The sequence below is a fragment of the Gorilla gorilla genome, chromosome 6, assembly GCF_029281585.2.
Source record: "Gorilla gorilla gorilla isolate KB3781 chromosome 6, NHGRI_mGorGor1-v2.1_pri, whole genome shotgun sequence".
NCBI classification, from domain to species: Eukaryota; Metazoa; Chordata; class Mammalia; order Primates; family Hominidae; genus Gorilla; species Gorilla gorilla.
The window spans coordinates 139,217,549-139,346,171 of record NC_073230.2 but is presented as its reverse complement, the minus strand read 5'-3'; the positions used below and the strand labels follow the sequence as shown (position 1 = coordinate 139,346,171).

The window sequence follows — 128,623 nt, the reverse complement described above, 5'->3', positions numbered from 1 at the left end:
CCAGTTTAAATCTTCAATAGGCATGATAATGAATCTCTTTTGCTTTAATCCTTACACAAAAAATGTGGCCTGAAGTCACCTGATGTTAACCAACCAGTTATTTTTCTATTGTGGTGTCTCACTGTCCCCACCTTAAAAGAAAAGTAGCTTTGGAAAGACTAACAGTCTTTGTTTTTTGCTTCTGCGTTATCCAGCCCTTCTTTGTCTGTAAGGCCAAGCCCTTCTGCTTAGCTCATGAGAATACTCACTGTGTTTTATGCGATGAAGTGTTACCCTATTCTAGAATCGCAAATAAAGCCAATTGAGATCTTTAAACTGAATTTGATGTAATTTTGTCTTTTGAAAGGTGAAAATTGTAATTTTATAAAATAAATAGAGGAAGTTAGAGAAGGAGAAAGGACAAGCCTTCGAAGGAGGTTGTAGGAAAAACTTAAGAAAGCTCTGTTTTCTGTTTCTGACAATATAAACTGATACATATCAGAATAGGGCATTGTCATTTCTACCTCCTCACCACCATACAAGCTGGGTGAAATCTATTTTTTTAAACAGTCATATTGAGGTATACATGACATATAATAAACTGCATATGTTTATTTTTAAATTTGTATCATTCTCTTAAGAAACTCAGTCTATAAACTACATATATTTAAGACATGCAATTTGACATGTTTTGACATAGATATACATCCATGATGAAATCATCACCACAATCAATATCACATATCACAGATCTATCATCCCCAGTAAAATCTGTTTTTGAGAATCACTAAGAAAATCTCCAGCCAGAAAGAGATCATTGAAGCCTCCTTGCTTTGCAGAGGAGGAAATGAGGCCCCCAGAGGGGAAGCGACTTACACAAAGCCCCAGGGCTGATCTGGGCTAGAGCAGGCACCAGGAGCTCCAGCCTCAGACCCTGGTTCACTGCTTCATCCAATTAACCAAGGTAATTCTACTCGGCTCTAGGAAAAGACCATTTTAGACCAAATGCTTCTTCATCAACCTATCCCCCAGGAAGCTGTAATTCAGAAAGAGAAAGATGACAGCTCTCTTTAGAAAAGTGCTTTAATAGCATATTACTCCCTATGAAGATGATGTTAGGCACAATTCGACTTTCTCGCCATTTAACCCCAGAAGGTGAGATAGCCTAACGGTAGGGTGAGTAGGCCACTATATGGGACCATAAGAGAAAGAACCACAGATTGAAGCCTTCAGTAGAGATACCAGATTCTAAAGCACTTCAAACTCAAAACTCTGAATGCCTTTGCCTGTAGAAACGGGGTTATTTGTAGTGCTTTTTGTCCCCCTGCCTCGGGTTTATTTGTACAAATAGCACTGGAGGACATCAGCCCCGTGCAGAGGGCAGCCCAGGGGTCACACTAGTCCTTCTGTTCTCACATTGGCAGACAGAGGTCTCTATTCTGGAGCCTTTGTGAGAGCCTGGGCACCTTTTGGAGCCTAAGCTGGAACTGAAGCTGGAGCTGCAGCCTGAGCCTTGCTTCAATACTTGGCTTTGGCCTTTGGCTGGCAGAGTCTGAGACCCTTGGCAATGCAGGCACAGGCACAATTCCCAAGCTTGTGTTGCAGAATTTTTGCTCCTCAGTTCAGCTAAAACTGGCTTCTTGTCACACAACCAGGAAAGATTAGGCACGCAGACACATTGAAGGGTGAGTAGAGTGGAGTTTACTGGGCAAAAAAGAAAAAAACTCTCAGCAAAGTGAGAGGGGGTCCTGCTAACAGGCCCCCACCTCACAGATTGATTTCAGGCCACCACACATGAGCTAAAGAGGCCAGGTTCTTCCCCCCACACAAGGTGTGAACTTCCCATGGCACCACCCCATCCTCCCAGTGCACAGGCAGTTCCCCAGTCTGTTGTGGGCAGGTGCAGACAAGACCCTGGGCAGGTTCCCTCATCTGCACAAAAGCATCTGATGTATACACTTGTGGGGCAGCTCGGAGATTCTCCAGGGACCCCTCCCCATATCTGCCTCCTGCATCTATTATTTCCCCCTCTAAAGAAGTCCACCTAACTGCCTTTAGAATAAGGATAAAGATAAAGATAAGGGGCCAGGTGCAGTGGCTCACGCCTGTAATCCCAGCACTTTGAGAGGCCAAGGTGGGTGGATCACAAGGTCAGGAGATCGAGACCATCTTGGCTAACACAGTGAAACCCCGTCTCTACTAAAAATACAAAAAATTAGCCTGGCGTGGTGGTGGGCACCTGTAGTCCCACCTACTCAGGAGGCTGAGGCAAGAGAATGGCGTGTACCCAGGAAGCAGAGCAAGCAGTGAGCCGAGATCACACCACTGCATTCCAGCTTGGGCTGCAGAGGGAGACTCCATCTCAAAAAAACCAAACCAAACAAACAAACAAACAAAGATAAGGATAAGGATGAAGACCAATCTTAACTGCTTCATGCTGACAGGGGGTGCTGTTTTAGGAAAACGGCAGTCAGATCTCCCTCAGAGGCCTATCTAAGGGTCCCCAGGAAAAGGGGAAATCGTCCAAGTCCCAAGTTGCATGATCCTTTGGAGCTTGAGGGCCTGAAGGTGAGAAGAGACAACCTGGGTTATTAGAAAACATGTATCAAAATGAAATAAAGGAGGGTAAGAACAGTGCAAAAACCACAAGGCCTTTTACCAGTTTGCACAAGGAGAGGCAGGCCAAAAGCCAGACTGATAATAAAAAGCTTTTACCCTTTTGCCAGCATGTCAGGCTTCTGGGTTCTCTTCCCCCAAGCCCAATCCTAAGCCAATGAGTTTAAGGTTTGGAAAATAACTTTTTCCAGTTTGGAAGATGTATCCAAGGAGAGTATATCGTAGTACAGAGACACAATTACCTATCAGTGAAGACAGCACAGAGGAGGAAAAAGGAAAAAAGAAGGCTTTCTTTTTTTTCAAAGGAGCCCCAGGGGTTCAGGATGCATTTGAAAGGGGTGCAGACTGAAGATGAATGGCTACTCATCTAGAAAGAGGGGAGCCAGGCATCCCAGGTTCCCTTCTCTTCCTAGAAAATATCCAGGGTACATGAGGGAGAGAAAGTGAGGTGTTCCTCCGGGCAACTGTGACAGAGTGCCACCCATGGGTGTCAAAGTGGCTTTCACCCATGTTAACAGGGGGGCCTAGGGGGTGGCAATATCCGCTCTTACCAACATATGCCCTATCTCATCTGCTGTCAGTAGTCTTCAAGTTTTCTAGACCTCATTTATGCCATGGATACTAACATAACCTTTATCCATGAAACAGGAAACTTGGATTAATCAGCAGGAATCAGTCACACTCTGCTGTGCCTTTTAACTTCCATTATCATCTGCCTCTGGATCCCTCAGACCCAGTTTTATTTCCTAGGGCTTCAATCCAAAGCTTGGAGTTGAGTTTGGGACAAAAATGTGTCTCTGGAAGGGGGAGGCAGTGTTGCATGGACTCCTTATCATAAGTTGAATGCTAAGGTGAAACTATGGAATCAAGCCCTCCTCGAACAAGGGAGAGAAAAGGATGTCCTGTGACATGCCCAGATAATTGGTGACTATAGTTATGCTTGCTGAGATTTAGGTATGTGGGGCTTGGCTTTAGTTAACTCCCTTGGTCTTACTTTCCCAAAAAGGAAATCTCTGGTTGATGGGCATTCTATTTATTCCCATCACCTGGCAGGATTCACAGAATAATTGCTCAGAACTAGAGTATTGATCCAGATTTTTACATCATCCATCCCTTTTGTCCTTTCTGAGCTGCAGCCAGGGATTGCTGGTTAGTTCACAAGAAAAAGCAAGGTTAGTATAAAATGTAGGCAAGAACTTAAAAACAACTAATGAGTCTAGAATTTAATGACAAATATATGATAAATTTTAAAACATAATTTCTCTCTCTTCAGTCCTCATTTTGTTAAAAACATATCAAGATAGGACTGAGTTGTTTGCAAAATAGACTTTAGTCTGATACTTGGCCTGATTATTTGCATAAAATGCAACAAGAATAATTATTTTTGTATAACCCTTTTATACTGGTTTTGCTGGAACTGTTCCACAAGGAATCTCAGAAAGGACTTTCTAAAGCTGAGCCCAGCCATGGGTTTGTACCTTCAAATACCTGTGAGTTGGGTAAACTCCTCCCTTCTTGAGGTCCCAAGAACATGTGGTTCCTGGGCCTGTTGGAATGCGACATTCTTTACTCACCACAGGTTAGGAACCCTGTACAGGGAATGTGTAGACAAGGTATGAGGCCAGTTTTCCCCAGGGGCTTTTATCAGCTCTGCAAGTTGAGCGTGACTCCTTAAAGGGAAGCATACTCATCCAATCAAAGCTATGGTAAAACAACCAGTTTCTCCAATCGCATCCTGTTGCAAAAGAAAATGGATTCCTATTGCACTGAGGCAAACAACTATATTGCCATAAGTTAAAAATACTCACAACTAGTTTCCAAATCCTAGGCCTGGCACAGTGGCTCATGCCTGTAATCCCAGCATTTTGGGAGGCCAAGGTGGGTGGATCACCTAAGGTCAGGAGTTCGAGACCAGCCTAGCCAACATGGTGAAATCCCATCTCTACTAAAAATACAAAAATTAGCTGGGCATGGTGGCAGGTGCCTGTAATCCCAGCTACTTGGGAGGCTGAGGCAAGAGAATCACTTGAACCCAGGAGGTGGAGGTTGCAGTGAGCTGAGATCATGCCATTGCACTCCAGCCTGGGCAACAACAGCAAAACTCCATCTCCAAAAGAAAAAAACAAAACCAAATTCCAGAGAAGCCAGGCAGAGAAAGGGAGACAAACATGCTCCAAATTTTGTTCACAGGAGGATAGCTTACTCAATTATTAAAGTCCATAAATAGTTCAAAATAAGTTTCCTTGACTCTGAGAAAACAAGGATCAGCAATTTTCCAAGCAAAAGTCAAAAAGATTATTTTAATTCTCTATTAGTTTAGTCAATTTGGTTAATTCTTTTTTTGCTTGATATTCGTGAACATTTCAGCTCTTCATGAGTCCTGTATGTTTTTCCTTTATTCCAATGTCATAATGTCCAAAGTTATCAGAAACCTCCATTTGAGAGCACCTGTCAAAATTCTATAGCTGATTATAATCATCTTTTGAAGAGGATCAAAACAAGACAAAATCGTCTGTGAATAACAAAATGTCCAGGGTAGTTACAGTCAGAAACATGATTGACAAAGAAATTTGGTTATCTCCGTGATTTACAATACATAACAACCTTAATTGTGATTGATAGCATATACTCAGACATTAGAATTTTTTAAATCCCACATAATTTTGGAACATGTATTAATATTATGTCCTAAAATATAACTTGAAGAAGATTAAACATCAATTTGGAAATCCCATGTACCTAAACATGTCAACTAATCCTGTTTACCTCTCTTCTGAATGCTCCAGGGGCCCTCTGTAGCATCCAAAAGCTAGGTATCAGGAAAGACAATTTTGAAACTGAAGTTTGATTTTGGGAAGCCTGTTAAATATGTTAGAGGTTTAAAACACTTGATGTTATAAAACAGAATTCCAGATTACCATAAGTTATTTATTTTGTCAAAATGGTGACTCAAAAATTTTTAAAAAATCAAAAACCTTTTATAACCCTTTTGAATTTAGTCAATGTTCACACACAGAATTTATTTTGCAAGATTAATTTTTTAGAAACCTTCCATAACTTGTTTAAACTTTTAGTTTTATCTTACCTAATTCAAAACAATCCTATAACCCCAGGCAAAAATTTACATTTTGACAATATCTGCATTTTACCAATAATCTTTAAGGCTGTTTTTATTTCTCAAAGATTAAAGTCACATGAACTAAAAGGTACTACAGCTTTTGTCTTCCCTTTAAAAACTATTTGATCCAAGTCTTTATCCTTCTTTAAGTCAATAAATTCGAGCTCTTTTTGTAGACATCACATACACAATACCTGTATTACTAAACAGAGAGGTAAAAGAAAATCCAGTAGCCATAAGATTTTTCATTTGCCATCTCCTAAATAGAGTATTGGCCTCTGGGTGGAGCCCTTTAAGAACAAGGCTAGGAAAATATGCCATTTTTAGGGCCTAATAAACAAATACAGCTGGAAGGCAAAAACAGATTTTGACAGGGATCCATCTGCCTTTAATTCCTGGGGATCCATGAGGAAAACAGAAGCCTCTCCCCTCTCATGCATGCATTAAGAGTGGCAAGGCAAATGGAGAAAAATATTTCAGTTAATAATAAAAAAACGTTTTCCAGCAAAACAAGATTCAAGAAGAGAAAAACACAGCTGGGCATGGTGGTTCACACCTATAATCCCAGTACTTTGGGAGGCCAAGGAGGGTGGATCACCTGAGGTCAAGAGTTTGAGACCAGCCTGACCAACATGGAGAAAACTCATCTCTACTAAAAATACAAAATTAGCTGGGTGTGGTGGCACATACCTGTAATCCCAGCTACTCAGGAGGCTGAGGCAGGAAAATCGCTTGAACCCAGGAGGTGGAGGTTGCGGTGAGCTGAGATCATGCCATTGCACTCCAGCCTGGGCAACAAGAGTGAAACTCCATCTCAAAAAAAAAAAAAAAAAAAAAGAAGAAGAAGAGAAAAACATAAAGGCATTTTAAATATATTCATAACTTGGATATCCACTTTTAATTAAGATGAGCACTCTTTAAGAAAGTCCTTTTAAATCCCTTGTTATCCAACTTTAGCCATGCCAAGCAGCCAATATTTCTGGCTTTCAAACTTTATTAAAAGCTCAGAGAAAGGAAAATCCAAGGCAGTTCATGGAGGGGAAGAGAATCAACAAATGGCAAAAAAGTAATGCAGACGTCAAACCAGAAAGAACTCATTCCCTAAGCCAGGATTGAACCTAGGCTGCCATTGTAAAATGGCAGATGCTAAAATAAAGCATTGCCTTGTGGTTACAGGTCACACTTCCAAGGATGTAAAACAAGATGGAGACCTGCAGCAAAGTTTGCTAGTGACCATACAGAAAGATATGCAAAGCACACCAAATTGGCTACAGCTTAAGACAAACCTCACAAATCCTTTTTCATAATTAAAACTTCATAGAGAATATTAGCTGTGTTAGTTGGGGTCCTGGCCTAGTAAAATGTCCTCTAAAAAGAATTAAAAAGCCTCACTTAAAAGTTAACTCCTGACCTGGTGGAGAAAAAGAAAACACAACAAAACAAAAAAAGCTTAAATGCAGGGCTATGTTAACTGCTGACAGGGTGGAGAAAAGAAAAAGATGCCTTGGGAGGAACCTTTTATTCTTATGCAAATGGATTCCTGCAACAGGGAGAGAAACTTAATTGCTGTCTGATGGCGCTGGACCCCTTGGCCAGGGAAGACGAAGACTCCATGGATGCGTAGCAGGGAAGGCTGGCCAGCCTGCCATGCAGCACCCTTGGGAGCCCCAGCCCCAGCCAGGAAGGGAGTAGGGAGCTGCTATTCGCCCATCCATCCTGCACGAGCCTGCAGCCACTGGGGTCAGGTGGTGCACAGTTGCCTCTACCCTCAGAAGAAGTCTGAGGACAAAAAGGCTTAGAAGCAAAAGGGAAAAAGATTTTTTGGTTCGCATCTTACCCTTCCTCAAGTCCCTGTTCAGGTGCCAAAATGTTGCAGAATTTTTGCTTCTTAGTTCAGCTAAAACCAGGTTCTTGTCACAAGACTGGGAAAGATTAGGCATGCAGGCACATTGAATGGTGAGTAAAGTGGAATGTATTGAGCTAAAAGAAAAAAAAACTTTCAGCAAAGCAAGAGGGGTCCTGCTAACAGGCCCCCATGTCACAAATTGATTCCTTGCCACCACATGAGCTGAAGAGGCCAGGCTCCTCCCCCCTACACAAGGCGTGAAATTCCCATGGCTCTACCCCATTCTCCCAGTGCACAGGTGGGTCCCCAGTCCGTTGCAGGCATACACAGACAAGACCCTGGGCAGGTTCCCTCAACTGCACAAAAGTATCTGATGTAAACACTTGTGAGGCGGGTCAGAGTTTCTCTAGGGACCTCCTTATCTGCCTCCTGCATCTATCACTTGGGGTGGGTAATGTAGGCAAGTCGATTGAGCTCGCAGCTGATGCCCTTTGGGATCTTGGGCTTAACCTCCTTGGGCTTTACAAGGGCCTTGATAGCCTTGGCACGTGCATCTTCTTTAGGACCTTCGTGTGCTTCTTGGAAAAGCACGTGTTCCTCAGGAACATGGGGTCCACCCCCTTAAAAGATGCATATCTTTATGATGAGGGTTTCCTGATACCATTTCTGTGCCATTTTCAGGACTGGTTGTGTGTGGTATGGTTGTTGGACTTGGCCATGTCTGCACCATAACCTGTGGCTCCCGAAGTGATTGGCACTGGAGGAGAAAAGCTACTTGTAGTAAAATGAGTTCTATAGCACTATTAATAAACTATTAATGATATGTTTCAAAAGATTATGAATTAAATAGACTTTGGTACTCTCACAGGGAAATACATAAACTCATGGTTGGTGGAAGTAGGATGAACCTAGGAGGCAGAGGTGCAGTGAGCCAAGATCAAAGTTTAATCAACCAAATTTTAAACAAAATTTTTCATCACAGGAAGATGAAGGTTGTATCAGTTTCTTGATTCTCTGGAACCATGAACAAGGCTCGATTCTCTGGAACCATGAATATTTAAAACCTTATGGGATTTTTTTTTTTGACAAATGTACCATGGCCATGTAAGATGTTAACATTAGGGGATCCTTGGTGATCTAGTGGCTGGGAAAAAAAAATTACTGGTAGCTGGGTGAAGGTATACAGGAACTCTCTGTATTATGTTGGCAACTTTTCTGAAAATCTAAAATTATTCCAAAGATTATTTCAAAATAGAAAGTTTATTTTATAAAATAAAACTTTCTGAAAAACCACATGCCAAAAACAATGAAAAGGCAAATAATGTACAAGGGGAAATATTTACAGCATGTATAATAAAGGGTTAATATCCTTACTATGTAGAAACCACCTACAAAACTCTATAAGAAAAATCTTGTAAAAAATAAATAATGAGTCTCTGTTCCAAGATGGCCAAACAGGAACAGCTCTGGTCTACAGCTCCCACCGTGATCAACGCAGAAGATGGGTGATTTCTGCATTTCTAACTGAGATATCTGGTTCATCTCATTGGACTGGTTGGACAGTGGGTGCAGCCCACAGAGGGCAAGCCAAAGCAGGGCAGGGCATCGCCTCGCTCGGGAAGTGCAAGGGGTCGGGAGATTTCCCTTTCCTAGCCAAGGGAAGCCGAAACAGACTGTACCTGGAAACACAGGACACTTGGCCCAAATGCTGCGCTTTCCCCATGGTCTTAGCAACTGGCAGACAAGGAGATTCTCTCCCGTGCCTGGCTCAGTGGGTCCCATGCCCATGGAGCCTTGCTCACTGCTAGCGCAGAAGTCTGAGATCGACCTACAAGGCTGCAGCCAGCCTGGGGGAGCGGCATCCGCCACTGCTGAGGCTTGAGTAGGTAAACAAAGCAGCCAGGAAGCTGGAACTGGGCAGAGCCCAACACAGCTCAGCAAGGGCTACTGCCTCTATAGACTTCACCTCTGTGGGCATGGCATAGCTGAACAAAAGACAGCAGACAACTTCTGAAGACTTAAAAGTCCCTGTCTGACAGCTCTGAAGAGAGCAGTGGTTTTCTCCCAGCACGGCGTTTGAGCTCTGAGAACAGTCAGACTGCCTCCTCAAGTGGGTGCCTGACCCCCGTGTAGCCTAACTGGGAGACACCACCTAGTAGGGGCTGACAGACACCTCATACAGGCGGGAGCCCCTCTGGGACAAAGCTTCCAGAGGAAGGATCAGGCAGCAATATTTGCTGTTCTGCAATATTTGCAATTCTGCAGCCTCCGCTGGTGATACCCAGGCAAGCAGGGTCTGAAGCAGACCTCCAGCAAACTCCAACAGACCTGCAGCTGAGGGACCTGACTGTTAGAAGGAAAACTAACAAACAGAAAAGAATAGCATCAACGTCATCAAAAAGGACATCCACACCAAAATCCCATCTGTAGGTCACCAACATAAACAACCAAAGGTAGATAAAACCACAAAAATGGGGAGAAACCAGAGCAGAAAAGCTGAAAATTCTAAAATCCAGAGCACCTCTTCTCCTCCAAAGGGTCGCAGCTCCTCACCAGCAATGGAACAAAGCTGGACGGAGAATGATTTTGACAAGTTGACAGAAGTAGGCTTCAGAAGGTCGGTAACAACAAACTTCTCCGAACTAAAAGAGCATGTTCTAACCCATCACAAAGAAGCTAAAAACCTTGAATAAAGGTTAGATGAATGGCTAACTGAATAAACAGTGTAGAGAAGACCTTAAATGATCTGATGGAGCTGAAAACCATGGCACGAGAACTTTGTGACACATGCACAAGCTTCAATAGCCAATTCGATCAAGTGGAAGAAAGGGTATCAGTGATTGAAGATCAAATTAATGAAATAAAGTGAGAAGACACATTTAGAGAAAAAAGAGTAAAAAGAAATGAACAAAGCCTCCAAGAAATATGGGACTATGTGGAAAGAACAAATCTACATTTGATTGGTATACCTGAAAGTGATGGGAAGAATGGAACCAAGTTGGAAAACACTCTTCAGGATATTATCCAGGAGAACTTCCCCAACCTAGCCAAGGCAGGCCAACATTCAAATTCAGGAAATACAGAGAACATCACAAAGATACTCCTCGAGGAGAGCAACCCCAAGATACATAATTGTCAGATTCACCAAGGTTGAAATAAAGGAAAAAAAGTTAAGGGCAGCCAGAGAGAAAGGTTGGGTTACCCACAAAGGGAAACCCGTCAGACTAACAGTGGATCTCTCAGCAGAAACCCTACAAGCCAGAAGAGAGTGGGGGCCAATATTCAACATTCTTAAAGAAAAGAATTTTCAACCCAGAATTTCATATCCAGCCAAACTAACGTTCATAAGTGAAGAAGAAATAAAATCCTTTACAGACAAGCAAATGTTGAGAGATTTTGTCACCACCAGGCCTGCCTTACAAGAGCTCCTGAAGGAAGGACTAAACATGGAAAGGAACAACTCGTACCAGCCACTACAAAAACATGCCAAACTGTAAAGACCATTGATGCTATGAAGAAACTGCATCAATTAATGGGCAAAATAAACAGCTAACATCATAATGACAGGATCAAATTCACACATAACAATATTAACCTTAAATGTAAATGGGCTAAATGTGCCAATTAAAAGACACAGACTGGCAAATTGGATAAAGAGTCAAGACCCATCAGTGTGCTATATTCAGGAGACCCATCTCACATGCAGAGACACACATAGGCTCAAAATAAAGGGATGAAGGAAGATCTACCAAGCAAATGGAAAGCAAAAAAAAGCAGGAGTTGCAAACCTAGTCTCCGATAAAACAGACTTTAAATCAACAAAGATCAAAAGACACAAAGAAGGCCATTACATAATGGTAAAGGAATTGATTCAACAAGAAGAGCTAACTATCCTAAATATATATGCACCCAATACAGGAGCACCCAGATTCATAAAGCAAGTCCTTAGAGATCTACAAGGAGACTTAGACTCCCACACAATAGTAATGGGAGACTTTAACACCCCACTGTCAATAGACAGATCAATGAGACAGAAGGTTAACGAGGATATCCAGGACTTGAACTCAGCTCTGCAACAAGTGGACCTAACAGACATCTACAGAACTCTCCACCCCAAATCAACAGAATATACATTCTTCTCAGCACCACATCGCACTTATTCTAAAATTCACCACATAATTGGAAGTAAAGCACCCTTCAGCAAACGTAAAAGAACAGAAATCACAACAAACTGTCTCTCAGACCACAGTGCAATCAAATTAGAACTCAGGATTAAGAAACTCACTCAAAACTGCACAACTACAGGGAAACTGAACAACCTGCTCCTGAATGACTACTGAGTAAATAACAAAATGAAGACAGAAATAAAGATATTCTTTGAAACCAATGACAACAAAGATACAACATACCAGAATCTCCGGGACACATTTAAAGCAGTTTGTAGAGGGAAATTTATAGCACTAAATTCCCACAAGATAAAGCAGGAAAGACCTAAAATCAACATCCTAACACCACAATTAAAAGAACTAGAGAAGCTAGAGCAAACAAATTCAAAAGCTAGCAGAAGGCATGACATAACTAAGATCAGAGCAGAACTGAAGGCAATAGAGACACAAAAAACCTTCAAAAAATCAATGAATCCAGGAGCCGGTTTTTTGAAAACGTCAATGAAATTGATAGACCCCTAGACAGACTAATAAAGAAGAAAAGAGAAGAATCAAATAGACACAATAAAAAATGATAAAGGGGATACCACCAATCCCACAGAAATACAAACTACCATCAGAGAATACTATGAACAACTCTACGCAAATAAACTAGAAAATCTAGAAGAAATGGACAAATTCCTGGACACATACACTCTCCCAAGACTAAACCAGGAAGAAATTGAATCTCTGAATAGACCAATAACAGGCTCTGAAATTGAGGCAATAATCAATAGCCTACCAACCAAAAAAAGTCCAGTACCAGAAAGATTCACAGCCGAATTCTACCGGAAGTACAAGAGGAGCTGGTACCATTCCTTCTGAAACTATTCCAATCAGTAGAAAAAGAGGGAATCCTCCCTAACTCATTTTATGAGGCCAGCATCATCCTGATACCAAAGCCTGGCAGAGACACAACCAAAAAAAGAGAATTTTTGACCAACATCCCTGAAGAACATCGATGCAAAAATCCTCAATAAAATACTGGCAAATCTAATCCAGCAGCACATCAAAAAGCTTATCCACCATGATCAAGTCGGCTTCATCCCTGGGATGCAAGGCTGGTTCAACATACAGGAATCAATAAACGTAATCCATCACATAAACAGAACCAGCGACAAAAACTACATGATTATCTCAATAGATGCAGAAAAGGCCTTCCACAAAATTCAACACCCTTCATGCTAAAAACTCTCAATAAACTAGGTATTGATAGAACATATCTCAAAACAATAAGAGCTGTTTATGACAAACCCACACCAATATCATACTGAATGGGCAAAAACTGGATGCATTCCCTTTGAAAACTGGCATAAGACAAGATGCCCTCTCTCACCACTCCTATTCAACATAGTGTTGGAAGTTCTGGCCAGGGCAATCAGGCAAGAGGAAGAAATAAAGGGTATTCAGTTAGGAAAAGAGGAAGTCAAATTGTCCCTGTTTGCAGATGACATGATTGTATATCTAGAAAACCCCATCGTCTCAGCCCAAAATCTCCTTAAGCTGATAAGCAACTTCAGCAAAGTCTCAGGATACAAAATCAATGTGCAAAAATCACAAGCATTCCTAGACACCAATAACAGACAAACAGAGAGCCAAATCATGAGTGAACTCCCATTCACAATTACTACAAAGAGAATAAAATACCTAGGAATCCAACTTACAAGGGATGTGAAAGACCTCTTCAAGGAGAACTACAAACCACTGCTCAACGAAATAAAAGAAGACACAAACAAATGGAAGAACATTCCATGCTCAAGGATAGGAAGAATCAATATCGTGAAAACGGCCATACTGCCCAAGGTAATTTATAGATGCAATGCCATCCCCATCAAGCTACCAATGACTTTTTTCACAGAATTGGAAAAAATTACTTTAACGTTCATATGGAACCAAAAAAGAGCCCACATGGCCAAGACAATCCTAAGCAAAAAGAACAAAGCTGGAGGCATCACGCTACCTGACTTCAAACTCTACTACAAGGCTACAGTAACCAAAACAGCATGGTACTGCTACCGAAACAGATATATAGACCAATGGAACAGAACAGTGGTCTCAGAAATAACACCACACATCTACAACCATCTGATCTTTGACAAACCTGACAAAAACAGGAAATGGGGAAAGGATTCCTTATTTAATAAATGGTGCTGGTAAAACTGGCTAGCCATATGTGGAAAGCTGAAACTGGATCCCTTCTTTACATCTTATACAAAAATTAATTTGAGATGGATTAAAGACTTAAATGTTAGACCTAAAACCATAAAAACCCTAGAAGAAAACCTAGGCAATACCATTTAGGACATTGGCCTGGGCAAGGACTTCATGACTAAAACACCAAAAGCAATGGCAGCAAAAGCCAAAATTGACAAATGGGATCTAATTAAACTAAAGAGCTTCTGCACAGCAAAAGAAACTACCATCAGACTGAATAGGCAACCTACAGAATGGGAGGAAATTTTTGCAATCTACCCCTCTGACAAAGGGCTAATATCCAGAATCTACAAAGAACTTAAACAAATTTACAAGAAAAAAACCAAGCAACCCATCAAAAAGTGGGCAAAGGATATGAATAGACATTTCTCAAAGGAAGACATTTATGCAGCCAACAGACACATGAAAAAATGCTCGTCATCACTGGTCATCAGAGAAATGCAAATAAAAACCACAATGAGATACCATCTCACGCCAGTTAAAATGGCGATCATTAAAAAGTCAGGAAACAACAGAGGCTGGAGAGGATGTGGAGAAATAGGAACGCTTTTACACTGTTGGTGGGAGTGTAAATTAGTTCAACCATTGTGGAAGACAGTGTGGTGATTCCTCAAGGATCTAGAACTAGAAATATCATTTGATCCAGCTATCCCATTAATGGGTATATACCCAAAGGATTATAAATCATGCTTCTATAAAGACATATGCACATGTATATTTATTGCAGCACTATTCACAATAGCAAAGACTTGGAACCAACCCAAATGTCCATCAATGACAGACTGGATTAAGAAAATGTGGCACAGGCCAGGCATGGTGGCTCACGCCTGTAATCCCAGCACTTTGGGAGGCTGAATCAGGCGGATCATCTGAGGTCGGAAGTTCGAGACCAGCCTGACTAACATGGGGAAACCCCGTCTTTACCAAAAATACAAAATTAGCTGGGCATGGTGGCACATGCCTGTAACCCCCAGCTACGCAGGAAGGCTGAGGTAGGAGAATTGCTTGAACCCAGGATGCAGAGATTGCGGTGAGTCGAGATCTTGCCACTGCACTCCAGCCTAGGCAACAAGAGCGAAACTCGGTCTAAAAAAAAAAAAAAGAAAAGAAAATGTGGTACACATACACCATGGAATACTACGCAGCCATAAAAAAGGATGAGTTCATGTCCTTTGCAGGGTCATGGATGAAGCTGGAAATCATCATTCACAGCAAACAAACTATCACAAGGACAGAAAACCAAACACCGCATGTTCTCACTCATAGGTGGGAATTGAACAATGAGAACACTTGGACACAGGGTGGGGAACATCACACACTGGGGCCTGTCAGGGGGTGGGGGCTGGGGGAGGGATAGCATTAGGAGAAATACCTAATGTAAATGACGAGTTAATGGATGCAGCACACCAACATGGCACATGCATATGTACGTAACAAACCTGCACATTGTGCACATGTACCCTAGAACTTAAAGTATAATAAATAAATAAATAACCTATAAAAAAAGAAAAAAAATAATTCTTTTGGATTGAAATTACTTCTATAAAACATCATTCATTAAAAATTGCTTGTTTCATTTGACCAACCCTAAAAAAAAAAATGAATAATGACAAAAATAAGCAACTCTCTCCCACACACAGAGAGAGAGAGAGAGAGAGAGAGAGAGAGAGACAGAGAGACAGAGAGAGATGACCAAACTCTTTTTTAAGTTCAATACCTGCAGTAATCACAGAAATCATATTTCAAAAAATAAGATGCCATTTTTTTTCACCAATCACGTTAGTAAAGTTGTTAGGTTTTTTGTTTTTTGGTTTTTTTTTGGTTTTTTTTTGCTGTGGTAGGTTGTTTTTGAGGAAGGTTTTCTGTTTGTTTGTTTGTGTTTGTTTGTTTCTTTTGAGACAGAGTCTTGCTCTGTCACCCAGGCTGGAGTGTGGTGGCACAATTTCGGCTTACTGAACCTCTGCCTCCCAGGTTCAAGCAATTCTCCTGCCTCGGCCTCCCGAGTAGCTGGGATTACAGGCACATGCCACCACACCTGGCTAATTTTTGCATTTTTAGTAGAGACAGGGTTTCACTGTGTTGGCCAGGCTGGTCTCAAACACCTGATCTCAAGAGATCTGCCCTCCTTGGCCTCCCAAAGTGCTGGGATTACAGGAGTGAGCCACCATACCCAGCCAATGTGGTAGGCTGTTTTTTGTTTGTTTGTTTTTAATACTACCCAGAGTTGGTGAGGTTTTGAGGAAATGAGCAGTACAGAAGTGTGTACACTGTTACAGCTGTTCCAAGAGTGAGATTTGGCAATTCAAAGGCAAAAACTTACAGATATGTGCCTACTATTCTACTTTCAGGAATTTATTCTAAGGAAAATCACCTTGGATACACACAAAGATGTACCTAGGATTTATGCTGTTTAAACTGATGAAAAATTAGAAAAATCCTAGTGTCTTCTAATTGCCAGTTGGTTAAATCAAGCAGAGCAAATTCACACCAGACATAAGGCTACCATTAGAAATGATATATATAAGAGCCAGCCAGGCATGGTGACACACTCCTGTAGTCCCAGCTACTGGGAAAGCTGAGATGGAAGGGTCCCATCCCTTGAGCCCAGGAATTCAAGTCCCTCCTGGGCAACATAGCAACAAGATCCTACCTCTTTAGGGAAAAAAAAAAAAAAAGTATATAAGAATGCTAAGAAATCTGGCCAGGCAGGGTGGCTCACACCTGTAATCTCAGCATTTTGGGAGGCCGAGGCAGGAGGGTCATGTGAGCCCAGGAGTTTGAGACCAGCCCTGGCAACATAGCAAGACCCTAACTCTACAAAAATTACAAAAATTAGCCAGGTGTGGTGGCAAGCATCTGTGGTCCCAGCTACTTGGGAGGCTGAGGTAAGAGGATCCCTTGAGTCTAGGAGGTCGAGGCTCCAGTGAGCCATGGGCATACCACTGCACTCCAGCCTGGGTGGCAGAGAGAGACATTGTCTCCAAAAAAAAAAAAAGAAAGGAAGGAAAGGAAAGAAAAGGAAAGGAAAGCAAAGGAAAGAAAGGAAAGAGAAAGAAGGAAGGAAGGAAGAGAGGAAGGAAGGAAGGAAGGATACTAAGAAATTCAAAGATGTGAAAAGATATTCACAGAATATTAAATTGTTTGGGGTTTTGTTGTTGTTGTTTTTAACTTTTAAGTTCAGGGGTTGATGTGCAGGTTTGTTAAATAGGTAGACTCGTGTCATGGGGGTTTGTTGTACAGATTATTTTGTCACCTAGGTATTAAGCCTAGTACTCATTAGTTATTTTTCCTGATCCTCTCCCTTTTCCCACCCTCCAACCTCCAGTAGGCCCCAGTGTTCTCTTCTATGTGCCATATGTTCTCATCATTTAGTTTCCACTTATTAAATGTAAGTGAGAACATGAGGTATTTGGTTTTCTGTTCCTGCAGTAGTTTGCTAAGGATTATGGCCTCTAGCTCAATCCAAGTTCCTGCAAAGGACATGATCTCATTCTTTTTTCCGGCTGCATAGTATTCTACGGTGTATATGCACCACATTTTCTTTATCCAGTCTGCCACTGATGGGCATTTAGGTTGATTTTGTGTCTTTGCTATTGTGAATAGTGCTGCAATGAACATGCAAATGCATGTCTTTATGATAAATGATTTCTATTCCTTTGGGTATATACCCAATAATGGGATTGCTGGGTTGAATGGTAGTTCTGTTTTTAGATCTTTGAAGAATCACCACAGTGCTTTCTACAATGGTCGAACTAATTTACACTCCCACCAACAATGTATAAGTGTTCCTTTTTCTCCACAACTTTGCCAGCATCTGTTATTTTTTGACTTTTTAGTAATAGCCATTCTGACTGGTGTGAGATGGTATCTCATTGTAGCTTTGATTTGCACTTCTCTAATGGTCAGTGATGCTGAGCTTTTTTTCATATGCTTGTTGCCTACATGTAGGTCCTCTTTTGAGAAGTGTCTGTTCATGTCCTTTGCCCACTTTTTAATGGGTTTTTTTCTTGTAAATTTGTATAAGTTCTTTATAGATGCTGGATATTAGACCTTTGTCAGATGCATAGTTTGCAAAATTTTTCTCCTATTCTGTAGGTTGTCTGTTTATTGATAGTTTATTTTGCTGTGCAGGAGCTCTTTAGTTTAATTAGATCCCATTGTCAATTTATTTCTTTTTTTTTTGTTAATCAATAAGGCTTCCAGTCAATGTCATTTTTTGTTTTTGTTGCAATTGCTTTTGGCATCTTCATCACGAAACCTTTGCCCGTTTCAACATCCAGAATGGTATTGACTAGGTTGTCTTCCAGAGTTCTTACAGTCTGGGATTTTACACTGAAGTCTTTAACCCGTCTTGAGTTGATTTTTGTATATGGTGTAAGGAAAGGGTCCAGTTTCAATCTTCTGCATATGGTTAGTCAGTTCTCCCAGCACCACTTATTAAATAGAGAGTCCTTTCCCCATTGCTTGTTTTTGTCAGCTTTGTCGAAGATTAGATGGCTGTAGGTATGTGGCCTTATTTCTGGGCTCTCTATTCTGTTCCATGGGTCTATGTATCTGTCTTTGTAAGTACCATGCTGTTTTGGTTACTGTAGACCTGTAGTATAAAGTCAGGTAGCATGATGCTTTGTTCTCTTTGCTTAGGGTTGCCTTAGCTATTCAGGCTCTTTTTTGGTTCAATATGAATTTTAAAACAGTTTTTTGCTAATTCTGTGAAGAATGTCATCAGTAGTTTGATAGGAATAGCATTAAATCTATAAATTGCTTTGGGCAGTATGGCCATCTTAACAATGTTAATTCTTGCTATCCATGAACTTGGAATGTTTTTCCATTTGTTTGTGTCATCTCTGATTTCTTTCAGCTGTATTTTGTAGTTCTCATTGTAGAGATCTTTCACCTCCTTGGTTAGGTGTATTTCTAGGTATTTTATTCTTTCTGTGGCAATTGTGAATGGGATTGCATTCCTGATTGGCTCTCAGATTGACTGTTGTTGGTGTATAGGAATGCTACTGATTTTTTGTACATTGATTTTGTATCCCAAGACTTTGCTGAAGTTGTTTATCATCTTAAGGAGCTTTTGAGCTGAGACCATGGGGTTTTCTAGACATAGGATCATGTCATCTGCAAACAGGGATATTTTGACTTACTCTCTTTCTATGTGGATGCCCATTATTTCTTTCTCTTGCCTGATTGCTCTGGCCAGGACTTCCAATACTATATTGAATAGCAGTGATGAGAGAGGTCATAGAGAAAAATCTACCAAGCAAACAGAAAACAGAAAAAAGCAGAGGTTGCAATCCTAACTTCAGACAAAACAGACTTTAAACCAGCAAAGATCAAAAAGACAAAGATGGGCATTACATATTGGTAAAGGGTTAAATTCAACAAGAAGACCTAACTCTCTTAAATATATATGCGCCCAACATAGGAGCACCCAGATTCATAAAGTAAGTTCTTAGAGACCTTCAAAGAGACTTAGACTCCCACACAATAATAGCGGGGGATTTTAACACTCCACTGACAGTATTAGATCACCCAGGCAAAAAATTAACAGAGATATTCAGGACCTAAACTCAGCACAGGATCAAACAGACCTGATAGACATCTACGGAACTCTCTACCCCAAAAACAACAGAATATACATTCTTCTCATTGCCACATGGCACATACTCTAAATTCAATTACATAATCAGATGTAAAACACTCCTCAGCAAATACAAAGGAACTGAAATCATAACAACCACTCTCTCAGACCACAGTGCAATTAAAATAGAATTCAAGACTAAGAAAATAGCTTAAAATTACATAATCGCATGGAAATTGAATAACCTGCTCCTGACTGATTTTGGGGTAAATAATGAAATTAAGCAGAAATTTAGAAGTTCTTTGAAACTAATGAGACCAAAGATACAACACACCAGAATCTCTGGGACACAGCTAAGGCAATGTTAAGAGGAAAATATATAGCACTAAATGCCCACATCAAAAAGTTAGAAAGATCTCAGTTTAACAACTTAACATCACAACTAAAAGAACTAGAGAACCAAGAGTGAATCAACCCCAAAGCTAGCAGAAGACAACAAATAACCAAAATCAAAGCTAAGCTGAAGGATATTGAGACTTGAAAAACCAAAAAAGATCCAAATAAAAGAAATTAGAAAAGACAAAGGGGATATTACCACCGACGCCACAGAAATACAAACAACAATCAGAGAATATTATGAACACCTCTGTGTACACAAACTAGAAAATCTAGAAGAAATAGATAAATTCCTGGACACATACTCCCTCCCAAGACTGAACCAGGAAGAAATTGGATCCCTGAACAGACCAATAACTAGCTCCGAAATTGAATCAGTGATAAATAGACTACCAACCAAAAAAAGCCCAGGACCAGATGGATTCACAGCCAGATTCTACCAGATGTACAAAGAAGAGCTGGTCCATTCCTACTGAAATTATTCCAAAAAATTGAGGAGGAGGGATTCCTCCCTAATTCATTCTATGAGGCCAGCATCATACTGAAACCAAAACTTGGCAGAGAAACAACAAAAAAGGAAACTTCAGGCCAGATGAACATCAATGCAAAAATCCTTAACAAAATACTGGCAAACCAAATCCAGCAACACACCAAAAAGCTTATCCACTACGATCAAGCAGGCTTTATCGCTGGGATGCAAGGTTAGTTTAACATATGCAAATCAGAAAATGTGATTCATTACATAAACAGAACTTAAAGACAAAAATTATATGGTCATCTCAATAGATGCAGAAAAGGCTTTTGATAAAATTCAGTACCCCTTCATATTAAAAACTCTCTATAAGCTAGGTATTAAAGGCACATATCTCAAATAATAAGAGTCATCTATGATAAACCTACAGCCAACATTATATACTGAATGGGCAAAAGCTAGACGCATTCCCCTTGAAACCCAGAATTAGACAAAAAAATTTTAAGGAGCTTATAAAACAAAACATGCATTCAAAATGATTATTATTTTGGAAGGAAATACACCAAAAAGTTAACTCAGGGATTTGGCTATACAAATTGCTAAAAATTCTGTGTGGTGAACAGCAATTTTAATTTTCTTTTTTTATTATTTAAAAAAATAGAGATGGAGTCTCACTATGTTGCTCAGGCTGGTTTCAAACTCCTGGCCTCAAATGATTCTTCTGCCTTAGCCTCCCAAAGTGTTGGGATTACAGGCATGAGCCACCACACTTGGCCAATTTTCTTCATTTTGTTTATAATTTAAGTAGAAAGAAAGTAAAGGTCAAATCTCCTACTGAAGTGATAAGGGAAACCACAGATTCACAGCATATTTTCTTATACATTGATTCCATCCTGGCTTGGCTTTCTAGCCTGGCTTTCCTTTTGATCTATGAGTTTGTGATTTGGGTTCACCCTAACACTCCATTTTCCCACTCATCCATCATCTTTTGGGTTCCCCGGAGCCAACCACCCTGGTGGCTCTCTGCTGCCCCCTCCTGCCCCCAGCAGACAACCACTGTGTCAGTCCCCTGGTCCCAAGGTACACCGGGTTCCCGCCTTGTACCAAAGACAATCTTGAGTCTAAAATTCCATCATACAAATTCTTTTTTATATTAAGTCAGTTGGGAAGAACAAATAGATTCCACAAATAATTTGCTGTCTGCAACACCAAAATCCCTCCACGTATATTAACTATTTGTCCTGCTCAGGAGGAGGTAAATAGGGCCATCCATGGCCATGTTGTGAAGGTGTGTCTTTTCACCCTTAATCAGTGTGCTGCTCATGATGATCTCAGTCCCGGATCTATGAATGGGTTCTTCATTTATAGCGTTCCTACTGTGTAACAGGCACTGTTAAGTCATAGAGCCCCGAAGATGAGTAAGAGATTGTATCTGCCTGGAGCTCAATGTCTAGACCACAGCTGTCCAGTGGAATGTTCTATATCTACACTCCCCAACGCTGCAGCCACCAGCCACTTGTGGCTATGGAGCACCTGAAATGTGCAAGTGTGACTGGTCACACTAGTGACGTTTTAAATTAATTTTAACTTACATTTAAAAACTGAAGCAGAGTGAAATATTTTTCCTTTAAATGCATACATACCTTATTGTTTTGGTAGGACAACATTTTAACTGTTGAAAATTTAGCACCCAAATTGAAATATGCTGTAAGTAGAACACACACCAGATTTAAAAGACTTAGTGTGGAAATTAGAATGTAAAATATCTCATTAATAATTTTTATATCCATTACATGTTCACATGATAATATTTTGGATATACTGGGTTAATAAAATATAGTATTAAAATTAATTGCACCTGCTCTTTTTAAAATGTAGTTACTAGAAAATTTAAAGTTACATATGTAGCTTGCAATAAATTTCTATTGGATAGCATTGGTCTAGAGGGAAAAAAATGATATCTGCACAGTCTACTTGTATCATAATAGGTTCCTGGAAATGCATAGGAAAGCCTAATGCATAAAAATTAAACAATAGGGCCGGGCGCAGTGGCTCACACCTGTAATCCCAGCACTTTGGGAGGCCGAGGCCAGTGGATCACCTTAGGTCAGGAGTTTAAGACCAGCATGGCCAACATGGCGAAACCCCATCCCTACTAAAAATACAAAAATCAGCCGGGTGCAGTGGCGCATGCCTGTAATCCCAGCTACTCGGGAGGCTGAGGCAAGAGAATCACTTGAACCCAGAAGGCGGAGGTTGCGGTGAGCCAAAATCAAGCCACCACACTCCAGCCTGGGCTACAGAGCGAGACTCCATCTCAAAAAAATAAATAAATAAAAATAAACAATAAATTTACCTGATATAACAGGGTGAGGTAGTTGCTTCTCAAGAGCTAGACAAAAATCATAAAATTCCCAGTTTCAACCAGCATTAAATAATAACCTTTTATCTCAACTGTAAAAGTAATTCATGTGGCATATTGACAATTAAAATATTATAGACATTACTAAGAAAGTTAAAGTATTCCTAGAGATAATTAGCAGTTTGATCTATATAAAGGCATATTGTTGTTATTGGTTACTTTTTTTTTTCTTTTTTTTTTTTTGAGACAGAGTCTTGCTCTGTCGCCAGGCTGGAGAGCAGTGGCACGATCTCAGCTCACTGCAACCTCCACCTCCCTGGTTCAAGTGATTCTCCTGACTCAGCCTCCTGAGTAGCTGGGTTTACAGGCGCCCACCATCACGCCCAGCTAATTTTTGTATTTTTAGTAAAGATGGGGTTTTACCATGTTGGTTATTTTTCTCTGTGTGGGATTACACTGTATTTTGGGGAGAGCTCAATTGTATTCCACTATGTGAGTATACTGTATTTAACCAATCCCTTATTTACTGCACTCAATTTTTCACTATTTCAAAGTATCTTACAAAGAATATTCATGTATATGCTGTTAAATAAAATTTGTGGGAGGTCCTTGTTTTGGATTGAGCTCCTGCCCTAGGCCCCAACAGACCAGACCAAACCAGAATGGAGTCACTCATGCTAGGTGCCACATAATCAAACTAAATTTAGAAACCAGCTGGTTTTCCAAAGAACAAGAGATTCACAGCATTTAATCCAAAGGAGCCAGTCAACCTGAGTTGGCATGATATGAATATCCCCTCTGCTTTAACCCTACAAGGAAAGTAACTTTGAAATGATCAATGCACTTTTTCCTCCTTGTTTTTGCTCTTTTCAGCCTTTTTCTGCCTATATAACCAACCCTCTCTGCTTGGCTCTCACCAAAGCACCTTTCTGTTTCATAGATGAGATGCTGCCCAATTCATAAATCACTAATAAAAGCCGATCAGATTTTTAAAGCTCTATTTGGTGAAATATTGTTCCTTGACAATACCTTTGTGTGCTTTTATTTTCTTCTGCTTCTAAAATAATATTTTCATAGTAAAACCATTCAAACATCACTGAAAAATATAACCCCCCAAAAAATGATTATTGTCCCCCTCTCCTGTCTCAATCTGTACCTCGATGATAGCAGTTGGGGCTGGGCACGGTAGCTCACACCTGTAATCCCAGCACTTTGGGAGGCCTAGGTTAGTGAATCACCTGAGGTCAGGAGTTCGAGACCAGCCTAACCAATATGGTGAAACCCTGTCTCTACTAAAAATACAAAAATTAGCCTGGCGTGGTGGCGTGTGCCTGTAGTCCCAGCTACTCAAGAGACTGAGACAGAATTCCTTGAACACAGGAGGTGGAGGTTGCAGTGAGCCCAGATCGTGCCACTGCACTCCAGCCTGGGCGACAGAGTGAGACTTCATCTCCAAATAAATAGATAGATAGATGATAGATAGATAGATAGATAGATAGATAGATAGATAGATAGATAGATAGATAGATGATAGATAAATAGCAGTTGGAAGTATATTTCACCAGAATTTTTTTCTGTGTATATATTAACCAGCTTATCCTTTTAAAATAGACTATACATATGGTCCAATTTACTTTTTAACTTAAAAATATTTGGACACCTTTCCATGTCAATACATATACTTAGGCTACCAATAAATTATCATCAATAAGAAACCAGTTAAATTATGTTATAGCTGTACAATGGTACTATGCAGCCATTAAAAAGAAACGCGATAGATCTTTTTTACTTTTATTTGTTTTTAGAGACAGGGCTTCACTCTGTTATCCAGGCTGGAATGCAGTGATGTTGATCATAACTCACTGCAGCCTCCAACTCCTGGGCTCAAGTGATCCTCCTGCCTCAGCCTCCCAAATACTTGGGACTGCAGGTGTGCATCATCACACCCAGCTAATTTTTGTATTTTTTGTAGAGATGGGGTATTGCCATGTTACCCAGGCTAGTCTCAAACTCCTGGACTCAACCAATCCTCCTGCCTTGGCCTCCCAAAAAAGTGCTGGAATTACAGGCATCAACCACCATGCCCAGCTGAGATAGATCTTTATGAACTAACATTGAATGATGTATAAAATATATTTGTAAGGAAAAAAAGGCAAGCTGTTGAATAGTATATGTTACAGTTTAACTTTTGTAGAAGAAAAAATATTTATAAAGTTATCCTTGGATCTCAAATCTATTTCTAAATTGAGACACCAAGAGATAAAGTTTGAGAAGTGAATTCAGATAGTGAAGGATATTAGTTTTTGCAATGTATTCAGCTTATACGTTTTAAATAGCACATAGTGAGCATTTGGATGAGGATAAATTGTATCTCAAAATATTTATCTGAATCTGGTTATAAGATTTGGAAAGCTTAAATTCATATTACTGCATGTATTTATGTACAAAAATGGTCCGGAAATAATATGCATTAAACTGTTAGTAGTAATTATCTTTGGGGATGGAATTTTCTAATTTAACATAACCATTTTATTTGAATTTCTTACAATGCACATGGGTGCTTCTAATCAGAAAACAACATAACACAAATGTCAGTTTTGAAAAACAGCTCAGAATCTGGAAACCTAAGCACAGACAATACTATAGTGAATGTCCTTAGCTGTGTATCTAATTTTTTGTGTATGCTACTAAAAGGATATTTCTGTTGGACGAATTCTTTTTTTTTTTTTTTTTTTTTGAGATGGAGTCTCACTCTGTTGGTGCAGGCTGGAGTGCAGTGGTGCGATCTTGGCTTACTGCAACCTCCGCCTCCTTGACTCAAGCAGTTCTCCTGCCTCAGCCTCCTAAGTAGCTGAGATTACAGGCACCCACCACCACACCTGGCTAATTTTTGTATTTTTGCTTTTGTTAGAGATGAGGATTCATTACATTGGCCAGACTGGTCTCAAACTCCTGACCTCAAGTGATCTGCCCACCTCGGCCTCCCAAAATGCTGGGATTACAGGCATGAGCCACCACGCCGGCATGGTGGACAAATTCTGAATAGTGGAATTGCTGGGTCACAGAGTGTGTGAACATTTTTAGTATTCCTAGACTGCCCTCCAAAGAAATTATAACAATTTTCTTTCCTACCAACAATGCTTTTGAGAGGACATCTTCCTGATACTGGTATCATCAAAAATTGGATCTATACCAATCTAAAATAAGAAAAATATTTCATTATTTTATATTTATTTGTAAAGTTGACCATTTTTCATGTATTTATTAGTTATTTGGAATGCCTCTTCCATGAACTTTCTATTCATGTATTCTGACCATTTTTCTACTAAGTTATGTGGCTTTATCTTATTGATTGATTGATTGATTGATTGAGACGGGGTGTTCACTCTATCATCCAGGCTGCAGTGCAGTGGCACAATCATAGCTCACTGCAGCCTCTGTGTCCTAGGCTCAAATGATCGTTTGCCTAATTCTCTCAGGTAGCCAGGACTACAGGCACTTCATCTTATTTTTAAAGCTCTTTATATATAAGGAAAATGAAGGCTTGTGTTCCAACATTTTTTTCAACTTTTTACTTTATTTACCGAGTTGTTTTTTTTCTCTTGTGCTACAGAAGTTTAAATATTTTTATGCAGTGCAAATATCAGTCTTTTCCTTTAAGGCTTCTGGATTTTATTTACATTATGTTTGGAAAAGTCTTTCCTACTTTTGAGTGAGATTAAGAAAATTTTTCTAGTGCTTTTTTTCTAGTACTGTTATGGTTCCCTTGTTTTATCTCTCAATTTTGTTCCATCTGGAATTAATTTTTATATGAGGAATTAGTTCATGTCACCTTTCAGATATACTCTTCAGGAATATATTTTTCAGCATTTTATATGTGCTCTTTAATTTTCTTTTTTTTTTTTTTTCACAAACAGAATCAACAGGCCTAAGCCCAAATATGTGATCATTGTTAAAATGCACCCCTTCCAGCATGTCTAATGATTTCCAGCTTTGTCCCAACTGAACTATGTTTATGACTTACTCTTCTTATAACTAACATCAACACATTCTTTTTCCATGTATATATATTCAAATCATGTTCAAATACCAATGCACAGAGATATTGGTGCTTTTGGAACTAAACAATGCAGCCATTTGAAATGTTCATTCATGAGCTCAAGTACAAAAATCAAAATTCTGGGGGTTTAGTGGTGTCAATGTATAATGTCCAAAAACTCTATTTATTTGAACACCAAACTGACGAGAGGAGAGACTGCTGTCAGTCAATTGCATAAAATGAGATCAATGCTACAACAGGGGTCTGAACCATGAAAGCAGCTTTCCTGAGAAAGCCATAGAAAATGTTAGAGGTTGGTTAGAAAGACCAACCTAAAAGCTTGGTCTTAAAATTGAAGAGAGCTTTAAGAATTTATTTGAAGATTTGGCGTCTTTATTGAGGCAGAGAACCAAGTGTGTGCGTAGGTGGCCAGCCTAGAAGACGCTCCCTGCAGACCTTGACACCATCCTTCTCTACCCCTTCCAATCTCCCCTCATCAAAGAAGGGAAGGATCTGCTGCCAGCCACGTGAGTCTTGCTAATAATTATTTGCCTTCATTCACAATAAAAATATTACTCCCATTCTGAATATGCATTCTATACCTTGTCTTTAATTGTGTAACAAAAGGTTTTCTGGCTGGGTGCAGTGGCTCACATCTGTAATCCCAGCACTTTGAGAGGCCAAGGCAGGAAGATCACTTGAGGTCAGGAGTTTGAGATCAGCCTGGTCAACATGGTGAAACCTCATCTCTACTAAAAATACAAAAATTAGCCGGGTGTCATGCATGCCTGTAATCCCAGCTACTTGGCAGACCAAGGCATGAGAATCACTTGAATCCAGGAGGCTGCAGTGAGAGAAGTTTGGGCCACTGCACTCCAGCCTGGGCGACAGAGCAAGACGGTCTCAAAAAAAAAAAAAAGAAAAGAAAAAGAAAAAAGGGTTTTCTGTCCTTAAAGGAACTTCAGACAAAAGCAAAGCAGGTCAGGAGATCTAACATGAGATGGCCCAGTGAACTGAGTTAGTGTTTCGTTTGGTAGCTGGGGGTTTCAGGTAGCCTGGAAGGCTGCTCCTTACCTGAAGAAGGTAATCCTGTCCTTTTAGTCAAGGTCTGGAGACTTCCTTCGCAGAGGCCACCTTCTTCCACATCTTCCCAGTTGCATTTACAGCTAGTTTTCCTTCCTCAGCCCCTTACCTCCCTCCCATTCCCAATACACATAAAAGCATTATTATACAACAAAAGTATTTTTTCAATATGATTTAAGAACTTAGTCTTATTTCCTCTACTCCCTGAGCCCCAAGTCTCTGCACATTTGAAACTAATTAAAAGATTAGTATACCAGAATTCCTAACTTAGCAACCATCAGTATACATCCCTGAACCTCCTATATAACTGAGAAGTGTGTGTCAAAAGACATAATTATAACAAATTGAGGCTAAAGATCTCAGCTAGCTTTATTTGCAAGTCTAGGATCAGGCAACACTTCGTTCCATAAAACAGAATAAGTGTTCCAATGAATTGAGCTTGTATTAGTCAGGGTTCTCCAGAAGGACAGAACTAATAGGATAGATATATATATAAAGGGGAGTTTATTAAATATTAACTCATGGCTGGGCGTGGTGGCTCACACCTGTAATCTCAACACTTTGGGAGGCTGAGGCGGGTGGATCACGTGGTGAGGAGTTCAAGACCAGCCTGGCCAACATGGTGAAACCCCATCTCTACTAAAAATACAAAAAATTAGCCGGGCGTGGTGGCACGCACCTGTAATCCCAGCTACTTGGGAGGCTGAGGCAGGAGAATCGCTTGAACCCGGGAGGTGGAGGTTGCAGTGAGTTGAGATCACGCCATTGCACTCCAGCCTGGGCAACAGAGCAAGACTCCGTCTCGAAAAAAAATTAAATATTAACTCCCACGATCACGAGGTCCCACGATAGGCTGCCTGCAAGCTGAGGAGCAAGGAGAGCCAGTCCCAGTCCCAAAACTGAAGAACTTGGAATCCAACGTTCAAAAGAAGGAAGCATCCAGCATGGGAGAAAGTTGTAGGCCGGGAGGCTAGGCCAGTCTCATCTTTTCACATTTTTCTGCCTGCTTTATATTCTAGCCACACTGGCAGCTGATTAGATGGTGCCCACCCAGATTAAGGGTGGGTCTGCCTTTCCCAGCCCATTGACTCAAATGTTAATCTCCTTTGGCAACACCCTCACAGACACACCCAGGATCAATACTTTGTATCCTTCAATCCAATCAAGTTGACAGTATTAACCATCACAGAGCTGAAGAAAGCAAAGACAAAGAACAAAGAGTATATTCGTTACTTTTACACAGAACAATAGAAAAATAACTGATCAGTCAATGTCAGGTTACTTCAGGTTCCTTTTTTTGTGTAAGGTTTAGAGAGAGAATTGCATTATCCAGCCTACTGAAGATTTTTAACTGGCCTGTTTGGGAAATTGGCTGTTATCTCTTTCTCTTTATTTCTCTGAAGGTCAGATAACTTAGTGTAGGCTGGGTGACCTGGAACTTTAGCATGAATGATTCCATTTTGGTCTTAGGTCTGGTCTGTTGGGGCCTACAGCAGAAACTTAGTCCAAAACAATGGCTTTCCATAATTAGTATTTAATATGGGTTGTGTGTTGTGTTCTTTAGCCAGTGGTGTGCTAGAGCCACCTCCCACCAGCTCACCAAAACCAATGTGCTTGTTGTAGCGGGTAGCGACTATTTGGGGCCAGTGGCACAGGTGGTAAAGGAATTTACCTAGACAGTTTTAGGTAAAGAAAGGCAGATTTATTACAGAAGGTATGAAAACATGCTTCAAGGTTGCAACAGGCAGCACAGCAGAGAAGGGGCTGTCTGCAAAGAGGCGGACTAAAGGGAAGTTTTATAGGGTCATGCTGGAAGGGGCTACATGCGGAACAAGGTCGTGCTGCTGGGACTACGAACAGAAGAGGTAGCTGTGTCCATGGAGGTCATTGTGCCTGGGGGTTGTTTGTGATTAGCTGTCTCTCAGAAAAATTGTTCATTGTTCTTCTTCACCTGGGGCCCTCCTCCACCTGGGGCCCCTTCCTCACTGTGGCTCACTTATCAGGACTCCACAGTTGTCTCAGCCCAACTCCACCTTCATGCTGCCACTTGAGAGAAGTGATAGTGGGAGTATTTATATTATGGAAATCAACAGGTGTTGTAAAATCAGGGCTGTTAACAAATCAGAGCCAATTGTTAAACATTTACCAGCACACCACTACCTTAAGGATTTTTTTGGTTTCTAGTAATACAATCCCTCGAACTAGCATAAGTGAAAAGGGGGATTTATTATAAAAATCTGCTAGCGAAGTGTCATGGTGCCTATGAGTGTGTAAACAGATGGGCCTTAGAAATGACCTAGAATCAGGGATTTGAAAAACATCAGAACTGGCCGGGCGCGGTGGCTCACACCTGTAATCCCAGCACTTTGGGAGGCCGAGGCAGGTGGATCACGAGGTCAGGAGATTGAGACCATCCTGGCTAACATGGTGAAACTCCGTCTCTACGAAAAATACAAAAAATTAGCCAGGCGTGGTGGCAGTCACCTGTGGTCCCAGATACTTGGGAGGCTGAGGCAGGAGAATGGCCTGAACCCAGGAGGCAGAGCTTGCAGTGAGCCAAGATCGCGCCACTGCACTCCAGCCTGGGCAACAGAGCAAGACTCAGTCTCAAAAAACAAAAAAAAGAAAGAAAGAAAAACATCAGAACATTCCATCTCGTCTCTCTGTCCCTCTCTGCTTCTTTTTTTTTTTTTTTTTTTTTTTTAAAGAGGCAAGGTCTGGCAAGGCATAGTGGCTCACACTTGTAATCCCAGCACTTTGGGAGGCTGAGGTGGGCAGATCCCTTGAGACCAGGAGTTCAAAATCAGCCTAGGCAACATGGTAAAATTCCATCTCTACAAAAAACAAAAAAGTAGGCCAGACACAGTGGCTCATGCCTGTCATCCCAACACTTTGGGAGGCCAAGGCGAACGGATCACTTGAGGCCAGGAGTTCAAGACCAGCCTGGCCAACATGGCAAAACCCCATCTCTACTAAAAACACAAAAATTAGCTGGGCGTGTTGGCAGGCGCCTGTACTCCCAGCTACTCAGGTGGCTGAGAAACAAGAATCACTTGGCCTGGGAGGCAGAGGTTGCAGTGAGCTGAGCTCATGCCACTGCACTCCAGCCTGGGCGACAGAGTGAAACTCTGTCTCAAAATAAAAACAAAAAAATTAGCCAAGTATGGTGGCATGTGCCTGTAGTCCCAGCTACTCAGGAGGCTGAGGTGGGAGGTTGCTTCAGCACAGGAGGTGGAGGTTGCAGTGAGCCAAGATTGCACCACTGCACTCCAGCCTGGGCAAGAGTAAGACTCCATCTGGGTGAAAAAAGAAAGGTAGAGTCTTGAACTCCTGGCTTCAATCCATCCCTCCCCCATGGCCTCTCAAACTTCTGGGATTACAGGCATAAGCCACCATGCTTGGTCCTGTTTCTTTTTTTCTTTCAGTAATAATCTGCTTTTTCTGTTTCCCAATCTACATGGAGGGAAATGTAGAGCCTGAAAACCTGTTCTAGTTGCAGTCACCCAGAGACTGATCTCTTTCCTGGTCCCAATTCCAACTTCTCAGGAAGCATCTCAGATTGGAAGAGAGTCCTACTGCAGTCTATGCTTAGTCAAGGTGAAGGTGAGGTGGTAGAGAGCAGCATCACACTGTATCAACATTCATGAGAACTGGAAGAAGTGGTGGCTCCTGGAAAACGGAGGAGACAGGCAACACGAAAAAGTCCAAAACATTTACAAAAACCTTCCCTCAGCTGTTAATAGCTCTCAGCATCGATATGGGTTGGATCTGTGTCCCCATCCAAATTTCATTTCGCATTGTAATCAATCCCCACTGTTGGAGAAGTGGCCTGATGGAAGGTGACTGTGATAGGGACAGGAGGCAGGGAAATTCTGGGCAGAAAAGGGCAGGTCCCCAGTGAGGGCCCCACCCTCAAGACAAACAGCCTAAAACAGCAGCCCAAAGTGAGAACTTACATTCCTATTTTCCTGCTTGAAAGTTGTATTTTCCAAAACTACCCATGGCCTGCCCTACCCCAAATCCTGTGCCCATAAAAATCCGAGAAGCAGCTGTACCTCAGAGACTATGGTTGGACGTTGGAGAGAAGCAGCTTGACTTCAGAGGGACAGTCTGACAGTGTAACTTCAGAGAAGAATCCAGGCAGAGATGGCCAGACTCCAGGGGAAAATTACCTGCCCACCCCATCCCATCCCTTATTCAGCTCCCCTTCCCAGTGAGAGTCACTTTCATCAGCAGTAAAATTCCCCACATTTACCATCCTTCAATTTGTTCGTGTGACCTCGTTTCTCCTGGATGCTGGACAAGAATTCAGGAGCCAAGAGTGAGGATGTAAAAGGCTGTCACACTGACCCTTTATTCTCACTGGCGGAAGGCAGCCACCTCATGCAAAAAGGCAGAGGGCCCTCTGAGTTGATAACACTTCAGCCATCCGTGGATGGCAGAGCTAAGAGAGCACTGTGACACACCTTCTGGGGCTTCAGGGGTCGCAAGCACCCCCACTGACGCTGCCATGGGACCAGCAAGAAGTTGGCTCCTACTGGCCCCCCAAAGCACTTGCCCCAGCTCCTGCACCCATTCACCTGCACACCCCCTCCAGCAAGGGGTAGAATTCAGTGGGTCTGAGTGGAGTTCACTCCTGCTGGCGCCAGAGTGGCCAGCTGACTCCAGTGCTCATGTCCTCCAGTTCCTGTCTCACTCACCCATGCACTCCCTTCCACAAGGAGTTGAGAGCTGTGGGCTGAGTAAACAGGGCACCCCCTTCATGAGTCCTGCAAAGGGGTCAGGGAAATATCCTACTTCAATTGGATCGTGGGGGTGTATTTCCTCCTTGCTGTTCTCATGACAGTGAGTGAGTTCTCACAAGATCAGGTTGTTTAGAAGTGTGTAGCACCTGCCGCTTCACTCTCTCCCGCTCCAGGCATGTAAGACGTTCCTGCTTCCTCTTTGCCTTCCACCATGATTGTAAGTTTCCTGAGGCCTCCTCAGCCATGCTTCCTGTATAGCCAGCAGAACTGTGAGCCAATTAAACCTCTTTTCTTTATAAATTACCCAGTCTCAGGTATTTCTTTATAGCAGTGCGAGAACAGACTAATACTGTGTCCGGAATTGGTGGGTTCTTGGTCTCACTGACTTCAAGAATGAAGCCACAGCCCCTCGTGGTGAGTGTTACAGCTCTTAAGGTGGCACGTCTGGAGTCTGTTCCTTCTGATGTTCGGATGTGTTCGGAGTTTCTTCCTTCTGGTGGGTTCGTGGTCTCGCTGGCTCAGGAGTGAAGCTGCAGACCTTCCCAATGAGTGTTACAGCTCTTAAGGCAGCGCGTCTGGAGTTGTTCGTCCCTCCTGGTGGGCTCATGGTCTCGCTGGCTTCAGGACAGAAGCTGCAGATCTTCGTGGTGAGTGTTACAGCTCATAAAAGCAGTGTGGACCCGAAGAGTGAGCAGTAGCAAGATTTATTGCAAAGAGTGAAAGAACAAAGCTTCCACAGCGTTGAAGGATACCCAAGCAAGTTGCCACTGCTGGTTCCGGCAGTCTGCTTTTATTCTCTTATCTGGCCCCACCCACATCCTGCTGATTGGTAGAGCCGAGTGGCCTGTTTTGTCAGGGCGCTGATTGGTGCATTTACAATCCCTGAGCTAGATACAAAGGTTCTCCACGTCCCCATCAGATTAGTTAGATACAGAGTTTCCACACACAGGTTCTCCAGAGCCCCACCAGAGCAGCTAGATACAGAGTGTTGATTGGTGCACTCACAAACCTTGAGCTAAACACAGGGTGCTGATTGGTGTATTTACAATCCCTGAGCTAGACATAAAGACTCTCCACGTCCCCACCAGACTCAGGAGCCCAGCTGGCTTCACCTAGTGGATCCCGCACAGGGGCTGCAGGTGGAGCTGCCTGCTAGTACCGCGCCGTGCGCTCGCACTCCTCAGCCCTTGGCTGGTCGATGGGACTGGGCGCCGTGGAGCAGGGGGTGGTGCTCGTTGGGGAGGCTCGGGCCGCACAGGAGCCCGTGGAGTGGGTGGGAGGCTCAGGCATGGCGGGCTGCAGGTCCCGAGCCCTGCCCCACCGGGAGGTAGCTAAGGCTCGGTGAGAAATCGAGTGCAGCGCCGGTGGGCTGGCACTGCTGGGGGACCCAGTACACCCTCCACAGCCACTGGCCGGGTGCTAAGTCCCTCATTGCCCAGGGCCAGCAGGGCTGGCCGGCTGCTCCGAGTGCAGGGCCCGCCAAGCCCACGCCCACCCGGAACTCCAGCTGGCCTGCAAGCGCCGCACGCAGCCCCGGTTCCTGCTCTCGCCTCTCCCTCCACACCTCCCTGCAAGCTGAGGGAGTGGGCTCCAGCCTTGGCCAGCCCAGAAAGGGGCTCCCACAGTGCAGTGGTGGGCTGAAGGGCTCCTCAAATGCCACCAAAGTGGGAGCCCAGGCAGAGGAGGTGCCGAGAGAAAGCGAGGGCTCTGAGGACTGCCAGCATGCTGTCACCTCTCAATACGATCATCATCACCACACACGCAAAGCCATGGGCCCCCCCATCAAAGAAGCACGCATACTTTTTTCTTTAACAATTTAGGCATCATAGAGCACCTTCCAGGCAAAAGAAGCTGCTCTAGAAATTATAGAACATAAGAAGATGACTAAGACCCTGTATCAACTGCAAGTCACAGAAAAACCAACTTACAATAGGGATTATTTTGCCTAGCAACAAATCTAAAAGTAGGATGTTTCCAGAATTTGTTAATTCAGCAGCTCAGGACCTAGTCTTTTCCATATTTCCACACTGTCATACTCAGGCGAATGCCCCTATGGACACGAGCTGGCTGTCACACAGTTCCAGTCATCACGTGCAGACTTGCTAGCAACCACCAAAAGAAAAGGGACTATTTCTCTTCTCCACGTCTTTTTAAAGAAAGACTGAACAAACTTTTTTCTCTGAATGCTCCCCCCAGCAAACTTCCCTTCCCAGAATGAGATTACATGCCCACCCTTGAGCCACTCGTGGACCAGGAGAATGGCACCACCAGGCTTGGCTTAGACCAATCAGAACTTAACCGTAAATCATGTAAGAGAGCAGGAACAATGGAACAAAATGGAAGAAAGGAAAACAATCAACATAGGCTACTTTAGACCCTTTCTGTATCTGAAGGAGTACAACCAGAGAAAAGAGACAAAAAGACGCTGACCCTAAGTGGCATTTCTCCAAGCCCTTTCGTCTCTTCCTCAATCCTCTGACCTGCCAGTCAGTCTTACTAACCCTGGCTGTAGACCCTTCCACTAGGACCTGGTTTTTATCTCTCCACTTCCCCTTTTGTGATTTACACTAATTAGTAGCAGAGTTAGCTCTCAGCCTGGTGTTCTCACTGCTAAATCAAGATTTGAACACGTGAAACTTCATGGTGACAGAGGGCCCTAATAAACAAAGACAATTAGAGACAACAGGCCCCTGCAATAAGGCGGCTTGAGGAACAGCTTGTGAAAAAGGCCAAGCTCAGAAGATAAAAGAACTGGAAAACAGTATTGCTCAGGATCATAAAATTTTTGTTTAAAAAAAGGATTTCATGCATTATCCCTTTGTGCACTGAGTGGAAATTTGCAATAAGAAATAACGAGAAAGGACAAGTATAATTTATTTATAATGCATCTTTCTCTTGCCAACTTCCCTGGGCCTCTCCAATAACTGCCAGTCTACATACAAAAAAGGTCAGCTTTCTATTTTCATCTGAGATTTTGTTAAATCTAGATGGTAAGTGCAACTCTTCTTTACACCAAAAAGTGCCTATTATTTAAGATTCAGTTGGTATGTAATAGATATTTGGGGGGGGAAAAAGCATTTTCTTCCTTTTGTCTTCCTCTAATAGTACAGGAATGTATGGGCCTGATTTATATTTCCCCCACCCTCCCACCCACCTCTTTGACCTCTAACTTTTCCTGACAGATAGAGAATATCCAGGTGGCCTGGTACTTGGAAACTTGTCAGATGTTATTCAAAGCAATAAAAAACACATCATGCAAGTCTTCGGCATATTGTTACAGGGAAACCCTGTTTAGAATCCACTAATTGGGAATTTGTGATAATTTGAGGAAGGGCTGGCTGAAGTTAACCTTTGTACTATCTATGAAAAAAAAAGTTCACTGAAGTTCTGAATAGTAGTGTAAACAAGATTGGAAGGGGAATAATTATCTGCTTAAAAGAACCAGTTGTTTTGAAAAGCTTTAGAAGTATTCTTTTACATACAAACAGGGTAATTATGATTTAAACAAAGGCTGGCCTGTTTCTTAGGCTTCTTTGAAATGTCAATTACAAATAACTCTTGTCTATTCACCAAGCCAAAACCCACCCCTGTGTACCAGGCAACAGTTGGTTAGCTTGCTTCCACTTTTTGTATTTGAAAATAATAAACCTGAAGTTCTTTTAAAGTAGTATAATTTAATTCAAGCTTTTCACTAATGGAGACGGTCCATCCTATAGTGTGGGTGAGGTTTTACTAATTCCTAGCAGACAATTGGGAAAGCATGGAGTGATAGTGCCTTCACTAATTTAGTGGTATTGCTAGATGATACAGGAAAATCTACAAAGAAAACTACTCTAGAGCAGTGACTTTTGTTTTTTATCTTTTTTTTTCTATTTTTAAATATTTTTCTAGAGACAGGGGTCTTACTATGCTGCCCAGGCTGGTCTCTAATTCCTGGGCTCAAGTGATCCTCCTGCCTCAGCTTCCTAAAATGCTAAGATTACAGGTGGGAGCCACTGTGCTCAGCCCTTTTCTCTTATCACACATAATAAGAAATACATTTTACGTTGCAATTCAGTACACACACACTTAATAATACTTACCCTTGTTATGTGTGATATACTGTTACTTTCTGTTTATTAATAATTTTTATTTATTTTTTTTTTTTAGACAGAGTCTTGCTCTGTCGCCCAGGCTGGAGTGCAATGGCATGATCTCAGCTCACTGCAACCTCTGCCTCTCAAGTTCAAATGATTCTCCTGCCTCAGCCTCCCAAGCAACTGGGATTACAGGCGTGTGCCACCATGCCCGGCTAATTTTTGTATTTTTAATAGAGACAGAGTTTCGCCATGTTGGCCAGGTTGGTCTCGAACTTCTGGCCTCAAGTAATCCGCCCACCTTGGCCTCCCAAAATGTTGGGATTATAGGCGTAAGCCACCACACCCAACCAACTTTCTGTTTATTATTTAATAAATGCGAATCACGACCCACTAAATTTATTTCACAATCTGCTAATGGGTTGTATTTTCAAAGTACTACTTCTAGAATGTGTTGGAAGATAGCACTCCTTCATTAGATAAAGGAGTGGTACTGGGGAAGAGTCATAGTTGCTATCAGGTTTATTTGATGGTGTTCAGCTTGGTGTAGAGCCCACACCAGACTCTGCACAAAAGCAACATCCGCCATGACTAGTGTCTGCAGTCCCAGTTTCATAACCGTCTCATCTCGCCAGATCTGTACCTGACCATGGTTTTGCTCCTCATTCTATGGTTCACCATGTCCTGGGATGATGGAGCAAGGTAGCCCACTCACATCAGAGTTCTTACTCCCCATGCGGTCTGAACCCAGATCCCCTCCTCCTTCTCCTCCACTCAAACCCTTGGCCATCAACCTCACTGTTTTAGTTCCTACTGTCCCTTGTTTCTCAACAGTCAGTGCAAAGTTCATTTCTATCCTTACCAGCTAAGGCTCCATTTCTCCCTTTTTGTCTTAAGCTGGCCAGGCTTAACCCCTGAAGAGGAGGCAAGCTGATGTCATAAGGCGGAAACCGCCTTTGCAAAGATTATGATGATGAGACAAATCCAGCATGGCTGACTCCATCTTGCTTCTAGCCTTATGAGCTGGCTGGCCTTGCTCATTCCTAGGTGGAGGAATTTATTTTATAGTTTAACTTTGAAGCAAGGATGATAATAGTTTCTCCCTAAAACTAACTCTATCCTTGCTCAGGGACTGAAATCTTCTTTGTAAAACTAGTAAAAGGCCATGAAAATTAGGACTATTGTAACTGCCCAATGGATTCACCTGGCCTGCTGCCTAGACAGAACCAATTTATCAAGACAGGGGAATTGCAATAGAGAAATAGTAATTCACACGGAGCTGGCTATGCAGGAGACCGAAGTATTATTATTACTCAAATCAGTATCCCCGAGCATTCAGAGATCAGAGTTTTTTTGTTGTTTTTGTTTTCTTTTGTTTTGTTTTTTGAGACGGAGTTTTGCTCTGTTGCCGAGGCTGGAGTGCAATGGCACGATCTTAGCTCACTTCAACCTCCGCCTCCCGGGTTCAAGCGATTCTCCTGCCTCAGCCTCTTGAGTAGCTGGGATTACAGGCATGTGCCACCATGCTCAGCTAATTTTTTGTTTTGCTTTTTTTTTTTTTTTGAGATGAAGTCTCGCTCTGTCGCTCAGGCTGGAGTGCACTGGTGTGATCCCGGCTCACTGCAAGCTCCGCCTCCCGGGTTCACGCCATTCTCCTGCCTCAGCCTGCCAAGTAGCTGGGATTACAGGCACCCGCCACCACGCCTGGCTAATTTTTTATATTTTCATTGGAGACGGGGTTTCACCGTGTTAGCCAGGATGGTCTTGATCTCCTGACCTTGTGATCTGCCCGAATTTTTTTTTTTTTTTTTTTTTGAGACAGAGTCTCGCTCTGTCGCCCAGGCTGGAGTGCAGTGGCGCAATCTCAGCTGACTGCAACCTCTGCCTCCCGGGTTCACGCCATTCTCCTGCCTCAGCCTCCTGAGTAGCTGGGACTACAGGCGCCAGTGACCACGCCTGGCTAAATTTTTTTGTATTTTTAGTAGAGACGGGGTTTCACCGTGTTGGCCAGGACGGTCTCGATCTCCTGACCTCATGATCCGCCCGCCTCAGCCTCCCAAAGTGCTGGGATTACAGGCGTGAGCCACAGCGCCCGGCCCTGCCCGAATTTTTTGTATTTTTGAGTACAGACGGGATTTCACCATGTTAGTCAGGCTGGTTTCAAACTCCTGACCTCAGATGATCTGCCCGCCTTGGCCTCCCAAAGTGCTGGGATTACAAGCGTGAGCCACTGCACCCGGCCAGGGGATCAGAGTTTTTAAGGACAACTTAGTGGGTGCAGGGAAGCCAGTGAGCCGGGAGTGCTGACTGGTCAGAAATGAAATCATAGGGAGTTGAAGCTGTCTTCTTGTGCTTAGTCAGTTCCTGGATAGGGGCCACAAGATCAGATGAGCCAGTTTATTGATGTGGGTGGTGCCAGCTGATCCATCAAGTGCAGGGGCTGCAAAATATCTCAAGCACTTATCTTAGGAGGAATTTAGGGAGGGACAAAATCTTGTAGCCTCCAGCTGCACGACTCCTAAACCATAATTTCTAATCTTGTGACTAATTTCTTAGTCCTACAAAGGCAGTCTAGTCCCCAGACAAGGAGGAGGTTTGTTTTGGGAAAGGGCTGTTATTGTCTTTGTTTTAAACTGTAAACTATAAGCTGGGTACAGTGGCTCACACCTGTAATGCCAGCACTTTGGGAGGCTGAGGCAGGCGGATCACAAGGTCAGGAGTTCAAGACCAGCCTGGCCAATATGGTGAAACCCTGTCTCTACTAAAAATACAAAAATTAACCAGGTGTGGTGGCAGGTGCCTGTAGTCCCAGCTACTCAGAAGGCTGCGGCACGAGAATCACTTGAACCCGGGAGGCGGAGGTTGCAGTGAGCCGAGATCATGTCACTGCAGAGTGAGACTCTGTCTCAAAAAAAAAAAAAAAAAAAAAGGGAAAGAAAAACTGTAAACTATGAACTAAGTTCCTCCCAAAATTAGTTCAGCCTATGCCCAACAAGGACAGCTTGGAGGTTAGAAGCAAGGTGTAGTCAGTTAGATTAGATCTCTTTCACTATCTCAGTCATAATTTTGCAAAAGTGGTTTTATTATGGGAGGAGCCTGAATTCTGCTAAAATGTAGGCATAGTTTCTACAATCCTTTACTGCTCAGGAGTCACAAGATCTGTGACTTCCCCGATGCTCCTATAGATAACATCACTATTGTAGAACTTAAGATTGGTCTTTTGAGGTGTTTTTCAGGCTTTTGCATTCTGGCAACCGACTGACCCCACAGACTCCTGTCTCGTGACTCAACAGATCCTGTGGTCCCCCCACCCAGAGGCAGACTCAACACTCAAGGACCATTCTTCACACCCCTGTGATTTCATCCCCAGCCAATCAGTAGTACCTATTCCCTAACCCCCTGTCCACCAAATTGTCCATAAAAACCCTAGCATCTGAGTTCTTGGAGAGACTGATTTGAGTGATAACTCCAGTCCTGCCTCTTGGCTGCCTTGCATTAATTAAACTCTTTCTTTACCGCAATCCCACAGTCTCGGTGAATTGGTTTTGTCTGTGCAGTGGGCAGGAAGAACCTGTCAGGTGATTGCAAGGCCTCACCACCACACAGTGTGAAACCTCTCCAGGTTACTTCTGCTTCTAACTCTGCTCAGCCTCTGACTCTTGGCTCTGTTTTCCATTAATAGTCGTCTGCTCTCTCAGGACTTGGTTTGGTGTTTGGTATGTGGTGTCCCAAGTTTTTATCAGTTGCTCTTCATTAAGAATTTGGATAATAGGCCAGGTGCAGTGGCTCACACCTGCAATCTCAGCACTTTGGGAGATCAAGGCAAGAGGACTGCCTGAGGCCCAGAGTTTTTGTTTTGTTTTTTTGAGACAGAGTCTCACTCTGTCGCCCAGGCTGGAGTGCGGTGGTGCGATCTCAGCTCACTGAAACCTCTGCATCCCAGGTTCAAGTGATCCTCCTACCTCAGCCTCCAGAGTAGCTGGGATCACAGGCATATGCTACCACAACTGGCTAATTTTTATATTTTTAGTAGAGATGGGATTTCACCACATTGGCCAGGCTGTTCTCCAACTCCTGGCCTCAAGTGATCCACCTGCCTCAGCCTCCCAAAATGTTGGGATTACAGGCATGAGCCACAGCACCTGGCCTCCCTGAGGCCCAGAGTTTGATATTAGCCTGGGCAACAAAGCAAGACCCCATCTCTAAAAATAAAAAATAAAAAATAAAATTTTTAATGGATAATGTTCTATCATGGTAAAACAACACAAAAAAATATTTGTGGTCAGACAAGACCAAGGCCCAGCTCCCCATTTACCAACTGTATGACCTGGAGTATGTTATTTAATTACCCCAAGCCTTACTTTTATCACCTGTAAAATTGAAATATCTATCTTGCAGGATTGTGAAGGATAAATAATCTTTATAAATTGCTTGCCTCGTGCCTGGCATATGACAAGCAATCTCTAAATCAGCAGTCCCCAACGTTTTTGGCACCAGGGACAGGTTTTATGGAAGACAATTTTTCCATGGATTGGAGGGGTGGGGGGCTGGGCGGGTGGTTTGGGGATGAAACCCCAGATCATCAGGCATTAGATTCACCTCATATCAACAGGGGTTAGCTTCTCATAAGGAGCATGCAGCTGAGATCCCTCGCACGTGCAGTCCACAATAGGGTTCGCGCTCCTGTGAGAACCTAATGCCGTTGCTGATCTGACAGGAGGTGGAGGCAGAGCTCAAGCAGTAATGCTGGCTTGCCTGCCGCTCACCTCCTGCTGTGCAGCCCAGTTCCTAACAGGCCACGGACTAGTACCGCGCCATGGTCTAGGTGTTGGGTACCCCTGCTCTAAATGTTACTCGTTTCCAATATTGCTATTATTGTTGCTGCTGTTATTGGTAAGATTTAATCTACTGGCTCATCTCTCCTCCCACCAAGGCCACACCACCCCATCCTGGAGGGCAGATACTGGTTTGGACTGTGACCTTTCTCTACATCCCATAGTTCCCTGCATCCCAGTTCCTGATAAGAATTGTGATACCTGGCCGGGCGTGGTGGCTCACGCCTATAATCCCAACATTTTGAGAGGCCAAGGTGGGAGGGATCACCTGAGGTCAAGAGATCGAGACCAGCCTGACCAACATGGAGAAGCCTCATCTCTACTAAAAATACAAAATTAGCTGGGCATGGTGGTGCATACCTGTGATCCCAGCTACTTGCGAGGCTGAGGCAGGAGAATCGCTTGAACCCAGGAGGTGGAGGTTGCGGTAAGCCAAGATCATGCCATTGCATTCCAGCCTGGGCAACAAGAGGGAAACTCCGTCTAAAAAAAAAAAAAAAGAATCGTGATACTTAACGTAGCTGGACATCGCCACAGAGGTCATTCTGATGCTCAGCTGCATGGATGGGCCACAGAGAGGAGGCCAGCCTGAGAATCTTATGCCTCCCTCAAGCAAACCACCCAAATAGGTTACAGGCTTTGACCATGAAAGCCAGAGAAGGCCTACTTTATCCCAACCAGCAAGGAACGACTGAAGAGGGGACTGTTATGCAACCCAGGAACCCCACCCTAAGAACCCACACCAGACTGCACAAAAGCAACAACCAGCTGTGACTAGTGTTAGCAGCCCTAGTTTTTTGTTTTTTTTTTTTCTTTTTTTGAGATCGAGTCTCACTCTGTAGCCCAGGCTGGAGTGCAATGGCTCAATCTCAGCTCTCTGCAACCTCCGCCTCCCAGGTTCAAGTGATTCTCCTGCCTCATCCTCCCTAATAGCTGGGATTACAGGCATGTGCCACCATGCCCGGCTAATTTTGTATTTTTAGTAGAGATGGGGCTTCACCATGCTGGCCAGGCTGGTTTCAAACCCCTGACCTCAGGTGATCCACACTCCTTAGCCTCCCAAAGTGCTGGGATTACAGGCATGAGCCACCGTGCCCAGCCAGCAGCTCTAGTTTCATGAGCCAGCTCCCACCTGACCAGTTGTGCACCTTGTTCACTGATCCAGTCCCAAAGCACCTGGCTATGCTTTTGCTTCTCATCCTACCGTGTTTCTGCCTTGTCCCTTTGATTTGGTGCAATTCTCTCCTTAGCTTTGGATAATCCTCCCAACTATGTTTAGCCTGTTTTTGGTTTCACGAACTCACAGATTATCCTGGCTAACCCCGTACTATAGTATTTATAATACCCCCATACTTAACTCAATCCTGATTCCCTTTTCCTAAAGACAGCCATCTTCAGCCCCCCAACTCTTCCAGTCCTATGAATAAGACTAGGAAAAGTGACTCTTTGGGTAATAGTGTCATTGGTGTCTATTCTATCTACAAGCAAAACATTTGGGTGCATGGGCCTTTACTCTGTTATTTGGAAAATCGCCATTGTCCATATCTTCCAATAGATCCTGGTGAGGTTGTATCTGCTTAGACATCATTTATGACTGTGGGGGAAGTGGTGATTAACTTACCTTGAAATCATACCTTCTATCTTCAGATAATGATTAAGGTCATAGCAATTAAGAGCCCAAACTCTGAAGCAAGATGACTTGGGTCTAAATCCTTCCTCTGCAACTTACTGCTATATTTTAAACTTGGTTCTTTTGTTGTTGCTGTTTGGAGGGAGGGTACTACTTAGGATAATTTAAGCACCTTGATCATATCAAGCTGGAAATATAATTATTCACTGAATTGTGGATACTGGCCCCTGCCCTGGTTCCTCTACCTCTGATTCCCCAGCTCCCCTAACCACCACTTTACATTCAGGAATCTCTTTGTATAATACATTGATTCAACTGCATTGTTTATCTGTCATGTTGTCTGGCACTGTGCTAGGCTACAGAGATACAAAGATAACAAATCATGGACTCTACCTTAAAGGGTGGATAAGCATATGTTGGGGACAGAGACTTGCAAACAAATGCATTCATCAAAATGTTAAAGATGGCCAGGCGCAGTGGCTCATGCTTGTTAATCCCAGCACTTCGGGAGGCTGAGGTGGGTGGATCATGAGGTCAGGAATTCGAGACCAGCCTGGCCAACATGGTGAAACCCCGTCTCTACTAAAAATACAAAAATTAGCCAGGCATGGTGGCATGCACCTGTAATCCCAGCTACTCAGGAGTCTGAGGCAGGAGAATCGCTTGACCCTGGGAGGCGAAGGTTACAGTAAGCCAAGATCGCGCCACTGCACTCCAGCCTAGGTGACAGAGCAAGACTCCATCTCAAAAAAAAGATAAAGGTGCTGAGAAAGAACTTTTCAGGGCACACTGGAGGATGAGGGAGGGCAAAGTGAGTTCTGCCTGAGAGAACAAAGTGGAGGAGGGTGTCAAGGAGCAAGGAAAGTTTTTGTGGAAAAGGTCAATGCTTGAACTACTGAATCTCGAAGTTGTTCTGCTGTAACCATAATAGGTCTCCTGCCTGATAAACTCACGTTCACCCAACAGGTTCTTCCTGCTTGCCGCCTAGACAAAATCAATTCACTAAGACCACGGCATTGCAGTAAAGAGTTTGACACGAGGCTGGCCACGCAGAAGAACTGGAGTTATCACTCAAATCAGTCTCCGCAAAGGCTTGGGGGCTAGGGTTTTTATAGGTAAATTGGTGGGCAAGGGTCTAGGGAATGAGTGCTGCCAATTGAGTGGGGATGAAATCACAGGGGTGTGGAAAATGGTCCTCATGCACCCAGTCTGCTTCTGTATGGGGCCACAGGACCAATTGAGTCATGTGCCACAGGTCTGGGTGGGGTCAGTCTGAAAGACATCTCAAAAAACCAAATTTAGGTTCTACAATGGTGATGTTATCTATAGGAGCAATGGTGATGTTATCTATAGGAGCAATGGTGATGTTATCTATAGGAGCAACTGGGGATAACACAAACCTTGTCATCTCAGGCCACATGACTCCTGAGCAGTAAGGGTTTACAGAAACTATGCTTACATCTTCTCAGAATTCAGGATCCTCTCATAATCCTAATTTTGTGGTCTTTCATTAGTTTTACAAAGGTGGTTTAGTTTGGGGAAGGGGTATTGTCATCCTTGCTTTAAGGTTAAACTGTAAATTCCTCCCAAAGTTAGCTTGGCCTATGCCCAGGAATGGCCAAGGACAGCTTAAAGATCAGAAGCAAGATGGAGTCAACTATGTCAGATTTCTCTTACTGTCATGATTTTGCAAAGGCAGTTTCATGCACAACAAGTCAATACATTGAGACCCCAGGCTGCAACAGAGAAAGGTTTAATCATAGGTCTGCCAAATGAACAGATGACAGGAAACCTCAAATCCATCTCCCTGAGGATTTGGCGGCTGGGTTTTTCAGGATTATGGAGTGGGCCAAAGTGTGGAGATCACTGAGGGGTCAAAGAGTGCAGCGTGAAGTCATGGACAGGGAGATGGGTTCTTCAAACTGGTTAACATTAGCTGTTTCCTTAGAATCTGGGATCTGAAAAACATCTTAAGCAGCTCTTAAACAAAAGACTTATAATTCTAATGTCAAAAATCCCATCTGTAGGAACAATGGGGATACAAATGGTCAGGATCTAGTGACTTTGGGTTACAAGGAAGTGGGTCAAAGTACAGCCTGATTAGTGCTTATTTATAACTATATTTCTGTCTAGAATTCTTGTTAACTCTGTGAGGACAGCTTCACTGCTTCTCACCTGTGCCTTCAGACCTGTTCTAATCCTTTTTTTTTTTTTTTGAGACGGAGTCTCACTCTGTCCCCCAGGCTGGAGTGCAGTGGCGTGATCTCGGCTCATTGCAAGCTCCGCCTCCTGGGTTCACGCCATTCTCCTGCCTCGGCCTCCCAAGTAGCTGGGATTACAGGCGCCTGCCACCACGCCCAGCCCAGCTAATTTTTTGTATTTTTTTAGTAGAGAGGGGGTTTCACCATGTTAGCCAGGATGGTCTCGATCTCCTGACCTCGTGATCCACCCCCCTTGGCCTCCCAAAGTGCTGGGATTACAGGCGTGAGCCAGCGTACCCGGCCCAGACCTGTTCTAATCCTGAGGCAATCTGAATAAGACAAAGCCTCCACAAATAGGCTGAGAAATGTTACCCTGTTTCATGGATTCTAGTGGCCTAGTCCCAGTGGTTGGGACTCCCTCATTGCCTCCCAAGGATCTTTGTTGTATTCAGTTGAGGAATCTGCTCTTATCAGGAATGACTCATGGGCCCAAAGTCACAGCTCTCTGGTCTCTGTCCCCATCCCCTACCTGTCTCCCATGAAAGGCTCAGTCCTTAGTATTAGCCTGTAGTCTTAACCATACATAGTACCCAAGTCCTTACCCAAGACCTTTTTTTTTTTTCAATAGAGACAAGGTCTCACCATTTTGCCCAGGCTGGGTTTCGAATTCCTGGGCTCAAGTGATCCTCCTGCCGGCCTCGCAAGGTGCTGGGATTACAGGCATGAGCCACTGCACCCAGCTTCCCTCAAGACTTAGGCCCTGCTTTGAACTGTAGCCGCATGATAAGGGTTCCTGCTGCTTCATCTTGTCCTTGCCAGCCCTCTCCTCTGGGATCTGCGCCTTGTTTTCTATCACAGCTGGGGTCCTGCTATCCATCCTATTTCCCATTTCTATTCTGGGAAGATGATCTCCAGATTGACCACCCATTTACTTCGGCCTGCTTACATTCCCCACACCTGGGGGCCCCACTTAACTAGAAAACCTAGCTCCAACTATGCCTGGATTGTGCCTAACTTGTGACAAAGACTCTCTGTTTGGCCAAACTTTGGTCAGGCTCCTCTGAGCCCTCTTCTCAAATAGGCCTCAATCTTGACTCCATTCTGTCTTTGACCTGCTCAACCCAATTTTGGCAAGAATCCTACTGGATAAGTTTATCGAGGGTCTCCCCATCCTTAATAACTAATCAAATTCCTCATCCTCCACTTTTTTTTTTTTTTTAAACAGAGTCTCACTCTATTGCCCAGGCTGGAGTGCAGTGGCACAATCTCAGCTCACTGCAACCTCCACCTCCTGGGTTCAAGCTTTTCTTGTGCCTCAGCCTCCCGAGTAGCTGGGACTCCAGGCATGTGCCACCACACCTGGCTAATTTTTTTATTTTTAGTAGAGGTGGGGTTTCACCACATTGGCCAGGCTGGTCTCAAATTCCTTACCTCAGGTGATCCGCCTGCCTTGGCCTCCCAAAGTGCTGGGATTACAGGCATGAGCCACCACGCCTGGCCTCATTCTCCACTTTTGATGTGTAAGTCCTTGGCCTGCCTTTAGCATGAATCCTGTTAGGTCACTTTATCAGGAATACCCCTATGTTTGATGTCTCTCTTTAGTAATTTCCCATCCTGTGATGTCCTCCTCCTGCTCCTGGCTATAAATCCCCACTTGTCCTTGTTGTATTCACAGTGGAGCTCAATTTCTACTCTCTATTGCAATAGAGTCTTGAATGAAGTCCTCCTGACCATTTTAATGAGTGTCAGAATAATTTTTCCTTTAACATTTGCCATGCACTTTGTGGATGACAACCGTGGGTAGCCCCCACTGCCAACTGCCTTCTGGGTCATGCTGCCTCTCTCCTCCCTACTCCAGGAATCAGATCTTATTCCAGCCTCTTGAGCTCCTCTTCCACACCAGCCCCTAGCTGACATGTGTGGCAATACAGTTCTTGTAGGGTCAAACCTAGAGAGGATGGGGCAATTCTATTCCAACCAACTTCACCTAGTTCATTCAGTCAGTCAGATAAGCAAAACATCTGAATACATTTAAGTGGTTTCTCAACATAAATAACATATTTTCAAAGAGCTTTCTTATTCATATTATAGACATAAACAAAATACATACACTCGAGGCACAAAATATCTGTCTTGTGCTATTTCAAATAAAAAAATCATAGCAGATATAGATCTTTGGTGTTCCAATGGTGCCATAAACACATTTGATGGCCTTTTTTTTTTTGGAACGAAGAATTGTGTGAGATTTTACCTCTTGGGTTCCAAGTATGTTTTTGTTTGTTGGTAGAGAGACTTTGTTGTAAAAGTCTCCTCACCTATAGCTCTGGTGATTTTTCATGTTTTATTCATCTCTTTCATTTGGCTTCAAGTGAAGGAAGAACGTGATAAAATTCAAAATTTACTAAATTTCGTGTTAATGTCAGATATGGAACTTTCCTCTTGACTGTCTCCTTTCATTGGCGGTGTTACTGAAGGCTTCTGTTGGGAATGGTGCACCAACCCATTCATTGGTTCTCAAGGCTTTGCAGTGGAGGCAGTGCCTTTCGCTCATTTGGTAACTTCCCAGATTCCTTTGCCTCTGAGCCATTTTTCTCCTCTTAATACTGTCTGGTGATGGGTGGTGTTCACTTTCACTCTCCTTCCACGAGGAGGCTTCTGAGTTAGACTCTTCACTGCCACACTCCGTAGTATCACTGTCATGTTGGTTCTGGTTCACCTCATTGAACTGAGACTGGCGCCTGGTTCGTCTTTGTTCAAGATAGGCATTGACCAAAGCCACTTCTGAGTTGGTTACAGGGGTAAGTTGGTTCTGCTTTGGTTTCTTCATTGTTTGTGAGGGATCCCAGGCACTGTCTTTGCTTTGCCGCTTACAGGAAGTCTCTTTGCTTGCTAACAACCAATGAAACATATCAAGTTAGTAATATTGTTGGTTACTATGAATTCCTATTACTTAAGAAGCCTGTGCACGTGTGAGCTCACTCTTAGTGGCCAGTTGTCAAGCCATTGCTTTTCTCCAGTCACCTGCAAGTGTTGGCAGCTGACTGCATTTTCTAGTACCATATCCCAACTCCTGCAGACCAGAGAGCTTAGATAGATGCTTGACATATCACTTTTGAAGTTTTGTGGATGCTAAACATAAGATCAAAGGAAAAGATCTCTAAACTTTTCCAGGGAAGAACTCTTTTTTCCCTTTGAAAATTGAAGTCTTACAGATTCAAGCACGTATATCAATGTGATTTGGGGAGCAGGAACTAAGAAGGATCTTTCCTTTATGTAGTGGTGTGCGGAAGTTGGCTTGTACCTGCTCAGAAGAGCTGATAAACTTTCAGGAATTTTGAGAGATGGTTAAACATAGCCATTATTAAAAATTAAATTATACCAACTTACAATAAATTCAGTTACTAAAAATAGAGGTAATACTCAAAACCCATCACTTCCTAATTATCTTACTACATTTGTTTATGCTATGTGCTCTTCTGGTTTTTTATGTCTGTTGTATTTGGATGTTGGAAACTCTATGCTGTTTTTTTTTGTTTTTTTGTTTTTGAGATAGAGTCTCGCTCTGTTGCCCAGGCTAGAGTGCAGTGGCACGATCTCGGCTCACTGCAACCTCTGTCTCCCAGGTTCAAGTGATCCTCCTGCCTCAGCCCCCCAGCAGCTGGGATTATAGGCACGTGCCACCATGCACAGCTAATTTTTTTGTATTTTTAGTAGAGACAGGGTTTTGCCATGTTGGCCAGGCTGGTCTCGAACTCCTGACCTCAGGAGATCCACCCTCCTTGGCCACCCAAAGTGCTGAGATTACAGGCGTGAGCCACCATGCCCGGCGGAAATTCTATGTTAAGGGTGCACTACTGCACATCTCCTCCCAACTCCATGTTCAATGACATGAGGTGGATAGCTTAAAATCAGCTTTGGTGGTATTTATACCACGAAAAAATCAGCAAACACTAAACATCAGGGCTTGATGTATGGCTTTGTTAATTGTCTAGGCTTAAGAAAATGATGGAGAATATGTTACTAATGAAGATTACATATTACATTTCAGTATCATCCCTGCAGCCACTACATTGTGACTAACCCTGCAAAATGAGGAAATATTCTTCCAGTATTTTAGAACTATTATCCATTCCAGCAAATAAGTCACTCACATCACTGACAACCAAGTTAAGCTCCAACATACATCTATCTTCTGCTTCATTTTCATCTCACTCCTTAACTTAGAGGAAAATAACATTCACGCTGGAACTATACTTGTTCATCAATTGCAGCCATGGTTGGCTAAGGTGCAAGGGTCTGGCAAAAATCAAGGAGAGCGTTTTGTGAGAATCAGTTGTCTATATGAAATTGGCCATAAGGAGTAGTGTATATTTTATTATTTTAAATGGTGTGATATATATTTATTTATTTTTATTTATTTATTTATTTATTAAATTTTTAGAGTCAGGGACTCACTGTGCCGCCCAGGCTGGAGCGTAGTGGCACGATTATGGCTCACTGGCAGCCTCGAACTCCTGGGCTCAAGTGATTCTGTTGCCTCAGCCTCCTGAGCAGCTGAGACCGCAGGTGCGAACAACCATGCCAGCTAATTTTCTTTTTTTAAAAGACAGGGTTTTGCTATGTTCTCCAGGCTGATCTTGAACTCCTGGCCTCAAGCAGTTCTCCTGCTTCAGTCTCCGGAGGTGCTGAGATGACGTGCAACCTTTATATCAGTAAAATTTTTAGTAAGCATATGTACACACAGGAGTTTTGGAGAACCAGTTGTTAAACATTTACCAGTGCACCACTGCTTATAGGTTATTGAAAAAGATGTCATAGACAGTTCATAATCCTGTAATAGCACTAACCATGAGGATGTGGGAAGGGCAAGCAATGTGAAGGGAGAGAGCTAAGGAGTGAAAAAAGAACTTGAGTTCCACCTCCCAGTAATTCACAGCTTCTTGCTAAGCAGCTAAACTGTCCCTCTGCACTAGGGAGTCCAAAGCAAAAACTCACCCAACCCCAATGGGCCTCCTCTAGTGTGCAAAGTCTTACAATGCTGTTGGCTGTTCATCTCTGTTTTTTGCTTTCCACATTCAGCACAAATTTCTTTCTTTGTCTTTATTTCGTTATTCTTTTTTTCTTTTTCTTTTCTTTTCTTTTTTTTTTTGTTACTGGGTCTCACTATGTTCTCAAGCTGTGGTCTTGAACTGCTTAGCTCAAGCAATCCTCCTGCCTCAGCCTTCTGAGTAGCTGGGACTACAGGCGTGCAACACCACACATATTCTTCCCCTCATAGTCCAACACCAAATATGCACTGGTTCTCACCTTTCCTTACTGAAGTACTTGTCCCACTGCCTTCATCCTTTTTATCCTCAGACATCTGTTTCAGAAACATAGGTTAGTAAGAGTGATCTCAGTTGTTTTTTGATAATATGTACTTGTTATAAAACACTATTGCTGAGGCCCATTGATAATGTCTGGGTTTTTTTATTATTTTATTTATTTATTTTTGGAGAGTCTCACTCTGTTGCCCAGGCTGGAGTGCAGTGGCATGATCTCAGCTCACTGCAACCTCTATCTTCCGGGTTCAAGTGATTCTCCTGCCTCGGCCTCCCAAGTAGCTGGGATTACAGGTGCCCGCTACCACGCCCGGCTAATTTTTGTATTTTTAGTAGAGACAGGGTTTCACCATGTTGGCCAGGCTGTTCTCGAACTCCTGACCTCAAGTGATCTGCCCGCCTTGGCCTCCGAAAGTGCTGGGATTACAGGTATGAGCCACTGGGCCCAGCCTGACAATGTCTAATTTTAAACATTCAGTTTAAACAAGTACTTACTGAGTTAAATAATAAGCTAATTCAGTATGTATTGAGTTCCTGTTATAGTGATCCTAATTCCACTTCCCATTAAGACTATGCTTTGATAGCAGAATCTACCAAAATGTTTTGGACCAAACAAAATGGAACAGACTTGAGACAAAATAACATTGACAAGGAGCTATAGCTTATAAAGCTTTCCTGTACCCATTTACATTACAGAGAAGTAGTGTTTTAAAAAATTTGATAGTACTCAGATTAGTTTAGTTGTTTTTTTTTGTTTGTTTTGTTTTGTTTTGTTTTGAGACAGAGTCTTGCTCTGTATGCCCAGGCTAGAGTGCAATGGTGCAATCTCAGCTCACTGAAATCTCCGCCTCCCAGGTTCAAGTGATTCTCCCCTCTCAGCCTCCCAAGTAGCTGGGATTACAGACATGCACCACCACGCCCGGCTAATTTTGTATTTTTAGTAGAGACAGGGTTTCTCCATGTTGAAAAGGCTGGTCTCGAACTCCTGATCTCAGGTGATCCACCTGCCTCGGCCTCCCAAAGTGCTGGGATTACGGGTGTAAGCCACCACGCCCGGCCCAGATTAGTTTAGTTCTTAAAGGACACTTGATCAGGGTACATTACTGATAGTTCTTTAAGATAGAAGACATCTACCATACACAAAGATCTTTACCTGAATTCATGAACTTAATATCTCCTTAATCCCTCCGAAAGTTTCCTCCAAAATGTAATCATGATATATTATTTGTGAATACGGCAACCAAAAGAAATGGATTTCTTTGAATAGTTTCAATTTCAAATATTCTGCCCCCCAATACTCCATAAATATATTTGTCCCATTTTTCAGATTAGTGTCCCACTTTCTAATGCTGAAAGTGATTTTGCCAAAAGACACAGATATAAACCAACTCTTTCAGAAAATAACAAAAACTAGAAATTTTCATTAACACCTTTGACATATAATTCTCTCTCCAGGAATCTACCAGCAAGAAATAACCCTCAGAAGAAAGAAAGCTTTGTCCACAGAAACATTCATCACAGTATAATTAGGATAATATAAAATTCAAAAGTAGACAATGGTTTAAGTAAATTATGGTACAATTATATAATAAACAGTTGTAAAATTATTATAATAAAAGTATGTCATAACATGAGGAAATAAGTGTGCTACCATACTGGGTTAAACATCAAGATGCAAATTTGTATATACAGCATGAGCACAAATTAGCTTAAAATATGAAAAAAAAGACTTTAAGGAGCATATAAAAGTGATAGCTATGGTTGGCTTTAAGTGGTGAAATGGACTTTTTCTCTTCTAATTTTTTCAAATTGTCTACAATTAGGAAAAAAATGAGTTTATGTGGAAGTCCAGTTTCTTTGGGATGAAAAGTGCCAAGTTCGGTATTTATAACTGCAATCTAAGATCCTCGGCTCATTCTTAATATCTGATCTCTGCAATGGTAGGCAAGCATCTTTAATGAGGTGCCTTTTTGTTTTCTGGGTTACAGCAATCATTCTCCAAAAATCTTGAAAGCGGAGTTCACTTTTAAGATACCACTTTCTGGCCAGACACTGTGGCTCATGCCTGTAATCCCAGCACTTTGGGAGGCTGAGGCGGGCAGATCACAAGGTCAGGAGATCGAGACCATCCTGGCTAACATGGTGAAACCCTGTCTCTACTTAAAATACAAAAAAATTAGCCGGGTGTGGTGGCGGGTGCCTGTAGTCCCAGCTACTCAGGAGGCTGAGGCAGGAGAATGGCGTGAACCTGAGAGGCGGAGCTTGCAGTGAGCAGAGATTGCACCACTGCACTCCAGCTTGGGTGACAGCGAGACTCTGTCTCAAAAAAAAAAAAAAAAAGATACCACTTTATAAAAAATGCTTTTGGAAGAGGCTTAAATATTTTAAATTTAATATGTATCACTTAGGTTATAGAAAAGGAAAAAAATAAATTTAATACATGTAAAGAAAATCAAAATAATTGGAAGTTTATAAACCTAAAAGTTAACAGTAGTTGGTTATTTCTACATAATCTGGAGTGATTTTTATTTTATTTTGTCTTCTGCCCTATAATTTCCACATTTTCTATATAATGTGTACTTTTGTAATAGACAGGAGAAGGTGTTTAAAAACACTTATTAGGCTTATATCATTTCCACAGAAAGCTCTCACATTTGATGTCAAATCAAAACATAACCACAAAATCAAAAGAAAGATTTTGCATTAAACTAAGTGGGATCATACGAACTGTGGTTACGAAAAGCATTTTATTAACTGTCTTTGTGACTCAGTGAGTGAAAACAGCAGGAGTGCCTGCCCTGAGGGGCAGAGTAGAAAATGTGGGCCGTGGCTCTCTTTCTGCCACTAACAACTCTTGATTTTTCCAAGCCACTTAACACCTCTTAAGCTCAGTTTCCACATAAGCAAAGTAAGGAGTTTGGATTACTATTGTCCAGAAAAATACCAGCACTAGCAATCTGAATAAACACAAAATAAAAATATAAACTAAATATAGTATTTATAGTCTGAAAGCAAAACGGTAAATGCCACTTTAAAAAGTGGCAAATTCAGAGGAAATCAGCGTGCTTCATGTTGGAGGATAATTACCACCACATTTCCATCACACTTTTACCATTACTTCAAGGTTTGTAAATAAAGCCTCATAGTTTAGCAGAGAAAATGAAGAAGTTCAAAGTGAAGGAAAAATTCCATCCTCCTTTACTAGCTCTCATATGGTTCTCAGATTTCAAATCTGGGACCCTTCAGAAGAAGCAGTCTAGCCGATTGTAGCTGCCACAAGAGTACAAAGTGAAAAATGAAACCTCTAAAATAATTAAGGTTTTAATCAGGACTGAGTAGATCTAAGTGGACATTTCAAACTATGCTTTGAAGCAAACAAATAATTTGACAGGAAATTTGGGTATATTCCCCTTCTGTCACTAACACTTTTGTGACATTGGACAAGTCACTTAATTTCCTTGGGGCTTATCAGTAACAAAATGGGTGGGGGAGGGATAATGATAACTTACTTGCCTACAAACAGAAGGCTGGACCACATGCTCTCTTGAGGTCCTGGAAGCTCAAGGCTGTATGACTCCCAAGAGCTGCTGCAAGCAAGGGAGCAGAAAAAATAGCTTAGACTGGGCTGGGCATGGTGGCTCACGCCTGTAATGCCAGCACTTTGGGAGGCCGAGGCGGGTGGATCACGAGGTCAGGAGTTCGACACCAGCCTGGCCAACATGGTGAAACTCCAACTCTTCTAAAAATACAAAAATTAGCTGCACATGGAGGTGCACGCCTGTAATCCCAGCTACTCGGGAGGCTGAGGCAGGAGAATCACTGGAACCCAGGAGGCCGAGGTTGCAGTGAGCCAAGATCGTGCCATTGCACTCCAGCCTGGGCAACAGGGCGAGACTCCATCTCAAAAAATAAAAATAAAAAAAATAGCTTAGACCTCTTAATTCATGATGAAATTTTTTTGGTAATTTTCTAAAGTAGCTTTGCTTGCCAGGCCAAATTCAATATACTTAGCTAGGGAGTCTAAGACACATATAAGCTATCACTATTCTAAATCTCCTTTTGGCAAAGTATTTACCTTAAGAAGCATTTAGACTTCAGATGAAAGTTCTTCACCAGGAGGTGGTGGTTATCAAAGAGTCTTTGATTAGAATGGAATCCAGCTGGCATGGACATAACAAACCTTCTCCACCCCATCCAGAGCTCATAGAGCATTAAGTCTTACTGACCACTGCCAGCCCAGGCCTCTGGCTATAATGCTAAATGATGGTGGTTTTCTTAATCATCAGCCTGGTATTAATGGCCAGCAAGGATATCATGTCAGCAAATTATAAGAGCTTGGTTACGGCTGGGCACGGTGGCTCATGCCTGTAATCCCAGCACTTTGGGAGGCCAAAGTGGGCAGACTACTTGAGGTCAGGAGTTTGAGACCAGCCTGGCCAACATGGTGAAACCCCATCTGTACTAAAAATACAGAAGTTAGCAGAGCGTGGTGGCTTGCGCCTGTGGTCCCAGCTACAAGGGAGGCTGAGGCAGGAGAGTCACTTGAATCCAGGAGGCGGAGGTTGTAGTGAGCCAAGATTGCACCACTTCACTCCAGCCTGGGTGACAGAGCAAGACTCCATCTCAAGAAAAAAAAAAAAAAGAGCTTGGTTACTCATAATATGTTGGAAGCATCACAGTCCTGATAAAGTGGGATATCTCATTCTTAAGACGATGGCATTTTAGTGGTGACTTTAGTTCTGTTTAGTCTAGTTCTGCTTATTCTATGCAGAAAGCGTATTGCTTCATTCTAAAAACCCCAAAATCCTACAGCATGTATCCTATCAATATGACAACTTTCATATCTTTGATTAGAATCACATGGCTAGAAAAGGGATTTGGAAGTCATTAACCAGCAGGGAGGTTTATGCCAGCATTACATAGCAGATGGATAAACTGTAAACAATCTGAATGTTTCAAACTTGCAGAATTTTTTGGTGCAATCAAAAGATAGAAAATTATGCAGTCATTAAAAGTGCTGCTGAGTGAATATAATTTAAAGAAGTATTTCTGATATATTATTAAGCTTAAAAAGCAGGATATGAAAATATATGCAATATAATGCCAACCATGTAAGATCAAAGATAGAGAAATGGAGAGAGATATATTGGGAAAGGCAGAGAAAAAAACCAAACTGGAAGAACATACTCCAAAATGTTAACAGTGGTTATCTCTGGGAAAGAGGATAACTGTAGCTTTATATTTTCCTCTTCATCCTTTTCCATATTCCTGGATTCTCCAGAATAAGATTGCATTATTTTTAAAACTAAACAACTTTTAAAAGTAGTTTCATCAAAGTATAGTAAATGTATTTTATGGAAATTTTCCTAGTGTACAGTAAACATATTATTTAAAATGAAAAAAAGATATCCTACCCAGACAAAAGCCCTAGAGAAGAACATCAGGACAAATACGATAACAAAATACCAAAGCAGGAAGCTCCCTATGGTCCCACAAGAGTCATCCTTCCAGCATTCATAATCCTGATTTGGAATGGCACAATTTAAAGGTATGGGGGGAGGATCTACCTCCCAAAATAAGGAAAAAAGGTCTCCCATGATGACTCCTTGCTCAGAAAATAAACCATGCCTAAAGGGATAAAGATGACTGGGAACTACTTCACTCCCTCTATGATGTATGACAATTTCCTTGGCAACCTATTATGACATATACTTAAGCAACTATTCTAGGAACTGACGAATGCTTCTTGGATTTCTAAGTTTGTGGAAGGTTATTCAAATTACTCGTCTGAATGTTTATGTTATTTTCCCCCATACCTCAATATGGTGCATTCTGCCTTAATTTTTTTTCCTAAAACTTGTATATATTTTCCTATCTTCACGTCTAAGTGTTTAATGTATCCACTCATTTTAATTCAGTCTCTTTTATATGTATCATGCCATTGCAAATTATCATAGACAGTTCTAATGTATTACCGATTGAACTGTGTTCCCTAAAATTCATATGTTGAAGCCCTCACCTCCAGTGTGACTCTATTTGGAGACAGGGCCTTTAAGGAGGTAATTAAAGTTAAATGAGGTCATAAGGGTAGGGCCCTAATCCAATACAATTGGTATCCTTACAAGAAGACAGCAAGGATTCACGAGCACAGAAATCAAGGTCACAATACAAGGTGGCCGTCTGCAAGGAGACCCGCCTCAGGAGAAACCAACCCTGCTGACAATTTGATCTTAGACTTCCAGCCTCCAAAATTAAGAAAAAAATAATTTCTGTTGTTTAAGCCACCTGTCTGTGATATTGCGTTATGGCAGCCCTAATACATAATGCTCACTGTCATTTGGTCAGTGGTGTTCTTTTTTAAGCCTTGAATAAATGCACAACAGCTTATAGATTACATTAAGAGGGAAAAACACAGATGTGCCCGTTATGAACTACTATGAACTACATCAAATGCATACAATTTCTTCTTAGGAAAGAGTCACATATGGAGGGGGTGGGAAACCGGTATTCTAATTTTTTTTTTTTTTTTTTTTAACAGGGTCTCACTCTGTCGCCCAGACTGGAATGCAGTGGCACCATCTTGGCTCACCAGAATCTCGGCTTCCCAGGCTCAAGTGATTCTCCTGCCTCAGCCTCCAGAGTAATTGGGATTACAGGCGCGTGCCACCACGCCCTACTAATTTTTTGTCTTTTTAGTAGAGACAGGGTTTCAGCGTCTTGGCCAGGCTGGTCTCCATCTCCTGACCTCGTGATCCGCCCGCCTCGGCCTCCCAAAGTGTTGGGATTACAGGCGTGAGCCACCGCGCCCGGCCGGTATTCTAATTTTGATTGCACCTTGAGCCCTTTCACTTTGAACAATTTTCCAGTTAGTTCATCTCTAAATCTAAAACTAGAGCAAAACAACATTGCTGCTAAAGCAATCTAAAAATGATAAAACTTAACTTAAAAACAGCTCTTCAAGAGCACAGCATACCTGCCGATTTTCATTAATATAGAATACCACGTGGTATTAATCTTAGGGTCATTTTAGGAAAAACTTTGGCCATTGGACATACATGATGTAATCCACTAGCTTACTGTGACATAGCTTAATGTTTTTATTAGGAGGCACACTTCAGAACAAGTCCCAAGGCCCTGGGTTTCTGGCTGTGGACTCCAACGCGTCGTCTCCTCCAGGAAGCTCGCGAGAGCTGGGGCTGGGCTGGACGCGCCTCCTTGGGGAGCACTGCATGCGCCTCCTTGGGGAGCAGTGCATCCACCTCACCTGCCACCGAAATGCATCTGTGGGCCTCCGCTGGGGTTGAGCTCCTCTGGGTAGTAACCAGGTAGGTCTTATTTTCTATATCCGTGCGCCTGGCTCAGCGGCACACTTGTAGGTATTTGTGCTAAATAAAACAAAGCTCAACCTTTTCCTCAGGATGAGCAGCTCTTCCAAAAAATACATACGAAAATGTGTTATTATTTTTAACCTCAAAACCACTAGCAACTTCAATAAAACAAATTTTGGGTGTGCTTGTTATTGCTGCACCCTATTAAACAGATTAAGAATTTAGGCCGGGCGCGGTGGGCCACGCCTGTAATCCCAAAAGGCGGTGGGAGGCCAGCAGGCGTTTGAGAGGCTGAGGCGGGCGGATCCCTTGAGGTTAGGAAATCGAGACCAGACTGGCCAACATGGCGAAACCCTGTCTCTACCAAAAAAAAAAAAAAAAAAAAAAAAAAAAAAAAAAAAAAAAAATTACATGGGGTCAGGACTCTTGACATAGATACTTTCACACAGGGGAAAGAAATGCTTTGTCACTGATGGTGTCTGGCCACTTTATCACGCCACTCTATCCTACGGTGAGCCGCCCTACTTAATCAGTTTATACATGTGAGTCCATAAATACCCTAGGGAAGCTAAAATTATATTAATAGATACAAAATTCAGCTTGTTACAATTATTACTTTTTACTGCGGGTTCAGAGCCTGGTCTGAATTTTGCTGCTTAGCTTTCTCCCGCAGCTGAGTGGGAGCCGCAAAACCGAGATCTGTTTCCCTGGTAACGCTCCGAGCGCCTGGGCCTGCGACCCCTCCCTTTCTCGCGAGAAGAGACTGCCCAGTTCTTCCGGTAACTTTAGAGCCGGCAGGTGGCCTCCAGCTTGAGCTTGGCTTTGCGCATGCCCAGAGAGAGTGGCGCGAGCCTGCGCTTTCCGGCCAGAGGATATGGTGCGTTTTCGGGGTCGTGTTTGTGCTTCCTGTCTTGGAATCCACGCGGGTTGTGGGAGTTCCGCGCCTGCTGATCTGTCCTGGGTTCAGCCAAGGGGGGGATGTGGCTAGGCGTTCCGCCTCTCTAGGGGAAGGGAAGAAAGAAGCAATAGGGTTGCTGAAGTTCGTGCCGAGGAGCCGGGGAGGGAAGCTCTGGACTGGGAAATTGGGACGCGGGGGCTGAGTGGCGCGAAAGCTATTGCTCTGTCCTCTGTGGGATACGACTGCTTGTCGCTGGAACAAGTTTTGCACGGTCTGTAAGAGTTGAGCCTAGCTGAAGAAAGGAGGAATTATAAATCCCAAATGTGGACCAAAACAATGCACGTTTTCCCCTCTCTCCCTCTTACTCCGCTCACCACCCCATCATAAGTACGTGCCCTTCTAAAACTTGAATCCTTGTCCTTTATCCACACACAAAAGGGAGAGCCCTGGAGTACAGCTGTCCAAGTGCAGAGTTGTTTAGATAGTAATGGCGTCTGCATGAGGATGTAGAACAGTCTTAATGACTTACAGCAGATATGGAATATAGTCTCCCAAAACTTGACATTTTGAGTTTCTGAAATTAGCCTTTTGCCTAGTCCGTGTAACATACCCCAAAGACAAAATACAAAGTATTTCTAGACATAACCCTTAAATTACAAAATAAGACATTTTTATGTATTGGAAGTATTAAATTGTTCTTAAATAACCAGCCACGGCTGGGCGCGGTGGCTCACGCCTGTAATCCCAACACTTTGGGAGGCCGAGGCGGGTGGATCACAAGGTCAGGAGTTCGAGACCAGCCTGGCCAAGATGTTGAAATCCCGTCTCTACTAAAAATACAAAAATCAGTCGGGCGCGATGGCGGGCGTCTGTAATCCCAGCTACTCGGGAGTCTGAGGCAGGAGAATCGCTTGAACCCGGGAGGCGGAGGTTGCAGTGAGTCGAGATCGCACCACTGCATTCTAGCCTGGGAGACAGCAAGACTCCGTCTCAAAACAAATAAATAGATAAATAACCAGCCACTTCTCTGTTGATTACACTGTGATGCCAATTAAGTTTCGTATAATTTTGGGTTCCCTTTTCATATATTGATATTAAAATGGAAGAAGTTTTGATAAAACATTTTAAAGATGAGAGAAGGTATATGCGGTTTCAGTTACCTTTATAAGGGATGCAAAATTTGGTTTTTAAATGGAGCAATAGTTTCTTCTGGTTAATTCCTGTGCTTTTTGTTTTTTCATAGATGCAGGGGGAGGCACACCCTAGTGCTTCCCTTATTGACAGAACCATCAAGATGAGAAAAGAAACAGAGGCTAGGAAAGTGGTCTTAGCCTGGGGACTCCTAAATGTGTCTATGGCTGGAATGATATATACTGAAATGTAAGTGAATCAGTCCAAAAAAAGTGAAACTCTAAGAAGCCAGTGGCTGGTTCCACAGGTTTTTGTGTTTGTTTTTGATTTTTGGTGTTTTTAGGTTCACTGGAAAGCCTTTCTAATTTTTTTTCAGGACTGGAAAATTGATTAGTTCATACTACAATGTGACATACTGGCCCCTCTGGTATATTGGTAAGTAAGTAATTTTCACTGTAACTTACATTTACCAATAAAAAACTGCCTTCAGGTTTAATTCAGCTTAGTATACATTGCCTTATTCAACAAGTATTTGACTGCCTGCTGGGTTGTAAAAACTGGGAATACAGCAGAAAGGGAGCAAGGTAAATCCCTGCTATTATGAAAGGAACATTCTGTTAGACAATCAGATTAATAACACTTCAGGTAATTATGAGTTCTGTGAAGAAAAATAAGTTTAGAGGTTAGTGAGATTTGTTTTTATTACTCTCCTGAAATGCGCTTTCTGCGTCTCTACCTTTTTACTTTTCAAGACCAGCCCAGATTTCTGCTCCATTGATGCCTTCCTCAGTTTTCACATTCTTTCCTCTCTTCTTGTCTGCTCTTCCATAGTCATTGGGTATAAAGAGTCTTTATGGATGTTAAAGTAAATTTCATAGTCTATACACATTAATCTAAAGTCTTTCACAGGGAGATAGTGTGCCAAGTTGGGAGAGCAAGGGATTTGCAATCAGCAGACCTCAGTTAGAATCATGGCTTCACTAACTAACTCTCTACTCTTGTAAGAGTCACTTGGCTTCTGAATAATGTTGGTTTATATTTAAAATGAAGGTGAAAATATTTATTGTACAGGGTTGCTAGGATTAGTGCTATTTTGAAACTCACTAGTAAATTACCTACACATAATTTTTTTTTTTTTTTTGAGAAGGAGTCTCACTCTGTCACCCAGGCTGGAGTACAGTGGCACAATCTCAGCTCACTGCAACCTCCACCTCCCAGGTTCAAGCAATTCTCCTGCCTCAGCCTCCCAAGTAGCTGAGACTACAGGTGTGCGCCACCACACCTGGCTAATTTTTATATTTTTAGTAGAGATGGGGTTTCACTATGTTGGCCAGGCTGGTCTCAAACTCCCGACCTCAGGTGATCCACTCGCCTCAGCCTCCCAGAGTGCTGCAATTATGGGTGTGAGCCACCATGCCCAGCCACCCTACACATAACATTCATTAAATTATAGTTTTTATGAGGAATAAGAAGGTAATTTTAGTTTGCTAAGTATAGAGGGTTTTTGTGTTCTCCAATAGATGCCCTCCTCACCCCCCTTATTAAAAAAAAAAATTGTTCTCTTCCAGAGCTTGCCCTTGCATCTCTCTTCAGCCTTAATGCCTTATTTGATTTTTGGAGATATTTCAAATATACTGTGGCACCAACAAGTCTGGTTGTTAGCCCTGGACAGCAAACACTTTTAGGGTTGAAAACAGCTGGTGAGTGTTTTATATCTCTTGCAAAGGTGGGGAAAAGGTTGGCAATAAATCTTTCTCAGTTTAATTTTCCCATTTCGTAGACTCAAAGCTGGAAGGGACATCAGCTATCTTAAGCAGGATACAATAAATTGTCTTATGACCAATGATTATCATTCCTACTTGTATACATTCAACTATATCACGGAAGTTTGTTCCATTGTTCAGGTGCAATTAAAATTAAATAACTTGCTGAGTTGAAACCAGTTTCTAATTTTGCACTCTGGAAATGGTAAACACGTAATTTGTGTCCTTTGGTAATAACACATTCTGTGATTTAACAACCAAGTAACTCTGTTAACTTTTTTCCCTTAAGAGAAAGACTTAGTTGCTTAAATATATTTTCGTATAATTTTATTTGAAGGTACATACACGTATGTTGCTTTTTTTTTTCTTCTAGTTGTACAGACTACGCCTCCACATGATCTGGCAGCAATCCAAATCCCTCCCGCTCCACCTTCCCCTTCAATTCAGGGTCAGAGTGTGTTGAGTTATAGCCCTTCTCGTTCGCCCAGTACCAGTCCCAAGTTCACCACCAGCTGTATGACTGGTTACAGCCCTCAGCTGCAAGGTCTGTCCTCAGGTGGCAGTGGTTCTTATAGCCCTGGAGTGACCTACTCGCCCGTCAGTGGTTATAATAAGGTAATGACTCTCTTCTCTTGTCTAGTCACATTATTTTAGAATTGAGAGGTATACTAAAAATCATCTAATGAGTCAAAACTTATCAGTGAGCAAACTGAGACTTGATTTGCCGAGAACACCCATTTAAAAACCAAGAATAGAACATAATATCTTAAACACAACATCTTAAAATGAAAGAGAAAAAATTAGCATTTACAGAGATAACAAACTTAGTTCACCATCTACGATCTTTCAGCTGTCTTTAAAACAAGTTGAAACCAGGATAGTTTTTTATTTTAGTTGCTTTTACTCCTGTTTTCCCTCTTGCTTTCCTTCTTTGTGTGAGGCCTTTGTATACCTTTTTAGAGTTTTAGTGTGGTTTATCATGTTGGAGTGTCTTCTAAGCTAAAAGCTGGGATTGTCACATAGTTTCTTTTTTTTTTTTTCCAATGAGTACAAATGATTCTTGAATATGGACGCTTTCCATGGAATAGTAGGAACCTTCATTTCCACTCCCACAGTAATGTGAAATTTTGTTCTAATTTTTAGGATTAATAGAAACAGTATTGACAAATTGAAATTTTGACTCCTTCTTGAAGCATAAAACTATTAATATAAGAGGGGCGTTGAAAGAAGAGTGGTCATTTCAGATGCTGTCGCTACTGTGTTGGACTAACATCTCAGTAGCTGCTAGTTAAAAGAGGAGTCTACATTGTCTGCCCTTATCCATTTACATATTTCTTTTTTTTTTGAGACAGAGTCTCGCTCTGTTGCCTAGACTGGAGTGCAGTGGCGTGATCTCAGCTCACTGCAAACTCCGCCTCCCGGGCTCATGCCATTCTCCTGCCTCAGCCTCCCGAGTAGCTGGGACTACAGGCGCCCACTACCGTGCCCGGCTAATTTTTTGTATTTTCAGTAGAGACGGGGTTTCACCATGTTAGCCAGGATGGTCTCGATCTCCTGACCTTGCGATCCGCCCTCCTCGACCTCCCAAACATTTACATATTTCTTTGTAATGAAATTCCATACTACTGGTTATCCAATATTAAAATTAATTTTGGCAGGTAATAGAATTTTGAAAATTTTGTACAAGTTAAATTTTTATGAGAAAGTATATATATAGTGAAAATTAATAACTCATAGGTAAATGTGACTTTTAAAAATAATTTTTCACAAGATGATACCATATGAAAAATTGGAAAAGTAAAACAGAAGGAAAATTATTATAGTCCTGCCACACAAAAATAATCTGTTTAATGGCTATTTAATACTCATCTAATGGATATACCATAATTTACTCTTGAATGTTTAAGTCATTTTCATTTATAAAAAAACTTTTTAATGTATACTAAATAGCCCTGTACATAAAATTATTGATAAATTTGGGATGGGAGTGTCTATCCAAAAGAATTGTACCAATTTACACTGTCACAGAAATGTAGAAGAGTGTTTGTTTTACCACACTGTTGACCATCAAGTTAATTTTTTTAAAAAATAAATCTCTGCTAATAAGAAACATGACAATAGTCTATCGTAACTTTTAACATACATTTATTTCAAAGCCGCATAGCTAAATCAGGAAGTTCTCGTTCTTTACTCACTTGTCTTTCGGGTCTGTATCCTCTGATTTTTTTTCTTGGGTTGCTGTTTAATTATAGAGTTTAATATGTATATATATATAGAGAGAGAGAAACTTTAAATGTTTAATAGTCTTATCTGTTTATCTCCTTGTGGTTTGCTCTGTTTTTAAATTTAGAAATTTTCTTAACTTTCAGAATTGATCCCCCCCCACCATAGTATAAGATGATAATTTTCTCATTTTTGTTTTTTGCTAAAATTGATAACTAGTTGTCCCAATATTATAATTATTTTTACCTTGATTGACTTGGAGCCTCCTTTGAATTACATGTGATTTGTCTTTTTTGGGGTGATTCTGTTCACTTGCTGTGTTCTTAGTGCTGTGTGTAACAGTTTCATTGTGGACTGACTGTTAGAAGAGTTAACAAAAAATGTTAAATACTATTGCGTTTTTGCTTCAAAAACAGATAAATCATAGCTTATGTTCTATTTGTATAAAAGAAGTGACACCACCAAAATATAATTTTTATTTTTAAAGAAATAATTTTTTTCTTATGTTAACTCTCCCTTTGTACCCACTCTTTTCCAGTCATTTCTTCTGCCTTGTACGTCTTTGTATTATAATGAATTGAGTTTTTTTACCTTAGTAATCTTTCTTTTTTTAAAATCTTAAAAGATGTGTCAGGAAATTATCAAAAGAAAGTAAAGGTGACGGCTGGGCGCAGTGGGTCACGCCTGTAATCCCAGCACTTTGGGAGGCCGAGGCAGGCGGGTCACAAGGTCAGGAGATCAAGACCATCCTGGCTAACATGTTGAAACCCTGTCTCTACTAAACAAAATACAAAAAATTAGCCAGGTGTGGTGGCGGGCGCCTGTAGTCGCAGCTACTCGGGAGGCTGAGGCGGGAGAATGGCGTGAACCAGGAAGGCGGAGCTTTCAGTGAGCCAAGATGGCTCCCTGCACTCCAGCCTGGGCGACACAGCAAGACTCTGTCTCAAAAAAAAATAAAAAAATAAAAAAGGTGACAAAGACATATCAGGAAAGCATAAAAATAAGGTGGTAGTATTAACAATGAATAACTTTAGAGGAGGAAGATTTATATGAGACAAAAGGTCATTTTAAGTTGATGGAAGAAATAATACGTAAGATAAAATAATAGAATCACAATCCCTGTATATTGAATAATACAGCATCATAAAATGTAAAAAACCTTTAGAAACATGAAATCAATAAACACAATTGTATTGGAAGACTTTAGCATTATCAATGTCTGATAAAGTAGGCAACAAATAAGGACACAAAAGATTGGAACAGTAAAATTTAATAAGACAACCTCCATAAGAATACTATTGAATATTGTACCTTTCTATTTGAGATGTTCATGAAATTGTACACATTGTATTTTCTGACCAAAACAAAAATAAAACTAGAAAATAAAAATAAAGGTTTGAAAAACACCACTAAAATGTTTAAAAATACTCACCAAAATATTAGGTTAAATTAAAATTAGGAAAACAAGAATGCTTCAATATCAGAATTTATGAATATAGTAAAAGCTATTTGCAGTGGTAAATTCTTGACCTTAAATGGTTTCATTTTTGTTTTTTGGGGGGGTTTTTTTGAGACAGAGTTTCACTCTTATCACCCAGGCCGGAGTGCAGTGGTGTGATCTCGGCTCACTGCAGCGTCCGCCTCCCAGGTTGAAGGGATTCTCCTGCCTTAGCCTCCTGAGTAGCTATGATTATAGGGGCCCGCCAGCATGCCCAGCTAATTTTTTTATTTTTAGTAGAGATGGGGTTTCACCATGTTGGCCAGGCTGGTCTCCAACTCTTGACCTCGAGTGATCCGCCCACCTCGGCCTCCCAAAGTGCTGGGATTACAGGCATGAGCCACCTCGCCCTACCCATTTTTGTTTTAAAAAATAAAAACAGATGTACCCAGAATTCAGGTCAAAGTTAGGAGAGTACAACAAGGAGGATACAGAAAAAATGATAGGTATATGGTACAACATGGATGAGTCCTGAAAACATTATGCTAATGAAAGAAACCAGTCACAAAAGACCACATATTATATGATTCTAGTTACATGAAATGTTCAGAATGGGCAAATCTATAAAGACAGGAAGATTAGTGGTTATCTAAAGTTGGGGTGGGAAGGAAGGAGAAAAGGGGATTGATTTTAGTGGAAGAACAAGAATGTTCTGAAATTGATTGTGATGGCTGTATAATCCTGTGAATATACTAAAACACATTGAGTTGTGCACTTTACATGAGTGAATTGTGTGGTATGTGAATTTATATCTCAATAAAGCTATTTTTAAAATGATAAAAGCAAATGTTAATGAACTGTTATCTAAGAGCTTTTTTCTGTGTGCATGGGAAATCCCATAAAATAGACAAATCTGTCAAATCAGCAGAGCAAATAAGACATAGACTTAAGGAGAAATTGAAATGGAAGATTTAGAAAAGGATACAGAGAAGTGTAAACCAAAATGAATATTTTTACATTTTATGGTAAGAGCAGAGAATAGCTATTACCATAACGTTTCATGTCTCTGTGTTGTTACTGATCTTTTTAAGTTATTCTCTCTGCTGAAAACACTCTTAATATCATCCTTTGTTTAATGATGATAAAACATATCATTTTTAAGTGCATAGTTCAGTAGCATTAAATGCATTCAAATTGTGCAGCTGTCACCATCATCCGTCTCTAGAACTTATCTCCGCACTGAAACAATGTGCCTATTGAACAATTAACTCTCTTTTTCCACCCCCTAAGTCTCTGGCAACCACTATTCTGTCTCTGAATTTGATACTGTAAGTACATCATGTAAGTGGAATCATACAGTATTTGTCCTTTAACTGGCCTATTTCACTAGCATAATGTCCTCAGAGTTCATCCATGTTGTAGCATGTGTTATAATTCCCTTCCTTTTTAAGGCTGAATAATATTCCATTGTATGTATATACCACATTTTGTTTATCCACTCATATGTTGATGGCTTCCACCTTTTGGCTTTTGGGAATAGCGAATGCTGCAGTGTACATGGCTGTACAGCTTATCTGTTTGAGTCCCTGCTTTCAGTTCTGGGTATATATCAAGAAGTAGAGTTTATGTAGCAATTTTTAATTTTTTGAGGAAACACTGCATGGTGTTTGTTTGTTTTGGTAGAGATGGGGTCTTGCTATGTTGCCTGGGTTGGTCTCAAACTTCTAGACTCAAGCAATCTTCCTGCCTCAGCCTCCCAAAGTGCTGGGATTACAGGCATGAGCCACCACACCTGGCCCCATACCATGGTTTGTAGCCACTATGCCACCTTACATTCCCACCTTAGAATATTTGCATAATGATATACCAAACAAAGCATAGTATTTTAAAATAATTGCTTGTATTAGTCTGCTTGGGCTGCCATTAAAAAATGCCACAGGCTTTGTGGCCTGACAGAAATTATTTTCTCATAGTTCTGAATGCTAGAAGTCTAAGATCAAGGTCGCTGCTAGTTTGGTTTCTGGTAAGGGCTCTTTGTAGTTTACGGACAGCCACTTTGCCCTGCCATGGCCTTTCTGGTATCTCTTCATATGACACTGAGCCTGTCAGAACAAGGCCCCACTCCAATGACCTCACTTAGGTTAATTACCCCTTTACTTCAAAACAGCCACATTGGGGGTTAGGGCTTCAACATATGAATTTGGGGAAGACACAGACATTCAGTCTATAATAATGTTCACTTTTTTTCCTCTAGACTGTAACCCTCTTGAGCACAGGATTATGTGTTTTTATTCATCTTTGTTTCCTTAGCACAGTATATGGAATATAGATGCTACATCAGTGTCTGTTGAACCAAACTAATAACTTAGAAAAGTTAATGAAATACATTACTTTTCTTGGAAAAAAAAAAAGCCAAAAATTAGCTAAGAGGTAGAAAACCAAAATGAGAGAGAAAATTTAAAAACAATGTATCAAATACATCCCCAGAAGACTGTAGGGCCCTTAAGTTTTATTATTGAGTTCTTTTAAACTTTGAAGAAACAGTTACTTTATAGACTTTTTATTATGGAAAATCTCAAACTCACAAAAGTGAAGAGACCAGTTTTAATATAGTAAAAGTTACTAATATTTTGCTGGGGTACGAACAGCTAATTCTAATCCAGTAAAACAACATGTTAACATAAACTCGAGTTAGAAAACAGGATTGAAATCCTGGTATGATCTTCAGCAAGTTACCTAAACTCATAAGGCGAATATAGTAATCATATGTACCTGTTATTGAAAAAATAAAATAAGACAATGTATATATTAAGCGTAATTAGCACATTGCCTAACATATATAATGACTGCCTAAATACTTGGTATTCAATATGAATTATTACCAAATGCAGAAAAGATGAGAACACCACTACCTATTTCACTTTACAGAATGTAATAAAACTTAAAGCACAAAATAGTTCTCCCTGGGATCTGTAAAAAACAAACCGAAAAAACTTAAAAACAAATAGGACAGTGTGAAAGTTGTAAATTAAATAATGGTTTGAATTCACAGAAATTAACAACTTTTTTTTTTTCCAAATAACTTTTAAGGAATAATTGATGACCAGGTAAAATTTATCCTAACAATGCAAGAAATCTATTAATACATTATATTCAAGAGTTCATTTGAAACCTAAAGTTTGAAAAGCTGTTTCCTAAAAACATCCATTTTAATATTAAAAACTTTGGTTAAGTGGCTGGATACACAGTAAATATCCGAAATCAATAGCTTACAGTCATATATATGCCAGCATTATTCAATTAGATCCAATAGGAGTTTCAAAATTCCTTTCATAATTGATTAAAAAACATAAGATTCCAAGATTGAGCTTTAGAAGTAAAGTGGGGTCAAAATATTGCCAAGAAATAATAAAAGATGCTAGATGAAGAGAGATGAAATGTTCTTGGATAAAAAGATACTGTTATAAAGATTTTCTCCCTACGTGCTAATGTATAAGGTGTATGCAATTCTAATCAGTCCCAGTCTACCATCTTTAAAGAATAGATTTATGCAAGTTACTCATTGATTTTAAAGTTAATGAAGAAAAACAAATGAGCCAAGAAAATTTTGAGTAACAGGATACTTCCCCATAGACATTAAAACTTAATAAGTAAAATATTATGGCCCGTAAGCAAAAATAGGCCAATTAATGCAATAATAGCCCAGATATAGTGTATATAATTATGTAATATGTTAATTTTAAAAATAAAAGAAATCTGTGTGGAAGAGGATTAACCTTTTTATTTTCAAACAGCATTTAACAATTACAAGACTGGTTAATCTTTAACTTATTGCAAACTAATACGAAGTGATAATAAGACCCCAATAGAAAAATATTATAAATGTACTTGAGTAAACATTTAAATAAAATAAGTAATCCAAGTGACCAGTAATTGTATTTTTTAAGTGTTCAATGTCATAAATATAGGGAAATGCAAATTAAATGTCCAGTTTTTTAAATTCTTGTATATCAAGTAAATGTTAATATGCTTTCACCAAATAATTTCAGTTTTAGGAATCTGTTAAGCCATCAGAAATTCAGTCAAAGATTTATGTACTGCTATCTTCATTGTAACATTGACAAAGCTATGTATATTTTAGAGATTTTAAAATACATAAAATATGAAAAAGGATTATATTATCTCTGGGTGGCAAAGTTACAGATGTTTATACTTTCTATTTTTAAAAATATGCATGTGTTACTTGTTTTTTTAAGAGATAGGGCCTTGCTCTATCACCCAGGCTGGAATGCACTGGCACAGTCGTGGCTCACTGTAGCCTCTAACTCCTGGGCTCCATGAGTTACCTTTTTTTTTTTTTTTTTGATGGACTTTATTTTTTAGAGCAGTTTTGAGCTCACAGCAAAATCAAGAGATCTCATGTACATCCCCTGTCCTAACATGCATAGCTTCCCCCATGATCAGTATACCCCTTCACAGTGGTATATTTCTTTCTTTTTTTTTTTTTTTTTTTTTTTTGAGAAGGAGTCTTGCTCTGTCACCCAGGCTGGAGTGCGGTGGTGCGATCTCGGCTCACTGCAAGCTCCGCCTCCCGGATTCATGCCATTCTCCTGCCTCAGCCTCCTGAGTAGCTGGGACTACAGGTGCCCGCCACCACGCCTGACTAATTTTTTTGTATTTTAGTAGAGACGGGGTTTCACCCTGTTAGCCAGATGGTCTCGATCTCCTGACCCCGTGATTCGCCCACCTAGACCTCCCAAAGTGCTGGGACTACAGGCGTGAGCCACCGCACCCGGCCTCACAGTGGTGTATTTCTTACAGCTGATGAACCTGCATTGACACGTCATTATCACCCAAAGTGCATAGTTTACATTAGGGTTCACTCTTGGTGTTGTACGTTCTATGGGTTTGGACAAATGTGTAATGACATGTTGACAATTATAGTATCATACAGAATAAAACTGCACCATTTATTCATTCATCTTTTCCTCCAAATTCCTGTTAACCACTGTTTTTTTTTTTAATTGCCGCCATAGTCTTGCCTTTTCTAGAACGTCATGTACTTAGAATCATACCCGTGTAGCTTTTCGGATTGACTTCTTTCACTTAACAATATGCATTTAAGATTGCTTTATGTCTTTTCGTAGCTTGATAGCTCACTTCTTTTTTTTTTTTTTTTTTTTTTCTTTTGAGATGGAGTTTCGCTTTTATTGTCCAGGCTGGAGTGCAGTCGCGCGATCTTGGCTCGCCACAACCTCCGCCTCCAGGGGTTTAAGCGATTCTCCTGCCTCAGCCTCCCGAGTAGCTGGGATTATAGGCATGCGCCACCACGCCCAGCTAATTTTGTATTTTCAGTAGACACAGGGTTTCTCCATGTTGGTCAGGCTGGTCACCGACCTCAGGTGATCCGCCCACCTCAGCCTCCAAAAGTGCTGGGATTATAGGTGTGAGCCACCGTGCCCAGCGATAGCTCACTTCTTTTTAGTGCTAATACTCCATTACCTAATTTTGCCAGTTTATTTACTCGTTCACCTACTGAAGGGCATCTTGGTTGCTTCCAAGTTTTGGCCATTAGGAATAAAGCTGCCATAAACATACAGGTTTGTGTGTGGACGTAAGTTTTCAACTCCTTGGGTAATACTAAGGAGCACAATTACTAGTTCGTATGGTAAGATAATATTTACTTTTGTAAGAAACAGCCAGACTGTTTCAAAGTGACTGTATCATTTTGCATTCCCACCAGCAAAGAATGAGAGATTCTGTTGTTCCACAGCCTCATCAGCATTTGATGTTGTCAGTATTGTGGATTTTCGCCATTCTACTAGGTGTTTTACTTAAGTCAAAAACAAAAACAAAATGAATTTCAATTAAAGAAAAATAAAGTAAAGATCTTTTATTTTGTATAGTTGGCGAGCTTTAGCCCCTCTCCTCCTTCTCCGTACCCTACCACTGTTGGACCAGTGGAGAGCAGTGGATTGAGATCTCGCTACCGTTCTTCACCTACCGTCTACAACTCACCTACTGACAAAGAAGACTACATGACCGACCTACGAACTTTGGATACTTTTCTCAGAAGTGAAGAGGAGAAACAGCATAGGGTTAAGCTGGGTACATATATATTTCTGTATAGCTACTATACATATTTTTGGTGTCAATCCTTAACCTACTATTTTCATTATTTTAATATCCATACTAACATACTTTATTAGCTTAGCATGTTTTGTTTTACTTTATATGTAACATTATTTTATGCAGTTAGAATTCACTAAATTTAAGAAGTGAAATATAGTTAAACTAAGAAATCTCAAACCTACAATAAGATTGAAAGCTTTTTTGTATAATGTAAGTTACAATTTCTATTTAAAGTTGAGGCTACAAAATAATGTTTTGAAGCAGTGCGTAGTGAAGTTACTCAAATTATAGCTGTCTCTTTTCAGGTAGTCTTTTGGAAGGTTGGTGTGGCAGAGCAGGCTGAAAGAGCGTGTATTTACTCGAGAAGCGCTGCTGTTTTTCATAACATTTTAAAACTTGCGTTTTAGTATTTCCTGAAAGCCTATAGTTTACCTTGGGAAAGAGTGTTAGCAAATCTTAATCTGTTTGGGGTGGATTTGATTATTACAGAGTCAATTATTTGAAACCAAATTAGGTTATTGAACTGAGTAATGATTTTTCACCTGTCAGGAACTTTCACGAAAGCATATTAGGCGCTAATACTCAGCTGTGGCGAGGAAGCCGGTTATTGGACCATGACTCTTTGTGTCGCTTGAAGTCTCACCAGTGATTTCTAATTTCATTTTGCCTGAAAGTGCCACAGATGTTACAGAAACCAGTCAATACTATCTTCTTATTTTTGATACATGCTTTTTGAAAAAAATTTGAAATATTTTGAGTCTACTGAAACTTTAATACAGAGTATAATACAAAGAACCTATGTATCCTTGGCACATCTTTGTAATACCCAGATATTTTCTGACTTCACTTTTATTCTTTATCCCAGTAGGAGCTATTTAGAAGTAATATTATTATTGTTTGGAAGTGTTATTGGTGTTGCTTTTAATTTTCAAGCCTGAAAAGGCTTGGTTACCTTTTTTTTCTCCTAAGTTAATTTTACTGTGGTTAGAGAATCTGATCTGTACCTATCAATTTTGTGTTTGTTTGTTTGAGACTTGCTTTTAGGTCTACTATGTGATCACTTTTCTGTAAATGGCTTTGGTATATTGAACAGAATGCAGAGTCTCTAAATTTGGGGCTCTATATTTGTTCACTGTTACACTTCTTGATGGTATTCTTAAATACTTTATCTTAATAATTTTTATCTGCTTTATCGGTTATTAAGAAAGTGTGCCAAAAGCTCCCGTTGATTGTCTTCCATTAAATGTTTTCTTGCAATTCTGTCAGATTTGCTAAGTATACATACGAGATTACGTTAAATGCATGTAAATTCAGAATTGTGAGTATCATTCTGGTGAATTATGCCACTTATCTTTATCTCTTAGGCTTTTTGCCTTAAAGTCTATTTTGTCTGACATTGACACAGCTATATTAATTTCCTTTTGGTTAGTATCTGGCTGGTATATCTATCTCTATCCCTATACTTTTAGCCCTTTTATACCCATGGGTTTTCAAAAATTAAGTATTTTGTGCAAATTAATAAATGATTAATGAGTATTTTGTGGGAAGCTACTTATCTAAAACTATATAGTTATTTGGTCCCCATCAAACTTTTTTTTTTTTTTGAGACTAGGTCTCACTCTGTTGCAGTGGTGCAGTCTTGGCTCACTGCAGCCTTGAATTCAGCGCTCAGGTGCCTCTCCCACCTCAGCCTCCTGAGTAGCTGGGACTACAGATGCGTGCCACCATGCCATGCTAATTTTTGTGTTTTTAGTAGAGACAGGGTTTTGCCGTGTTGCCCAGGCTGGTCTCGAACTCCTGAGCTCACACAATCCACCCACTTTGGCCTCCAAAAGTGCTGGGATTATAGGCGTAAGCCATTGTGCCTGACCCCATCAAACTTTGACTTACTAGTTCTAACATCCTTTTAAGATTATTTTCAAAATTATTACTATGTTGGTTGTCATGGAGCTTTCCAATTTCATCATTTCTTCTATGTTTATTCCTTTAACATTTTTCCTTTTTTTTACTGTAATACAGTATACATAAAATTTACAATATTAGCCTTCTTTTTTTCTTTTTTTGAGATGGAGTCTTGCTCTGTCGCCCAGGCTGGAGTGCAGTGGTGCGATCTCGGCTCACTGCAACCTCTGCCTCCCAGGTTCAAGCGATTCTCCTGCCTCAGCTTCCCAAGTAGCTAGGATTACAGGCATCTGCCACCATGCCTGGCTAATTTTTGTATTTTTAGTAGAGATGGGGTTTCCCCATGTTGGCCAGGCTGGTCTCAAACTCCTGACCTCAGGTGATCTGCCCGCCTCGGCCTCCAAAGTGCTGGGAATTACAGCCATGAGCCACTGCGCCTGGCCCAATATTAGCCATTTGAAGTGTTTAATTAAGTGGTGGTAAGTACATTTACATTATTGTGCAGCTGCCTTTTACATTTATTTGTTGGTATTCTGTAAGATAAAGGTTTCTTCTCCCTAATCATATCACTTATGTTGACGATTTGATTGTCTCAGATTGGGCTAGTGGGATCCTTTGTAAGCTGACTTCTCTGTTCTTTTGACATGACACTATCATTCTTTGAGCTAATCCCCCTGCCCGCACAACCTTTCTAGCACCACAAAATAGGTCAGGCTCATTTTGTGTTTTCCCTGGCTAGCTCCAGAGTCAGTCTGTTTCTCTAGGAGCCCGGATTCCTTTTAATGGAGAATGATACTTAGAAATTATTATCTGGGCACTGGGCACACTGTTGTTATTGAGGTATCATTACTCCAGGTCCTCTAGGAAATATTTGTATGGACATATACACAGATATATGTACACACACACATCTATATGTGTTATTCTATGTTTTTAAAAAACCATGAGTTTATAATGTTACTTCTAATTCCAGTACAGCTATACAGTTTATTCTGTCCTCCCCACTTTTCGTATTTGTAACTTTCTCCAGTAATGAAAAACCAGGCCCTCATATTCTCTCTCCCATGCACACTTTTTTGCTGAATCATTTGAAAGGAAGTTGCAGGCATCATGCCACTTCATTCCTGAATATTTCACTTGCATCTCCTAAGACCAAGACATCTTCCTTTATAACTACAATATGGGCTGGGCTCAGTGGCTCACGCTTGTAATCCCAGCACTTTGGGAGGCTGAGGCAGGTGGATCACGAGGTCAGGATTTTGAGACCAGGTCAGGATTTTCTGACCAACATGGTGAAACCCCACCTCTACTAAAAAATTAGCGAGGCTTGGTGACGCGAGCCTGTATCTCAGCCACTCTGGAGGCTGGGGCAGGAGAATCGCTTGAATCCGGGAGGCGGAGGTTGCAGTGAACCGAGATCACACCACTGCACTCCAGCCTGGGTGACAGAGCGAGACTCTGTCTCAAAGAAAAAATAAATAAATAAATAAATAACGACAATATGATTGTCATGCTTAAGATACTATGGGTGTTCATATTCACATTTCCCCAGTTGACCCAATACTGACCCTTGTAGTGCTTTTTTTCTCTTTTATTGATGCAGGATCCAATCAGGTATCACATATTGCGTTTACTTGTGCTTCTGTTGTCTCCTTAAATCGAAACCATTTGGATAGTGTGGGTTTTGTGGGATTTTTTTGTTTTGTTTTGTTTTGTTTTATGACATTTACCTTTTGAAGAGATGAGGCTGTTGTTTTGAAAATTCAGATTTGTTTGATCATTTTGTTGCTGTTAGATTCCGTTTAAATATTATTTTCTGGCAAGAATACAACATAGGTGGTGGCATGTCCTTTTCAGTGTATCACATCAGGAGATACATGATGCTGCTTTGTCTCTTTGTCGGTAATATATAATAAAATTGGATCACTTGGTTAAGGTGATAGCAACTGGATTTCTTCATGATTTTCCCTTTATGTCCTGTTTCCTAAACAGCCTTTTACCCAGTGATTTTAGCATCTGTTGATGATCCTTGTCCTTGATAAAGTGGTGATTATAAAGTAGAGATTTTCTTTGTTTTTTTTTTTTTTTTTTTGAGACGGAGTCTTACTCTGTCACCCCGGCTGGAGTGCAGTGGTGTGATCTCGGCTCGCTGCAAGCTCCGCCTCCCGGGTTCATGCCATTCTCCTGCTTCAGCCTCCCTAGTAGCTGGGACTACAGGTGCCTGCCACCACGCCTGGCTAATTTTTTGTATTTTTAGTAGAGACGGGGTTTCACCATGTTAGCCAGGATGGTCTCGATCTCCTGACCTTGTGATCCTCCCGCCTTGGCCTCCCAAAGTGCTGGGATTACAAGTGTGAGTCACTGCGCCTGGCCAAAGTGGAGATTTTCTAATTATTTATTTCTACACTTCATAGTTTGGCATTCTTCTCTAAAGAAGAGCATTCTGTTTTACCCCCACCCCAGCTTTTTTGGTTTAGTCACTATGGACTCATCAGCTCTTTCTTTAGTAATGTCTAAACTGTTATTTAACTAATTCATTGAGTTTTTTAACTTCAGCCACTTGTTCTCATTTTATAGTTTTATTTGGTCCTTTTCAATTATGCCAGGTTTTTGTAGAATATTTTTTATTCTTATGTTTTCAGTTCCTTTTTCTATCTCGGTTGCTTAAACACACTTTTTTAATGTTATTTGTCCAACAGTTCAATTATCTAAAGTTCTTGGAGGTTAAATACTGACCATTTTTGTCTTGTTGGTTGTTAGGACTGCAGTCTTGTTTCCTTGTGATTGATGTAATTTCTGTTTGTTTCTGGTAAGCTTATCTTGGCTGGATGGAAGCCTTGTCTCTTCCTAGCTGTTTTGTATTTGCCTCTGTCAGGTGCCTTAGGAGTATTATTGACTTTGAGCTAACTTAAGTAATTTCTAAGCTTGGAGATTCCTGGACCTCACAGGTAATATAAATGGGCACTCTAAACCCATGTGAAGATATATCTATAATTTTTAAATCTCAGGGTGTTGTTTTTCTTTTTTTTTTTTTTTTTAAGTCTCCCAACAACCTATGACAGACAAGCTTTCATTATCTTCTGGTCCCATTGAACAGATTTTTTTCTTATCTACTCTGAATGTGGCCCTTTGAGATTCCTGGTCCTCTAACAGGACCAGGGACTAGGGGTAGGAGAAAGGTGTCAGCCCAACTCTCTGCCTCTTAAGGGCCCAAATCCTTATCTCCGTTTCCCACTTGGGCAATGAATCCAAGCTGATAGATTTCTCAAGGCCTACAAAATTCTCTAGAGCAGCCACAGCAGCCTCTTACAGGCTATTTTGATTTTTAATTCTCTTTTCATTTTTAACCACTGGCTATTCATAGCCTTACTTTTTTGCAAGCTCCATTATTCATATTAATAATGTTTTTTTTTTTTTTGAGATTGAGGTTTTTTTTTGTTTTTGAGATAGAGTCTAGCTCTGTTGCTCAGGCTGGAGTGCAGTGGGGTGATCTCGGCTCACTGAAACCTCCGCTTCCCGGGTTCAAGCGATTCTCCTGCCTTAGCCTCCCGAGTAGCTGGGACTACAGGCATGCACCACCACACCTGGCTAATTTTTGTATTTTTAGTAGAGACAGGGTTTCACCATGTTGGCCAGGCTTGTCTCGAGCTCTTGACCTCAAGTGATCTGCCCGCCTCGGCCTCCCAAAGTGCTGGGATTACAGGCGTGAGCCACCGCGCACTGGCCTAAAGAATGTATTTTATTTAATAAATGTTTTCAGATATTTATAGTGGGAGATGTTTTAGGTTGTCTGGTTTCCTGTGTTGCCAGATTTCCAAATCTCCATGTGCTTTGACTCTTAGGTCTTTGAGGTTCTCCAGCTATAGATTGTGTGCTGTTGTAGTGGTGGTGGTGGTGGTGTTCGTCATGGAAGGGCCCTATTTTGTCATTACTTGCTATGTACATTTTTTCTTTGCTTTGACTAATGCCCAGAGGTACTAGAACTTCCTATTTCTATTCATTGTCTAAAGCCAGTCCTCAATGAAATTTTTCTCAAATACAAGTTTTTTCATAGAAAACTTATGTTTCTTAAAGTTAATAATCGCAATGATTAATCAAATAGGATAACTTTATGCTCTGTTATGACCATGTTTTTACTTTCCATTTCTGTTCTCTATTTATTAAATCATTTGTGTTGGTTGACAACTGCTTTTCTTGACATTAATTCATTCCTAAAGTCAGTTTTGCCAGAATTTCATACAGTGTGATATTTCTTTACTGTATATAACTTTTTATGCCAGCATGAAACATTCACCAACGCTAACAAAACTAGCTAACCTTCAAAATTTTGATGAATTGAAATATTGCTACATACCCGTTTGATGATTTCTAATTCTTTGTACCCGTAAGCATAAGGAAAATGAGTTTTATTATTTTCTAGTCATTCCTTTTAGAATTCTAAGATTAAAAAAAAAATTGTTTCTATTTATAAGTTTTGTTTGAGGGTATAAAGCACCAATTGATATTTTTTATATCAGTTAAACTCTGAAAATATAAGCCCTTCATAAATACCATATAATTGTTATCAAAAACTTGCTTATTTATTCAGGCGCTATGCTAGATGCTAGGAAAAAAAAATGCTCCCTGCTTTCAAGGAGCTCAAATTCTATTTGGGAAAACAGACAAAAACTATAACCTGGAAGTGTGATTAGTATCCTGGTTCAGAGGCCTCTGTAGGAGTACATTCCTAAATAGAACTTTTTTTTACATTTCTTAAAAGTAAATTTATAAATTTAGAAGGATAACCATCAGATAGTCTTTTAGTACAACTCAGGAATTACCACAGGCTGTTAAGTAAAACACAGTAAAGTACAGGGACAAATAAGTTTAGCCTGTTACCAGGAGAGTAATCTTTTAGTAGGAGGCTATAGTTATCCCTTTTAGAAAGAGCTTCTAGAAATTTCAAATAAAGAACTTGCTTGGCCTATTTATTTCCTAAAGAAATTTGTCTTTTGTTTGTTTCTTACTAAATGATTTAAAAGTCTTAGAGAATGAAACGAGCTTAACTTTTCAACAGAACTAGACAGATGCCTTTGACTGCTTATTGTTTTTATGACTGTTAAATTGATATGGCTCAGAAAATACTATTTAAAATTTTTAATCACAAGCAGACTGTGATCTCTAAAGAGAAAATTATGTTGGGGAGAAGAGAATCTCCTTGAGGGTTGGTCTTCTGATTCCTGGATTGCCATTGCCTAGATACAAGTGTTAACTCTAGATGTCAGAATTGCTACAACACACTGATACTGTTTATCTTAACAATTGTAGGGAGCCCAGATTCTACCTCTCCTTCCAGCAGTCCTACTTTCTGGAACTATAGTCGTTCTATGGGGGATTATGCACAAACTTTAAAGAAGTTTCAGTATCAGCTTGCCTGTAGGTCTCAGGCCCCATGTGCTAACAAAGATGAAGCCGATCTCAGCTCTAAACAAGCCGCAGAAGAGGTAAGTGGAAAATAAAAGTGACTTAATATTTATGATTTATGCATTGCTAGAAAGTCTTCTGGAACATTTTTTCTGTAATCTTCCATTCTGTTGGACAGAAATGTAAATCTGGCACACATTAGGCAGTGGGAAAGCTCCTGTCTTACTTTGTGTGCCTAAAATTAAAAACTAAATTATATCATACATTTTACTCTGTGACACACAGTTCACCTTAGTGCCCTGCCTGCAGCATATTTTTACATTGATTATAAAAAGGCTCTCAGGTATGTAATTGTACTTAACACATACAGAAGTCTTGCTTTTAAAATATATTTGGATTAGAATATTTGTCAGTAATTTCGTCACTTTAATACCAAAAATGGAATTTTTATTTTGTTCTTAAAAGCAAGACAAGTGGGCTGGGCACAGTGGCTCACGCCTGTAATCCCAGCACTTTGGGAGACAGAGGCGGGTGGATCACGAGGTCAGGAGATTGAGACCATCTGGCCAACATGGTGAAACCCTGTCTCTACTAAGGTTACAAAAATTAACCCAGCATGGTGGTGTGCGCCTGTGGTCCCAGCTACTCAGGAGGCTGAGGCGGGAGGATTGCTTGAACCTGGGAGGCAGAGGTTGCAGTGAGCTAAGATTGCATCACTGTGTTCCAGCCTGGACAACAGATACAGACTCCATCTCAAAAAAAAAAAAAGCAAGAAAAATGTTCTTTACACATACCAATGTAAGGAACTTTTAAAGATAAATCTGTGTGTGAACAGCATTTATAAGTGAGTAATAAGAAAATTACTGAATATTAATTAGATGAATATTGATGTTTGGGAAATTTTTTTTCAAAGTTCATTAAATATTTTTTAGGATGGGAGAAAGAATGATGATTTCTATCAAGATTTTTCCTCACTGATTGTTCATTTTAAACATGAATTTTTATAGGTCTGGGCAAGAGTGGCTATGAATAGACAACTTCTTGATCATATGGATTCATGGACAGCTAAATTTAGAAATGTAAGTTCTGACATTACTCTTTGGACAATATTAGTGCCTCTTAATATGCAAAGCATGTTATTAGAATATCATTTAGAGTTCATTATAAATTAGAATATTAGTTATAAAGGTACAGTATGAATGGTACATATATAAGGATAAACATGACTGTTACTATATGGTATTTATTTTCATGAGATTTTTTCTTCCTCCATATTTAGTGAATTGTTATGTTTTGAGAAGATAAAGGAATAATATGTTTAGTTATTGAGATCCTCCCTTTTCAGTTCTCAGTTTTATTTTCCAAAGAGCTTTTCTATTGGAGCCTTTTATTTACCTAGAATTGTGAGGGGAAACAAAAATGAGGTCCTTGCCCTCAGAAAACTTAAAGAGTTAGAGAGATAAGACAACATATGCTTGAAGCTATTTCAAAGTAGATTATGATTTCTGTTTTTCTAGAGAAGAACCCTCTAATCTTGGGCCAACTTTTCCATATACAGAGTGAGTGAGTTCCCTATTTCCAACTCCACGTCTTCCTCCCACCTTCTCTAGTACCTGTGTGTTCTGGGTTCTGTTAGGCATACGGACTTCCCCTTCCACTATACGGAGCTCCACTTAGCTTTGAAGGGCCTACTACTTCTGTTGTTTCATCCTTCAACACTTATCCATCCACTCTGCATCTTCTAGAACTATTTTGAAATCACTTGTGCTCATTTTTTATCCTTTTACTGTTATTTAAATAGGGCATCAAAATAGAGGGGCAAAAAACGGTAGCCTACTTTATTGAAACGGAAACCTGGATGGCATTTTACGGATAATTCCTGAACCCAATCCTAGACTTACTCAATTAGAATTTATAAGGGTGGGGCCTAGACCTCTCTCTGGGACACGTTAGGTAATTTTGTTACAGCCAAAGAGTACAGCTGTACTCTTTTGTACCATTTGTCACAGCTGGCAAATTAAGATGCATGTAGTAAATGTTGGAAGGATGAATGAGTCAAATCATCTCCTGAAACTGGAGTTTGTTGTAGTTTCTGTTATAGGCTAGTCTAAAAATGCTAACATGTTTAAAATATGAAGTCTTAGTCAGACAGAGTATTAGCTACTTAGAAGAAATACAAATACGTTTCCTCATCTGAAGTCCCTAGGTGACCATGTGCTATAAAATTTAGAGTTTTTGGATTTTTTTTTAAGCAATACATGTATACCTGTACCGTATAATTTATAACACCAGAGTCTAGTTAACACCCAGTAATCAACCACATTAATACTTCTGCAGAAAAACATATGAATAGTCACACTCAGTGGGATAAAGCCTATAAATAGCTTCATGTGAATTCAGTCCAAGTCTTGCCAGTATATCAAAATTTGCTTCCTTACATGGATTACAAGAAATCTTTTAAGTTCCCAGAAGGTTTTTGTTTCAGTTGTTTATAATATTGTATTTCATTGGAAACATTTTTTCATCCTTTTATTTTATGGATAAACAAAAGCATGGAAACAGAAGTGGTAATTGAAGTTGCTACAAACACATACACAAAATAATAACACACAAACCAGATGGGATGTATCCTTAGTCTTTTCACATCCCAGCATTAGTTTTATATTAGCCATGGAAAAGGCATTTGAAAGTCCCAGTCCTAAAGTAATATTGTAATATTCAAAAGCCAGTTTCAAATGTCATAAGTCTCTGTTTTTCCACATGGTTAGGGAATTGGGTGAGCCTGCTGAGAGTTAAGCAGTTATGTTAGTTTGAAAAACTATCTTACTGATTGCAAACCAATATAAACACTACATTAATAAATGTGTGAATAGTTACCCTACAAATGTAAACTGAAGATTATCCTTTTAGCTAAACATAATAATCAGAAAATTTTAAGAAAAATTTAACATATAGCTAAAAGTTTTATATTTTTTTTTCAGGAAAAAAAAAAACATGTTATTTAAGAATGTAATTTAGTTGCCAGGCGCAGTGGCTCACGCCTGTAATCCCAGCACTTTGGGAGGCTGAGGCGGGCGGATCACCTGAGGTCAGGAGTTCAAGACCAGCCTGGCCAACATGGTGAAACCCCGTCTCTACTAAAAATACAAAAAATTAACTGGGCGTGGTGGCAGGTGCCTGTAATCCCAGCTACTCAGGAGGCTGAGGGAGGAGAATCCTTTGAACCCGGGAAGTGGAGGTTGCAGTGAGCTGAGATTGCGCCATTGCACTCCAGCCTGGGCAACAAGAGCGAAACTCCATCTCGAAAAAAAAAAAAGGAATGTAAGTTAGTTAATTTACACTCCAGTGGCGTATTTATTTAACCATCTCTTGATTTCGGGTAGCTATTACTTTCATTCTCTTTCACTATACTTTATGATTCTTTTAATATTCAACTATAAGATAGTAAAAAAAATTCTTAGAGTTGCTTGTAAAAAAGAAAGTAATTATTTGACAGCTACTTGGGAATTATGTATCCAAAATCTGTACCTTATTTCTTCTAGTGGATCAATGAGACAATATTAGTGCCACTTGTTCAAGAGATTGAGTCTGTCAGCACACAGATGAGACGAATGGGTTGTCCAGAGCTACAGATAGGAGGTATGTGAAAACAGAGCCCAGTGTTGGATTTCTATTAGTAAATCTACCAAGTGGAAAACTTCTTCTTGTAATGGACGGCTTAACTTATTTTGTTACCTTGGGGTGAAAAACCCCAAATGTCTATAATCTAGTTTGTTTTTTTTTTAACATGACAGCTTTATCAAGATGTAATTTAGCTACCATATAATTTACCCATTTAAAGTGTACAGTCCAAAGTCTTGGGTTATGCACCCATCACCATAGTCAGTTTTAAAGCATTTCATCACCTGAAAAAGAAACTCTCCACCTTTTACCAGTCACCCCCCGTTCTATACATTTCTCCCAGCCCTTTGCAAGTGCCAGTCTATTTTCTGTCTCTATAGATAGGCCTGTTGTGGATATTTCATATGAATGGAATCACAGAATATGAATATGACTTTGTGACTGGCTTCTTTCACTGAGCATAATGCTTTCAAAGTTTGTCCATGTTGTAGGATTTATCATTACATCATTTTCTTTATTGCTGAATAATATTCAAAATAGATCTACTACACTTTGCTTATTCATTCGTCAGTTGATTGACATTTAGGTGGTTTTCACTTTTTGGCTCTTATGAATAATGCTGCTGTGAACAGTCACGTACAAGTGTTTATATTGGACCTATGTTTTCATTTCTCCTGGGTATACACCTAGGGGTGGAATTGTTGAGCTGTTTGGTAACTCTGACTAACCTTTTGAGGCACTGCCAGACTCTTCTAAAGCACCTAGCTGCACCATTTTACATTCCCACCAGCGTGTATGGGGTTCTGCTTTCTCCACATCCTTGCAACACTTGTCATATGTTTTATAGTCATCCTGCAGTAGGCATGAAATGATGTCTCATTTTGGTTTTGATTTGCATTTCCATGATGACTACTGATGTTGAACATCTCATGTGTTTATCAGTCATTTGTATATCTTCTTAGAAATGTCTTTTTTGGCCGGGCGCGGTGGCTGACGCCTATAATCCCAGCACTTTGGGAGGCGGAGGCAGGCGGATCACCTGAGGTCAGGAGTTCAAGACCAGCCTGGCCAACATGGTGAAAACCCCGTCTCTACTAAAAATACAAAATTAACCGGACATGGTGGCAGGCGCCTATAATCCCAGCTACTCGGGAGGCTGAGGCAGGAGAATCGCTTGAACCCTGGAGGCAGAGGTTGCAGTGAGCCAAGATCGCCTGGAGGGCAAGAGCGAGACTTCGAGACTTTGAGACTTTGTCTCAAAAAAAAAAAAGAAATGTCTTTTTGGTTCCTTTACCCATTTTTAAATTTGGTTATTTGTCTTTTTGTTGAGTGGTAGATGTTTTCTTTATATATTCTAGATATAAGTCCAAGACTCTTAGCAGATATTAATCACAAAGTTGTATAAAGCATAAAGACTATGTAATAATAGTAATTTTCCATCACCTATTTTCAACTCTCTTATCTGCTAAAGGTAAAATTTTAGGGTGCCATATAAATTGCCTAAAATATATATACTATAACTTAGTTATTAAGTAATTACCTTTACCAATAATGCTACGGTGCATATCCTCTTACCTAAATCTTTGTATACATTTGTAATTATTTCTTTAGGATAATTTCTTAGAAGTAGACTTGTGTGTCAGTAGGTATGAATATTTTAAGATTTTTTTTGTTGTTGTTTTCTAGACAGAGTCTCGCTCTTTTGCCCAAGAGGGAATGCAGTGGTGCTATTATGGCTCACTACAGCCTCAGCCTCCTGGGCTCAGGAGATCCTCCCACCTCAGCCGCATCCAAGTAGCTGGGACTACAGGCATACACCACCACACCTGGCTGATTTTTGTATTTTTGTAGAGATGGGGTGTCCAGGTTGGTCTTGTACTCCTGAGCTCAAGCACTCCCTCCACTTTGGTCTCCCAAAGTGCTAGGATTACAGACATGAGCCAATGCATCTGGATATATTTCAAGGCTTAGAAGATACACATCTCTCCAAAAAGCTTTTACCAGTTTGTACTCTAGCAACCATGACACATATAAGAATGTTTTTCCTAACATTGGATATTGCTAGTACAGTTGGATATTTTGAAATTTTTAATTTTTACATTTCTATGCATAGTTATCTTGCAGGATATGATAAAAGAAATCACTACCATAAAAAGCTTCTGCTTGTCCTGGCATAATGGGCAACTTCTAATTCAACTTATTTTGAAAACAATTGTGTGTCTTTTTATACATGTCTTATACAAATTTTCTGTATATTAGTTTTTTATAGATTTGCCAAAATCGATTTGGCTGCTTCTCTGGGGAAGGGGAGGAGGGGGTGTTGCATGTGTAAATCTGGCTATCTTGCTGGGAATGGTTCTAGGTAATGTAGATCGTGCAAATTAAGATGCTTTCTTTCATTTATTACTTCGACATTGAGTGCCTAGTCTGTTCCAGGTGTTAATACTATTCTAGGCACTGGGGGATACAGCAGTGAGCAAAATGGCCAAAGTCCCTGCCTTCATTAAGCTTTCATTCTAGTAGATGAGATAGACAATAAAAAAGATAAAGTACTTTGGGCCAGGCACGATGGCTAACACCTGTGATCTCAACACTTGGGGAGTCCAGCGTTGGTGGATTGCTTGAACCCAGGAGTTTGAGACCAGCCTAGGCAATATAGTGAGACCTTGTCTCTACTGAATAGAAAAAAAGAAAAAAAGTGAACCAGGTGTGGTGGCATGTGCCTGTAGTCCCAGCTGCTTAGGAGGCTGAGGTGGGAGGAGGATTGCTTGAGCCCAGTAGATTGAGGCTGCAGTGAGTGGTGATTGTGCCGTTATACTCCAGCCTGGGTGACAGAGCAAGACACTGTCTCAAAAAACAAAAAGAGAAGAAGAAAAAAAGTACATTGGACAGTGGTTAGTGCTAAGGAGAAAAAAAGCACAGGAGGGTAATGTTATTAATGTTTAGAGAGGAGGGGTGAAATTTGAGGTAGGGTGGTCAGGGGAGACGTCATTGACTTTATAAAGACCTCAAGGTAGTGAGGAACCAGCTGTATGAACACATGAGAAGAGCATTTTAAGTTCTTTTGGAAACTCACTTTTAGAATAATCAGTGTTCTCTGTGTTTTATGTTAACAGAGGCTAGTATTACTAGCTTGAAACAAGCTGCCCTGGTTAAAGCGCCTCTCATTCCGACTTTGAACACAATCGTTCAGTATCTAGACCTTACTCCAAATCAGGAATACTTGTTTGAAAGGATCAAAGGTAATTATTGATTTGAAGAGGAAAAAATAAGAGCTTTTTTACTATGGTGGAATTTTATCAGTAAAGATTAACAAGGAAAAACTTTTAATTAAAAGTATAACATGTCTTATAAATACGTATTAATTATAGCTTAATAACTTTATTTTGTGTAGGAAACTTAAATATGAGCTAAATGGGCTCCAGTGACTATTTCACTTATTTCCTACTTTTAGACTCATAAGAATGGGTGCCATTATGACATTCTTTATAGTTCCAGTGTGCTGAGCCTTATTTCTCTTAATTTTTATAATTCCTATTTAATAAGTTGCTTCCTTATATTTCTGTGATATTCTTATTATTTGGTGGAAGATGTGCTCTCCTGAGGAGACTGACTTGAGAATCAGGAAATGTAGGCTCCCTGACACCCCCATACACCCTCTGTGCCTCTCTACTTACAGAGCAATTCATAACGTTAGAATTTTTTAAAATTTGGATAAACTTTTTAAAAGATTCTCATCACTAGGACAAGTTTTAGAAATAGTATTCAAATTTATCATAAATCTTAATTTGAAAATATTATAGTGTTCTCCCTTTCCCCTAAGGTTAGAGCAGGGTTCAGGAATAAACATTTTTCATGACTTTTTAAAACATTTTATATAAGGAGAATTTCAAACATACACAAAACTAGAAAAAATAGTATACACACTCCTCTTGTACACATCACCCAGCCTCAACAATCACTAGTCCCTGGCCAGACCCTGCCCTATCCATACCCCGTCCACTTTCTTCCTGTATTGTTTGAAGCAAGCCCTCATGTCATTATCAGTTCATCTGTAAATATTTCTTTGTATATCACTAAAAGATAAGCCTCCCGCGACCCCCTGCTTTTGAGACAGGGTCTTGCTATGTTGCCTAGGCTGGTCTCCAACTCCTAGGCTCAAGCAGTCCTCCCACCTCAGCCTCCCCAAGTGCCGGCATTATAGACATGAGCCACCGTGCCCAGCTGAGCCTTTAGAAAACTAATACAAACATACATAACCAGAATACAATTATCATTCTTTTTTTTTTTTTTTTTTTTTGGAGACAGTCTCTCTCTGTCGCCAGGCTAGAGTGCAGTGGCGCAATCTTGGCTCACTGCAACCTCCACCTCCCAGGTTCAAGCGATTCTTCTGCCTCAGCCTCCTGAGTAGCTGGGATTACAGGCACACACCACCATGCCCAGCTAATTTTTGTGTTTTTAGTAGAGATGGGGTTTCACCATGTTGGTCAGGCTGGTCTCAAATTCCTGACCTCGTGATCCACCCACCTCGGCCTCCTAAAGTGCTGGGATTACAGGCGTGGGTCACCGCACCTGGCCACAATTATCATTCTTAATATTCTTTTTTTTTTTTTGAGACCCGGCTCGTTATGTCACCCAGGCTGGAGTGCAGTAATGGCACTAGTGCGGGAGTGTATAGCTCCTTGCAGTCTTGAACTCCTGGCTATGGCAATCCTCCCTCCTCAGCCTCCCAAAGTGCTGGGATTATAGGAGTGAGCCACCATGCTGCCTGGCCCTAATATTTCCTGTGTTATGAGATATTAAGTCTGTGTTCAAATTTCCAGCTATCTCATAAAAATGCATAATTTTTTGGCAATGTTTGTTTGAATTGGGATTCAAATATTGTAATACATTGCAATTGGTTATTTCAGTTTATTTTAAGCTATATGCTTCCCATTCACCTTTTTTTTTTCCTTTGCAATTTATTTGTCAGAAGAACTGGATTGTTTGTCTTTAGTGGTTCCCATAGTGTGGGTTTTGCTGAATGCATCCCTATGGTGTAGTTTTACATAACCCCTTCTCTTTCCCATAAATTCATGTTTGAGTTTTTTGGCAAGATTGCCTTGTAGTTAGCAGGGTATTTGTACATCCAAAAAGAGAAAGTGTCTGTGTATGTACACATATATACAAAGTATATAAAGGTTTTATATCAAATATACAAAAAAGCTTAAAAGAATACAGTGGGCTGGGCATGGTGGCTCACGCCTGTAATCCCAGCACTTTGGGAGGCCGAGGCAGATGGATCACAAGGTCAGGAGATCAAGACCATCCTGGCTAACACGGTGAAACCCCATCTCTGCTAAAAATACAAAAAAAAAAAAAATTAGCCGGGCGTGGTGGCAGGCACCTTTAGTCCCAGCTACTCAGGAGGCTGAGGCAGGAGAATGGCGGGAACCCGGGAGGCGGAGCTTGCAGTGAGCCTAGATCACACTACGGCGCTCCAGCCTGGGCGACAGAGCGAGACTATGTCTCAAAAAAAAAAAAAAAAAAGAATACAGTGAACACTGTCTTGTTCTAGATTGGATAGTTAGAAACCTTTTGACATATTTGATTCTTTCTTTCCACATATATATACACACACACTTTTTTTTCTTGCTGTGCCATTTGAAAGTACATTGCAGACATTACTTTTTAGCATGCATTCTCCTAAAAGTAAGAACATTCTCCTACCTAACCATAATACAATTATACCTTTAAAAAATAATAGTTTTCTGATATTTAATATATTGTCCATATTCAAATTTTCCCTACCCATCGACTCTTTTTTTAAGAAGCCAGAATAGTAGTCAGATAAATCTAAAATCCCACATTTTGGATTTATCTGATGTCTTCAGGGACATGTTTAACTTTTGTCTTTTTATATCTTTTATTTCTTTAGGTTTGGGTGTTTTGATCAAGTTTTTTAAATGATTTGCTTCCCTTATTATATTCCCTTAGCTTTTTTTTTCTTTTCTTTTTTGCATACTCTTAGCTTTTAAAAATTTCACCTTGTTGCCACAGAACTCTCTCAGGGAGGTTGTATGAGCTCATTTCGATGGAACAGAGGTGGCGACTTCAAAGGACGAAAGTGGGATACAGACCTGCCCACCGATTCTGCTGTAAGCCCCTAGATTCTTTCATTCATTTATTTATTTACTGTTGATTGACTGACTGACACAGGGTCTTACTCTGTCACCCAGGCTGTAGTGCAGTGGCACAGTCACGTCTCACTGCAGCTTTGATCTCCCAGGGCTCAAGTGCTCCTCCCAGCTCAGCCTCCCAAGTAGCCGGGACTGGGCCTGAACCACCACACCCAGCTAATTTTTTTAATTTCTTGTAGAGATGGGGTCTCACTTTTTTGCCCAGGCTGGTCTCGAAGTCCTGGGTTCAAGTGATCCCCCTGCCTCAGCTTCCCAAAGTGCTGGGTTTACAGACACGAGCTACTGTGCCTGACCCTTAGATTTATTTTGTTTTTTTCAGTTTCCATTACTGGATTTATGTGTTTTTGTTTGCCTATCATAAGAATAAGTGTTAAAAATAATTTAGAAAATAAGGTATTTATAATAGTATCAGCATGTTCACCCAACCACTGTTAATATTTTTGTGTATTTTTTCCCTTTACTTGGTTGCTACTATTTTTTAATGTTTTTATCATATTTGTAATTCTCCGGTATGTAAAATTATGTATTCTGCTTTTTTTCCACTTCTGTAATATTTAGGGTTTTTTTTTTACTTCAGCCTCCTCCTACCTAGATATTTTTTCATTATTACACACTGTCATTTAACTATTCTCCTATAGTGGACTTAAAAGTTTGAGACACTTGTGGTGGAGAAGGAATTTTTACTTGTTTTTTGATCTTGAGTAATGCAGCATGCAAATAGTGTGATGCGCATTGCTTTCTTTCTTGGGATTGTCACTTTAAGAGAGACTCCTAGAATTACATTTAGGAGATCAAAGAACATAAATGTTTTTGTGTGCTTATGAGTTTTTCAAAATTATGTTCACTTTTTTTTTTATAGTGACTGTTACGGGTGAAAATTAAGTTTTATGTTGAGATTCAGATTGAGAATTGAATGTATTTTATCTTGGTTTTGCTATTAACTGTGTTGGTATGAATGATCCACTTAGCAAAAAACTAAGAATGCCCTGCTTTTCTAGGGTTGCTATGGAAAACTAAAAATGAAGATCAAATATGTAGGGAATGGGAGTCTGGTGTTTAAGCCCCACCCTCCACCCCTACCCTCAACAGATTATGGTAACTTTGTAGGCTGGAGTATTTAAACTTTTTCAACTTGAAAAGGAAACCTTCCCATCAAAATATAGACTGATTTGATGGCAAATATCTTTTTCTATTTTAAATTTTGAGTAGATTATTTGAATTAAGCCTAGCTTCATGTCTTAAACACACTGAATTCCTTTATGATTTAAGAGAGGAATTAGTGAATTCCTTATCTTTGTAGGAAATAATACTTTCAGTTAAAAGAATAGGTGTGCTACCTGAACTATGTGTTTTTATCTTTTTATTCTATAGATTTTATCTTGTAAATCTAACCATTTGACAGCATTTTTCTAATTCACTCTTCAGAGAAAAAAATTTTTTAATTGGAATCGTTATAAATACAGATGTTTCTAAAGGGTTCTACATCCATGCTAGATTTTCATGCTGACTTAAAAAAAATTATTTCTTCATCCTCAGATCATCATGCATGTATTTTGCACCTACCTTGATTCCAGATTACCTCCACATCCGAAGTATCCTGACGGAAAAACTTTTACTTCTCAGCACTTTGTTCAGACACCAAATAAACCAGGTATAAACCTCTCCTAAAAGAATGTGTTGAGATTTTCACACAGAATATCTCTGGGGGTTTGGTTTTTTAATGCAGCATATTGCCTTCCTTTACAGATGTTACAAATGAGAATGTTTTTTGCATTTATCAGAGTGCTATCAACCCTCCCCATTATGAGCTCATCTACCAGCGTCATGTATACAACCTGCCAAAGGTATTTCTATATAGAGAAGATGCTGTTACAGAATGTCTTGGGTGATTTGCTTGGATGATGTTTTTAAAATTATAATCTCATGTTAATAGAAGAAGTAAATTTTTTAAATTAGGGGAAATGTGTTTCATACATATATATTTCTTACTATAAAAGTAATATGTGCTTAATTTGGGGAAAGTATAAAGAAAAAGAAGGAAAATCACTCATTCCATTACCTGAGGCAGTCATTGTTGATTTTTTGATTGGTATATTGCCTTTTGGTAAATTTCATTTTGGTCTTATGTCTCTTTTTAGAGGCAGTCTAGCTCTGTCACCCAGGCTGGAGTGTAGTGGCATGATCATAGCTCATTGTAGCCTCGAACTCATGGGCTCAAGAAGTCCTTCCACCTCAGCCTCCCAAGTAACTAGGACTACAAGCACGTACTAGTATACCTGGCCAATTTATTTTTTGTAGAGACAGAGTCTCTCCATGTTACTCAGGCTGGTCCTGTACCCTGGCCTTAAGCAGTCCTCCCACCTCGGCCTTCCAAAGTGTTGGAATTACAGGCGTGAGCCACTGCACCTGGCCCTTTCTTTATATTTTTTATGGGCTAAAATTATTTATGTAGTTTTATATCTGCTTTTAAATATTAGCTTTATAACATAATTTTCCATACTATTAAAAATCTTCATAAAAAATCTTTTTTTTTTTTTTTTTTTTGAGATAGAGTCTCACTCTATTACCCAGGCTGGAGTGCAGTGGTGCAATCTCGGCTCACTGCAACCTCTGCCTCCCGGGTTCCAGCAATTCTCCTGCCTCAGCCTCCCGAGTAGCTGGGATTACAGGCACCCGCCACCACACCCGGCTATTTTTTTGTATTTTAGTAGAGATGGGATTTCACCATGTTGGCCAGGCTGGTCTCAAACTCCTGAGCTCAGGCAGTCTGCCCACCTCGGCCTGCCAAAGTGCTGGGATTACAGGCATAAGCCACCATGCCCGGCCTAAAAATACTTCTTAATGGCTATAAAAAAAACTTCACTAGTATAATTTGTTCAACCATTTCTCTACTGTTGTACATTTTCTGTATTTCTTATTTTTTATTATAAATACTGCTGAAAAGGTAGAGGCAGGCAGATCACGAAGTCAGGAGATCGAGACCATCCTGGCTAACACAGTGAAACCCTGTCTCTACTAAAAATACAAAAAAAATTATCCGGGCATGGCAGCATGCACCTGTAGTCCCAGCTGCTGAGGAGGCTGAGGCAGGAGAATGGCGTGAACCCAGGAGGCGGAGCTTGCAGTGAGCCGAGATCACGCCACTGCACTCCAGCCTGAGTGGCAGAGCAAGACTCCGTCTCAAAAAAATAAATAAAATAAAATAAAATAAATAAATACTGCTGAAAATGTATCTTCATGCATACAGCTATCTGCATTTCTTTAGTCCAGAGTTCTAAAAGTGGAATTCTAGGTCAAAATATTTTTAAGACTTTAAAAATAACATGTTACCAAATTACTTTGTAATAAAGGTTATTGTATCAATTTGTACTTCCATTAATGTGTTTTGCTTTTTTTTTGAGGTAGTCTTGCTGTGTTGCTTAGGCTAGTATCACATTCCTGGGTTCAAGCAATCCTCCTGACTCAGCCTCTTGAGTAGCTAAGATTACAAGCACATACAGGTTTTTTACTCTTTTTTTGAGACAGAGTCTTGCTCTGTCACCCAGGCTGGAGTGCAGTGGTGTGATCTCGGCTCACTGCAACCTCCGCCTCCCAGGTTCAAGCGATTCTCCTGCCTCAGCCTCCTGAGTAGCTGGGACTACAGGCACGTGCCACCACGCTTGGCTAATTTTTTTTGTATTTTTAGTAAGAGACGGGGGTTTTACCATGTTAGCCAGGATGGTCTTGATCTCCTGACCTCGTGATCCGCCTGCCTTGCCCTCCCAAAGTTCTGGGATGATAACAGGCATGAGCTGCCACACTGGTTTTTTACTCTTAATTACAAGCATCAGTTCTGTTGATAACCTTTACAATTATTTTTGTTACCAGCATCTTTGCTAAGAAATTTTACATTGGCTATAATAATAAATTGTGCTGTCTATCAGATTCTCAGGAAGAGACGTTAATTTCATTTCTTCAAGTTTAATATTTTAGCTTTGTATGTAAATACTTTGGGCCGTTGAAGTTCTTGTGAATATCCATGCCAATCTTTGTTTTTTAACCACCATCTGTTTTTTTTTCCTTGTTCTTACAGTGTAAACATTATCTTTTAAAAATCATACATTCTCTCAGATTCTTGAGTTAAAAACACATTAAATTAGAGTAAGTGGGGAAAAGTTAATCTGTAAATTGAAAATCTAAATTAGGAGCTGTTTTTACAGACCAAAAATTACATATAATAGTTTGATTTTTAGAGCTAGCAATATGCTGCCTAGTATTCCCTTGCAGATAAAATAAATTTATATTTAATATGTTATTTATATGCTAAAGTATATTCTGATATATTTTAAAGTATGACTAAAAGGTTTTTTTATCCCAACACTTGTTTATGCCATTATAGAGCATTTTTGTATGTGTAGTGTACAGGGGCACCAACCTCAGAATAGCTCTCCAGGCTCTTCCAGACCTTAGTGTTTCTCCCCATGTGTGAAACACAGTCCCCCAGCTCCCCACCCCCCAGTATGTTACCTTTCTGCTCATCTTTCAGGTTGCAGCTTAAAATACAAAAAAAAAAAAAATTAGCCGGGTGTGGCGGTGGGCGCCTGTGGTCCCAGCTACTTGGGAGGCTGAGGCAGGAGAATGACGTGAACCCAGGAGATGGAGGTTGCGGTGAGCTGAGATCACACCACTGCACTCCAGCCTGCCTGGACAACAGAGCGAGACTCCATCTCAAAAAAAAAAAAAAAAAAACATCTTTCCCTCAGGGAGGCATTCTGTCGCTAACCAGTCTAAATCAGACACTGCATCTTCATATGTTCCTATGGCACCTCCTCTCATAGCATTCCTCACACTTTGTTGTGATTTTTAGTTTACTGTCTGCCTTTCCTACTGGCCCTTATGTCCTTGACATGTATCCTTTCTGTCTTACTCACTGCAGTATTCCCACTTCCTAGCACAAAGCGTAGGTACTTTGTTTAATAAATAAATGAAAGTCTGAATTATATGGAATTCTGAGTTAGTAGGATATGAATTGATAAGATATGTATTTACCTACCAGATTGAATCTTTTTTGTTTGGTTTAAATCTTGTCTTTTTTGTCTTTGTTCCAGGGCAGAAATAATATGTTTCATACATTGTTGATGTTTCTCTACATCATAAAGACCAAAGAGTCAGGAATGCTTGGGTAGGTACTTATGCTTTAAAAACTTAAGTAGTTATTTACTGATTTTCTTCCTGTGTTAAGATTCTGCAGAAGGTAGCAGCATGTAACTGAAGGTTTATGGATTGAACAATAGATAATGGCTTCAGCCCTGTCACAAACTACCTCTGCTATTTTGGGCAATCCATTAGCTAACTCCTCGGAACCCATTGGTAAAAGGCAAGTGGACTACATCGTTAGCATTATAGTTGTGTTCCCTGGAGGAATAATTCAGAGATAGATAAAAATTAGACTCTTGCCGTTTAAAAACATTTTTTTTTTTTTTTTAAATCTGGAGACTGTTTTTTTCCAAGCCATTTCATTTCAGACACAAAGCATTCTGCAAAGTGTTTACACTTCCAGAGAGACAGAGTCGGTACCTGTTCCATAATATCATTAACTGGAATGGAAAAGTAGTCAGTTGAAATCGTTTACGTACTTGGTAACAAAGCTCACATACTGCAAGAAATTCAAAATTGTAGTATTGTCATTTTGATGATTAGAAATTTTAGTGTATCAAATGACACATGAAATTAGTAGACCCCAGCTAAAGCTAGGGATATTTGTAGTGCCTGATCTGGGAGTCAGAAAACCTGGGTTCTGGGTCCAGCTCTGCCATACTAAGTAACCTAAGGCTAGCAAAAAAAAAAAAAAAAAAAGGGATGGGCTTGGAGCAGAAGGGATTGTGGTCATTTCCACTTCCGATATGCATGTGTCTTTAAGTTTTAGATAGCATCCTGTTTGTAATTTAGAGTTTATACGTGTCCTAGAACTGTGCCATCCAGCACAGTAGCCACCAGCCCCATGTGGCACTGAACACTTGAAGCAGGACTAGACCAAATTGAGGTGCGCTAAAGTGTAAAATGTGTAACAGATTTCAAAGACACAGCCCCCAAAAAGTAAGATAACTCCTTAAAAATTGTATGTATTTGTTACATATTGAAATGCTAGTTTGGATAGATTTAGTTAAGTGGAATATGTTCTTAAAATTAATCTCACCTGTTTATTAGGTATCTACTAGAAAATTTAAAATTATGTGGCTTGCATTTGCAGTTCATATCATATTGTATTTTTATTGGACAGCACTGCTCTAGAGAAAGCAAAGCTCCTTAAATATATCAGATGTAAAGATTAAAACAGACATGAACAAAAATGTGTAAACAAATATGAACATTTATTAGCTTTTTTTTTTTTTTTTTTTTTGAGATGGAGTCTCGCTCTGTCACCTAGGCCGGAGTACAGTGGCACCATCTCAGCTCACTGCAACCTCTGCCTCCCAAGTAGCTGGAACTACAGATGCCCGCCACCGTGCCGGGTATTTTTGGTAGAGACGGGGTTTCTCCATGTTGGCCAGGCTGGTCTCAAACTCCTGACCTCAGGTGATCCGCCTGCCCGGCCTCCCAAAGTGCTGTAATTACAGGCGTGAGCCACCACACCCAGCTATTAGCTTCTTTTATCATATATTTTTTAATGTAAGAAAGATTAGGAAACTAACTTTATTGAGGCATCTAAACTAACAGGGTTTTTTATTTTTAAATTATGAAAATAATGCATACTCAGTAGACAAGTATTTAAATAACACAGCAGTGTATAAACTAGAACTAATTTCTAATTATGTGTAGAGACAGTATCTTACTATATTGCCCAGGCTGTGATCTACCTGCCTTGGCCTTCTAACGTGCTGGGATTACAGGCATAAGCCACTCCACCTGGCTTTTTGTTTCTTTTGCTTAAAAATGTATTGTATCCAAACATGGTACTTTATGATCTAATTTTTAGTCTTATGGCATATCTTGGACATTCTCCCATGTCAAATTTTCCCCGAAATGTCTAGGAATGTTTGGTTATAAATATACTTACACATATATATTAGATGGAATATGGAATTTATATCAAATTCCATATTGTTATTTTTCCATGTTGTTAATACAGGTCAAGTATTCTTTATCTGAAGTGCTTGGAACCAGGAGTGTTTCGGATTTGATTTTCTCTGATTTTGGAATATTTGCAATAATTACTGAGCATCCCTAATCTAAAAATCCCCAAAATGCTACAGTGAGCATTTCCTGTGAGCATCATGATGTCACTCAAAAAGTTTTGGGTTTTGGAGCATTTCGGATTTTCAGATTATAGGTGCTTAACCTGTATAATATAAATAAGCAATTAATTTTTGGTTCTAATTGAAAATGTATCTTTTCCTCTGTGGATCCAAATTGATATTTTGATGCATAAATGGTTTGTCATGATAGCATGAGGTTTGAGTGCCATATACGGTCTGTCATATGCTTTAAAATGAAAAAGTGCTTAGTGGAACAGCACTTTTTCATTTACTGAAATGTAATGAAATTTACTGAAAGGCCAAAAGAAATTGATAAAATTTTTAAAGCGCTATCTTCTCTTAATGAGCAACTTATATATGGAAAATTAAGTATTTTAGACTAAAACTAGTGTTTTTAAACTCGGGGAAAAGCTTGGAAATTATTAACCTTTCGAACATGAATAATTTTTTAAATACATCCTAAAACAAATAGTTAAAAACTTTCCTATAACTTAAAAGAAATAAGTGAGTGGCTCAAATATAGTCCATTTGGATTTATGACCATAAACCCACAGATGATCCAAATACATTATCAATTTAATGCCAGGTATTTGTGCAGTAACAGGAATCAGATGAATGTTCTACTTGCAAAAGGAAAAAAAATCTAGACAGACTTGACTGCACAGTGACTTACATGTTCTGTTCAGGAAAAGACACTGTAAAGTTTAAAGTTAATGACAAACTGAAAGCATTATTCTGCTATAATATGAGCAGTAGTAATTGGGTTTGCAAATATAGCAAATCCAAGCTTATATTTGTTATATATAAAGAACATATATGATTTTATTAGAAAAATGGACAAAGGTATGAAAGATTTCTTCATAAAGTGTGCAAACAGCTCCTAAACACAAAAAGATGCTTAGACTCATGTACAAACAAGTCAAAATTAACTTTTTTTTCTGTCAAATTTGATATTATTTGTAGTGTCAGTGAGGGTATGAAGAAATGGAAAATACAGTTGATAAAAATTACCTGTTTCGAAAGGCATTTTTGGCAGCTTTTTATCAAAGTTAATACATTCTTATAATTTTAAAAGTCATAGAGGGCTAAAAGTTCATGACAGAAATGAGCAATTCCCTGTGTTCCCCAAGTCTGCTTCCCAAAGTAGACTGTATTCCCCAAGTGGCTTTTTCTTCAGTTATTACTCTCATAGTTCCAAATAATAGAGGTATACAGCTCTCTTGATTCTTCAGTTTCAGATATTATCTGTTGTTTTTTTATTTTGTTAGGTGAGTAATTTCTTTCTCTTATAGCCCTCTTATTCCCTCAGACTTTGAATACAGTCTTACTACTCTCTGGAAGAGAAGTATATGTATTTTGTTGTTGTTGTTATATGTAGTAGGATTTAATGTATTACTAATACACATATGAAAACTCACTAAAGTATCCCCAGTAGTTAGTAAATTCCTAATTCAAATCAAGTAATACAGTTCTCTGAGAGGCTAGCATCTCCATATCTTCCATCTTTTAAATACAATTGATATTTTTACTTTAATCTTGCTTGTTAAAATTATTCTGTTAGCTATTACCTGGTGTAATAGTTCTTGTTTACTGAAAAACTAACTGTCAACACTCCATAAATCTATTTATTCTAAATTTGGGTTTTAAGCATAGTTAAGAAAGTAATTACTGTTACTGGAATTCACCTGATAAACCATGTATAACATAATTCATTGCAGAATCACATTAAATATCAATTAAACATGTATTATTCATAAAGATTTTTGTTATTAGAAAAAGACCTTAAATGCTTGGCAACCAATTCTAATAAAAATTTTTTTTCTCTTTATAGGAGAGTTAATCTTGGTCTATCTGGTGTGAATATATTGTGGATCTTTGGCGAGTAGCAAGTCATATATTTAATTCCGACATTTAGACTATTTCACTGAACCAGAAGTTGAAACTAAACATCTCTGAGCCACTGACTCTTCTGAAATAAAATACACATGGGTGTATGTTACAGACTCTTTAGATTTAACAGAAAATGTAGCTGTTATGAAATGTAATTGTAAAAATATGTCCTGTATCTTCTGTATCGAGACATTGCCTTTAATTTTATATCACTTTTCAGAAATTTCAGTTGACTACAAAACTGCAACCCTTCGGATTTTTATTGACTCAAAATAGTGCCATTCCCCTTAATGAAATAGATTTTGAGTCTTTTTTTCATTATAACCCCCAAAAGAGAATCATCTACCTGATTCTTGTACCAAAAAAAAAAAATTTTCAGTCTTTTTTTTTTTTTTAGAGAGGGTCTCTGTCACGCAGACTGGAGTGCAGTGGCACGATCTTAGCTCACTGCGACTTCTGCCTCCCAGGCTCAAGCAGTTCTCCTGCCTCAGCCTCCTAAGTAGCTGGGATTACAGGCACGCACCACCACGCCCAGCTAATTTTTGTATTTTTAGTAGAGACAGGGTTTCACCATGTTGGCCAGGCTGGTCCCGAACTCCTGACCTCAGGTGATCCACCCACCTCGGCCTCCCAAAGTGCTGGGATTACAGGCGCGAGCCACTGCGCCCAGCCTCAGTTATTTTATTTAACAGTATAAGTACTTAGAAAGTAAGAAAATTGCTGATTTAGTTTTTTTTTTTTTTTTTTTAATGTTTCCCCAGCATTCTGCAAGTTAGGCCAAAGCCCACATTCAAAGAAATGAGATTAACTCTTAAGTAATGTATTAAGTTTGTGTATATTTTAAAATATTATTAAAGGAGGTTTGAAAGTATTGACATTTAAAAAGTCAACACTTAGATTAAATTTAGCTGGTAGTTTTAATTTGGGTTTTAGTTAAGAGTGTGAGGACATCAGGAAAACTGTTTACCACTTTGGTTTTAGCAGCTCAGTTTTACTATTCCATAATGTGTTATTTTTAAAGTTCTCTTTTTAAGATCACAGTGATATCCTATCTTTAAATTTTTTAAATATGTTCAAAATATCTGGAGGGTGAGAAGTTACCAAGTTTGTATGTTTTGTTTGACTCGCCATCTTTATTTTCTGTATATATATGTAGTAGCTGGCAATTGCATATATTTTCTTGATTAACATTAGAGACTGCTTCCATCATCTTATGTAAACCTGGAAACAGCTGAAACTAGTCTTTTCTGAAGAACTGTGTATCAGTATTAGATGTGCATCCCATTTTGTCATTCCCTCAGACTTTGAATACAGTCATTACTCTCTGGAAGAGAAATGTAAGTATTTTTTTTGTTATCTGCAGTATGGTTTAACATGTATTAATAATACACATATGCAGACTCACTAAAGTATCCCCAGTAATTAGTAAATTCCAAATTTAAGTCAGTACATTTCTGTATTTGTAAATTCTGTCTTTCAAAAAGTTGTTCGTGTTTTTAAAAGTTGATGTCCAAAGGAAAGGAGCTTCTTTTAAGTACTTTTGGTGTAAGTTAAATATTTATTTGCTATGATATTCTAGAAGAAAATATCAAACATGTTAAATACAAGAACATGTTAAAATTTAAATTTGCTATTTCAAAAGTTACTGAAGATGTCTTGGAATAACAATTGTCATGCCGTTAAACTAGTTGCATATACTTCATTAAAAGCACTGTGGAGAAACATTTTAACAATGCATAAGATGAAATGTCTTTTTTTCTTTATAGGACTTAGATAGCTTTTAGTCTAAAAATTCAAAGCTTTAATATTATATTTTTAAAGTGACTATCAAAAAAATACAGTCTACAGTAAATATATACATAGGGATACACACTTAAAAAGATGTTTTGTTTGCATACTATTAATAAGTCTAGTGTGGATTACTGTACTCTTGGTAGCTTTCCTATATTAGCTTTTCTTCCCAAATATTTGAGGCAGTTTGTACTTAAATATAGCTTTTATTAAAAAATACTTTGGTAGATTCATTTGAATTCACCCCTCAGGAAGACAGTGCACTGCAAATAAGGCAATTTTTTTAGTCCTTGTGTTAAAATGGATAAATGTCTACTAATATCTCTGATCAAATGTTATTTACAGGATATATGTCACAAGTTTTTCTTTGATTGCTTGACTTCTTGTGGGATCAGATCCACTAATCTTCTAGATTACATTCACTTCATCATTTATCCTTTTCTTTGTCTATAAATATCATCCTTAAGCCAGATTTCTTTTAGAGGCATATTAGGTGTTTATAATTTAGTTTCTACTGAGACATACAAATGTTACGTTGTGTGGCTTTCTTTCTCAAACTAAAATATACTTGACACTGATATTTTATATTTTAACAGTAAAGACATGCAGCATGTGGGTGGCACTTTTTTTTTTTTTTTTTGAGATGGAGTTTCACTGTTATTGCTCAGGCTGGAGTGCAGTGGCATGATCTCAGCTCACTACACTCAGCTCACTGCAACCTCTGCCTTCCGGTTTCAAGCGATTCTCCTGCTTCAACCTCCCGAGTAGCTGGGATTCAGGCACCACGCCACCACGCCCGGCAAATTTTTGTAGAGACGGGGTTTCACCACGTTGGCCAGGCTGGTCTTGAACTCCTGACCTCATGATCCACCCATCTCGGCCTCCCAAAGTGCTGGGATTACAGGCATGAGCCACCACACCCAGCCCTTTCTAGACAGCTTTGTAATAGAAATGCGCACATTGAAATGCACACATTCCTCAAAGGTCAGTCTTCGGTCCTCTGATTCACTGTATATGCTTTTCCTTAGAGATCTCATTCATTCTACTTCATTTATCACCTCTCTGCCTTTGACTCCCGAATTCATCTTCAAGCATAATGTTTCTCCTGAGCTGTAGTGTTGATTTCCATCTACCTGTCAGACATTTCCGCTTGGATATTCTGTGAACTCCGTGTCTGGAACTGAGTTCACATCTGCTCAAATCAACTCCCTCTACTTACATCCCTTTTTCTGTTCATTGTACTACCAGTTACCGATGCTCAAAATTCTGGTGTCATCTTTTGATTCCTGGAGCTCCCTGGGTCCCCAATCCAATCAGGCAACAAACCTCATCCATTCTTTCTTAACAATGTCTCTTGCAGCTACACTTCTTCCATTTCTGCCACCACTATGCTCATTTACACCCTTATCAACCCACACAGGACCACTGCAACAGCCTAATTAATCTCACAGCCTTCGAATTGTTGCCATGCTTCCAGATTTTCCAGTTCATCCTGCACATTCTCTTCAAATTCATCTTCTAGAACACCTGTTTGATCATTTCATCCCCCTGATAAATTCCTTAGCCTGACATTTAAAGCTCCACACAATCTGGCCCCAACCTGGCCTCATGCACCTAAACCCTTGGCTCCAGCCAGTGCAGGCTGCTCACTGCTTGCTGGGTTCTCTCTATGCTACCTCCTGCTCATCCTGATCACTCTCTGGAGATGCCCCCTCCCAATCTACTGTCTTCCCCTGCATTGAGACTTCCTCTAATTAAACCTTCTATTTGGAGCTAGTCCTGACCACTCCAGATGGCAGTCATTTCTCCCCTTGAGTGATTAGATCTGTGCCCCTCCTTTGGCACTCAACAGCTACATGAATGGATTCAGAAGTGACTTTTAGTCGAACAGTAGGTCCTCATGTCTTGTCTTATCCTTGCACAAGAACTGAGTTTCTTACTAGTCTGAGCTGTGCTGCTGTTCAAGTATACTTGTCAATGGCTAAAACTACCTTTTGGGGAAGCCTCACGTTCTCCTCCAAAGGACACCTTTTGATCCCTCCAAGCACACTGGCTTTCCTTTTGTGGCTAGACCTAAGAAGGAGGAAGCACTCCTGGGCCTGGACAGCCGCAGCAGGGGGACTGCTTGAAAAGTAAAGGTGTTAGGAAAATGATGAAACTCATTCCAGTGCTTCTGGGGGTCTTCCTTAGTAACCTGGGGGTGAGGGCACTGCACTTATGTACAACAGCACAACATTGCCCCAAATGCTGCAGGGACCAGTGGCGGGGGCCGGGAGGGGCTGGCTGGCCTACCTGTCCTTCTGGGTGGCTTTAGTCACAGCTGTCCCTAGACCGTGGATGAGGTCAAAAGTCTTCAAGGATAAGCAGCACACGGCTGGGCTCTCTGGCAGGAAGGCTTCAGGGAAGGACCCATGTGAGGCTTTGTCTGCCCAGTTAGAATGAGAGGGCTTTGTACAATCAGCACGTATGCCTCTTGGACCCCAGTGACACTGCCATATCTCACTGGGTATGCCAGTAGCTTTCTGCTGGGTGTGCAGGATTGTTAGGCGTTAGCTCTAAGCCACATTATAATTTGATCCCTGGATGTTCATCAATAATAACGTTTTCACACTGAACTGCATTGACCTGGGATGGGACAGGTTATGGATTCTACAGAGGCAGCACCTCAGTGGGAGTTAGGAAGGAGAGTCTAATAGCAGGATGGGTGTGGAGAACAGCACCACAGCCCTGCCGCCCCGCAGGGGACAGCAGCGACCCTGAGGATATTTCTTAGCAAACTTGCATGCAGACAATCCCAGGCACTACTGTGGATGAGATTTGTATGTAAGTCCTTTTCTGCCCCAAACCAAAATGAGTATTTCAAAATCAATCTGGCTAGAAGAGCCACTGGCCTCAATGCACTGAGCATTCAGTGGGAGGACTAAGCTCTGTCATTAATTGGGGCAGGACAACTAGTCTCTCACACTGATTTTTTTTTTCTTCTTCTTCTTTTGAGACGGAGTCTCGCTCTGTCACCCAGGCTGGAGTGCAGTGGTGTGATCTCGTCTCACTGCAACCTCTGCCTCCCAGGTTCAAGCAATTCTCATGCCTCGGCCTCCCAAGTAGCTGGGATTACAGATGCCTGCCACCACGCCCAGCTAATTTTGTATTTTTTAATAGAGATGGGGTTTCACCATGTTGGCCAGGCTGGTCTTGAACTCCTAACCTCAAGCGATCCACGTGCTGCGATTATAAGCATGGGCCACCGCACCCAGCCCTACACTGATTTCCGATAAATTAAGATGGGCTGGATGTGGTGGTTCACGCCTGTAATCCCAGCACTTTGGGAGGCTGAGGCAGGAGGATCACTTGAGCTCAGGTGTTGGAGACCAGCCTGGGCAACATAGTGAGACCCTGTCTCTAAAAAAAATAATAAGTGATAAGATACTCTTCATACCTAGAGGTAATTGAGAAGCTCAAAGTGAAAATAATGGACTGCTTTTAGGTGAAGGAAAAAAGAGCAAATTCATATAAAAGTAGGAAGTGGCCCCTTGGCACTGTAAAGCAACTGTCTTGTCCTTGGATCACACTGAGCTACAGATCTTCACGGCCTTGACACCCACCCACCCCAACTGTGCTAGCCCAGCTTTGTCTGCCTCCTGCTCCCTCTGTCCTTCCCTTACCGAGACCTGGCCGTTCATTGCCCCGTCATAGACAGTAGCACCCTTGTAGCCTGAAGGCTGGGCTTTCTGGTGTACCAAGAAAACACAGTCTCCTTCCTTTCCCATTTCTAAACTTGAAGGAAAAAATAACAATCCCGAATCAGACTCTGCTTTCATGCACTGCATCCCATAGGAGGAAAGTTAGAAGGTGGTGATCAGCTCCATTGGGGGCAAAACTTGTTTTCTCAGGAGCAGCAGCCAGGCATGATTCTTTCTCAAACACATGGTGTGGAGACTGGAATCAGGCAGCTCTGTGATAGTTTTGGCCCAGAATACAGGCACCAGCTTAATGAGCTCCACCTCCGAAGAAAGGCCCCTTGTGTTCCTAGTGGGGAGAATTGTCATCCACGGTACAGCCTGAGGAGTCCCCTGACTCGGGAAAGACTTGGCAGACGGAAATCTGAACCTAAGCTGCCAGGCCGCAAACCTGGCGGTTTGAGAAGGTGTTACGTGGCTTCCATCTCAAAATTAAATTCAGTATGACACTCTGCTTCCAGTTGAATGGTCTGTGTGAATTCTTTAAACAAAGCACCCCAAAACCACAATAACCATTTAGTACCTCTCTCCATGGACCAGAAATTCAGACAGGACTCAGTGGGGACAGCTCCTGTCTGTCAGCTCCACAATGTCTGCAGGTTTACATGTCTGGCAGTTGATGCTAGCTACTGACTAGGAGCCTAACTGGAGATACTGGCAGAACACCCACGCTTGGCCTCCACACAGGGCCTGGGCTTCCTCATAACATGGTGGCTGAGTTCCTAGGGCCAGTGTCCTGAGAAAGTGAGAGAGAGAGAGGCAGAAGCATATTGCCTTTTATTTATAACTTAGCTTTGGAAGTACCATGTTTCTTCACTGCATTCTGTTGGTCAAGGCAGCTACAAAGAACTGCTCAATGTCAAGGGGAAGGAACACAGACCCCTACCACTCAATGGAGGAATGTGCCACATTACAGCACGTCAGATGGAACATTTATTGGTGTGACCATTTTTGGAAAATACAATCTGCCATAATGTACAGTGCCAAAAAAAATTAATGCTCTTTGTCTCATTTATCCTAGGAAAATTTACCTTAGGAAAATATTCAACAGAAAAAAATTGTTATGCCTAAAGGTGTCCGTCGTGAGTGCTTATTCATTTATTTACCCATACATCCAATAATTTTTTTTTTTTTTTTGAGACAGAGTCTCGCTCTGTTGCCCAGACTGGAGTGCAGTGGCACAATTTCTGCTCACTACAACTTCTGCCTCCTCGGTTCAAGTGATTCTCGTGTCTCAGCCTCCGGAATAGCTGGGATTACAGGCGCCTGCCACCACACCCAGTCAATCCAATAAATACTGATTGAAGTATTTTGCCAGATGCTAGGAATACAAAGAAAACGTAAGGTCTATCCTTCTTTCTTTCAAATAGCTTCCAGTCTATGATAGCTAAAAATAAAACCCATCCAAATGTCCAGTAATAAGATGGTTTAATAAATTCTATGTAGACCAGGCAGGGTGGCTCACACCTGTAATCCCAGCACTTTGGGAGGCCAAGGCGGGTGGATCACCTGAGGTCAGGAGTTTGAGACCAGCCTGGCTAATATGGTGAAACCCCATCTCTACTAAAAATACAAAAATTAGCCGAGTGTGGTAGTGCACGCCTGTAATCCCAGCTACTCGGGAAGCTGAGGCGGGAGAATCGCTTGAACCCAGGAGGCAGAGGTTGCAGTGAGCCAAGATCGCACCATTACACTCCAGCCTGGACAACAAGAGTGAAACTCCGTCTCAAAAAAAAATAATAAATTATATGTAAACTCTAGGAGATACAATCTTGAGATGTTATCACTTAAGGATTTTTATTTTGACCTCTTTTTAAAACTCTATGCAGCTCTGAAAAGACTATGTGGAAAGATGGGGAAATGTTGGATAGAAGTGAAAACAAATCAAAGTTGTATGTCTACTGTGATTACAATTATGTAAAAATATGCATGCATATCACCAAGGACTAGAAGAGAATATCCAAATGTGAACTCACTTGTTGAAGTGGGAATATGCATGATTGTCCTTACGTTTTCTTTTCTTTTCTTTTTTTTGAAGTATTTTTCAATGTTATATTGCTTTTATAATTGAAAAGCTCCAGAAAAAATATTGTGGTGCAAATTAAATTGTATAGGTCAAAGGGAGAGAAAGTACTGCTGGGTGGGAAGCTGACAGGAGAGACTTCATTAAAAAGGTGACATTTGGGCCAGGTGCAGTGGTGGCAAACACCTATAATCCCAGCACTTTGGGAGGCCTGAAGTTAGGAGTTTGAAACCAGCCTGGCCAGCCAACATGGTGAAACCCCGTCTCTACTAAAAAGACAAAACAATTAGCTGGGCACAGTGGCTCACGCCTGTAGTCGCAACTACTCAGGAGGCTGAGGCAGGAGAATCGCTTAAACCCAGGAGGTGGAGGCTGCAGTGAGCTGAGATCACGCCACTGCACTCCGGCCTGGGTGACAGAGTGAGACTCCATCTCAAAAATAAAAATAAAAAGGTGATATTTGGATTTCAGTAGGAGGAAGAAGCAGGCTTAAGACAGGAAAGGAAGAGATGTCTTTAGAAAACTGCAAAGAATCCAAACTGAGATGGGTTTAGAAGAGCAAGGGCAGATAGCACTGGAAGGAAGAGGGGGCCTCAGGTGCTGGACTCAGGATTTCTGACTTTACTCCAAGAGACTCTGGAGCTTTTTGAGCACAACATTAACTGAAAGAGTGCTGAAGGGAGACGACCGACCGCAGTTCTGAAGAAGGGCAGAGCTGGAGCAGTTGGGAAGACCCATGAGGAGGCCCCAGCAGTCATCCAGGGCCTGGACTGCAGAGGCGGCAAAAAAAAAAAAATACTGGAGAGCATTTGTGGAAGATAAATGGTCACAACTTGGGAGCTCAGTGCACGTATCTAGGTGACTTGGAAGAGGGTGGCACAAATACCAGCAACAGAGCAATGAGGAAGAGGAAACCGGTTTGCAGCAGAAGAGAAATTTTAAACGGGTTGCATTTGAGCGGCTTTGGAACATCCACATGGAGATAACAACAGAGAGTTGGAAATGCGAGTCTGAACCTTAAGGAGGAAAGCTCTACTTTTGGCAGAAGAACTGGAACGTATCCCCTCTTCCTGGAGTGCCTTTCCCTCAGCTGTCTCCTTTCCGGTCCTCAGTAAGGTCTCTGCTCAAGTACCCCTTCATGCCCTTTCCTGCCACCCTACAATGGTGCCCCTGTCACACACACACCACCGCCCTCGCTCTGCTCAGTTCTTCTTCTCTGCACCTACCTGAGATTTTGCTTATTACCTGCTCCCCTCCTCGAGCATCACCTTTAGAGTTGGGACACCAGTCTCAACTTCCTGTTTGAAAAACTGAACATTAAAAGGCAACCATGTCAAGAATATTCAGAATGAAAGCTGGGCACGGTGGCCCAGGCCTGTAATCCCAACACTTTGGGAGGTGGAGGCAGGCAGATCACTTGCACCCAGGAATTCGAAACCAGCCTGGGCAACATGGCAAGAAGACCCCGCTGGAGAGGTGCGTGCCTGTAGTCCCAGCTACCACAGAGGCTGAGGTGGGAGGATCACTTGAGCCTGGGAGGTCAAGGCTGCAGTGAGCTGTGATGGTGCCACTGCACTCCAGCCTGGGTGACAGAGCAAGACTCTGTCCCAGAAAGAAAAAGAAAAGAATATTCAGGATTAAAAAACAAAAAAGTGAAAAGCAACCAATTCACTCTTAACGAAAATTTCTACTGTGAATTGATACAACAAATAACATGTTCTTCCGACTCCTTTAGTCTTAAGGGTTTAAAACTTTCCTGCTAAGTTATAGATCAAAAATACAACTCAGAAGGAAGGATACAAACCTGCTCTTTGTTTAAAAAAAAAAAATTGGCCGGGCGCAATGGCTCACACCTGTAATCCCAATACTTTGGGAGGCCCATGCAGGTGGATCGCCCGAAGTCAGGAGTTCAAGACCGGCCCGACCAACATAGTGAAATCTCGTCTCTACTAAAAATACAAAAATTAGCCGGGCATGGTGGCGTGCGCCTGTAGTCCCAGCTACTCGGGAGGCTGAGGCATGAGAACCGCTTGAACCCCAGAGGTGGAGGTTGCAGTGAGCCGAGATCACGCCATTGCACTCCTCCTGGGCAACAAGAGCGAAATTCCATCTCAAAAAAAATTAAATTTAAATTTTATTTTGTTTTTTTGAGACAAGGTCTCATTCTGTCACCCAGGCTGGAGTGCTGTGGCACAATCACGGCTCACTGCAAACCTCAACCTCCTGAGCTCAGGTGATGCTCCTGCCTCAGCCTCTGGAGTAGATGGGACCACAGGCACATGCCACCATGTCCAGCTAATTTTTGTATTTTTTGTAAAGATGGGGTTCTTGCTTTATTGCCCAGGCTGGTCTTGAACTCCCAGGCTCAAATAATCCTCCTGCCTCAGCCTCCCAAAATGTTGGGACTACGGGTGTGAGCCACCGCGCCAGGCCCACACCAGCTCTTTCTGAAGGAAGGTTCCTGAGTGGTGGCAGATGCTTCCACATACATCCCGTGTGGCCAGCACTTGTTCACGTGAACACTTCTAGCTGCAAGGGAACCTGGGCAAAGTAATTTTGGTTCTCTGTGGCCGTGTCCAGCTAAGAATCTAACACAAAGGAAGAAGAGGATGGCTATGAATCAAAAGCAGCAGTCCAACCCCGCAGGAGATGTCTAAATAAGCCCACAGAGCCTTGGCTACACCTGACTCTGGGGATGGTCACTGCTGCGGATGGAGGACTCATCAGTTCCCTTGAAACCTCTTACTCTCACCAAGCGCTTCCTTAAGTGGTTCATCTTTTTTTTTTTTTTTTTTTTTTTGAGACAGAGTCTCGCTCTGTTTCCCAGGCTGGACTGCAGTAGAGCGATCTCGGCTCACTACAACCTCTGCCTCCCGGGTTCAAGCGATTCTCCTGCCTCAGCCTCCCGAGTAGCTGGGACTACAGGCACACGCCACCATGCCCGGCTAATTTTTGTATTTTTAGTAGAGACGAGATTTCACTATGTTGGTCGGGCTGGTCTCAAACTCCTGACCTCAAGATCCGCCCACCTCGACCTCCCAAAGTGCTGGGATTACAGGCGTGAGCCACCGCGCCCAGCCAATTGATTCATCTTCTGTCCCTTCCCCAGGCACTGGAAATGAAATGTTCAATAAATCCTGCAGAGCAAAAACAATGTAGACATGTCCACAGTGCTTTTGGAACAACATTCCAAGTATTTTTAGCCAGCGCCAACTACATAATTTGTGAGAGAACCAGAGCAAAATGAAAACGTGGGGCCCTCTGTTCAAGAATTTCAAGACAGCCACAGCAGGGCATTACACCCAGCACAGAGCCCTCCTAAGGGCCCGTGAGAGTGCAGGCTGCAGGCCTGTGAAGACACCTCTGTGGCCCACCCCACATCACACACATAGGTGTGGTTTACAATATGAAGCACCCCATGCCAGTAGCGTTGGCTTTTCCAGCTGCTTCAGGTTTTTGGTGAGATTTTGTCCTTGTCACAGCTCAGAAAAGCTTAGAAGGGGCCTTGGAGATCAAACAGTTGGACTGTCTTGTTTTACAGATGGCCCGGAAGCCCAGAGTGGGCCTGTCAGTGCCCAGGCCCTGCTGGTGCTGGGGTCTGAGGCCTTTCTAGAAGCGTGGCCTCAGGACACTGCTGCAACAGGACGCCCTCTGGCAGCACTGCTGGGGGGGCTTGTTTCCTCCTGGCTTTCCCCCCGAGGCTGGCTCCTCTAACCCTCCCTGCACCTCCTCTTGCCTGCTTGGGTCAGACTCTTCTTCCAGCTTCTGGTCAAAGCGGAGACAAGAGGTCACGCCATTGGGAGGGTCACAGGAAGGCCTGACAGTGGCCTGACAAGGGAGAGCTGGGCCCCTGCGCTCTGATAATCCCCTCCACGGCCACTTCCGTGCTGAAGGCTGTGCCCTTTGGCACCGAGATGCATGCAGAGCTTACGGGAGGACTTCCTGGCTGGGCACAGCCTGCCAGCCAGGTACCAAGGACACCCTGATGGGCGCACAGGACAGTCCTGGTGGAGGCTGGAGCAGGAGGCGACGGGCTGCGGCATGGGGGTTGCACGGAGCAGAGGCAGCAGCGAGGCCAGATGGCCTGGTCCCGGGGAATGGGCAGGTGCTGAGGTGTCACATGGGCACGTTTGTCCCCGAGGGCAGGCAGGCGGCGCGAAGCCAGGTGGAGGAGAGAGGCAGGATGAGCAGGGGGCCAGCCAGTCACGCATGTGGTCCCCAGGCAGCTGCAGGCGCTGTGGGCCCTCCTGGGCCCGGACTCTGGGCCAGGCTGCGCAGCTGGCACTCGGAAAGGTGCCAGGGCTCCTGCAGGGCCTCCCGAGGAGGGGCAGGGAGCCTGGCTTCTCATGGCCACCTGCTCCTGGCTGGAGCCCAGAGCCGGCTGGTGTCAGCCTCGGGCCTGGCTCGCCTCCTGGCTTCTGACCAGGCCTGGCCCTCCCCACCACCCACCACACCCCCGCCCGCCACCCCCCTGCCGTCCCCACCACACCCTGAGGGGTTCTGGCTCCTGAGGTGCTGAGAGCTGTGAGCAAAGCAGAAGCAGTTGGGCACCGTGTCCCCTTCACACCCTGGCAGCACTGCCCCGGCCTGGGACAGCCCCCAGGTGGAGCACACAGCCCAGGCCAAACCCACACCCTGGGTTTGTGGTGTATGTGGTATGTGTAGCTCTCCTGTGTATGCATTAGAACCTGGAAGCCCAGGTGTGAGAAGGCACCTTTTTCTGTCTCACCTTGAAGCACTGTGGCCCTGCTAGGGTCTCCCCAAAGGCTCCAGGGCCACACCAACACAGCTGTCCCTGCCTCACCGAGGACATGGAGGCCGATGATCACTAGTTTCCTGTAACATGGGGAGTTGTGGGCAAAAGAAACACGACTGTTTCTCACCTGCTCCCGTGGGCTCGAGAGCTGTGCGGTGTTTGCCAAGCGGCCAGGGACCCTCAGCCCATGGTGCCTGGGTGCCCACAGCCCTTGATCGGTGGACTCTGTGGCCCCTTTCTAGAAGATGCTTTGCAGAACTGACTGCCACTCTCCTTCCTCCCCCACGGCATCTCCCTGAGCTCTGGAGACACGGCCTGACAGGGCTCAGGTGGAGGGAGGCAGGGTGGCCGTGGGCAGAGAGAGGGCCTAGGACCCGTGAGAAGACGGCAGGCCGAGGCCGGCGCCTCCCTGGAGCTGAGGGAGACCCGCAGGCCTTTAAGGGGCCCTATGCCTAAACCCTGCCCTCCACACGGGCCGCTGCCGTTGTGCGCCTGGACCAGGCAGGGAGAGGGAGGAAGGTCAAAAACGGCCTCTCCTTCCTCCTTCCTCCTCCCGGTCCCCGTGGCTGTTCAGGCACTGGCTCTTTGGAGCCAGGCGGTTCCCCGGGTACCAGCGCCAGGCCCAGCCTCTCCGCGGCTGCGCCCATGGCCCCAGAGGCCGGGGAGGTTCACACCCCTGTGGTGGTCACTTAGGTTTGCTGTTCTCCTGCCAGAAGCTTCTCTGCCCTGGCTGGGGTGGGGAGGGAAGAGTCCGTGTGGTCTGGCCCGGCCCCGGCCTCTGCCCGAGTGCCCCCCAGGAAGACCCTGGCTGCCAGCGCGCCAACCCCTTCCCCGCCGCAGCCACTCCCAGTGGGGACCGCAGGCAGAGTCTGCTCGGGGCCCAGTGGCTCCCACCCCTGGCTGAACTCTTTTCTTCCCCGCATCCATGTTCTCCGTCTGCAAAAAGAGATCAAAAATCCCCGGCTCTGAGTCAGGGGGCCGTAACCAGGGGCCTCTGCTCCTCCGCACAGCACGGCCCTCAGGCGGCAGGGACGCAGTTTGTCTCCAAAGGCGAAAACGGGCTGAGTGAGCCACTGTCTGCTCCTGCCCGTGCTGCCTGCCTGCGTGCATGGCAAACGTGCCCTGCCTGGAGTCACAGTTCCTAAGTCCCTGTCACAGACTCCCACGCAGGGCAGGGGGCCATGGGCCTCTGGTGCATCTGGGGAATGTGGTTGCAGTGTGAGGGTGTGGTGTGTGGTGCATGGTGCGTATGTTTGTGTGGGGTGTATGTGGTTTGTGGTGTATGTGGTTTGTGTAGGTGTGGGGTGTGTAGAGGGGTGTGAGGGTGTATTTGTGTGGTGCATATGGTGTGTGCAATACATGTATGGGGCTGTGTATATGGTGTGTGTGTGTTTCTGGTTTGTGGTGTATGTGGTACGTGTAGCTCCAATGTGTATGCGTGGTATATGGTGTATGGGGGTTAGCAGGGTGTATGGGTGAGTGTTGGGTGGTGTTTGTGTGATGTGTGGTGTGTGTGGTTTGTGGTATGAATCTGTGGCTTGTGTGTGTGTGGTCTGCAGTGTGTGTGGCTTGTGGTGTGTGATGTGTATTTGTGTGGTGTGTGTTTGTTTTGTGGTATGTTTGTGTGGCTTGCAGTGTGTGTGTGTGTGTGATGTGGTGTGTGCGGCTTGTGGTGTGTGTGATGTGGTATGTTGTTTCTGGTGTGTGTTTCTGTGATGTGGGTGGCTTGTGGTGTGTGATGTGTGTGTGGCTTGTGGTATGTGTGGCTTGTAGTGTGTGGTTTTTTATTTGTGGTGTGTGTGGCCTGTGGTGTGTGTGTTTGTGTGATGTGGTGTATGTGGCTTATGGTGTGTGTTTGTGATGTGGTGTGTGTGGCTTGTGTGTGGTTTGTGGTCTGTGGTGTATGTGGCTTGTGATGTGTGTATGATGTGGCGTGTGTGGCTTGTGGTATGTGTGGCTTGTGGTATGTGTGGCTTGTGGTGTGTGTGATGTGTGTGTGGCTTGTGTGTGGTTTGTGGTCTGTGGTGTGTGTGTGTGATGTGTGTGTGAGGTGTGTGTGGCTTGTGGTGTGTGTGATATGTGTGTGTGGCTTGTGGTGTGTGTGATGTGTGTGTGGCTTGTGTGTGGTTTGTGGTCTGTGGTATGTGTGTGATGTGTGTGTGAGATGTGTGTGTGGCTCGTGGTGTGTGTGTGTGATGTGTGTGTGGCTTGTGTGTGATGTGTGTGGGGCTTGTGGTGTGTGTGGCTTGTGTGTGTGATGTGTAAATGTGGTTTGTAGTGTTTGTGTGGTGTGTGTGATGTGGCATGTTTGTGTGAGGTGTGTGTGGCCTGTGGGGTGTGTGTGATGTGTGTGTGGCTTGTGATATGTGTGATGTGTGTGTGGTCTGTGGTATGTGTGGTTTGTGGTGTGTGTGTGATGTGTGTGGCTTGTGGTGTGTGTAATGTGTGTGGCCTGTGGTGTGTGTGATGTGGTGTGTGTGTGATGTGGTGTGTGTGGTTTGTGGTGTGATGTGTTTGTGTGATGTGTGGCCTGTGGTGTGTGTGTGATGTGGTATGTGTGGCTTGTGGCGTGTGTGATGTGGTTTGTGTGGCCTGTGGCGTGTTTGTGTGATATGATGCAATGCGGCTTGTGCTTCCACTGCCCTGGAGCAGAGTTCCCCAAGGGAAACCTGATGTACAGTACTTCCTAGGGCTGCTGCAGGGAAGGGCCTTGGTCCCTTCCTAAGAACAACTAAGAGCAATTTTCTTAGAAGTGTGGTTTTGAGGCCGGGCGCGGTGGCTCTCGCCTATAATCCCACCACTTTGGGATGCCGAGGTGGGCAGATCACCTGAGGTAAGGAGTTCGAGACCAGCCTGGCCAACATGGTGAAACCCCGTCTCTACTAAAAATACAAAAATTAGGCTGGGCGCAGTGGCTCACGCTTGTAATCCCAGCACTTTGGGAGGCCGAGGCGGGCGGATTACGAGGTCAGGAGATCGAGACCACGGTGAAACCCCGTCTCTACTAAAAATATTTTTAAAAATATTTTTAAAAATTAGCAGGGTGTGGTGGCGGGCGCCTGTAGTCCCAGCAACTCGGAGAGGCTGAGGCAGGAGAATGGCTGAACCCAGGAGGCGGAGCTTGCAGTGAGCTGAGATCGCGCCACTACACTCCAGCCTGGGTGACAGAGCGAGACTCCGTCTCAAAATATATATATATATATATATATATATATATATATATATATATATATATATATATATAAATTAGTCCTGTGTGGTGGCGTGCGCCTATAATCCCAGCTACTAGGGAGGCTGAGAGAGGAGAATCACTTCAACCCAGAGGTTGCAGTGAGCTGAGGTTGCAGTGAGCCAAGATCGTGCCACTGCACTCCAGCCTGGGTGACCTGAGTGAAACTGTCTCAACAAAAAAAAAAAAAGAAAAGAAGAAGTATGGTTTCGGCTGAGCACGGTGGCTCACGCCTGTAATCCCAGCCCTGTGGGAGGCCGAGGCAGGTAGATCACTTGAGGCCAGGAGTTCGAGACCAGCCTGGCAAACATGGTGAAACCTCATCTCTACTAAAAATACAAAATTAGCCGGGCATGGTGGTGGGCACCTGTTATCCCAGCTACTTGGGAGACTGAGGCAGGAGAATCACTTGAAACTGGGAAGCAGAGGCTGCAGTGAGCCGAGATCACGCCACTGCACTCCAGCCTGGGCAACAGAGCGAGACTCAAAAAAAAAAAAAAAAAGTGTGGTTTCAGCCCCTCCTACAGCTCGGCCACCTGTGGCCCTTCCTTAAAATGCAGGTCTGGGCCCATGCTGATTTACTGAATCAGAACCTGTAGGCCTGGGGCCTCCTAACCTGCCCTTTTTAACAAGCTTTCCCGGTAACTGCACCTGGTGAGTTCACACAGTGCGACCTCGGGGAGCCATGGCCCGGTCTTCCTTAGTACCTGCTGACGCGCCTTTCTGGGGTGGTGGGGCCCCGCAGTGTACTTGGTAGCAAACATCTCCCTGGGTCACAGTTGTTCTTGCATGCTAGTGTTCTTGAACATTTAATGTCTCCTCTGATTAGCCCCCTCAGCCTCACTGCACTGTGCCCATTCGAAGCCTTCTGGTTTAAGTAGCATGAATATCACGGCCACTGGGTGCGTTTTGTTCTCAGGCCATCTCGTGGGTAGATTTGTGTTTTCTCACCATTTTATTTTATTTCATTTTATTTTATTATTATTATTATTTTTTTTTTTTGAGATGGAGTCTCGCGCTGTCTCCCAGGCTGGAGTGCAGTGGCACAATCTCAGCTCACAGCAAGCTCCGCCTCCCGGGTTCACACCATTCTCCTGCCTCAACCTCCCAAGTAGCTGGGACTACAGGCGCCTGCCACCATGCCCGGCTAATTTTTTTTAAAAATATTTTTAGTAGAGACGAGGTTTCACCGTGTTAGCCAGGATGGTCTCGATCTACTGACCTCGTGATCCGCCTGCCTCGGCCTCCCAAAGTGCTGGGATTACAGGCGTGAGCCACCATGCCTGGCCTCTCACCATTTTAATAATATCCTTGAGAGCAGACACATTTCCTGTTTTTGTTTCCTTTTTGTTCCCCAGGGTCTAATGTGTGTTCCATACACGGCCCATGCCCAACTGCAGGCGGAAGTGAAATGGCGACAACCCGGAGAGACTCTAAGAGCCCGTGGGAGTTCCTGGAGGAACGGGGCAGGGCCCCTCGCTGCAATGGCCCCACACCTGCGGCTGCCTCTTCTGCACCCACACCTGCCTGGGGTGACCGCCTCCCCCCGCCTCACTAGATGAACATGAGGATGAGGGCTGAGCTCCTGCTGACAGACCCAGAGCAGAAACGGGCACAGCAGAGGCCGCAGGGCAGGTGGCTGCAACGGGCAGAGCACCCACCTCTCCATCTGCTTGGCTGACAGTGAGGTGGGACAGGTGCCAGCCTGAGCCCAGTCACCTCCCCCGGTCACCTTGCCAGGTCTCTGTGCCCAGCCCTTTGCAGCCACCACCCCCGTGGCTTCCTCCTCTAGCCCAGCAAGACTGAGAGTGCCCTTCTGCAGGAAGAGGGCCTCACTGCTGGTCCCCAGGCAGCAGGATCTGGGAAGGAGACAGCACATCTTCAATGCCACTCTCCATATTTGTGTGCCCAGCCACCCCGGGGGAGCAGGAGGCTTTGAGGACTTGCAGGATCAAATGTCTTCACAAGGCTTTAGTCTCTCCAGCCACAAGCTGAGTCCAATTTTAACAGAAGCCTATGAAGTGCACGGTCCTACAGAAACCATTACAAGAATCTTCTGGAAAAACAGAGGCAATACTCCCTGTAGGAAGGAGGATGAAAGTACTCACGGCTTGCCAAGCCCTCTGGGCAATAGGTCCCAGGGTACCCAGCAGACAGCTTCACCATCTCAGGTCTCTCCAAGGTCTCTCCCAAACCTGGTCTCATTAAAAGAAAACCAAAAGGGCCATATTATTTGGTTCCCATCTGGCCTCTCGAAATTTCAAAACTTTAATCAGTAGAACGTTAAAAAAAGTTAGGCTGGGCTCAGTGGCTCATGCCTGTAATCCCAACACTTTGGGAGGCCGAGGCGGGTGGATCACCTGAGGTCAGGAGTTCAAGACCAGCCTGGCCAACATGGTGAAATCCCTTCTCTACTAAAAATACAAAAATTAGCCAGGCACACTGGTGCGTGTCTGTAACTTCAGCTACTTGGGAGGCTGAGGCAGGAGAATTGCTTAAACCCAGGAGGCAGAGGTTGCAATGAGCTAAGATCGTGCCACTGCACTGCAGCCTGGCGACAGAGCGAGATTCCTTCTCAAAAAAAAAAAAAAATTAACAATAACAAGGAAGCCACCAGCTGGCCCTTCCTGTGATCTTGCCAGACTGGATGGGAAATGGATGACACCATCTGGGCCTGACTTTCCTCCCAGGGAAGAGTGAGCAATTCCACCATTCAAGGACCCAAGTTTAAAAAAAAAAAAAAAAAAAAAGACTTTCCAAATGAGGAAGAGTTATGCCCCTAAGCAGCTTAGGTTTAAAATACCGTTTGCTTCCTGCATCCCACTGCCGCCGCCCCAAGCCAGCCCTCTGTCCCCTATTCCAGGCTAAACGTTACGATGCAGCATCTTCAGGAAGGGCTGGCAGGTCAAGGTACCACAGGAGGCCCCCAGTGCAGACACGTGCAGAAGTCTGGGAGCAGAAAATAAATTATGCTGGTGGAAAAGACAAAAAAAGAGTTCTAATTCTTCCTACAAGCCCAAGTCTACGATTTACACTTCTTCCTGGAGCCACCTTGCTCTCACCAGGGAGAGTCTGAACCTAAGTCTATGGTGGAAAGGTAGGGAAGAGGCACACTGCCCACGGTGACATTCAAGCAGAGGAGAGAGGTTTGGTGGCTCGTGCTGGCTGTCCCTTTTTCAAGGAGCCACTGCAAGGGAGCCTAGGCTTCTGGAGCCGGGAGGGCAGTGCCTCCATGGAAGGTTCCCATGCGTTCTCCTCTGGCAGTGGTGGAGTGGCCCCTGCCCCATTTGGTGTGGCCCTGTGAAAAAGAGGCCAAGGCAGGCGGGAAGACTGGACGGGGCGGCAGAGTGGAAACCACAGCTGGGGCTTGGGCTTCGCTCTTGGAAGCGCAGCAAGGGAGCAGCTGGGCTCTTCTTCCCCAAGAGGGCTGTTGAGGAGGAAGCTGTTGGAGGTAGATCTCCCCACTGAAGGGCTTGCTAGCAGCCTTGAGCCAACTAGGCTGGCTCCCCTTACACCCTGCTGCCCGCCTCAGACTCCTATGGAAGCTCCTCAGCCGCGGAAGCTTCACCCTGGGTACGGGTTGGGTGTCACACACAGACCCCAGGGGTCATCAGCCTCTTGGGCACTGGTGCCCTTCCTGAAGGGACTAACCGTCATCCTCCCAGGGAGCAATCCAGACTACAAAGATGGGGGAGGCCAAACTGGTGGAAAGAGATGGTGTTGAGGAGACAGCCTGCTCCCCGAAGAGTGAGAAGAGCACCCTGGGAAAAGCCCCCAGTAACGGCAGCGAGGGCTGGAGGCAGCCGGGTGGGTGGTGCCACTCAGGAGGCTGGCACCACAGCTCCTTTCAGGCTGTTAAATGTAGCATCAGTGGCCCCTGGGGTATCTAATCAAACACCTACCATTGGTCTGGCACTCTCCTGGTCACCCTGACTTTATCCTTGTGCTTGATTAGCACAACCTTTTGAGTGTGGATTTTCTCTTTGGCGAGGAGGAAGGCAAGGACCAAAATATTTCTTTTTTTTTTTTTTTTTTCTTTTTTTTTGAGACAGGGTTTCACTCTGCTGCCCACGCTGAAGTGCAGTGGCGCCATCTCGGCTTACCGCAGCCTCTGCCTCCCAGGCTGAAGCAATCCTCCCACCTCAGCCCCCTAGCAGCTGGGAGTACAAGAGCATACCACTGTACCCAGCTAATTTTTATATTTTTTTTGTAGAGATGGGCTTTTGCCATGTTGCCCAGGCTGCTCTTGAACTCCTGGGCTCAAGTGATCCGCCTGCCTCAGCCTCCCAAAGTGCTGGGATTACAGGAGTGAGTCACTGCACCAGGCCAGAATATTACATTTCTAAGCCGAATTGCTGAGACCCAAAACCATGTATTGTTTAAAGCCAAGGAGGCTTTTCTGCAGAGCTTGTGCAGCTAAAACACCTGGCCAAGTGTGTGGATCCAGGTATGCATGTGTCGCCAGAGTCCACTCTGCTTTGCTGGCTTGTTCTCTTTAGGGCAGGCTGTCCCCAGGCAGAGGTCACAGGGCTCCTGTCAGCTCCAGGCTCAGAGCCTTAGGTCAGCAACCCCAGGAGAAAGAATCTGAGTCTTTTTTCTTTAGGTCTCGCTCATGTCACCCAGGCTGGAGTGCAGTGGAGTGATCTTGGCTCACTGCAGCCTTGACCTCTCAGACTCAAGTGATTCTCCCACCTCAGCCTCCCAAGTAGCTGGGACTACAGGAGTGCACCACCAGGCCCAGCAAACTCTTTTGTATTTTTTTTATAGAGATGGGGTATCGCCATGTTACCCAGGCTGGCTTTGAACTCCTGGGCTCAAGCGATCCACCAGCATGTCTCCCTAAGTGCTGAGTGTGAGCCACTGTGCCCTCTTTCAGTTCTTTAGGAAAAAGTATAGCGGGCAGGGTGCAGTGGCTCATGTCTGTAATCTCTGCACTTTGGGAGGCCAATTTGGGCAGATTACCAGAGATCAGGAGTTCAAGATCAGCTTGACCAACATGGTGAAACCCCGTCTATACTAAAAATACAAAAAAAAAAAAAAAGAAGAAAAAAAAATTAGCCAGGCATGGTGGCAGGCACCTGTAATCCCAGCTACGCGGGAGGCTGAGGCAGGACAATCGCTTGAACCCAGGAGGGGGAGGTTGCAGTGAGCCGAGATCGCACTACTGCACTCCATCCTGGGTGACAGAGCAAGACTCTGTCTCAATAAAATAAAAAATAAAAAAAGAAAAGAAAAGAAAGAAAAAGAAATAGTGATGAACATAGAGAGTACGCTTGGTCCTACTGAGATGTGTCATATCTTCACATTCTGCCCCGAGCCTGTGTATAAAAAAAGTTTAGAGAAACATAGGAACATTAAGAACAAAGACACTCAAGTCGACTCTTTCCACGAGGCCCCACTGTGTGAGTTTCCTAGGGCTACAAAAACAAAGTATCGCACACTGAGTGGCTCAACCAAGAGAGATGTATTATTTCACAGTTCTGGGGCCTGGCCGTTGAGGTAAAGGTGCCAGCAGAGTCAGCTTCCTCTGAGGGCTGTGAGGGAGAATCTGCCACGCTTCTCTCCTGGCTCTGGTGGTCTAGTGGGAGCCTTGGTATTTCTCGGCTTATAGACAGACCTGTCAGCCAGATCTCTGCCTTCATCTTCACGTGGTATTCTGTGTGTGTGTCTTGGTTCAAATTTCCCCTTCTCATAGGGATACCAGTCGTACTAGATTAAGGCCCATTCTAATAACCTCATTTTGTTTTTGTTTTTTTGAGACAGAGTCTTGCTCTGTTGCCCAGGTTGGAGTGCAGTGGCACAATCTCAGCTCACTGCAACCTCTGCCTCCCGGGTTCAAGCAATTCTCCTGCCTCAGCCTCCCAAGTGGTAGGGATTACAGGCGCGCACCACCACGCCCGGCTAATTATTGTATTTTCAGTACAAACGGGTTTTCGCCAGGTTGGCCAGGTTGGTCTCGAACTCCTGACCTCAGGTGATCCGCCCACCTTGGCCTCCCACAGTGCGGGGATTATAGGCGTGAACCTCATTTTAATTTACCTCTGTAGAGACCCTATTTCCAAATAAGGTTACATTCTGAGGTTCTGTAGGCTAGGATTCCAACATATATTTTTTTGGGGGGGATGGGAGGGACACAATTCAATCCATAGCATCCACTAAGGACACAGCCCTGCCCTGCCATGTGGCAGCTGATTGGAGTGGTGTTGCTATGAAACAGGGAGGGCTGTGTTTATAACCAGCCCAGGCATTGATTATATTCCACCTCGGAGCACCCATGGGTAATTTCACAAGCAGGCTGCAATTCACACCTGGATCTCCCATTAGAGCAACCTGTCAGTGGCTTGCTTGATTAGACACATTTTCCAGGTGACACAGGACAATTCAACACGTGGCAGGTCAGCTTTCGCTCTGTGGGTACAGACAAGCCCCCAGCAGTCACGTCCCAAGGCTCTCTGGGAGACCTGGGCGTACCAAGAGCTTTTCACTTCCTGGTTTTGTCTCTGTGCCAATGAGCCCACGCCTGACATTCCACCGGTGTAATTCCAAGAATTCTCTCAAGATCAATTGCCCAACACATACTTACTGTCTGACACAGCCATTTGTATTCCTTTTAGAGTCCTTTCTTGCATTGCTGACTTCAAGAAAGCAAATTAATTATTTGAGACAGCGCTATTAAATTGACATAGTGATTAATCTGATAATCCTTTTTATGAAATTACCTCTGAAATGCTAACTTTTCATCTTTTGAAACTCACTGTGTAAATTACTCTGAAGATTACATTGTACCAGCTTTCAGCTCTGTAAATCTTAATGGCAGTTTTTCGCCAAAAGCAATAAAAGCTGTCCTGAATTTATCAGGTCAATCAGGAAAGAGGCAGGCGGGCAGGAAATTGAAGGTGACTCCCTTTGCAAGTGGGGGTTTCGACGGATGGACTTTGAAACCTGTTGTTGCTGGTTACACACAGCGAGGAACAGGAAGCAGACAGGAGCACGGAGCCCCCGGTGCAGGTGTCAGGGCTGCCTGTCTGAGAGAAGGGCTAGTGTGGTTCTAAGAGGGTCTTCTCCCCTCTTTCCTCTCCCCCAACCCCTCCCAGTGTGCTGCCAGGCTGAGCCCATCGGTAGTGGTGGAGGCCTCCAGCACATCCCACTTGGGCTGAACCCACAGAGAGCTGCCTCATTGCCACTGCCCCTGCACAATCCCCAAAAGTCTTTGGTGTGGGGTAGGGGCAGGGAGCACACCTGGGCTATTGCCCTCCACCCTGCTTTTCCCAGCGGGCAGAGTCTTGGCCTCAGGATGAATTTAATTTCTCCAATTGTGCTAGCAGTTGTCATGTAGAAGGACTCTTTTTTTTTTTTCTATTTGAGACAGAGTCTCGCTCTGTCACCCAGTCTGAAGTGCAGTGGCCCAATCTCAGCTCACTGCAACCTCCACATCCTCGGTTCAAGTGATTCTCCTGCCTCAGCCTCCCAAGTAGCTGGAATTACAGGCACGTGCCACCACACCTGGCTAATTTTTTTTTGTAGTTTTGATAGAGATAGGGTTTTGTCATGTTGGCCAGGCTGGTCTTGAATTCCTGACCTCCAGTGATCCGCCCACCTTGGCCTCCCAAAGTGCTGGGATTACAGGCATGAGCCACCTCACCTGGTTGATGTAGAAGGACTCTTAAAGCCTGGCTGGGGCTACGGGCCTGGTGGCAGTAACAGCATCCACTTTCGTTATCTTTCTAAGGCCAGTCTGTTTTTCTTTTTAGTTGTAACCTCTGTGCCTCACATTGTGTGCTTCACCAGGAGTGTGTTACGCCACTCTGCCAGCCTCTTCTAAGGCCGCAGCACACTTCCCACTTGTTGGAAGGGGAACTGGGGAAGGACACAGCCTACTGACCCCATGGCCCCATTTATCCCCCCATCCACCCCTCCATCTGACAGCGTACACTGAGCATCTACTATGTGCTAGGCTCTAAAGAATACAGACAGAACAAGAACAAGGCAGAGACGATTCCAGTCCTCATGGCACTTCCATTCTAATGGAGAAAGTCCGGCAATAAACAAGGTGTGTACTAAACAAGATGGTGTTCCATTCTTTGGGAAGAGGACAGGGAGTGGAGAGTCCTGAGCAGCGGGGAAGAGTATACAGTTTTAACCAGAGAGGGCAGGAAAGCCCTTGCTGCCTCACTCGCCTCACCCTAGCCCTGGCTCTGCCTCATTCAGAGACCACATTAAAAAACTGAAGGAGGCCAGGCATAGAGCCATGTGGATACTGGAGGAGGAGACCTCCAGAAAGCGGGAGCACGCCTGACCGCTCAAGGAGCAGCAAGGAAGCCACCGTGGCTGGTCGAGAGTGAGCAAAGGCACAGTGGTAGGAGTTGAGGCCAGAGAAGTTTGGACTGTGCGGGCCCTGGAGAGAGCTGGGTAAATGGGACATTTCAGGGTGTTCTGCAGGCAAAAGCAGGCCCTCCCACCCTCAGTTCTGTTCTGTCTCCGGGCAGTCCACAAGCACCTGAGGGCCCACGTGAGGAGAAGAGGCCTGGGTTTTCCGGGCCTGGAAGCTCCACTGCCAGAAGCATTCGCCCCCTGGCCCAGACAAACCAAGGTCAGAAGGCACCTCCACCCAGGTTCCCACAGGCGTCCCTGCTGCTGCTTCACTGGGCTGAAGCTACCCACGTTCACTCAGCTTTGCCAGGGCAGGATGCTTACTCCCTACAACCTCCCTCTGTGACGTTTTTCTCCTATCCTTGGGCACGCAGGTGAAAGCTAAATGAGGAGAGACCCGCCCCACACCTGAATGGCCAGGCTGACTCCTGTGGTGGAACGAGTTTTTAATAAAACCAGAAGAGCTTCCCAATTCCACGCCTCGCTCACCTTGCTCCAGAGGAAAGACCCGGAGTATGGCAGGGCTGTGGTTAGCAAGGGCTTTGGTCAGCAGCTGGAGAGTGCCATAGTGACATGGTGACAGTCCTTGGCCCCCAGGAGGGGCGGAGGCCACCCCTTTGGGACCCCCAGCCCTAGAATCCCATGCAGGAGTGACTCTGCTGTCCCATCACACTCACAGCTGCAGCAAGGATGCCTTTCCAGCAGTCACACTCCCACGCAGGGGTCAGCCTTCCTCCCAGGGGGAGCAGGGTGCAGCGGGAGCTGGTCCTCCCAGCATACTGCAGCCGGACAACAGTGGCCTGTTTCAGGTGACACCTGTCTTTGGGCCCAGGTCCCACTTCTGTGGTTGTCCCCAGGCTGAGCTGCCCCCTGGAAGGGTTTTCTGGAAAGGACCAGAGAGGTGTGGATTTCGGAAGCTCTGAGAGCTCTGGCACCTCTGTTTTCTGCTCCCTGGGTTGAGTGGCCAGAAGAGCGTGTGTGCTTGCACTTTCGGTATGACCCCTGGCCCTTATGTGTCTCTGTGTCCCCAGGCCCCTGCTCAATTCTCCACTTCACCGAGGATGCCTGACCCCTCTCCTTTTCCCTCCATCCCCCCACTTCTGAACGCACCCCACCGTGTGCATGGGAGGGTCCTTCCTCCCTGTGGCTTTTCCGGGGAGCCTTTTCTTCTCCCCGAAGTCACCCCCGCATATCCCGGAGAGCCACAGCGCCTATCCTCTGGGTTGCCATGGAAACAGCCTTCTTTCCTCTTCCCTCCTGTTTACCTTGGTCAGGGACTGCGGCAAAAACCAGCCCGTCGCTGAAGGAGAGGGAGAGCAGTGGGCGGGGGAGCAGGGAGGGAGCCAACCCGCTCCAAACCAGATCATTCCGGTTCAGAGCGGCTTCCCCTCCGGTCCTAGGAGCCTCTCCGACAAGGCGCGCTGGGCTGCGCAGGGAGGCCCTGGGCCGAGCTGGCTTTAGTGGGGAGGGCCTGAGACCACCCTGGCCAGCGCCCCCTCCCCAGTTCCATCCGGCCTCCATGCGTCCCTCCTGCCAGTGCTGGCGCTAGCGGGGCCTGGGGCGCTGTCCCTGATTGCTGGCTGTTGCCCGCACAGGGGCGCCCTGCTGGGGCGGGGGTGATGGGAGCAGAAGTGTCCCGGCCCCAAAGGTGCTTTCGCCCTCCTGGGACCCCCGGGCACTCTCCCGCGGCAGCTACAGGGATGCTCTGTGTGGCTCTGGCTTAAAGCTTCCCGCTGCGTTTAGAGAAGCCAAACCCTTCGTCCCAGCCCCGGGATAGGTGCGGGGCCGCCTCTTCGCGGGGATTCCCCTGGCTCCCACCGCAAGGCTTCTTCCCCTTGCAGAAGACACCAGAAGCTGGGTTTTGTCCCTGCCCCGAACACTCTGGTCACACTTTCTAGCTCCCCGTGCACACCGGGCGGGAGGCTTTCCTTGTTTCTACGCCACACAGCTCCTATTCCCCCTCCATGGGCCACTGTGGTCATCTTGCTCGTTTGCTGTGGTCTGATCGATCGCCTCCTCCCCTATGGAAGCTTCCCGAAGGCAGGGCCCGCTCACGCAGCACCCCAGCACCAATGGCACGTGCCAGATGTTCGGTGAGCGACGGTGGCCTCGAGGATGGGACGCGCAGCGGCGCCGGGCTGCGGGGGCCACCTCCCGGCCGAGTCCCCTCCCCGCTAGCGGGCGGCAGCTTCTTAGTCGTCTGGGTGTACAGATTGAAATCCACGGCTCTTCCTCCCTAGCCATGTGCGCTGCAGGCGGCAAGTCCATGGCCAGCGGGCGGGTAGCCCAGCGCACGGGGCCTTGGGGAGCCGCCCGCAGCACCGACCGCCCTGGCCCCTGGCTTCACCGCCCCTGCGCGGCTGCTGCCAACCCCGAATCCCGGGAAGCCAGGGGTGACTTCACGTCCCTGAAAGCCCTTCTGAAAGAATTTTCTCAGTAACTATCCAGGCCCATGTACCTGCCGCCGGGTCCCAGGAGGATGAAAGTTCTCATGAACGCGACCTTGCAAGCTTGCAGACTTGGACTCCATTCTCTGGCCCTTGGCAAATCACTGAATTTGTCTTGTCTTGGCCTGCCAATCTGTGAAACGGGGATAAAACTTCTAGGCCTGCGATTCAATACAGGCTTGCCGAGGAGAAAATGAACTGAAAATGCTTGGCTGACATGGCAGGGGCTGCAGAGGCTGGGCTCTGGGGTAGTGTGTGTGTTTGGGGTCCGGGGTTAGATCCAGTGTAAAGCTGGAGTTCTCGTCCTGGATGCCCTAGTATGCAAGTAGCTCTGAGACACCCCCGTGCCTATTGTTCTTATAAACCGCGTCTTTGTGGGCAGCAAGCCTGTGCAGTGCAGGGTGAGCCCAGGCAGAGGCTGACATCCCGAACCATGACCTGATCTTAGCTGTTTCAAGGTAAGGTTTGGGTAGTAAATAACCCAGGTGCAGGAGATGCCTGGATGGCCTGGATGTATTTTTCTGGGGCTGGGAGAGTAACAAAGTTTGCTCCCTGACAGTGGGGTGGGGATTTTGAACACATCCTAAGCAGTCATGGTGAGAGCCTCCTCCACTCCCAGAGCCTAGGTGGTTCTAGGTGGCAGGTTCAAGGAGGATAAACTGACCAGTCTGACCCCTCTAAGGTGACACAGGCTGCATGGCAGCTGCTTTCTCTTTTCATGGATGTCATCTGTAATACTCTAAAGCTCCTGGCCTGCTGTGGGGCCCCCAAATAGTAAGTGGCCAGAGCTCCCAGCTGTCTCTGCCTTCTCTTCCCAAGTCCTGGAGCTGGGCTGTGGTGGCTCCTGACCTCCCTGAGTGGTGTTTGGCACCTACCTTCCTGCATGGGCTGCTGAGCTCCCCTGCTGAGCTGTCTGCTGGAATCTGAGAAGCCTCTTGCTTTTGCATTTGAGGCTGCAAGGCCAGTGTAGGGTGAGCAGATTGGCTGGGTTGGCTTTGTATGTCACTCAAAACTACCTCCTCTCACCTGGCTGTGGATGAAAGAAAAAACCTCTGCTCTACAATAATGTTCTTGCTTGATTTTATGAATGGACAGGATGGTAAGGAATAGGCTTTGGGCAACAGGATAAAATCACAGCTAAGCCAGGTGTGGTGGTACATGCCTGTGGTCCAAGCTACTTGAGAGGCTGAGGGAAGAGGATCACTTCAGTCCGGGAACTGTGATCGAGCCACTGCACTTCAGCCTGGGCAGCACAGCCTGTCTAAAATAAAACAAACAAAAACCCCACACCTAAAACTTGACAGAGTGTGTATTTTTTAAAAACCTCCTCCCTCTCTTCCATTTTTTCCTTCCACTAGCCTCTAGGATTGGCTTTTAAACCAAAGATTCCCAAGTACCAGTGAGGTTGCAGCTGAATCAGGGAAGAACTTGAAAATACAAATACTCCAGCTGCATGCTTTGAATCGCCCCGTCTTATGTGGTCAGAAGAGACTCAGACTTGCCATATTCTGAAGAAGAGCTAGACTGAAAGAGCTACAGAAGGTTCTGCTTTAGGAAGGCAGAAAAAGTAAAAAAACAAAAAATCAGGATCACACTCAAAAACCAGCAGTCACTGCCACTGCCCCTCTGTGTCGTCACCTGTCTTACTACCATGAGCTCTTGCAGCTGTTTTTTTTTTTGGATACTCACCTTTTTTTTTTTTTTTTTTTTTTTTGAGATGGAGTCTTGCTCTGTCACCCAGGCTGGAGTGCAATGGCACTATCTCAGCTCACTGCAACCTTCGCCTCTCAGGTTCAAGCAATTCTCCTGCCTCAACCTCCCGAGTAGCTGGGATTACAGGCACCCACCACCATGCCCGGCTAATTTTTGTATTTTTAGTACAGACGGGGTTTCGCCATGTTGGCCAAGCTGGTCTCAAACTCCTGACCTCAGGTGATCTGCCCATCTCAGCCTCTCAAAGTGCTGGGATCACAGGCGTGAGCCACCATGCCTGGCCTGATATCCACCATTACTCTCTAATTTACACGTGTACCTGGCTGTTGCTTCAATCTGAGACATTCTGTTTATCCCCTTCCTGCTATGGAGAGCAGGACTCAGCTCACTTGCATCACCACCCTCCCTCCCTCGTCCTACATTTAGTTTCTTCTTTATTGGTTAACTTTGTAATTTTTAGTAAATTTTTTTTTTTTGAGTTGGAGTTTTGCTCTTGTTGCCCAGGCTGGAGTGCAATGGTGTGATCTTGATTCACTGCAACCTCTGCCTCCTGGGTTCAAACTATTCTTCTGCCTCAGCCTCCCAAGTAGCTGGGATTACAGGCGTGCGCCACCACGCCCGGCTAATTTTGTATTTTTAGTAGAGACGGGATTTCTCCATGTTGGTCAGGCTGGTCTCGAACTCCTGACCTCAGGTGGTCGGCCTACCTCAGCCTCCCAAAGTGCTGGGATTACAGGCGTGAGCCACCATGGCCGGCCTTCACTTTTACTTCTTATTCCATCAACTAGAGAGCAATCACAGTGAATATCTCCATAATGCTTACTATATGCCAGGCGTCATTTGAAGTACCTTACCCATATCTACTTATTTCAGCCACACAGTATGAAATAAGTAGATAGTATGGAGAGAGGTTACTATTGTTAGCCCCATTTCAGAGAAAAGGAAACTAGGGCCATTTTGTTATTATTTTAGTGGTTCTCCAAGAAGGAGCGGAGAATACTTGTGTACTCGGTCTGCCACTGAGTTCTAATGGGCAAGGATTGGGAAACGTTCATTCTGGCCTTTGCAGTGAAGTCCCCTGCTGGACAATGAAATATGATAATAAAAAGTAAGGTAACAAAATCTCTCATCTTGGCTGGCACTGGCCAGTTAGCTCAGCTGTGGGTCAGGGGTTCCCAAATGTCTTAAACCAGCTGAACTGGAATCAACGAAAGAGTTTATTAAAATTACACACCTATTAAAATATAATCCTTGGGGTTTGGGCCCAGGAATCTGTATTGTTAACAAGTATGGATCATGGTTTTGAAACCAGTGGGTTACAGGTGGCTTGGCAGTGGCCGTGTTCTAGTCCCTACTCCATTTTCAATACTTTTTCTTGGAGCCTACACTATGCAAGTGGAAATCCTGACTGTGCCACTCACTAAGGAACCACCTGGAGCGGGCAGCAGACCTCCCACCACGGTGGGATCAGTGATCTTAAGATCAGGATCGAGTTTAAGAGGTAACTGTAGTCCTAGCACTGCACACCTATGGTACTCACCATTATGCTGCAGCCTTTTTTGGCCAAACATCCTAAATAAAGAATGTTAGATCTTGGGGATTATCTAGCCAACCTCCTCATATTTGACAGATAAGTAAACCAAGACCCAAAGAAAAGCAAGTTGCATACAGAACAGGGCTATTATGGACTGAGCCAAGAGCAGAGCCCTTGTCTCCTAACCCCCAGGTCATCTCTTCCTAGAATTGCACTAAGAGGTAGCCACTAGCCATGTGTGGTTATTTCCCTATAAATACACGAAAATTAAATCAAATTAAAAATTCAGTTTCTCAGCCATACTAGCCACATTTGAAGTACTCAAAAGCCCCATGTGGCTTGTGGCTACCACCATAATGGATGGTGCAGATACAGAACATTTCCACCATTGCAGAAAGCTTTATTGCTCTAGCACTGGGCTAGAACCTGGCCTTTCATTTGAAGGCAGTAGGGAAACTGGATGGTTTTACCAATGTTTTCTTCCCTCAAGCAATTACTGCAGAAGATTAACTACAAGAGAATGTGGTTGTTGTTAAAGTAGCTTAACAACGTCATTTTAACAAACTAGAATTATATACACATAAACTGGAAGAACAAAACCACGCAAACCAACTAGGCCACTGAAACTCCTCCCACTAGGCCAAGATGGGTCTTAGATGCCTTATCTCTAAGAACCAAATCAGATGCACATAAGAGTCCATTTCAAAGCTCTGGCTGGTCTGAAGACTGAAAGGTATAGGGTGCATTTCTTATATCTGGTAGGTTGGAGAGGAGTATAGTTAGGAGAAATAAACCCAAGGAAAGAAGACTGCTCTGCATAATAAAGTATTAACTGTAAGGTGGATGAATGGGTAGAAATTGTTTCTCTTCTTCCTTGTAGATGTATATTGTAATATCTAAGATTATTTGTCCATGGAAGGTGTGTTTGATCCAATAGTTAACCAATGGAAACACTGAAAAATACAAGGCATCTGTTCAGTTCTAGAAGGGAGACCTTAAAAGTGACCAGACTTGGGAGTATCCTTCCCTACCTACTCTGGACTAAACAGACATGGAGAAAAGCACTGCATGGAGAAGGATTAGAGGATTAGAGATCACAGCATCATAAAACAGAGGTTTGTTTTGGTGAGGGAAGCATCTGGAAGACCAAGGGCAGAGCTA

At 42.7% G+C, this 128,623-nt stretch overlaps 2 protein-coding genes, 1 long non-coding RNA gene and 1 pseudogene across 5 annotated transcripts; 1 reads left to right on the top strand and 3 right to left on the bottom strand.

Annotated features, from left to right (window-relative positions):
- Nucleotides 1-1,413: 1,413 nt before the first annotated feature.
- Nucleotides 1,414-8,278, bottom strand: LOC134758849 (large ribosomal subunit protein eL29-like; annotated as a pseudogene).
- A 39,232-nt stretch (nucleotides 8,279-47,510) lies between these two features.
- On the bottom strand, nucleotides 47,511-56,367 carry SSMEM1 (serine rich single-pass membrane protein 1). The gene is made up of 3 exons (XM_004046212.5): nucleotides 56,134-56,367; nucleotides 50,706-50,760; nucleotides 47,511-48,287 (listed from the first exon to the last, which is right to left on the bottom strand). The coding sequence occupies exons 1-3, from the start codon at nucleotides 56,314-56,316 to the stop codon at nucleotides 47,818-47,820; spliced, it is 708 nt and encodes a 235-aa protein (XP_004046260.2). The 5' UTR covers nucleotides 56,317-56,367; the 3' UTR covers nucleotides 47,511-47,817.
- Nucleotides 56,368-57,833: 1,466 nt separating this feature from the next.
- On the top strand, nucleotides 57,834-99,599 carry TMEM209 (transmembrane protein 209). Of its 3 annotated transcripts, none has more exons than XM_019031742.4 (15): nucleotides 57,834-58,044; nucleotides 60,189-60,325; nucleotides 60,453-60,511; nucleotides 61,645-61,776; nucleotides 62,213-62,454; nucleotides 71,407-71,608; nucleotides 78,842-79,017; nucleotides 79,945-80,016; nucleotides 82,480-82,576; nucleotides 85,675-85,800; nucleotides 88,598-88,695; nucleotides 90,274-90,388; nucleotides 90,484-90,581; nucleotides 93,825-93,898; nucleotides 97,804-99,599. In XM_019031742.4, the coding sequence occupies exons 2-15, from the start codon at nucleotides 60,189-60,191 to the stop codon at nucleotides 97,856-97,858; spliced, it is 1,683 nt and encodes a 560-aa protein (XP_018887287.1). In that variant the 5' UTR covers nucleotides 57,834-58,044; the 3' UTR covers nucleotides 97,859-99,599. The 3 variants fall into 3 exon arrangements, with proteins under 3 accessions (XP_018887287.1, XP_018887285.1, XP_018887286.1); XM_019031740.4 differs by lacking the exon at nucleotides 57,834-58,044 and adding an exon at nucleotides 58,339-58,924; XM_019031741.4 differs by lacking the exon at nucleotides 57,834-58,044 and adding an exon at nucleotides 58,916-59,332.
- LOC129534631 (uncharacterized) lies at nucleotides 58,915-82,545 on the bottom strand. The gene is made up of 3 exons (XR_008681276.1): nucleotides 82,466-82,545; nucleotides 64,309-64,420; nucleotides 58,915-59,048 (listed from the first exon to the last, which is right to left on the bottom strand). It is a non-coding gene; the product is annotated as an uncharacterized lncRNA (long non-coding RNA).
- Nucleotides 99,600-128,623: the final 29,024 nt, after the last annotated feature.

Bases quoted from the DNA above. Each gene is read 5' to 3' on its own strand.
- SSMEM1 (XM_004046212.5), bottom strand. From the start codon at position 56,316: ATGGGAGACCTTTTTTCCTTATTTTGGGAGGTAGATCCTCCCCCCATA. The intron at 50,761-56,133 runs GTAGGATATCTT...TTTCTGAAACAG, and splicing joins TCTCTAGGGCTTTTGTCTGG to ATGTCTGAGGATAAAAAGGA. The intron at 48,288-50,705 runs GTGAGAACCAGT...ATTGGTTGTTAG, and splicing joins AAGTACTTCAGTAAGGAAAG to CAAGCAAAGAGACTTCCTGT.
- TMEM209 (XM_019031740.4), top strand. The intron at 88,696-90,273 runs GTAAGCCCCTAG...CTTCATCCTCAG, and splicing joins ACCTGCCCACCGATTCTGCT to ATCATCATGCATGTATTTTG. The intron at 93,899-97,803 runs GTAGGTACTTAT...TTCTCTTTATAG, and splicing joins AAAGAGTCAGGAATGCTTGG to GAGAGTTAATCTTGGTCTAT.